General features: G+C 42.9%; 1 protein-coding gene across 6 annotated transcripts; it reads left to right on the top strand.

Annotated features, from left to right (window-relative positions):
• The first annotated feature begins 9,535 nt into the window (after positions 1 to 9,535).
• On the top strand, positions 9,536 to 83,033 carry emsy (EMSY transcriptional repressor, BRCA2 interacting). Of its 6 annotated transcripts, XM_080197687.1 has the most exons (22): positions 9,536 to 9,916; positions 17,540 to 17,650; positions 17,966 to 18,065; positions 19,808 to 19,882; positions 22,657 to 22,832; positions 30,356 to 30,508; positions 33,356 to 33,615; positions 34,229 to 34,490; positions 35,460 to 35,669; positions 37,562 to 37,639; positions 40,549 to 40,692; positions 40,862 to 41,038; positions 42,499 to 42,644; positions 44,068 to 44,241; positions 50,468 to 50,681; positions 53,062 to 53,112; positions 58,637 to 58,798; positions 63,028 to 63,183; positions 70,240 to 70,406; positions 73,564 to 73,992; positions 77,367 to 77,840; positions 81,465 to 83,033. In XM_080197687.1, exons 2-22 carry the CDS (start codon positions 17,581 to 17,583, stop codon positions 81,672 to 81,674), a joined length of 3,888 nt encoding a protein of 1,295 aa, XP_080053813.1. In that variant the 5' UTR covers positions 9,536 to 9,916; positions 17,540 to 17,580; the 3' UTR covers positions 81,675 to 83,033. The 6 variants fall into 6 exon arrangements, with proteins under 6 accessions (XP_080053813.1, XP_080053818.1, XP_080053815.1 ...); XM_080197689.1 differs by lacking the exon at positions 37,562 to 37,639 and having other exon boundaries at positions 9,537 to 9,916; XM_080197688.1 differs by lacking the exon at positions 53,062 to 53,112 and having other exon boundaries at positions 9,537 to 9,916.
• The last annotated feature ends 23,956 nt before the right edge of the window (positions 83,034 to 106,989 follow it).

Below are 106,989 nucleotides of genomic sequence, written 5' to 3'. Positions count from 1 at the left end.
CACCAAGATTGGAGGAAAGGCAAATTGTGCGGAGGGTGTGGAGAGTCTACAGAAGGATCTAGATAGGCTGGGCGAATGGGCCAGGAACTGGCAAATGGAATTTAATGTTGGCAAGTGCGAGGTGGTCCACTTTGGTAGGAAGAATGGTAGGAAGGATTATCACTTATGTGGCGAAAAACTGCAGCAGGCGACGGTGCAGAGGGACCTTGGGGTCCTTGTGCATGAGTCGCAAAAACCCAGCTTGCAGGTGCAGCAGGTGATCAGGAAGGCGAATGGGATGCTGGCCTTCATAGCGAGGGGGATTGAATATAAAAGTAGGGAGGTCTTGCTGCGGCTGTATAGGGCATTGGTGAGGCCGCAGCTGGAGTACTGTGTGCAGTTTTGGGCGCCGTACTTACGCAAGGATATTTTGGCCTTGGAGGGAGTGCAGAGGAGGTTTACTAGGCTGATGCTGGAGTTGAGGGGGTTGAGCTATGAGGAGAGGCTGAATAAACTAGGCTTGTACTCGTTAGAGTTTAGAAGAATGAGGGGAGATCTCATTGAGACGTATAAGATGATGAATGGGATGGATAGGATAGAGGTGGAGAGACTCTTCCCGCTCAGAAAGGATAATAGGACTAGGGGGCACAGCCTCAAGATAAAGGGGGGGGGGCGGTTTAGAACGGAGTTGAGGAAGAACTTCTTCACTCAAAGGGTGGTGAATCTCTGGAATTCTCTGCCCGTTGAAGTGGTGGAGGCTACCTCGCTAAATATTTTTAAGACGTGGGTTGATGGGTTTTTGATAAGAGAGGGGATTAAGGGTTATGGGGAGAGGGCGGGAATGTGGAACTGAGCCACGACAGATCAGCCATGATCTTATTGAATGGCGGGGCAGGCTCGAAGGGCTAGATGGCCTACTCCTGCTCCTATTACTTATGTTCCTATGTAAGGAGAGAAAAAAGTTTGGAGTCCAGATGACCCGTTTGGACCTGGTGTCATGTGACTTCTCATCTTGTCTACTTTCTCAGGAAGCTAAGGAAATTCAGCATATCTACAACAGCTCTCACCCCCTTCCTTTTGGGAGCTGCCCCTTTTACTTTGTCCTAATTTAATTTGAATTTGTTTATTTGGTTTGACCTTAAAAGAGGACTACACCTCTCACCGATTTTTACAGGTGCACCAGTTCAGAAATGACAAACACGAGGGGGCAACGTTCAATACAGATATGCGGGGGACATATTTTACACAGAAGGTGATGGGGACCTGGAATGCACTACCAAGCAAGGTGGTTGAGGCAGATATGCTAGGATCATTTAAGACTTATCTAGATAGCCACATGAACAAACTGGGGATAGAGGGATACAAATAGATGGTCTAAATAGGAACACATGATAGGTTCAGGCTTGGAGGGCCGAAGGGCCTATTCCTATGCTGTATTGTTCTTTGTCTTTGTAGCAAGCATCCTTTCTGTTTGTATCATAGATGGACACTGCTCTGACCAAAACGATAATAAAACTACAAAGGGTCGTGATCGAAGCCCTGCCCATCATGCAAACCAGCCTGCCATCCATTGACTCCATCTGGACTTCCTGCTGCCTCAGAAAAGCAGCCAGCATAATCAAGGACTCCACGCACCCTGGTACTGGCATGGTAGCACAGTGGTTAGAACTGCTGCTTCACAGCATCAGGGTTCTGGGTTGGATTTCCAGCTTGGGTCACTGACTGTGGAATTTGCATGTTCTCCCTGAGTCTATGTGGGTTTCCTCCGGATGCTCCTGTTTCCTCCCACATTCTGAAAGACATGTTGGTTAGTTGTATTGACCCAAACATGTGCCAGAGCGTGGCGACTAAGGGAATTTCACAGTACTTTCATTGTAGTGAAAACGTAAGCTTTACTTGTGACTAATAAATAAATAAACTTTAAATTTTCCCTGTTGCCATCAGACTTTTGAATGGACCGACCTTACATTAAGTTGATCTTTCTCTATACCCTAGCTTTGACTGTAATACTACATTCTGCACCCTCTCCTTTATGTAATCTTGAATGGTATGTTTTGTCTGTATGACACCCAGGAAACAGTACTTTTCACTATATACCAATCCGTGTCATTAATCAATCAATTTCCTGCTGGCACATTGAGTTGTACTGTCAATTGAATATCAATCCCCAGGACACCACTGTGTGCAATCCTGGAGAAAAAAAATCATCAGAACATTAAAAAAAGTTTTAAAAACAACTTTCTTTAACAATTTCCTCTTAACAAATATGAGAATATTGAAAATAGGGGAGAAGAGGGAGGAATAAAAGTCTGTTTGGCTGACAATCGACCATCATCCCATTGAATAATGAATCTTGCTTTGCAGTTGGCGTGGGAAGGCAGACTAAAGGCTGGAGTGTCGGGGCAAGTCAAATGGTGAAACCTCCAGGAATGCACATAGCATGTTAGAACTACGATCTGGTGGCACTGCTGCTTCACAGCTCCAGGGACCTGGGTTCGATTCCTGGCTTGGGTCACTGCCTGTGTGGAGTTTGCACGTTCTCCTCGTGTCTGCATGTGTTTCCTCTGGGTGCTCCGGTTTCCTCCCACAGTCCAAAGATGTGCGGGTTAGAGTGATTGGCCGTGCTAAAATTGCCCCTTAAGTGCCCTGAGATGTGTAGGTTAGAGGGATTAGTGGGTGAGTATGGGGGTAGCGCCTGGGTGAGATTGTGGTTGGTACAGACTCAATGGGCCAAACAGCCTCTTTGGGCACTGTAGGATTTCTATGATTCTGGGCCAGCATTTATTGCCCATCCCTAATTGCCCTTGAATGGAGTTGACGTGTTCAGCCAAGAGAACAGTTGAGAGTCCATCACATTGATGTGCATCTGGAGTCACATATGGTCCAAACCAGGGAAAGATGTCAGATTTCCTCCACTAAAGGACATTAGTGAACCAGATGGGTTTTCACCACAATTGACAATGGTTTCATGATCATTAAACTTTTAATTCCAGATTTTTACTGAATTCAAATTTCTGCCATGGTGGGACTCAAAGGGGTCCCTTGAGTGTCACCGTGGGTCTCTGGATTACTCGACATTTGACAATACCACTAAGCCACCACCTCCCCACAAATTGATTTGGCAATCTAGCTGAGGGATGCACCAGAAAACAGACCTCAAGCTGAAGAACAGAAAAGCTAGCGAGACCAGGGAATGGGACAGAAAAAGGTTCTTGGAAAACTGTGAAGTCAAGGAACAAAGAACAGGAATGTAGAAAAACCTTCTGCCCATTAAAAAGAGGAACAGAGTGAAACTTCAAGTCAAAGACAGCGCTGCAAGGTGCTGACCATTGTCATTAAAAACCTATCTGGATCACTAATGTCCTTTAGGGAACGAAATCTGCCATCCTTACCCAGTCTGGCCTATATGTGACTCCAGAGCCACAGCAACGTAGTTGACTCTGAAATGGTGTGGTATGTCACTCAATTCTAAGGCAAATAGGAATGGGCAACAAATACTGCCCCTGCCAGTGACATCCCACATTCCATAAGGGAATTAAACAAAAGTAACTCAAAAAGAAAAAAAATGAAATCATTGTACGGTGGAGCAGAGGCATAGAACTAATTGGATAGGTCTTTCAGAGAGCCAGCAGAAGAGCAGTGGGCTGAACGGGCTTCTTCTAAGTTTCTATAGTTCCATTATCCTTCAATGTGTGCTATGTTCTATCTAAGACTCCATTATACCATGTTACCTCTACCACAGTAAACGACTGTACAGGAAGTTGTGGTGAATGTAAATGTGCTCATGTAGACTATATACTTGCATTTTTTTTTAACTTTGTGCATACCTCTGGAAACGCTGACAAACAACGGCCAGAACTCTACCACCTCGCCTGTCACAGAATTGGTGCGGGCAAGGGTCAGACAACAGGAATCTTCATTGACCTCCGTTGGGAATTTCCAGTCTCAGTTGGGTGAGGCCGTAAAATCCCACCCAATGAATTAACAATGAGCTGATTCTTACTCTCTGAATGGAAGACATCTTAAAGGAGACAAGTTTTTCAATCATTGACCTTTTGGAAAATAAACACTGGTTACAATAATCAAATTCAAAAATAGATAGAACCTTAAAGAAAGTAAAATCACACAGCATAGAGAGGCTATTCAGCCCATTGTACTGATGCTGGCTGTGAAATTTTCCCAATGTACCAGAAAGTAGGGGCCAGAAGCTGCTGCTAGTTTGTTCAAACGGCCACGCTTTGAATGGTAAATGTCTGTGTGCATTTCAACCACAAGACCAAGTTGATCCTTTGATCATCTGGCATCCACCCACACTGCCCTTTCTAGTCAGGTTCACCAGAAAGAAAAAGAAGGGGAGTCCCCACTGTGTTTTCTGCTGCAAAATTAGTCACTCTGCTGTGGAACGCTCCAAGTAGTAGTCAGATGGTGTTGTACCATCTATCCCTCATGGAAACATTTATGCAAATACCTTTGACCACAAGTCCGTCAGGCAGCGATCTGCACGTGAAGTCCTGGAGGCTCGGTCGAGAAAGGAGATTCTGGATCCTGCCAACGGTTCCTTGAGCGAACTGTCAAAACTATTTGATTTGATTTATTATTGTCACATGTATTAGCATACACTGAAAAATATTGTTTCTTGCGTGATATTACAGACAAAGCATACCATTCATAGAGAAGGAAAGGAGAGTGTGCAGAATGTAGTGTTACAGTCATAGCTGTTGTTCATCCATCATCATCAATGAGGACCTCGACACCATTAGTCATTTTGAGGCTGGTTGCAGTGTGTCCGAAGATGACTGATCAGGCCAATTCGGGCACGGAATGTCCTGGCACATATTGGACAGACTTGTCTAAACACTTCAGTTGTTGCTCTGGTGGCTCTGGACTTGCGCAGCTTGTGCTTAAGTTGTGTTTCAGCAATACACCTTGCTTTGTGAGCTTACAGCCTTTGTAGATGAGGCAGCGCCAGGTAGGGCGGTTTTGTGCCAGCGTTTCCCAGGTGGTCGTGTCAATGTCAAGCGACTTCAAGGAGGCCATAGCTAGGGTGTAGAGAAAGATCAACTTAATGCAATGTAGGTCCATTCAAAAGTCTGACGGCAGCAGGGGAGAAGCTGTTCTTCAGTCGGTTAGTATGTGATCTCAGACTTTTGTATCTTTTTCTTGGCGGAAGAAGGTGGAAGTGAGTATGTCCGGGGTGTGTGGGATCTTTAATTATGCTGGCTGCTTATTTGGTAGAATGTCTCATGAACAGAATTTTCAAACAAGCACTAAGATCTAGCTTGGCTGGTGATGAGAAAGACCCTCCCTGTCTTTAAGTTTTAAGTTTATTTAATTAGAGTCATAAGTCGGCTTGCATTAACACTGCAATGAAGTTACTGTGAAAATTCACTAGATCCTTCAGATCCTTCCTCGAGCTTATACTTAGAGTCTCACCCTGTCCGCGCATTGCCCTCGTGATGAAGAGACCGTTGTGAGCATAGATCATTTTTGTTTTGCCCAATAAATGTCTGGAGAGAGATGCAGCAGTCTTTGTTGAGGTTCATTCCAAGCAGTTCTATGACACAGGCCTCAGTGCTCTATGGGCTGTTTCCAGGGACACATGCTGAGATAACCTTCTGCCACCGCTGGAGGGTCATCAACTCAGTGAAACTCTTGTCTGCCCAAAACTTGTTGGTCTTCCAAGAACTGTCCTCAACCTTGTTGCAGACTAGCACATTACAAAGCCCAGGACTATGTGCTGAGGGATGCACTAAAGCTTTGGATAGCCACTGCAGAGGCGCAATGGGGAAAGGTTGCTATCTAGGATTATAGCACACCAAGGGGCTGGGAACTGTATAGACCCTCTTGGGCTTCATGAATCTATGCAATGAATATTACACGTAGCATAATTTTATGCTACATTAGTGTACCGTATGCTCTGTAGAGAACCTGATTATTGCACTTCCTGCAATGGTAATTTTGAGATGTTTTGTAACATAAAATTTAAAAGGTATATTACTTAACAGTTCACATTTGACAATACAAAAATCTCTCCAAGTATCTCTCCAAGAGAGTGCTGGAGCAAGGTGACTTCCTGCAAGCTGTATCCAGCATACCTTCTGTCTTTCACTCTCGTTCCTTCTCTCTGAGCGGTATGCTTTGTCTGTGTAGCGTGCAAGAAACAATACTTTTCATTGTATGCCAATACATGTGACAATGATAAATCAAATCAAAAAGTGCAAAACAGTTGAATTTCTTTCAGTACTCTATGTCGCAATCTCAGATGCAATTACAGGTTAGTTAAAATTATATGTTTCAAAAAGTAAGCTCACATGCACAATGGGGAAAGGCCACATTTCAGCCATAGCGCACAAAGGGGCTGGTAACTGCAGACCCCCTAAGTGCTGTATGCTGGACATAGAATGTACATAGTAAATATCACGTGTCGCAATTGTATTGAGTTACTTCAGAATGCAACATGCTGTATGGGGAAATGTTGAATATCATTGCACTCTCAGTAATGACCATTTTGAAATGCTTTGGTTGTTTTAGATGTTTTACGGATTAAGTATATTTTTGGAAACAATAATGAGTTTGTTCAAAGGACCATTAACTCGGTAAGACACTGTTTCGGCTGCCTGAAACTTGTTGGTCTTCATGTGCAGGACCAAGTACTACAGACTGGTATATTCCAAGGTCTAGGGTAACATCTTGCTGCACTAGTGAAAAGCTGCACTCTAGCGCTGTCCTGCTGTAATTTACCAAGGGGCTGGAACCCGTGTAAAACTCTTGAGTTTGTACGTACCAGAGAATACTTGACCTGAAATTAATCATATAATCACTACAATACAGAAAGAAGCCATTCAGTCTATCAAGTCTCCGATTGAGCATTTTACTCAGCCCCTGAACCCGTAACCCCACAGATTTATCCTCCAATCCCCATAATCTACCCATCTTGGTACACTAAGGGGCAATTTAGCATGGCCAATCCAGCTACTTTACATCTTTGGACTGTGGGAGGAAAGTCATGTGGACACGAGGAGAATGTGCAAACTCCGCAAAGACAGTCAGCCGAGACTGGAATTGAACCTGGGTTCCTGATGCTGTGAGGCAGCAGTGCTAACCACTGTGCCACTATGCCATATTGTAAATAGATCCTGCAATTGCATCTCACAGTACCACATCATTTCATGAAAGAAATTGAATTTTTTTGCACTTCTTGTACTGTCAACTGTAATTACCTTTTAAAATTGATGAATAAAATGATCTTTGGAAAAAGAAATCAGCTAGCACAGCATTTTCTTGGAATTATGCCCATCAGTAGCTCAATGAGAGAGCACTAGCCAATTGCACAAGATTTCTTATTTTAAAACTTTTATTGTAACAAAATGAAATCAATATTGATTAAGCAGTACTTCCAACTTACACTTGAAATTAACACAAAAATTGATAAAGTATAACTGCTTATAAAGTTAAGTTAAAGTTTATTTATTAGTCACAAGTAAGGCTTACATTAACACTGCAATGAAGTTACTGTGAAAATCCCCTAGTCGCCACAGTCCAGTACGTCTAGTTATAAAACCTATGAAACCTGACATTCCTAAGAAACATCCTGGGACTTTGGAGACTGTCAGATTGTCCACCATCTGCACAAATGTCTTGGTTGTTCTTTACAGATGTGAACACCTTGCACATTTTTCCCAGTAAAATAATAGTGTCCATCTTTAAGCTTTAATGCTGAAGTCCTCCAGTCTTGCTGTCAGCAGAATTCAGAATGGGTTACATGAAACCCCCCATCCTTCATTCTACCATTTTACTCTAAATCAAAGACACAGTCTGAAATCTGAAAATCTTCTAAGACCTCACATCTGTAACTGTTTTAATGTACAACAGGTTGGCTTCCCTCAGCCTGTAAATCCAGTAACTCTGGTTCTGATTCAGCTCCAATATTACATTTCAATTTGTGGGAAATTGAATGCTATGTGGGAGACAGAACACAGCAGAAACAATGTTTGAACCTCTGCAGCTGGTTTTCTGCTGTAGAACATTTTAGATTCTCAAGAGGCAACTACAGCAACCCTTTTGACTTTGGTTTCGATACGGACATTTGGCTTAAGTTCTAATATTACTTACTATGCTGTTCCACTTATTATCTTGAACTTGGTGAACTAGTGCGATGAGAATAATCCCTCCCTCAACGTCAACAAAATGAAGGAGATAGTCATCGACTTAGAAAGCATAATGCCCCTGTTTACATCAATGGGGATGAAGTGGAGATGGTCGAGAGCTTCAGGTTTCTGGGTGTCCAGATCACCTACAAACTATCCTGGTCCATCCACGGTAAAAAGTCTCACAACACCAGCTGGTCCATCCACGCCAATGCTATAGTTAAGAAAGCCCTCCAATGCCTCTACTTTCTCAGGAAGCTAAGGAAATTTGGTATGTCCACTACAACTCTCACCATAGAAAGCATTCTTTCTAGTTGTATCACAGCTTGGTATGGCTCCTGCTCTATCTAAGACCACAAGAAATTACAAAGGTTTGTGAAAGAAGCCTAGCCTCCCATCCGTTGACTCTGTCTACACTTGCCGCTGCCTCAGAAAAGCAGCCAGCAAAATTAAGAGCCTCACACACCTTCGACATATTCTCTTCCACCTTCTTCTGTCAGGAAGAAGATACAAAAATCTGAGGTCACGTACCAACCAATTCAAGAACAGCTTCTTTCCCTGCTGCTTTTAGACTTTTGAATGAACCTATCTTATATTAAGCTGATCTTTCTCTATACCCTAGCTATGATTGTAACACTACATCCTACATCCTCTCTTTTCCTTCTCTATGTACGCTATGCTCTTTCAGTATAGTGTGCAAAAAAAAACTTTTCACTGTCTACTAATACATGTTTAAAGTTTATTTATTAAGCACAAGTAGGCTTCCATTAACACTGAAATGAAGATTCTGTGAAAATCCCCTAGTTGCCACACTCCGGCGCCTGTCTGGGGACACCGAGGGAGAATTTAGCACGGCCAATGCACCTAAACAGCACACCTTTTGGAGGAAACCCATGCAGACTCGGGGGTGAATGCGCAAGCTCCACACAGTGAGCCATGTTGGGATTCGAATCCAGGTCCCTGGTGCTGTGAGGCAGTCGTGCTAAACACTGTGCCATCAAGTAACAGTAATAAATCAAATAAAAAAAACTTCCCTGCTGCCACCAGGCTTTTGAATGGACCTACCTTATATTGAGTTGATCTTTCTCTACACCCTAGCTATGCACTCTTCTTTCCTTCCCTGTGTACGGTATGCTTTGTCTGTATAGTACGTAAGAAATAATACTTTTCACTCTATATGAATACATGTAACAACAATAAATAAAATCAAAGACCCATTGCAATGTGGTTGACTCTTAACTGCCCTCTCTGAAATAGGTCAAGAAGTCCCACAACATCAGGTTAAAATCCAACAGGTTTATTTGTAGCAAACTCTCCACATCACTTTCTGAAATGGCCCAGCAAGCCACTCAGTTCATGGGCAATACATTCTCACCTTGCCCACATACCATGAAAGACTACAAGAAATGGAACCCTCCCTGCAAAGTGCTCTCCCCTTGTGCGCATGCGGGTTGGATGGGCAAGGGGCGGGGCCACCTGATTGTCCTCACAAACCCCGCCCCTCTGGGAGCTGGCGCGGTGCACGGTGGGATGCTGGAGGACCTGGCCGGATGTCGGCTGCTGGGAATGGCGGTCGTTGTTGGCAATGCCGGCATCAAGCTGTAGCGTCGAATCGGGGGGCGCGGGACGCTTGATGATTATTTTCTCATAAAATAGGATCTGCGTTCTTTCCCCTGGCGGGGGTGGGAGGAAATTAAAAGACAAACATAGTAAAGGATGCCGAGTCTTCACAGGAGCCCCGCACCTCAGCAGGATCAGCGCCGAGCTCCGTTGCCCAGAGACGCCGAGAGGTGAGGCGGCGCTTCTTGTGGTCTTTATTTTCTTCTTCTCACTCGAAGCCGGGGACTTCCAGAGAATGTTCTAGAAAGGGGGAATAGCATCGTTGTTAATCAGTGACTGATTGAAGCCGTTTTTTATGTTTAATCGTCTCTCGTGCACCGTCCCGCCACCCCCCTCCCCGTCATGGAGGGAGGTAAACAGTGGTCACGGCGCATGCGCGCACCCTGGCCCAGTCAACCCATTGAATGAAGAATTATTATATTGGACAGAGGAACATAGATGGTAGGAGCAAAAGTAGCAAATTCAGCCCTTTGAGCCTGTTCCACCATTCAGTCAGACCATGGTTGATATCTCCCTGGTCTAAAAACCCACCTCCTCACCTGTCCCCTTAGCCAGCTCCATTTTTTTTGATTAGAAATATATCTCTCTCAAAACCATTTTAATGGTTCAGATTCTGCTGTGGGGTAGTGAGTTCCACAAATTCACCACCCTCTGCGAGAAGTAGTTCCTCCTTATCTCAGTTTTAAATCTACCACCTCTCAATGTACACCTATGATTTCTTGTCCTAGATTGCCCCATAAGTGAGTACAAGTCCAAGCTGTTTCATCTCTCCTCATACGTTGGGGTGGCACAGTAGTTAGCACTATTGCCTCACTGCCAGGAAACTGGGTTTGATTTAAGAACATAAGAAACGGGAGCAGGAGTAGGCCATCTAGCCCTTCGAGCCTGCCCCGCCATTCAATGAGATCATGGCTGATCTGAAGTGGCTCAGTTCCACTTTCCCGCCTTCTCCCCATAACCCTTAATCCCCATAACCCTTAATCCCCTTGCCTATCAAAAACCTATCTACCCGCGTCTTAAATATATTTAGCGAGGCAGCCTCCACTACTTCAACAGGCAGAGAATTCCAGAGATTCACCACCCTTTGAGTGAAGAAGTTCCTCCTCAACTCCGTTCTAAACTGCCCCCCCTTTATCTTGAGGCTGTGCCCCCTAGTCCTACTGTCCTTTCTGAGCAGGAAGAGCCTCTCCACCTCTATCCTATCCATCCCATTCATCATCTTGTACGTCTCAATGAGATCTCCCCTCATCCTTCTAAACTCTAACGTGTACAAGCCTAGTTTATTCAGCCTCTCCTCATAGCTGAACCCCCTCAACTCCGGTATCAGCCTAGTGAACCTCCTCTGCACTCCCTCCAAGGCCAAAATATCCTTGCGTAAGTGCAGTGACCAAAACTGCACACAGTACTCCAGCTGCGGCCTCACCAGTGCCCTGTAAGGCACTGACCTCCCTACTTTTATATTCAATCCCCCTCGCTATGAAGGCCAGCATCCCATTAGCCTTCCTGACCACCTGCTGCACCTGCAGGCTGGGTTTTTGCGACTCATGCACAAGGACCCCGAGGTCCCTCTGCACCGTAGCATGCTGCATGTAAGTAGTAGTCCTTCCTACCATTATTCCTACCAAAGTGGACAACCTCACACTTGCCAACATTAAATTCCATTTGCCAGTTCCTCACCCATTCGCCCAGCCTATCTAGATCCCTCTGCAGACTTTCCACACCCTCCGCACAATTTGCCGTTCCACCAATCTTTGTGTCATCAGCAAATTTCGACGCCTTACACTCGGTTCCCTCCGCCAGATCATCTATATAAATGGTAAATAGCTGAGGCCCCCAGCACCGATCCCTGGGGCACTCCACTAGTCACCAACTGCCAATCCGAATAGCACCCATTGACACCCACTCTCTGCCTCCTATTTGACAGCCAATCCCCTATCCACGCTAACACCCTACCCGCAATTCCATGCCCCCTGACCTTCTGTAACAACCTCTTGTGCGGCACCTTATCAAACGCCTCCTGAAAATCAAGAAACACGACATCCATCGGTTCTCCTCTATCCACCGCACTAGACACATCCTCATAGAATTCCAATAAATTCGTCAGACATGACTTCCCCTTAAGGAAACAGTGCTGTGTCTGCTCTATCAAACAATTCTCCTCAAAATGCCTTGCTATTTTCTCCTTGATTACGGATTCAAGCATTTTACCTACAACAAACGTTAAACTAACCGGCCTATAATTCCCTGCCTTTTGCCTGCTACTCTTTTTAAACAACGGCGTAACATTAGCCGTTTTCCAATCTAATGTTACGCCGTTGTTTAAAAAGGGTAGCAGGCAAAAGGCAGGGAATTATAGCTATTTCGTGCTTGGGTCACTGTCTGTATGGAGTCTGCACGTTCTTCCTGTATTTGCATGTGTTTCCTCTGGTTTCCTCCCACAATCTGAAAGATGTGCTTATTGGCTGTGCTAAATTCTCCCTCTGTGTACCTGAACAGGCACTGGAGTATGATGACTAGGGGATTTTCACAGTAACTTCATTGCAGTGTTAATGTAAGCCTACTTGTGAAACTAATAAAGTTTAACTTAGAACGTAGTGTTACAGTCATAGCTAGATTGTAGAGAAAGATGAGCTTAATGTATGATGGGTGCATTCAAAAGCCTGATGGCGGTAGGGAAGATGTTCTTGAATCAGTTGGTACGTGATCTTAGACTTTTGTAACTTTTTCCTGATGGAAAAGTGTGGAAGAGAGAATGTCCGGGGTCCGTGGGGTCCTTGACTATGCTGACTGCTTTTCCAAGGCAGCAGGAAGTATAGATGAGTCAATGGATGGGAGGCTGGTTTGAGTGGTGGACTGGGTTATGTTCACAACCTTTTGTACTTTCTTGTTGTCTTGGTCAGAGCAGGAGCCATAGCAAGCTGTGATAGATCCGGAAAGAATGCTTTCTATGGTGCAACTGTCAAAGATTGTGAAAGTCGTAGCAGACCTTCAGCCACCTTCGAGATGGTGGTAATGAGCCTACTGCCTTGAATACAGCTGAGTGACTTGCTGGGCCATTTCAGAGGGCACTAAAGATTCAGACAGGTTGCTGTGGGTATGGAGCCACATGTCAGCCAGACTGGAATAAAAACAGTGTTGGTCAAAAAATCAGCAGGTCTGCCAGTCTCTGTGGAGAGAGAGAGAGAGAAACGGAGTTAATGTTTTGAGTCCAGTATGACTCCCTCAGAGCCAAAGGGAGATAAAAATGTAACGGGTTTCATGCTATTGAAAGGAGGAACGCATAACAAAAAAGAATGTCATGGAACAAAAGCAGCAAAAGTGCTAATGTTTGTAGTAAAGAAATAAAGCATTATCCAAGTATCCTGAATAAATTGTATTGGACTTAGAAGTTTCACTCTATTCTCTGTCGACAGATGCTGCCAGACCTGTTGACTTCTTCCAGCATTTTGGATGCTGGTAATCTGAGATAATAACACACAATGTTATTTATATATATAGACCAGACTCAGTGGGGTTGGCAGATTTCCTTCATTAGTGAACCATATGTATTTTTATGACAATTTGATAATTTCATGGTCACCATGACTGATAATAGCCCCATCTTTTTTATTTGTTCAATTAACAAAGTTTAAATTTCCTAACTGCTGTATTGGGATTTGAACTTGTGTCCCTGGATCATTTGTTCAAGCGTCTGGATTACTAGTCCTGTTAAATAATCCCTATGTTTCTGTGGCGTGTGTGCCATTTTCTGCTCAGATTCTGGCAACAGTGAAGTGAGCTGTCTCTGTGCCTTTCACAAACTCTAGCTACACAGCCTATACAAATTAAGAATGTTTAATCCAGAAATCGTCCCAGAGTTGACTGTAAAATTGTTACTTAAATGAATGGAATAGGATGATATGAATGGCTATCTTGTGATCTCAGCAAGGGCAGCAGTTTAAAGTTGGTCACTGTTAACTTAGCTAAGGAAGGGAGGAAAATCCTCCATGTCCCCACTAGAATATGTATGCACATTCGGTGAGGACAGCACCAGGTTTAAATTTGATTTCCATGGTTAATTGTTTTTATTTATTTGTTTTTGAGATATGTTAAGAAGGCGTACGGTGTCTTGGCGTTTATTGGTAGGGGGATTGAATTTAGGAGTCGCAGTGTAATGTTGCAACTGTACACTACTCTAGTGCGGCCGCACTTGGAGTACTGTGTGCAGTTCTGGTCCCCGCATTACAAGAAGGATGTGGAGGCGTTGGAGAGGGTGCAGAGGAGGTTTACTAGGATGTTGCCTGGTATGGTGGGGAGGTCCTATGAGGAGAGACTGAGGGATTTAGGGTTGTTTTCGTTGGAAAGAAGGCGGCTAAGAGGGGATCTTATTGAAACATATAAGATGATTAGAGGTTTAGATAGGGTGGATAGTGATAGCCTTTTTCCTCGGATGGAGAAAGCTAGCACGAGGGGGCATGGCTTTAAATTAAGGGGGGGTAGCTACAGGACGGATGTCAGGGGTAGGTTCTTTACCCAGCGGGTGGTGAGGGATTGGAATGCCCTGCCTGCTGCGGTTGTAAATGCGTCTAGTTTGGGGGCGTTTAAGAGATCTCTGGATAGGTTTATGGACGAAAAGGGATTGGTATAGGCTAGTGGGTCATTGTTTTTGTAACTGGTCGGCGCAACATCGTGGGCCGAAGGGCCTGTTCTGCGCTGTAATGTTCTATGTTCTATGTTCTATGTGTGTTATTTGCTTCCCATCCCTAATTGTCCCTGAGAAGGTGGTGGTGAATTGCTTTCTTGAACCACTGGAGTTCGTATTGTATATCCACAATGCTGTTAGGGAGGGAGTTCCAGCATTTGAGACTGAAAAGTAGTGTTTTCTTTCTCTCTCCCTTGTGTTTTGGGAAGGTGTTCTGACTTCAAGCTTGTCTGTGTGTGTGTCAAGAGAGCTGCAGCAGCCAACCAAAGGATATCGTGATCATCTGAATGCATTACATGAGCATTTGTATTTTCTATGGCAAGGGTATGTTTTAAGGAGGTTGTTTGGTTGGGACAATTCGTATATATTTCGTATATTGGTAAAAGCTATTGCTTCTTGAATAAACTTTATTTGATAAAAGCTCTCTGGTGGGTCATTTGAATCATGTCTGAAGTGAAACATCATGTTTACCCTCGCCAAATTCAAATTGCAAAACTTACAATCCAGGCGGTCTTCACAAAATACTTTGGAGTTTCTGACCTGAATTATAACATGTTGGAGAGACCTAGCTGCTGACTCCCATTAAAGTGTATATAGCAACTTGTAGTCCTAGCAAGTTGTTGGCATTAGGTACTGTGTTGAGCAGAGTCTAAACCTTCAGAAATGGAATGAACCTTACAGATTTTCTGCTATCAACTTTATGTTGGATTTAAATACATGAATTGTTTTCATTTTGGATTATTTGAAGGGTAGAAATATGTCATTGTTGGTAATAGTTTCCTCCCACTTATTTACACAAGCTTCTAAATAAAATTATATTTGTTCAGTATACTGAGAGGGAACAAAAGATCAAAATTAGAAACAACACATTTTATACTGTTTTTACCAAATGCAAATACTTCTGACAATATTGTATCTTTTTTGGGGGGGAAGCCATTTTTCCCTTAGTGTTTCTTCCCTGCTTTTAAGGAAAAGAAATCTTTTTGGAGTACTGTTCCACAGATTCTGGATGCCTTCTAACAATTTATGTTAATCTAAGAATCTTAATTGTGAGAACTGACATGGAGAGAATCACGGCTAAGGATGATTCTGACCATAATCTGATGGCTACTTCATGTATGCATTCAGTGGAAGTTGCTGAAGCAATTAGGAGTAGGAATCCAGGCTGTCCTGATGGAAATCCACTAACTGAAAACAGTATAGGTATCAAGAAATTCCTTATTAAGATATGTTTATTTTCTCCCCTTTCTGTGGTCACCATGTATTTGTGAGGCTTCTTGATCTTCCAGTGGTTTGTGCGTGCTCCAGGAAAATGGCTGCTGTTGATGTTTCATCCTTCTCCCTTATCCCTAACTCGAAGTGCCTTCCATCAATGCTGCCTTGAGATCAGCAGATGGTGAATTATTGGAATCCAGCTGTGATCCCACCACTGTGAGATCTGTTGCACAGTCTGTGGTAATAAGCTTATTTGAACTGCATTTGACATGAATTTTTGGTAATGATTACAGTGGACTGTTTTTAGATTCTAGCTTTTGGTTAGTAGTTAGACACACATGGTTGATTGACATTGGTGTAACGTTGGCTTGATATTTATATTCCTCACCATCCCTTGCCAAGTTGAATAAACAAAAAAAAAGTATTCTTAGAATGTGTATGATACTAGACAAGCTTTAATTATCCCCCTTCCTAGTTACTCTGAGAAAATAGTAGTAGGTCTTCTGGACCATGTACTGATAATGTTAGGTAGAAAGTTCCAGGATTATGACCTAGATGTGTTGAAGAGGTCAGAAAAAGGTTTGAAGCTGATTCCCTGCGATTTTGCTTTGGTTTTCATTGAATGACACTTGGACAGGTATGTTTTTTATAATGGAAAAACTGGGGTAAAATGCTAGGACCTGTGGTGCAAGATACAAACGGGCTTGAAAGAAGTAGGACTTACTTGATGAAGAGTTTGGATTTAAAAGCTTTCTTTTGCACAGTTCAGACATCATGGAAAGAGAAGTAAGACAATGTACGCTGAGCCTTAATTGCTGAGTGTGCCGATCCATGTGGAATTGTGTTTTTGAAGCATAGCAGGGACAAATGAAGACGTTTCGGAGCAGCAGTCGTTATAGTACGATAAAATGTAACTAAAGGTTGTAACAGAATGGAGGTTCAAGGCCAGAGATGTGCTTTTTTTTGGAGGGAGAAACAATTACATGGAAGTTAAGCTGAGAATGAAAGTAATGAGAGAAAATCTGAGGGTTAAAATGATGGAATGGAGAAAGACAAAGGTGAAAAGATAGCAATGTTACTTAAATGAGGAGAAAGTATGAAGGACAGACAAACCTGGCCATGACCATGTACCACCTTGCTGATTGCAATGAGCAGACGCTCACTATATGTTTGAAAGAACCTTCAGGAGTGGCACTACAATACAGAAATAAGACATTTGAATGAATCTTTAGTTTTGCAATTTTGCGCTATATTAGGAAAGCTGTAATTTTTTAAAGAGGATCTAAGATCTTTGGATCATCTTTGCCAATTTTGAATATTCCAAAAAATTCCAAGTTTTTTGAAAGCTAATATTTTGAGCAACTGTTGAGCAATAATATCAAAAATAAGATTGTGTTCTAGCATTGTAAATGTTACACTTTATGTTATGATCACACAGATTTTTGAGTGACAGTCTTTGCTTTTACCAATTGCAGCCCCATGACCATTAGCATTCACATCCTTCAAACTTTTCTATAGCTGCATATTATCCACATTGGGTAAGATAAAATCTGTAATTGTGCTGCTGGTTATCTTTTGTAGAGCCCACAGGACATGGTGTGGAAATTCTACATGTATACACCAACCAACACGCACCCTCTCCCGCCCCTCAACCATTAGTTTTTACTGAAATCCTAATGATGTAAAGAGGTAGATTTTTTTGTAATGTTGCTGTGTTTATACAATGAACTGCAGTTTCTGCTTTATTTGGAAAATGTTTCAAAATAAACATGACACCTTGTCGCTCCAGTGTCTCAGAATCACGTGGTTACAGATATTCCAAGTATTTGCATGCTTGAGTTTAATTTTTTAAACATTACTGTGTAGGCCAGAAATTAATTCTTTCTTTTCAATTCAGTTGCAGAGTTGCGTTGAGCCTGTAGGATACTGCTCACCACTATGCCTGCTGTTTGGCCAAGTCTTCTGGACCTCAGCAGGGATGAGTGCAAGAGAATACTTCGAAAACTTGGTAAAACATTGTGGATTATTTTCTTTTTCCCTGCTGCAATCAGATTCTGTTTGGTGAAGAACTGATTTTCCAGATCAATTCTGTTCTGAGTTGTCTGATTTTTACTGGTGCAGATGAATCAGAATGGTGGATCTGTAATTTACAGTAATATGTCCTAGAGATGTAAGTTAAGTGGAAAAAAAAACAAGAATCTTAAACAATTAGCAACTAAATTGATAAGCATAACTATGAAGGAAAATGTTAACCTTTTCCTGGAATAGATTGGAAGTACGAAGGTTAGAGATGTGTTTTGCTATTTGTTTTCTTGTGTTTTAGAACTTGAAGCTTATGCTGGTGCTATCAGTGCGCTTCGTGCACAAGGTGACCTTACGAAAGAAAAGAAGGACCTGCTTGGAGAGTTGGCCAAGGTTCTCAGGTAAATCTTGTAAGGAAGCTAAAATCTATTTTTGATTTGGTTTTGTATTTCTAATTATTTTCTAAATGAACTCGCCCGGCTCATCTCAGATATTGTGAAAATGTATTTCTTCTTTCCTGAGTTTCCAATAGCAGTTTTGCAATGATTGCAGTGAAGTTTACAGTGATCCTGCAATGGCTTTGCTTTTGTATTTTATTTGATTTTTGCTTGTTCCTTTTTTCCTGCATAAAATCCTTTGGATGTGACGCTATTTATGTGGCACCTGATCATAGTAAAATCTGTAGAACGGCTTCATATAGGTTACCAAACAAACAAACAAAAAAATGTAATTCATGTGTGGAAACCATTTCATATGTAAAATTCATCAAATACTAGTTTTATTTGTTCAATCAAAAGGAAGAATCTCAGTTGCACTTGAAAGGCTCCTCTTCATGCTTTTTGGTAAATTGAACATAAGAAATAGGAGCAGGAGTAGGCCACCTAGCCCCTCGAGCCTGTCCTGTCATTCAATAAGATCATGGCTGATCTGAAAGTGGTTCAGTTCCATTTACCTGCCTGCTCCCCATAACCCTTAATTCTGTTATTGATCAGAAACCTATCTACCTGTGACTTAAACACATTTAACGAGCAGCCTCCACTGCTTCAATGGGCAGAGAATTCCAAAGATTCACTACCCTTTGAGAGAAGAAATTCTTCCTCAACTCTGTTCTAAATTGATCTCCCCTTATTTTGAGGCTGTGCCCTCTAGTTCTTGAAGAAAGAGATATGCCATATTTCCTGTTCAGTTAGCAAGGCTGCTTAGGAGTAATTGGCAGCCTAAAAGACAAAATCAAAAGCAACACCTACCATTTATTTATACAGCCTTTACTATAGGGGAGGCAGTGTCACAGTGGAAATATCACTCGACTAGCAATCCAGAGACTTGGGGTGAAGCACTGGGGACCTGGGTTTGAATCCCACCACAGCGGATGGTGAAATTTGAATTCAATAACAATCTGGAATTAAAAGCCCAATGATGACCGTTAACCCATTGTTGTAAAAACCCATTTGCTTCACTAATGGCTTTTAGAGAAGGAAATCTGCTGTCCTTACCTGGTCTGGCCTACATGTGAGACGACCCACAACAATGTAGTTAACCCTCCTCTGAATAGGAGGGCAGTTAGGGATGGGCAATTAATGCTGGCCCAGCCAGCCATGTCCACAGCCTGTTAAAAGTGAATTTTAAAAAAATCCCAAGGTGCATCACAGATGTGTTATTATTCAAAATTTCACATTGAGGGACAAATGCAATTATCCGGGCAGATGATCAGAAAGGTTGATTTTAAGTCATGTCTTAAAGCATGAGAGAAATTTGGAAAGGTTTAGGATGGAAATTCCTGATGGTGCCAAGAGAGGAAAACTTAAAACTGAGGATGTGCAAAATGCCAGAGTTGAAGGAGTGCAGAAATTTCAAATGCTTGTAGGTCTAAAGGAGTTTCCATAGAAAGGGAAGGGCGAGGTCTTATAGGGATTTGAAAACAGGATGAGAATTTTAAAATCAATGCTTTGCTGCAGCGGGAAACAATGTAGGTCAGTAAGCATGGGTAATGGATCAAATGAATATGGGTTAAGATGTGGTGAATAGAGTTTTGGATGATGTAGAGTGGAATGTGGGAGGCCAGGCTGGAGAAGTGTTGGATAGGCAACGACTACATCTGCTGTAGATAGATACATTGAAGATTTTTCTTTTTTCTTTTTAATAGCATTTCAACAGAGCGTCATCGTGCAGAGGTTCGCAGAGCAGTTAATGATGAAAGACTGATGACCATTGCACATCAGTAAGTTTCCTTGCAAAAGTTCAATTCATTTTATCTGACGCATTTTCTATTACCATTTACCTGGATTTGAAAGTTAACATCCCTTCTATTGTTCAGCACAACATAATGGTTTCTCTGCACGGATCTTATACATCACGTCTCAACTAGGCATTGGTCCATGTGCAGTAGCATCATCTTGCTCCTTCTTCCAGTCTTCTTTGTATACGAGTCAACGTTTTATATCTTGAATCCCAAAGATACTAACTAATGTGGACTGTCTGTGTGGAGTTTGCACATGCTCCTCGTGTTTATGTGGGTATCCTCTGGGTGCTTCGGTATCCTCCCATAGTCCAAAGCTGAGTGGGTTAGGTGGATTGGCCATGCTAAATTGCCCCTTAGTGACAGGGGGACTAGCTGATGTAAATGCATGGGGTTATCAGGATAGGGCCTGGGTGGGTTTGTGGTCAATGCAGACTCGTCGGGCTGAATGGCCTCCTTTGGCACTGTAGGATTCTATGGCTCAGTAGCTGCCCAACTGAGCCAGATATTTTGCATGTATCTGTATTTTGAAGATTAGGCTTAACAAACAAAATCAATTCTGTCCACTTTTCTTCACTTGTTTGAGGAATCTGCTGATCAATGGTAGGGTGTTACAGAAACTGGCAACCCGCTGCACTTCATTCAAGTGCTGTAGAGCTTCACTATCTAGATGACTTTGGAAGATGTCGGCAGAATTGAAGAGGGGCAGGGGAGGTTGATATCACAGTTGAAATTAATCCTACTGTTCTGATTATTTACATGTTTTGTATTTTCTTGCAATGGTCAGTAAATATTCTGGGGTGCAGAGACATGTCCTCGGCTACCAACTGAGATTAAAAAAATGATTTGCATTTATATAGCATTTTTCATGACCACCTTTCAAAGTTCTTTATAGCTATGAGAGACTTTTAAAGTGTAGTCAATGTTGTAGGAAACATGCCAGTCAATGTGCATACAGCAACCTTCCAAATATAGCCATGTGTCATGGACCAGATATTGATCGAGGGGTAACTGTGGGCTAGCACACCAGGGAGAATACTCCAGATTTTCTTCAAAATAGTGTTGTGCGACCTTTTACGCCCACCTGAGAAGATAGATGGGGCTCTGTGGATGAACAGAGGGATCTAGGTGTATGTATACATAGATCCCTGAAAGTTGGGAATCAAGTAGATAAGGTTGTTAAGAAGGCATACGGTGTCTTGGCGTTTATTGGTAGGGGGATTGAATTTAGGAGTCGCAGCGTCATGTTGCAACTGTACACAACTCTGGTGCAGCCGCACTTGGAGTACTGTGTGCAGTTCTGGTCCCCACATTACAGGAAGGATGTGGAGGCTTTGGAGAGGGTGCAGAGGAGGTTTACCAGGATGTTGCCTGGTATGGAGGGGAAGTCCTATGAGGAGAGACTGAGGGATTTGGGGTTGTTTTCGCTAGAAAGAAGGCGGCTAAGAGGGGATCTTATTGAAACATATAAGATGATTAGAGGTTTAGATAGGGTGGATAGTGATAGCCTTTTTCCTCGGATGGAGAAAGCTAGCACGAGGGGGCATGGCTTTAAATTAAGGGGGGGTAGTTATAGGACAGATGTCAGGGGTAGGTTCTTTACCCAGAGGGTGGTGAGGGATTGGAATGCCCTGCCTGCTGCAGTTGTAAATGCGCCTAGTTTGGGGGCGTTTAAGAGATCTGTGGATAGGTTTATGGACGAAAAGGGATTGGTTTAGATTAGTGGGTCATTGTTTTTTAACTGGTCGGCGCAACATCGTGGGCCGAAGGGCCTGTTCTGCGCTGTAATGTTCTATGTTCTATGTTCAGTTTAACATAATGTCTGAAAGACAATGTCTCCAGCAGTGTAGCATTCCCTCAGTACTGCGTTGGAGTGCCAGTCTGAAATTTTTTGCTCAAGCTCAGGAGTGGGTCTTGAACCTGAAACCTTGTGAGTCAGGGGTGAGTGTGTGGCCAGATGAACCATGGCTGACACATTAGTTAACTTCATGAACTGGGAATCAGTTCTGAGATGAATATTGCTGAGTTACAGTTTCCATTTAGTTGAGTCTCGGGGAAGACTTCCTGTTACTAAAAATTAAAGCTAATTTATTAGTCACAAGTAAGCTTATATTAACACTGCAATGAAGTTACTGTGAAAATCCCCTAGTTCCGCACTCCGGCACCTCTTTGGGTACACTGAGGGAGAATTTAGCATGGCCAATGCACCTAACCAGCACATCTTTCGGATTGTGGGAGGAAACTGGAGCATCCAGAGGAAATCCACACAGACATGGGGAGAACTTGCAAACTTCGCACAGACAGCGACCCAAGGTGGGAATCAAACCCGGATTCCTGGTGCTGTGATGCAGCAGTGCTAATCACTGTGTCACCCATAACACATTGTTTCCCCACACATGTCCTACTTAATTAGAGGGGGAAGTTACTGGGACAACTTTTAGTATGTTGTATTTTGGAACAAGTAGGTGACTGAATTTTGGATAGTTGTTTCTTGCTGGAATTTTTCTTAATGGAATTGTTAGGAAGAAACATTTGACATTTTGTGATCAGGAAATTATAAAAGAGAAAATTATAAAAATCACTTAAATGTGGAAGAAAGAAATTCACCAGCTGCTGACAAACAAAATTCTTATGATAAAGATATATTTCATTTTATTAAAATTTTAATTACATTTGCCTCTTCTGATGAAAAGTATGGACAATTTAAAGCAATGTAATAACGTGTTGACAAATATATCCTCTTCTGTAACCCGCAGTATGTCTGGGCCTAACAGCTCAGCTGAATGGTCCATTGAAGGTCGCCGACTTGTTCCTCTCATGCCCAGGCTGGTTCCTCAGACAGCGTTCACAGTGACGGCGAATGCAGTAGCCAACGTGGCAGCTCTGCATAATGCCACTCTTCCTTCACCAGCTGAAACTGGTAACAAAGAAGGTGAGTTTTTTTTCTACTAACCTTGGATTAATTTTCTTTCCACAATTTCTTTTTAAAATTAGGGAACATATAGCTTGCCATTTAGAAAGGATGTTTATAAATGGTATACAGGATTGGCTTTGTTTTGATGTTGTAATTCAGCTCAGACTAATATTAATACTGATCTGCCTACGGTTTGGTCCTTTGCTTGTTTCTCCATGCTTCGGGGATCTTGCAGTTTCCTTTTTATGTAGTCATAGGCACCTCCCATTTTCAATCTCAAGTTTTCTAATATCATCATTCTCTTTCTCCCTCTTGGTCTATAGCATTCACATCTTCTGTCACTCATCGTCTACATCTTTTCCTAGAACCATGTTTCACAGCTTCTTAGTCTTTGGATATCCACTTCTCCCAAGGTCCACATTTCAGCCCTGTACAACAAGTCAATCCACATCACAGTGTTGACAGTTCTTAGAATTTCTACTCTGCTCTGGTCAGAATTACTGTTTAGAGGATGCATTCTTTGCTATTGGTATTCTAGCTCTGATTTCTCTTTAGTTGTAGCCATCTTCTGACAAAGATGCTTCACAGTTATGGACTGCTGAAGTTGCAGTATTATTTCTCGTCAGCTTTAAGAATTTATCCATAAAAGTTTTGTATCTGGTTAGTGTATGTCTGTCACAACTGAACGAATAGTGCTTCATGCAGCATACTTATCTCACAAAGTTTTCCACCCATTTTTGTACTTGCTTCCCTAATTTTCGTATGAAACAGTGACAAATGAATACATTCACTACCTATTCAGTCATCAGAAATTGTCAGTCAGCAAACTACCATGAGAAATGAAATCAAAGAAATTTCCGAATGATAGAATCCTTGCAGAACTGAAGGAGGCCATTTGGGCCATCAAGCACTGACAGCAATCCTACCCAGGTCCTATCCCTGCTCCCATATGTATTTATCCTGCTAACCCCCCTGAAACTAAGGGTCAATTTAGCGTAGCCAATCAACCTAACCCCCACATCTTTGGATTGTGGGAAGAACCTGGAGGAAACCCACGCAGACATGAGGAGAATGTGCAAATTCCATACAGTGACCTGAGGCCGGAATTGAACCTGGATCCCTGGCACTGTGAGGCCTCAGTGCCACTCAAATACTTGGGAAAAACATGGGCAAAAATCTTGTTTTCTCATTTGTAGCCTTGAAAGTAAGCTTCATTTAATTAATCAAAGCTATTAACACTGTGAAGCATTTTGATAATGCTTTGAAAATACTTTTCCTAGTTCAGTTCTCAAACTTTTCTGTTTGAAAAATCCCTTTTAAAATTGATTCATCCTTACCACCTTTCTCATCCATATAATTATAATGCTGGATAATATTCAGTATAAAACTGCTGCACGTGGGGAGCGTTTTTAAGAAAGCATGTGTTTTACTTATACCTGTGACGTAGGTCTGCCTGCTGCAGATTCTATCTATTCTTGCATGATCCCTAGTGTGCTGGCTGTCTCATCTCAATATGTGCAGCCATACTCTGTTCCTGCCTTTGAGTTCACATTTTATGGATTCCCAGAAAGTCCGTAGAGATCCTCATTTTGAAGAGCGATTGTCAGTTTAAAATCGCATCGAGCAAGGAAAGTAGTTAGGGAATAACTTCTTTATTCAGCATTGTTAGAGTTGCAGTGCTTTGACACAAATAGTATTTGTGAAAATGATTTCTGTTTTTAATCGGAAAGTAGGTACATATTTGAACTAGAGGCAGATACAGAGGTGTCGGGAAAGAGCAGGATAATGGGATTGCCTTCAGACAGCTGGTGCAGAAAAGTTGGATGAGTGGTTTTCTTCTACTGTAAAACATTTTTGATTCCAATCACAAGGGGAGGTGGTGGTTTAATGGCAACATAATCTGAGATCTGAACAAATACCCTGGGGATCATGGCAGCTGGGGGAATTTGAAATCAATTAATATATCTGGAATTAAAAGCTAGATCCAGTAATGACCGTGAAACCATTGTCAATTGTTGTAAAAACCCATCTGGTTCATTAATGTCAATCAGGGAAGGAAATCTGTCGTGCTTACCTGGTCTGGCCTACATGTGACTCCAGACCCACAGCAATGTGGCTGACGTCTGAATGCCCTCTGAAATGGCTGAGCGAGATACTTAGTTGTATCAAACTGCTACAAAATCCAAAAAATGGAATGAAGTAGACAGATCAACTGGAATCGACCGAGGCAACAGAAATAACAATGTCAAACCAGACTGTTAACCCTGAAAAGTCCTCCTTACTAATACTTGGGGGCTTGTGCCAAAATTGAGAGAGCTATCTCACCAACCAATTAAGCTACAGCCTGACATACTCGTCAAATCATACCTTGCATCCAATGTCCCAGCCAGCACCAGATTTGGCAGCAAAGGTACACTGTTGGAAAGAAGTTGCCTTGAAAGTCCTCAACGTTGATGCCAAACTAACAAGAGGGAAATAGCTCATCCTCACTAATTGATCTGTCACAGATGGACCTGTCCATGATGGTATTGGTAGCAGTACAATTGCACAGCCCTTATGGAAATAAAAGCCCCATTGAGGGAAATGAAAGTTCACATCAAGGAAACCCTATATCATGCTAAATGGGATAGATTTTAAGCAGATCTAGCAGCTCAAGACTGGGCATTCATGAAATGCAATGGACCATCAGGAGCAGCAGAATTATATTCAAACAATCTGTAATGTAATGGCCCGGCATATCCCCACTCAATCATTACCATCAATTGACCCTGATTCATTAAGGTGGGGCATGCCAGGAGCAGTATCAAGCATATCTAAAAATGATGCCAAAGAGCGGAAGCCACATGTGATGGAGAGAGCTAAGTGCTCCCACGAACAATATGATCAGATCTAAGCTCTGCAATCCTGCTGCATCCAGTTGTGATTAGTGTTTGACAATTAAAAGTCCTCATAAGAGGAGGAGACTCTACAAATATCTTAAATGATGGGGGTGCCCAGTACTTCAGAGCAAAAGCCAAGGCTGAAGCATCTGTAGCCATTTTCAGCTAAAGATGCTGGGTGAATGACCCATCTCAGCCTGTTCCTGAGGTCCCCAGCATCACAGATGGCAGTCTTCAACCAATTTGATTCATCCCATGTCATGTCAAAAAACAGCTAAAGGCACTGGGTACTGCAAAGTCTGTTGACTCTGGCAGCATTTTGACAGCAGCACTGAAGATTTATGCACCAGAACTCGCTGTACCTCTAGCCATATTGTTCCATTACAGCTATGACACTGACATCTATCCGATAATGGGGAAAACTGCCCAGGTGCACAAGAAGCAGGACAAATCTAACCCAACCAGTTGCTGCCCCTTCAGTCTACTTTTGATCATCAACAGAGTGAAGTCCTTTAAGAAAAGAAATCTGGCTCTTACCTGGTTTGGCCTATGTGTGACTCCATATCCACAGCAATATGGTTGATTCTTAAATACTGATGTGTATGTGGTCTTTCTAAGACAGTACTGCAGAAGTGAGTCACCTGACTTGAGGGACCAATGGGATCCAAGCTTGAGTGATCACACCAGAAAGAGGGACTCCTCTCAGGTATTTTGCTTCTGGAACCTTGTTGCATGTAGAACTGGGCTCTGCCCCATGGCAGCCTTCGTGATGCAGAAACCTCCTGTACCTATATTTTACTTATCAATAAATATCTTGACGATGCCACAACATAACAGATATCTTCTGAAATGGCCTAGCATGGCACTCGGTTCAAGGACGATTAAGGAAAGGCAATAAATGCTGGCTCAGACAGGAACTCCCACATCCCATGAAAGAATAAAAAAAAAGAAAGGTGTCATTGACAGTGTGATCAGGCTGCACTTGCACAGCAGAATCGGCCTACTGATGCTCGGTTTGGGTTCTGCCAGGACCACTCGACGAAAAAGTGGATAAAAGAGCTGAACTTAGAGGTGAGTGTGACTGCCCTTGATATCATGGCTGCATTTGACTGAGTGTGGCGACAAGGATCCCTAACAAAACTGGAGCAAATTGGGAAATACTGTCCACTTGTTTGGAGTCCTACTTAGCACAAAGGATAATGGTTCTGCTTCTTGGAGGTCAATCGTTGCTGTACTGGAATAGTGCTGCAGGAGTTTCTCAGGGTAGAGTTCTAGGCAGAATCTTTAGCTCCTCCGTCAATGAACTTCCCTCCATCATAAGCTCAGACGATTGGAGATTTTCTAATATTCGACACCATTTGTGACTTCAGGTACTGAAGTAGTCCGTGTTGATATGCAGCAAGATCAGGGCACAATTCGGGCTTGGATTGATAAGTGCAAGTAATATTCGTGCTACATAAGTGCCAGGCAATGACCGTCTCTGAAGAGAGTGAATCCACCCATTTCATAGCTGAATTCCCCCACTATCCTGGGCGTTACCATTGACCAGAAATGGAACTGGACCAGCCATATAAGTACCGTGACTACAAAAGTTGGTGAAAGGTTGGGATTCTGCAGTTAATAACTCACCTCCTGACTCCCAAAAGCCTGTCCACCAACAAGATACAAGTCAGGAATATGATGCAATACTCTCCACTTGCCTGGATGAGTGCTGTTCCAACACTCGAAGATCAACACCATCCAGGAAAAAAGACAGCCCTTTTGAATGGTATCCCATCCACCAACTTCACTCCCTCTACCACTGTTGCATCATGGCATCAGTGTGTATCATCTACATAGTATACTGCAGCAACTCACCAAGGCTGCTTTGATAGCATATTCTGAACCCACGACCTCTAGCACCTCGAAGGAGAAGGGCAGCAGATGCATGGGAACACCAACCCCTGCAAGTTGTCCTCCAATTCGCACACCATTTGGAATTATATCATTGTTCCTTCACTATCACTGGGCCAAAATCCTGGAACTCCCTGCAGAACAGCACTACACCACATGACTGTCGCAATTCAAGGAGACAGCTGGCCATCACATTCTCGAGGGCAAATAGTGATGGGGGAATAAATGCTGGTATAGTCAGTGATACCCACATCCCAGGAACGAATAAAGAAAAACAAATGAGGTAATTTACAATGAATTAATTAAAATCTACTTGTACAGTTTTTTAAATTAATCTTTGAAACTCTTCTATAATGGCTGCTCTGAAAAATTACTCTGACCGGTGCTTGGAACAAAGAACAAATACAGGTTAAGATCGTTGACATAATTTGGAATAAGAGCAGTCACAGAACACGTACCTAGATTTTATTTAAGACTGGCCACAGATCAATTCAAAGTTTCTGTTTGTAAGTACAGCATTCCCCCCGCCCCGCACCCCCCCTCAAGTGAAAATCGAGGGAAAGTTAATCTTAATGAGAAATGCAGCTACAACTTGTATTCATATAGTGGCTTTAGCAAGCACCCCAACATAGATCAACATTGGGAAGTTAAATTCATTTCATGCTGTTTGTGTAAAATATCAAAACATTGCGAAACATGAACTAATTCTTCTGATAATTTGAAAGGAAAACTCTCTACCCCAGAGAGTTGTGGATGCTCTTTTGCTTAACACATTTAAGATTGGATAGGCAAATTTTTTGGTATCTCAGGGAATCAAAGGCTATGGGGAGCAGGTGGGAAATTGAGCTGAAGCCCAAAATCAGCCATGACCATATTAAACGGAGAAGCAGGCTCAGTGGGACGTGCAGTCTACTCCTCCTATTTCTTGTTCATGCACCTTGCATTACCAGTGTCAATTACATCTTTTTTTTTGTCCTAACTCATGATGATAGAAATTAGCTGACTCAGGAACCTGTGCATGAATATTAATAAAATTGGCATTTGAGGGAAATGATGAACATTGAATCCTCTGTCTTTGCAGCACCTAGCAAACTTCTGATTGATTTATTATTGTCATATATATGTGTACAATGAAAAGTATTGTTTCTTGCGTGCTATATAGACAAAGCGTATTGTTCATAGGAAAGGAGAGGGTGCAGAATGTAGTATTACAGTCATAGTTAGGGTGTAGAGAAAGATCAACTTAATGTGAGGTAGGTCCATTCAAAAGTCTGATGGCAGCAGGGAAGAAGCAATTCTTGAGTTGAGTGTCAAGCTAATCAAGATTGCTGGAGGTATGGTTAACTGTTGTAGACAACCAGTGATGTATGCATGCCAGAGTCAATGTCGAATATGCTTCACAACATTTCAACTGTAACTGAAAAGACAGGGTGAAGATTCTTCAACTGTGTTTGATAATGGGCAGATACTAGGGTTAGTATTATGGCAGCATGGTGGCAGTGGTTAGCACTGCTGCCTCACAGCACCAGGAATCTGGGTTCAATTCCGGCCTCAGGTGGTGTGTGAAGTTTCCATATTCTCTCTGTGTCTGTGTGGGTTTCCTCCGGGTGCTTTGGTTTCCTCCCACAGTTCAAAGATGTGCAGGTTAGGTTGATTGGCCGTGCTCAATTGCCCCCTCCATATCAGTGAGAACAACGAAATAAGAAGCCTGACAACACCAGGTTTAAGTCCAACCGATTTATTTGATAGTAAACTTACAAGCTTTCGAGGTTTCCCTCTTTGTCAGGTGAATGGAGAGTTCTGGCCTGAGACAGAGCATATAATGACACAGACAGTTTACAGATTACTGATTAGAATGCGAATCTTTACAACTAACCTGCTATTCAAGTCTTAAAGTGGCTAACAGTGTGAGTGGAAGGAGCACTGAGCACAAGTTAAAGAGATGTGTATTGTCTCCAGACAGTACGGTAAGTGGGGTTTTGCAAACCCAGGAGAGTCATGAGGGCTACAGGTAGTGCAACATGAACCCAAGATCTCTGTTGAGACCGTCTTCATGTGTGCGGAACTTGGCTATCAGTCTCTGCTCAGTGACTGCGCTGTCGTGTGTCGTGAAGGCCGCCTTGGAGAATGCTTAGCCGAAGGTTAGAGGCCGAACGCACGCCCACATCAAGTCTCAATACCAGGTTAAAGTCCAGCAGGTTTATTTGGAATCACGAGCCTTCTGAGTGCTGCTCCTTCCTCGGATGAGCCCACCCCAATCCAACGCCAGCATCACCACATCATCCCTTAGTGTCGGAGAATTAGTAGGGTAAATACGTGGAGTTATGGGGGATAGGGCCTAGGTGGGATTGTTGGCAGTGCAGGTTTGATAGCAAATGGCCGCCTTCTGCACTTTAGGGATTCTATGGAACAAAGTGGCCAATTGACCAAAGGGCTGTCACTAAGATCAAACATATTTAAAATTTGAATTTACCTGCAGAGGACAATGTCTGTAGTGGGGGCTGTTATGTTTTCTCTCCTGATGGTGAATAACTTGCATTTTCAGTCAGTTTCAATAATTCTCTGACCTTCCACCTTGTTGAATTATACTATATGACGTGGGAATCATGTTGATTGCAGTATAAACTTTGACCACATGGTGGAACCAAATTAAAACTTTTACTCTTACAGACTTTGTTAAAGTTGACAAAATATAATTTAGCAATAATAGTGATTTCCAGCAAAGGTGTTATTTGAGTTTAAAAATAACCGCAATGTTTCTTCTTCCAGTGATTGTCTGTTACTCCTACACGAGTACCACTCCCACGCCAGCTTCAACTACAGTACCTGGCGGGAGTGTGGCAACGGTCAAATCTCCCAGACCTGCCAGTCCAGCTTCCAATGTCGTTGTACTGCCAAGCGGTAGCACGGTGTATGTCAAAAGTAAGTGCCATTTGTTCAGGCTAATATTAATATTTCAGGCCAGATCTGTGCCCAACTCTTAGCTACAGAGATCGTCTGTTTGAAAATACTGTGCTGCATGCTGGGTTTAAAATTGCATAACATCAAGACACTCTTCGTGCTCTGCTGCATATATCCCTTGTGGAGACTGTGAGCCAGTTGTCTGCTCTGTGGTATTCTGGGAATGTACCTTGGAATGCTGAAGTAAAACCAGTGCCAAAAATTCACTGCAGGCCCCCGAGTTAATGAAAGGAAAAAGGCCGGGTTATGCTTTAAGAACATTTAATTTATGGTTTTCCTACAGAGTTGCTTATAGTATGTTGACGTATGTAGTATTTTTAAATGACCGGAGTATATATGATGCTCCTGTATCCAGTGTCTTCAGCCATTTCTTGATATCACGAGCAGTGAATCGAGTTGGCTGAAGACAAATCTGTTATACTGGGGACCGAGATGGGTCATCCACTCTGCGCTTCTGGCACAAATTGTTGCGAATGCTTTAGCCTTTTGTACCGATGTGCTGAGCTCCTCCATCATTGAGAATAGAGATATTTGTGGACCCTCCAACTCCAGTAAGTTGTTTAATTGTCCACCATCATTCTCGACTGTCCAGAGATATGCGGGTTAAGTTGATTGGCCATGCTAAAACTGCCCCTTAGTGTTCTGAGATGCGCAGGTTAGAGGGATTAGCCAGTAAATATGTAGGGATAAGAGGTAGGGCCTGGGTGGGATTGTGGTTGGTGCAGACTTAATGGGCCAAATGGCCCCTTTCTGCACTGTCGGGTTTCTATAATTCTATGACTGGATGGGGCAGAACTTACAGAGCTTTGATCTGATCCGATGGCTGTGGGATTGCTTAGCTCTGTCTGTTACTTGCTGCTTATGCTGTTTGGCATGCAAGTAGTCCTGTGTTGTAGCTTCATTAGGTTGACACCTCATTTTTAAGTATGCATATGCTCTTAGCATGTCCAGTTGCACTCATAAGTTCATAAGATGTAAGAGCAGAATTAGGCCATTCAGCCCACTGAGTCCACTCCATCATTCGATCGTGGTTGATGTGCTCCTCATTCCCATTTTCTGGATTTCTCCCCATAACCCTTCAACCCGTTACCAATTAAAAATGTCTAACTCCTCCTTAAATTTACTCATGGTCCCAGCATCCATTGCACTTTGGGGTAGCGAATTCCACAGATTCACAACCCTTTGGGAGAAGTAGTTTCTCCTCAACTCTGTTTTAAATTTGCTAGCCCTTATCCGAAGACTTTTTACTGACAGGGTTGTTTTGCTGGCTTAATGGTAACAGTAAAATGGGGGATATGGGCTATGAGGTTAAAAATTGTGGCCGAGTACAATTATGCCACTGCTGATGATCCACAGTGTCGCACAGATGCCCAATCTTGAGCTGCTAGATCTATTTGAAGTCTATCCCATTTAGCATGGCGGTAGTGCCACACAACAAAAGGAGCGAATGTGAAGGCGGGACTTTGTTTCCACAAGCACTCTGTGCTGATCACTCCCACTGTTGCTGTCACGGACAGATGCATTTGCGCAGGCTGGTTGGTGAGGATGAGATCAAGTATGTTTTCCCTCTTGTTGGTTGCCTGACCACCTGCCGTGGACTTGGTTGAGCAGCTATGTCTGTAAGACCCAGCCAGCTCAATCTGTGGTGGTACTATGGAAATACTCTTAGTGATGGGCATTGAATTGCCCCCACCTGAAGCACATTCTGCTCCCTCCAAGTGGTGTTCAACATAGAGGAGCACTGATTCATCAGCTGAGGAGGGATGGTATGCGGTAAATCAGCAGAATGGTTCCTTGCATATTTTTGACCAGGTGCCATGTGACTTAATGAGGTCCAAAGTTGCTGTTGACCACTTGTAGGACAGCTCACTCCTGAGAGTATAACACTTCCACCACCTCTGCTCAGTCTGTCCTGCTGTTGGGACAGGACGTACCTAGGAATGGTGGTATCTGGGGCATTATCTATAAGTAATGATTCTGTGAGAATGACTAAGTCAGGCTGTTGCTTGACAGCTCTCCCAACTTTGGCACAAGCCTATCAGATGTTAGTAAGGAGGATTTTGCAGGATTGATAGGCCTGGGTTTGCTGTGTTGTTTCCGGTGCCTAGGCCGATACTGGGCAGTCTGTGTGGTGTTATTCCTTTTTGTTGCCTTTGTAGCAATTAGATACACTGTCACCAAGCTAGACTGTTTCAGAGGGCATTTATGAGGCAACCACATACGGTGGTCAGACCAGGTAAAGACAGCAGGTTTCCTTTCCAGAGGATACTACTGAACCAGATGAGCTTTTCCGACAATCGACAACGGTTTCATGGTCGTCGTTATATTTTTAATTCCGGATTTTTAGTGAATTAAAATTCCTCCATCTGCTGTGGTGGGATTTGAACCCAGGTCCCCAGAGCATTATCTTGGATCTCTGGATTACTGAATGTTGTGGCAGTGACAAAAGATTGTAGGTTTGAACCTTGGACTGAGCTGAGGTTAGTTGATTTCATCTGGGGCTTGGGGAGAGAGAGAGGATGGAGCAGTGAAAATAGTTTCCAAACCTGTTTGCTGTTTGTGGACCTCTGCTTTTGAGAAAGTGCTGTGTGCGAATGCTAGGTGATGGCAGGATCATGCTGGGATTTGATCATTATGATTGATAGATTTGTTGGCACACCCCTCCAGGCTCACAAATGAAAAATGGATATTCGGACCAAGAAGTAGTGGAACTGACGGATGTGGGTTGGAGGAATTACTAAGTATTTCATTGAAAATAACTTGCTTCTTCTGCACCTCATTCATGACGATGCTTCCTTTTAAACCAAGGCGTTAGCTGCGCTGATGAAGATGACAAACCTCGCAAGCGCAGGCGTACAAATTCATCAAGTTCTTCCCCAGTGGTGCTTAAAGAAGTTCCCAAGTCGATCACGCCAGTCGCCAAATCGATTGCAGTTCCCGTGGGAAGCAGCCCGAAAGTAAGCAACATTATGCAGAGCATCGCAAACTCCATTCCCTCGCACATGTCACCGGTGAAAATTACTTTTACCAAACCTACCACCCAAACAACAAACACAGCTACTCAGAAGGTGAGTCGGGACTCTGCGGTGGCCTTTGGTTAAACTGAAGTTTTTTTTTTAAATGTCACTTCTTCCTCAAAATCTGTTTAAAAATATCATCAGCAGGCCTGGGACTGAAATCTCCGGGCCTGTGAGCCTCCCCCCACCAGGAGTTTTTCACTCCAATGGGGTTGCCTGACCCTGCCCCCACCTCCATCCCAGAGGGCCAGGTGCTGGGGAGATGCCCCCTGGGCATTGCCATTGCCACCTTGGCAGTGTCAATATCAAGGCCCAAACTGCTGCAAAAGTCAATGTCTCTAGGAGGGGGTACTATTGGTAACAAAATTGCAAAGGTGTCCTGGAAAACAGGATTTTGGAAGCTTATGTACTGCATCCTGAAGGACACTAATGTTCTTTGTGGGAAACATGTTTCCTTTGAGTACATTTTGCTTTGGCCCTGTATTTCCCCAGTGTGTTTTTTTTAACTGATGGTCTTCAGTGTTTCATGGTATAACCTGTGGGTGAAAATAGTTTGTTTTTAACTATGTATTTCCATTAATTGAATAAATCATGAGCAATGATGAATTTTATTATTCCAGCAGTTGCCACAATTAATCATGTAAATCTGTTTGTTCAAAAATAGGTAATAATCGTAACTACATCGCCAAGTTCAACCTTTGTACCTAATATTTTGTCCAAGTCTCACAATTATGCAGCCGTCACCAAGCTTGTGCCAACGTCTGTTATCACCACTGCCACTCAAAGACAGCCAGTGGTCATTACTGCCACGCAGCCGCCTTTTACAGCTGGTAGTGCGCCCTCTCCTTCGTCCACGTCCATCACTGCTGCTGCCACATCTATGATTTCATCAACATCTTCTGTTGTGATGTCAACAATAGCCCAAGGTAATGGAAAGAAAGCGTAGGTTTGAGAAATCTGCCTTTGTGATTGTGCATCCTTTCAAGAAGTCCTCTTCACCTCAATGCAGAATATTATTAAATATGTGAAAATTACATTAATAAACTGGAATTATGAACTAAGATTAGTTTTGAGATTGAAGTAATGTCCTATACTACAAGAATGAAACTTGGGTTGTTTATTGAGATCCTGCAAGGTGTCAACTTTGCCCAAGTTATTCACTCTCGCATCTGACTTAGAAGATATTGAATTTATCCCCAAATCTGGAGGCTGTATCTCTTTCTCAACAAGCAAAACATGTTAAACACTGCAACCTCTTCTTTTCAGGATGATAATGCTGCTCGCTTTTTCACAGTAGGACTGCCCTGTTCATAGTGATTAAGATAGTTCCCACAGTCAAATCGATATGATGTGAACTGACAGCTCTTAATGATTTCGGTTACAGTCCATCAGATTTCTTCTTGCTCTGAATTACCGGGTAATATGTGGCAGGTCAGAAGAAAAAAAAACTTGAAATTTAGTGCTTTACAGTCAATGAAATATATTTGAAGGGTAGCCACTATTACACTGTAGACAAACTCAACAGGCAATTTGCACACAGCAAGATCCCACAAACAGTGATGAGATGATGGCCAGATAATCTGTTTAAGCCATGTTCTTTAAGGGATTATTGTTGGTCAGGACTCAGAAGCGATCTCCCATGTTCTCCTCAAAAAGTGACATTCGCACTCATCTGAGAGGGAAGTCTTGGTTTAACATCTCATCTGAAAGACTGACAGCTAGGACTTTCTCCGTACTGTACAACCTGGACTAATTGTTCAAGTCCTGGGAGTGAACTTGTATTGCAAATATTATATTGTTGGTAATTTTAAGGAATCCTAAGTCAAGATGCCGGACACAACTTTAGTTGGAGCGTTTTATATTAAAAAAAACTGATTGTTTTGTCTTTATGAAAGGTGCATCTGGTACTGCAGTTAAAGTTACCGCAGCCAGGCTTCAATCCCCCAAAGCACTTATGGGGTCCCCAACCCAGATTTTGACGCAGTTTCCCAAACAGCAACAGCAGCAACAGCAGCAGCAAATGTCACAATCTCCACAACAACAGTCCCAACAGTCTCAAACATCACCTGGTGTCAAACCCACCATTCAAATCAAACAGGAATCGGGTAAGTTGAAAATGCAGGAAAGATTTTGTATCCATTTTCTTTGTGAGGAGAACGCGAGCTACCCAATGGTGATGAAAATACCAATTTCAATGCATGATCTATTTTGTTGCATCATCTCAGCTGAAATGTGTTTATTTTTGCGTTATAAATGTCTGTAACCTGAGTGTTTACATCTATATCAGCTTGCAGCATGTTGTATCTTCTCTGATTCAGTGTCGACAAGCTTTAATTTTTTTGTTAATCACTTAATTTTCTTCTGGTTTGTGCTTTGTATTCGCAAGATTTTTTAACTTTTGTGGACAGGATGTGTGACATGCAGCTATTTGAGGATTGAGTTTAGCTTCTTTAATGAACTTATAATGCTGTCCCGTGTTTTGGAGTAAACATGATAATTCACTATGTTGTCTGTTATATACTCTTTATCAGTAGCATTCATTTGAATGTCTAACCTGGAGTGACCACTGTTGCAGACTTTATGGCTGAATTCTCCCATCCTGCTCGCCACTGGAATTGTTGCAGGTGGGCAGGGGGGAGACCATGCAAAGGTCCATTGACCTTGGGCGGTTTTGAGATGAGTACGGCTGGAGAATCCCACCCCATGTGTGCATCTTTGGTAAATAGAGTTTGTTGCAGGAAATACATTATAAGTCAGAGAATGTGACACCCTCTTGGAGACTTGAGTAATATTTTCCCGCTGTTTCAACGTAAAGTAATTGCAGATGCAAAGATGAAATAGGTTCAGTGGCAAAGTTATTGATCTTTTGGGCTTGTTTAGATGAGGATTATAGAGCCTGTTTGCCATAAATCTTAAATGCTTGATTCCATTAATGTGCAGCCATCTTAAGCTACTAGCACTAACATGTCCTAGTTTATTACTTAGGTTTATTTATAAATCAAGGGCATTACCAACAGTCCATCATAAGCTATCAGACCCAAGAAATTCAGTAGTAAAACTATGAATAAGCATAAAAGGGTCAAAGTGTTTTGAGATTAAGGTTGCCAAGGCTTGCATTGTGTGTGTGATCTAGGAGCTATAATTTGGGCACCCTGATCTTGGTAGTTAAAGGCGCTGCCCAGTATGGTAACAAATCATATAGACGAAAGCTCCTAGCCTTAGTCATGAGCCATTGTTAACTCATCTTAGACAGATTGGCATTAGTACTCTTCAATTAATGAGTGAGCTGAAACTATCACATTTTCTGATAGCTATCCAGTTATTTCTGTAGGAAAGTGCATGTGTGTAGTCACTGGGTGAAGAGAGGATAAGATTGACTGCGGTGCTATCCACAGACAATTACTCTGCCATATTCGTTTATGGGTGTTGCTAGCAAGGCCACACTGGGAAGATGGTGGTGCAGTATTATGTCCCTGAACTAATGCTCTGATGGCCCAGGATAATGCTCTGGGGAACTTCGGTTCAAATCCATGCCAGCTAATGGAATTTAAATTCAAATTAATAAATCGGGAATTGAGAGCTAATTTCAGTAATAGTGACCATGAAACTATCAAAAAAACCCATCTCTTTCATTAATGTCCTTCAGGGAGTGAAATCTGTCGTCCTTACCTGGCCTGGCCTACATGTAACTCCAGATCCACAGCACTATGGTTGACTCTTAACTACCCTCTGAAATGGCCGAGCACTTAAAGGTGGGATGCAAATGCTAGCATTGCCAGCGATACCCACATCACATGAAGAATAAAGAAAAATAAATTAATGCCCATTCCTAGCTGCCCTCAAGAAGGTGGTGGTGAGTCTATTTGATGTATAACGGGCTTTCAGCATTGGTGAAACTAATCCTGCACAAGCCCACCTTGGGAGCAGAATCGCTGAACCAAGTGAGGAGGAACAAAATTGCAAGTAAAGCAACTTCTTTCTTTCTTGATTTATCCAGTACTAAGGGCACCTTTTAGCGCTGTTCGTCCTGTGGCCCCTGGTCCCAAGATGATGCCAGAGGGCGTTGTTATTTCAGGTGTGCACAGCAAATGTAGATTGTATTAAATTAGACTTTAGTGTCACAGATCCTGACACTGATAAGCGACTAAAAAGCGAGGAATTAACCTTGAAATTTCAAACAGAATTACGTAATGATCCAATGTCAATGTATTCAATTCTTGACTCTGAATTTGTTAGTCATGGGGTCAAGCTTCAGACCAGATGTTTGAGCACGTAATCTAGGCTTGCATGCCAATGCCATACCAAGGCCGTGCTACATTGTTGGATGAGACATTGAACCAAGGTCTGGTCTACATTCTCAGATGAATATAAAAGATTTTGTGGCACCATTTCAAAGAAGAACAAAGTGTTGCCCCTGATATCTTGGTTAATATTTTTCCTTTAATCAACATTACTAAAGCAAATTATTTGCCATTCACCTCATTGTTTATATGTTCCTGCTGTGTGCAAATTGGCTGCTGACACTGACTACACTTCACGTTTGTTCTTTCAGGGTTTGGAGCATGGGGGAATCCAGATGTAGTTCACTCCCCATTTTAAAGTCTTTCATTACGTTTTAAAAAAATATTTCTATTAAAATTCCTGTGTGCCTTCTGCCAGTGATATTGATTGGTCTCTACTGTCCCCTGCCTGAAGGATGTTAATATGATTCTTGAGCGGGGAGCAAGTAGAGGTGTGTTATTTGTGGTGCGATACACACAATTGGAGGAAGTGGGAGACAAATGAAGCATGCATGCGGGCCATAAGTGGTGATGGGTTTGCACATGGTGAAAAATGATGATGGTGATTTACTCAGGCCCCCCACCCCATCAGTACCCTCTTGCGAAAGAGTTTTCCAACCCAGCGCTTTCAACTCTGCATTGTATCAAGGATCTTTTCCCTTCTACCTCTTAGAACCTTACTTTCAGTGCAGATTTTTGTTCCAATTGTGATGATTTGTTAATAACTATATGTTGTCATCAGAGGAAACCACAATTATGCATCTGTGCTACTTTATAGAAGAGTTTATCATCAATATATCAAATATCCCAAATGCATAACACTTTCTATATATTTTGCTGCTTGCATGAATTTTATTCAGGTATGCTTTCTGGCCTCCAAGTGAAGGATGTTTCTAGATCATTACTGTTAACAGCTTATATAGTTGTATGTGCTCCACATTCAAAATCTTAGTTTTAAGTGATGTCATCAACTGAGCCTTGGCATGTCTGTAGTCAGCTGGAAACAAAGAACAAAGAAAATTACAGCACAGGAACAGGCTGTTTGACCCTTCAAGCCTGCACTGACCATACTGCCTGCCTTAACTAAAACCCCCTACCCTTCCGGAGATCATATCCCCCTATTCCCATCCTAGTCATGTATTTGTCAAGACACCATCGCTACCGTATCTGCTTCCACTAGCTCCCCTGGCAACGAGTTCCAGGCACCCATTACCCTCTGTGTAAAAAATCTGCCTCCTACATCTTCTTTAAACCTTGCCCCTCGAACCTTAAACCTGTGCCCCCTAGTAATTGACTCTTCCAACTAGGGAAAAAGCTTCTGACTATCCACTCTGTCTATGCCTCTCATAATCTTGTTGACTTCTATCAGATCTCTCCTCAACCTCCATTGTTCCACCTCTCCAACCTCTCCTCATAGCTAATGCCCTCCATACCAGGCAACATCCTGGTAAATCTTTTCTGTACCCTCTCCAAAGCCGCCACATCTTCTGGTAATGTGGCAATCAGAATTGAACAGTATATTCCAAGTGTGGCCTAACTAAGGTTCTATAAAGCTGTAACATGACTTTCCAATTTTTAACTCGATCCCCTGGCCGATGAAGGCAAGCATGCCATATGCCTTCTTGACCACCTTCTCCACCTGCATTGCCACTTTCAGTGACCTGTGTACCTGTACACCCAGATCCCTTTGCCTATCAATATTCTTAAGGGTTTTGCCATTTACTTATATTATCTGTATTAGACCTTCCAAAATGCATTATGTCACATTTGTCTGGATTAAACTCCATCTTGTGGTATGCCGGGATTGGTCTGACGTAAACACAGTAAAAAGTCTGACAACACCAGGTTTTAGTCCAACCGATTTATTTGATAATAGACTCTCAAGCTTTCGGGACGAAGGGGCTAACCCCGAAAGCTTGTGAGTCTATTATCAAATAAATCGGTTGGACTAAAACCTGGTGTTGTCAGACTTTTTACTGTATTAAACTCCATCTGCCATCTCTCCACCCAAGTCTCCAACTGATCTATATCCTGCTGTATCCTCTGATGGTCCTCATTGCTGTCTGCAAATCCACCAACCTTTGTGTCATCTGCAACATGTGCTTCAATGTAAGCTGTCTAAGGGTGGCAGAACACTGGTATTTCAGGACAAAATGCTTCTTAAATTTAAAGCCCTGGTTAAAGTCCAACAGTTTTATTTGGTAGCACGATCTTTTGGAACATTGCCCTTTCATTAGGTGAATCAAAGAGCAACGCTCCGAAAGCTTATGCTACCAAATAAACCTGTTAGACTTTAGCCTGGTGTTGTGAAACTACTTGCTGTTTCCACCCCAGTCCAATGCTGGCATCTCCACATCACAAATTTAAAGCACCAGTGGATGGGGAGAAAACTGACTGCAACTGTAAGCAAATGCTTTGGCCATTTGTCCAGTGGCTTTTGCCATGTCCTATTCGCTTTCCTATTGTTTAACTGTCCAGATGCTATAGGTTGGGAATAGCAATCTCTTGTCTCCTTGCTATACTCAATTTGTCAGATTACCTTTTAAAATGTACTTTTGTTCTACATGGCACAACCCTTTTCAACAGATCAATACTTCATACTGCAATGCAGGTCGCTGTTAAAGCTGTATTTTCCTTAGAGATAGGAATGATATTATATTAAACCATCACTGATAACCTTAATTGTAGCTTACATTTTTGACAGGCGTCAAGATTATAACTCAGCAGATGCAGCCGAGTAAAATCTTGCCAAAACCAGTTACGATGCCCAGTACCAGCACTTCGCCCATCATGGTGGTTAGCAGCAATGGCGCCATCATGACAACCAAGTTGGTTACCACACCAACAGGTAAGCCTTGGCTTAGCAGAATATTAAAAAGCATGTAAAGATTATTTCATCAGTGATTCTGTTCTTGTATTTTGAGGGAATGGCATTTCCTGTTTTTATCAAAATTAGTTGCATGTTAAATTGTGGTGCAGCTCATTATTTAAAAGAAGTATCTCTTCGAATGTACCAGGTACCCAAACTACCTACACACGTCCTACATTGAATCCTACCATCAGTGCCCGTATGGCAGCGTCTACAGGATCCACTACCTACATGAAAACTACGAGTGGAAGCATCATCACTGTAGTACCAAAGTCACTAGCCACATCCCTCGGAGGAAAGATTATCAGCAGTAGTATCATGTCTGGTTAGTGTTCACTTGTAAATTGACTCTAACAACGAAAATTTCCTAAAGGATAGCAAAGTCACTTGGCTAGGATTTAGAATTCTGCTGCTTTGATATTTTTGGATACGCTTCATCCATCCTGCAGCTCTGCGATATTGGAATGTTTTGAGCCCAAATTTAAATCCTAAGGAATTGGTTTTTTTTCGGACCCCAAGTCTCCTGCCTCAGTAGATAAATTCTAAAATTAATTAAATCGATTCATGCAGGAAGTGTTGGTTCATTTGGTAAAACTATTGACTTTAAATGTGCAACTACAAATGTGTAGTCAACACTTCAGTACATCTTATCACCCTTGGCACAGTTTTCTGATGATCTTATTTTTAAAGTCCTTTCCACTACTGTCAATTTAAGATTAATGTCAGGCCCATGTCACATTTCTATACTTATGCCAGCCTTTGCCTTTGTGATCCGCAGGAACTTGAGGACAGGGAAGGAAGTGAAAATTAGTTGAGAAAAGGCTTGGGAACGCAATTTCTCTTGGGGGACTTTCTCATCCTAACAGATGACCCTTTTTGAACGAAAAGTGGGTCACCTTTGTGAGGGGACAGAGTTTATAGAGCAAGACATCACTGAACTTGTAAAAGGGAAGGAGGAAATATGGGATTAATAAGGAATTGTTTGCAATTAAATTAATTAGGGTGTGATATTGAATTTTTTCCTGTCAGTCTGCTTTGAGGAAATGAATAAGAAGTCTCATAACACCAGGTTAAAATCCAACAGGTTTATTTGGTAGCTAAAGCCACTAGATTTCAGAATGCTGCTCCTTCATCTTACTTGATGAAGGAGCAGTGCTCCAAAAGCTAGTGGCTTTAGCTACCAAATAAACCTGTTGGACTTTAACCTGGTGTTGTGAGACTTCTTATTGTGTTTACCCCAGTCCAATGCTAGCATCTCCTCTTGATGAAATGAAGCATGTGGTCCGTTGATTAGTGTTCAAATTATGGTCAGATCCTTAGAATTACAAAGTATTTACAGCACAGAAGCACACCATGTTTATATACATCACTCCCGTCGCCTTATTTATTATTTTTAATTACTTTTCTTCTTAGCCTTAAAGTGTGGGAACAATAACTATCAGGTGGTTTATTTGTCAGTGTACTTTGTTTTATAACTACTTTTATTTAAAATCTCTTACTTGCTCTGTTTGTCATTCCCAAGTTTAAAGTTTGTATATTTGTCTCACAAGTAGGCGTATGTTAACACTGCAATGAAGTTAGTGTGAAAATCCCCTAGTCACCACACTCCAGTGCCTGTTCAGGTACACTGAGGGCGAATTTAACATGGCCAAGGCACCTAGCCAGCATATCTTTCAGATTGTAACGAACCTTGGGCGTAAACGCATGCAGGTCATTGATATCGTGCTCATATTCCAGTTAGCCTAATCTCAATTATATTGATCCATTTTAATGCATTTCCTCTAGGAACAACAACAAAAATAACTACTATCCCAATGACGTCTATGACGTCAAAGCCAAATGTCATTGTTGTGCAGAAGACTGCAGGAAAGGGAACAACCATCCAGGGCATTCCGGGTAAAAACGTAGTCACAACATTGTTGAATGCTGGGGTAAGTTCACAGTTAATCTGCAGACATAAAATATCAAGCTTTCACCCTCCATTCAACTGCTGTTTGATCCCCAGGTGAAGGTCACTGAAAAATTTCAGATATCACAAAATTAGGAAACAGGCAAAATGATACACCAGCAAAAGTGTTCAGTTGCAGCAAAAGAGGGTTGAATATGGATGTGCACCGATGATTCCCCAGCATCACTGACTCCCTGTTTTAACCCTGAGCAAAAAAGGGGATGGGAAAAATAGATGAGGGGGTAATAAGTCATTCTAACCAGTGTTGTGTATCCTACAGTGACTGCTTTAAAAGATATGGGTTATGTTTATTTGTCTGGATAGTTTGGGGTGGACACTGATCCAATAAAGAGAGGAAAAGATAATTTGGAAGTTCATAATGAAAAATATATAAATTTGCTTGGAAACTGGATTTAATATATAGATGATGTCTCATTTCTAGAACAATTATATGGTCATCACCATCACCACCTTCTCAAGCTAGGGATGGGCAACAAATGCTCACCAGCCAGTGATGCCCATGTCCCATGAATGAATAAAAAAATCACAGTAACTTGTACTAATGTAGTGACTTAAATATAGTAAAACACTTCAAAGTGCTTCATAGGGATAATATAAAAAAAATCAAGCCAAATAAGTTGCTATTAAGACAGGTGACCAAAAGTTTGGTCAAAGAGAGAAGTTTTAAGGAGCTTCTTAAAAGAAGGAAGTGTGAAAGAGAGTTGGAGAGGTTTAGGCTTGGAATTCCAAAGTTTAGGGCCCAGGCAACTGAAGGCATAGTCCCAGAAATGGAGAAACGTAAAGTTTTGCAGGGTTATAGCAGATACAGAATTAGGGAGGGGGAAGCTGTGAAGAGATCTTAAAGCAAGCCTTTGTTTAACTGGGAGGCAATGTGGGTCAGCGCGCAACGGGGTGACAGGTGAATGGGACCCTGCACAAGTAAAGATCCAGGCTGTAGAGATTTGGATGATGTCTTGGTTACAAAGGAGGAACATAGGAGGACAGCCAGGAATGTGTTAATTAGTCAATATAGGTAACAAGCATAGATGAGTGTTTCAATAGCAGGTGAACTAAGACATGGTTGAAGATGTGATGCTACTGAGACCTTTGTAATCCAGGACCAAATATGAAACCATATCATAAAATTGTGTTGTGGCATTTGCCTAAGGCAGGGTTAAAATGTGTTTGAAGGAAGTATTACAGCACTGAGACACTTTTGCATGTTTCAAATATTGAGCTTCTTCCGTAACAAATATCAAAATAATTTTTAAAGACACGAAGTTTTAGCCGTTTTTGTGTCGATCTGTGTGTTGTGCTGAATTTGGGTTGAAAAATTGTACTTTAGCCCTCAAAACTTTTACTTGTCTATTTATCCCCCACTTCTCCTTTTTCAATCTGCCTGCCAGGGTGAAAAGACCATTCAGGCAGTACCTGCAGGGACAAAACCAGCAATTATCACTGCAACAAGGCCCATCACTAAAATGATTGTGGCTCAGCCAAAAGGGGTAGGTTCGTCAGTACAGCCCACCACAAAAATCATCCCCACCAAAATTCTCTACGGACAGCAAGGGAAAACGCAGGTGAGTGGGTTCTAAAGCTGCAGAAATAAAAAGTGGAAAAGGGTGACATCTGAAATTATTAACTCTCTCTCTGTCTCTCAACCTGGTCATTCTCAGATCCTTTCTGAGTTGCGCACTATCACCGATCCTTGCTCTCTGACATTCACACTTACTTTTCATCCCTAAGAGTATTGACATAAGTGTCCGTAAGCATGTTTTTTGTGAAACTGTGATATTTAACAACATCTGTTTCACACATGATCTCCATTTTGTTACTGTTCTTCACTGGGAAGCTTTGACTATATAAGTTGATTTTTACATCGCAGAAGGTGACCACGTTTTAGTGTGCAGGATGGATTTCCTTTATTGAGTTTATTTTTTAGCTTGTGTAATAATCACCAAGCCAGGCAACGATATCTGCAGTGGCTACATGGAGCTGTCCGAGCCCTCAACTGAGTTTTGTCAGGGGACAGTCTTCACTGATGTGTCATTTGACTGGGTTGCACCACATCCGCAGTCCAGGTTCTCTGCTTGGCCCACTTGCGCCCAGCTAAAAGTTTTGAGTTAAAACCTAAGGTTTTTTCTCTTCCTTACTCCCTGCTTCTTTCTCTTTCCCCTCCTCTGTACGTGCAAATGTTCCTGGTGAAAATAAGAAGCAGCCTTTATTTTTTCATGCAGCTGTCCCAAGCATCATCTATGTTGTCTACTTTGTTTTCCTTCACTGATTTTTATCAGCATTAGTGATGAGTTTTTTCATCAGCGAGTTACCAAACATAGTAAATAAGAGCAGGAGTATGCCCCTCAAGTTGCATCGGCATTCTGGATGATCTTAAGAACATAAGAAATAGGAGCAGGAGTAGGCCATCTAGCCCTTCGAGCCTGCCCCGCCACTCAATAAGATCATGGCTGATCTGTTGTGGCTCAGTTCCACTTTCCCGCCCTCTCCCCATAACCCTTAATCCCCTCTCTTATCAAGAACCCATCAACCCGCTTCTTAAAAATATTTAGCGAGGCAGCCTCCACCACTTCAACGGGCAGAGAATTCCAGAGATTCACCACCCTTTGAGTGAAGAAGTTCCTCCTCAACTCCGTTCTAAACCGCCTCCCCTTTATCTTGAGGCTGTGCCCCCTAGTCCTACCGTCTTTTTTGAGCGGGAAGAGTCTCTCCACCTCTATCCTATCCATCCCATTCATCATCTTATACGTCTCAATGAGATCTCCCCTCATTCTTCTAAACTCTAGCGAGTACAAGCCTAGTTTATTCAGCCTCTCCTCATAGCTCAACCCCCTCAACTCCGGTATCAGCCTAGTGAACCTCCTCTGCACTCCCTCCAGGGCCAAAATATCCTTGCACAGGTGCGGCGCCCAAAACTGCACACAGTACTCCAGCTGCGGCCTCACCAATGCCCTATACAGCTGCAGCAAGACCTCCCTACTTTTATATTCAATCCCCCTCGCTATGAAGGCCAGCATCCCATTCGCCTTCCTGACCACCTGCTGCACCTGCAAGCTGGGTTTTTGCGACTCATGCACAAGGACCCCGAGGTCCCTCTGCACCGTCGCCTGCTGCAGTTTTTCGCCCCGTAAGTAATAGTCCTTCCTACCATTCTTCCTACCAAAGTGGACCACCTCACACTTGCCAACATTAAATTCCATTTGCCATTTCCTGGCCCATTCGCCCAGCCTATCTAGATCCTTCTGCAGACTCTCCACACCCTCCGCACAATTTGCCTTTCCCCCAATCTTGGTGTCATCAGCAAATTTCGACACCCTGCACTCGGTTCCCTCCTCCAGATCATCTATATAAATGGTAAATAGCTGAGGCCCCAGCACCGACCCCTGGGGCACCCCACTAGTCACCAACCGCCAATCCGAATAGCACCCGTTGACCCCCACTCTCTGCCTCCTATTTGACAACCAATCCTCTATCCACGCTAACACCCTACCCCCAACTCCATGTCCCCTGACCTTCTGCAATAACCTCTTGTGAGGTACCTTGTCAAACGCCTTCTGAAAATCCAGAAAGACCACATCCACCGGCTCTCCTCTGTCCACTGCCCTAGACACATCCTCATAGAACTCCAGTAAATTTGTCAGACACGACTTCCCTTTAATGAAACCGTGTTGCGTCCGCCCTATCAAGCAATTCCCTTCAAGATGCCTCGCAATTTCCTCCTTAATGACGGATTCTAACATTTTACCTACCACAGACGTTAAACTAACCGGCCTATAATTCCCCGCCTTTTGCCTGGCACCCTTCTTAAACAACGGCGTAACATTAGCCGTTTTCCAATCTTCCGGCACTTCCCCGGAATCCAGCGACGTCTGGAAAATAACCACCAAGGCATCCACTATAACCTCCGCCATTTCTTTCAGAACCCTCGGATGCATTCCATCCGGTCCTGGTGACTTGTCCACAATCAGCCCCTCCAGTCTGTCGAGCACCACCTCTCTAGTAACAGTAATGTCATTAAGACCCTCCATTCCTACCACCTTTCCATCGCTAACACCCGGCAAATTATTCACGTCCTCCTCCGTGAAGACAGAAACAAAAAAGTTATTCAAGACCTTAGCCATATCCCCATCCCCTACCACTAGGTCCCCTTTCTCATCCTCTAAAGGACCAACATTCACCCTAGCCAGCCTCTTCCTTTTTATATATTTATAAAAACTCTTGCTATCCTTTTTTATATTAAGTGCTAGCCCAGCCTCATAGCTTCTCCTACCCTCCTTTATCAACTTCTTTGTCAATCTTTGTTGACATTTAAACCTTTCCCAATCCTCTTCTCGCCCACTGCTCTTAGCTACTCTAAATTCCTCCGCTTTTAATTTAACACTTTCCTTCACCTCCTTCGTTATCCACGGCTTATTACCTCTCTTCCTACTGTCCTTTTTAACCATCGGAATAAATTTCCGCTGAGCACCAAGAAAGATCTCCTTAAAGATCCTCCACTGCTCCTCAGCAGACCTACCTTCCAACGCACTCCCCCAGTCCACATTCGCCAATTCTTCTCTCATCCTACCATACTCCCCTCTATTCAAACAAAGGACGCGTGTCCGGGAACCCACTTTCTCCTCCTCCATCTGCACCAGAAACTCCACCATACAATGATCACTCTCTCCAAGAGGATCCTTCACCGCAAGGTCCCTAATTCTACCCGCCTCATTACATAGCACCAGATCCAAGATAGCTCGCTCCCTCGTCGGCTCCAACACACACTGTTCAAGGAAATTATCCCGGCAGCATTCCAAGAACTCCTCCTCGAGCCCACCTCGTCCAACATGGGTCGACCAATCAATATGCAGATTGAAATCTCCCATAACTACTGCCGTCCCATTCCTGCACGCCGCACTTATTTGCGTGTTAACAGCCCGCCCCATCTCCAGATCATTATTCGGGGGCCTATAGACGACACCTACCAGCGTCTTCCTCCCTTTGCTGTTCCTAATCTCCACCCACAACGATTCCACGTTCTGCTCTTTGGCTCCGATATCATCCCTTGCTACCACCTTGATACTATCCTTAATCAGCAGAGCTACGCCACCCCCTCTTTCCTCCTGCCTATCCTTCCTAAACACTTGATAGCCCTGTACATTCATCTCCCAGTCCCTGTCACCTTGCAGCCACGTCTCTGTAATGGCCACCAGATCGTATCCATTTGTGTCGATCTGCGCCACCAGCTCATCCACTTTATTCCGAATGCTTCGTGCATTCAGATAAAGCGCTTTCATCCCAGCCTTCACCTGGACCCTATTTGCCGTAACGCCACCAATTGGGACATCCTCGGCCTCTTCCCTTACCTGTACCCTATCCTTAACTTTAGACCTCGTAGCGTCACCTACCCTCACACCCTCCCCCCCCCCTAATTAGTTTAAAGCCCTGTCTACAGTGCTCTTTACTCGATTCGCCAACACTCTGGTCCCAGCACGATTCAGACCAACCCCATCCCGCCCGAACAAGTCCCACCTACCCCAATACTGGTGCGAATGCCCCATAAATTCGAACCCAACTCTTATCTCAATGCCATACATGGTGGCACAGTGGTTAACACTGCTGCCTCAGAGAGCCAGGGACCCAGTTTGACTACCAGCTTGGGTCACTGTCTGTGTGGAGTTTGCTCATTGTCTGTGTCTGCATGAGTTTCATCAGGTGCTCTGGTTTCCTCCCACAATCCAAAGATGTGCGAGTTAGGTGGATTGGTCATGATAAATTGCCCGGTAGTGTCAGGGGAATTAGCAGGGTAACTATATGGGGTTACAGGGATAGGACCTGGGTGGGATTGTTGTCAGTGCGGGCTCAGTGATCTGAATTGCCTTCCTCTACACTGAGGATTCTATGATACTCCAGCTCTCCCCTTGTACCTTTTGATGTCTTTAATGTCAAGAAATCTTATTTCCTTCTTAAATATATTCAGTGACTTGGTCTCCCTAGCCATCTGTGTTAGAGAATTCCACAAGTTTGCCACCCTCTGAGTGAAGAGGTTTCTCTTTATCTCAGTCCTAAATGGCCTTTCCTTATCCTGAGTCAGTGAATCCTTATTCCAGATTCTCAAGCAGGGGGAAACATCATCCTAGCATCTGACCTGTCCAGCCCTGTCAGAATTTTGTCTCGTTCAGAGATCCCCCCCCTTATTCTTCTAACTGCAGTGAATACAGCCCAGTTAACCTAATATGTCCAGACCTAGGCTTGCTGTTGGTAAAACAAGGAGAGGAAGTTGGATGTCCGTCAATATATGGGAAAATATGAGACTTGGATGTTGCTGAGCTACTCTCTTAAGTCAGTCATAGTGAGTGAGCTATTGAAATAGGTACTCAAATAGCAATGGGATGTTCATTCCTGAATTGCAGTTGTGCAGCTAGGTCAGTGTAACATTTGCTTGATGGCAGGCATCCATTCGATCAGTAGGGAGAAAGCTGCTGTCTTAACCATAACCAGTTGTGTTCCACTGGGACTGTTGCTGATTGCTGTATATATTAATGATTTAGACTATGATGTGGATGGCACGATTGGGAAATTTGTAGATGAAACAAAAATTGACTGTGTAGACGATAGTGGAGAGAATCGCTGTCGACTCCAGATTTATACCAATGGTTTGGTTGAATGGACAGAGATGTGGAAAATGGAATTCAATCCAGAGTTAAATGTGAGTTAATGCATCTGGGAAGGGAAAACAAAGCAAAACAGGAAGATATTGAAAGGGGTTGGGGAAGTGAGACCTTGGAATGCACGTCCATAGGTCATTGAAAGTGGCAAGACATGGTGATCAAGAAAGCATATAGAGTGCTTTCTGTTATTGGGCAAGGTATTGAATATAAAAGCTGGAGTTTTGTGTACAGTACTGGTCACATTACAGGAATGACCTGGAGAGAGTGCAGAGATTTACAGGGACGTTGCTATATTTGAAGATTACAGCTACGAGGGGAGATTGGATAGGCTAGGGTTCTTTTCCTTAGAACAAAGGAGGCTAAGGGGCGACCTAATTGAGGTGTATTAAAATTATGAGGGCCGAGACAGGGTAGAGAGGAAAGACTTGTTTCCCCTAACGGACAGGTCACTTGCCAGGGGGCACAGATTTAAGGTGATCGGTAGAAAGAGCGAGGAGACATAAGAAAAACGTTTTTCACCCAGAGGGTGGTGGGTGGTTGGAATTCACTGAATAATGCAGCACAGGAAACAGCCCTTTGGCCCTCAACTGCCTTAGTTGGTGGTTCTGGCAGAAACACTCAACTCATTTAAAAGGAACCTGGATCTGGATCTGAAGAGCTGGAACCTGCAAAGCTATAGACTAGATGAAATTAAAGTTTTTTTTTGTTTTTTTATTGGCTGACACAGACACAGTGGGCTGAATGGCCTCTTTCCACACTATAGTTTTTCTATGGTTTTATGTGTCAGAGGCTCGTAGAAAATGGAGAAGGGGAGTTTGCCCACGTTTTGGAATGTCAAACCATTTTAGAGATGGTTATGATCTTGGAGCACGTCTGGTATTGGTTGGGCAGTGTAAGAGGTACTTTTTGTTTTGTTGTTTCAATAAGTGGATAAAATTAAGTGCAGTGCACCCTGATGCATACTGAGTATAGAGATTGAAAATTGAAGTGAAATATTTTAAAGCGGGAAACTGAGATAAAGCTGTCAGGACTGGCTCAGCTTAAAATCCTCCTTCACCTCCCAGGGTCTTCCTGCTAATTACGAGGTTTTAACAGCCTGTGGCATTTATAGTAATAAAGGATACTTTTCATTACATTGCAGGTTCTAATTAAACCAAAGCCTGTAGCTTTCCAGGCCACGATGGTGAGTGAACAAACCCGCCAGCTGGTGAGTGAAACTCTTCAGCAGGTCTCGAGGGTCACAGAGGGAAGTAGCTTGTCTGGACAAGAAGGCAGCCTGAAGGAAGAGGCACAATCCTTTGCTGAGGGCAGCAGTGGGAGTGGTTCCTCTAGTGACACCGTACAGATCTCACATGGTACAAACTCTCAAAATGCTTTATCTTTTATGGTTTTTTTTTACTGGGGGAAGTGAGGGATTGGAATATATCTTCTGAGGCCTGGACATGCATGTGACAGGATATGTAAGGAAGGAAGGTCAGACTTCAGAAGATGTGGAGCTGAAGTGCGAACAGATTTAATAGCCAAATGGGATAATAAAGAAAAAAGGTTAGAGTTACAGTAATTATATCTGTGTGTCTCTATTTCACCATCCCTCTCCCCCACTGCCTTGTGTTTTACTTTGGTGGGTAGGAAATCCCAAAGCAGCAACATAGGCCATGCAAAAGCCTCAAGTTACTGGAAGGGAAAGCAAAGGGCAAGAAGCTTATTCCTACTGGTAATAGTTGTATTTTTATACCTTAAAATGCAATCTTGTTTAGTGTATACTTGAATTAAGTAATACATAAGCAATTTGCTGTTATGCTACCCTTTACCCTTTTGGTGGAATATGTTGTGCGGGAGAAGAGTACAATCACAAAATCACTGACAGTAATAATGGATTTGCGAAGATATTTTGACTACTCAGACACTATAAGCCACAGTTGGTCCTCATTATTAGGTGAACACGTAACTCGGTAACTTCAGCACACTTTCACACTTGGAATGGGCCATTTCATCCTCCCCTCCCTGCCAGCTCCCTAACCACAGCTTATTTTCTGATCACGAGATGTGTATGTACATTTCTTGATTCTATTATGTGCTCTTGCCTCATCTGTTAGACAGCTTTATTAAAATTATAGCCTAGCCACCAAGCTTTGCATGTAGGCCCCTAATTAAAGATACAGTCAACTGGAATTCCCATTGTCAGGCATAAAGCAAATACTGAGACAACTAGAAACCTGAAATAAAACAGAAAACGATGGAAATACGCAGCAGGTCTGGTGTACATATGCAGAGAGAAACAAACTTTTTGTTAGAATGCGTACTTAAAGTATTAACTCATTCTCTTTCCACAGATACTGCCTGACCTGCTGAGTATTTACAAAAATTATCCCATTCATCCTTGGGTCGTGGATTTTTAATTTTAGTTTTCATTTGTCTAGCTCGGTAATTTCATGTCTTGCTTTAAATGTGTGTTAATAGTAAACCTAACTCCATATAGGTAACACAGTGGTCAGCACTGCTGCATCACAGCGCCAGAGACCCGTGTTCAATTACCGGCTTGGGTCACAGTTTGTAGAGTTTGCATATTCTTCCATTCTCTACTTGGGCTTCCTCCGTGTGCTTCGGTTTCCTCCCACAGTCTGAAAGATGTACTGGTTAGGTGCATTGGCCATGGTAAATTCTCCCTCAGTGTACCCAAACAGGCACCAGAATGTGACAACTAGGGGATTTTCAGTGACTTCATTGAAGTGTTAATGTAAGCCAGCTTGTGACTAATGAATAAACTTTTTAAGCAATGTGCTAAATTTTCAGATTGCAAAAGTTTCAATAGGTAAAATGCATGCTTTTTAAATTTAAACTAACACACAGATTATTATTTTAACTTTGTGTTACACTCTGTTAGACGTTGGTTTAGAAACTAGCTATGTCCAATGTTGTAAATTCATGAATTTTGTCATTGTGTCCCACATTTTAAAAGCTGGCATCTACTTTTCCACTGACTTTTTTTATTGGTTTGCAAATATTGGCTACATATTTTATGTGCGTTCAGAAAAGGCTGATTTTTTTTCACATCTAGCTATAGTCAAATATTTCTCCCTTCGTATCTTATATGAATTCTATCATGACTTTAAATATATCGGTGCATTGGTGTTCCTACAAGATGTTTCAGAGTGGTTTTTGATGGGTCACCTATTTCCTCATCCCTGCCTGCCATTGTGAAAGATGCTGAGTGAAGCCAAAACATTTTGCTTGCCGCAAGCTGTGACCACCTCACCCCTGAAGTAATCGCACTGAATGGAGGCCTCTAGGGTGCTAAGTATATGCAAGTGCTTCTGTCTTTGCTCCTGCACATGTCCTTATGGTTGATGGCAAAGCAGGATCAATGAAGTTTGTCCCTCCCCTCATCTCGGAATGGTGCGAGGTACAGGATCTTGAGAAAGGAAAGCATCAGCTTAAAGTTTTAAGGGGTTGTTCTTGTGACTAAACGAGGGATTAGTATGGGACCAGGCTCAGCAATGCCCTGGTGGATCAGAGCACATTGCAGTCTGATATGTGAAGAGTTGTCTTTGTTAATGATGTAGAACAATTTTCAGTGTTGATCAATAGGGAATTTAGTCTTCTATTCACTAACTAAAATGGAGGACAGAGTGCTTTGTAGATTTGACATTTTTTTGTTGAGGTGGCATTTTAAGTACAAAGCTTTGTGCTCTTCCTTAACCCCTGCTTGTTGTTTTGTCTTAATTGTCACACTAGGCAAAAGCAGATCGTACATCGAGATACAGAAAACCCGAAATAATTATTTGAGTAAGTCCGGATATTGTGCCCTCCCTATTACTTTTTAAAAACTGCCCACCATTTGTGAGTCTACATGAGATGTGTTTCACAACATCTATTTTGTATCTGCTTCCTCTTTTCAGTTTTACCTTTTGATTACGAGGTGTTGTTGTCCATTTCAGCTCATGTGGAATCATTTTTTTTTAATCATAAGGCTGTCGTAATATTCCCATCCATTGCCTTGTTTTAATTCCTCACTCCCCTTTTTATTGACTTGTTCCGTTTAAACTGATGCAATTCAACATCTTGGCTACGCTGAAAACAACAAACTATGCACTTGTAGGTTGAGCTATTCTGGTTGGATGAGATGTCTTGGAGATATAAATTAGCATATCTTTCCAGAAAAAAAAATAGTTAAGTTAAAGTAATACACAGGAGCTTTATCCTTAATATTGCTTAATAGTGATTTCTACCAGATCATTCATAAGTGATATATGTGAGCTGTGAGGAACTTGTTGACATTTAGTTTAAATTAACATTGTACTAGATCCATATAATAATCTCTGTATATTAGTTTTAAAAAGAAGGATGTTTTTAATGAAAACAGACATGCTCTTTCCTGGCTCTTATCATTTGGAATCCAGAGGTCCCCCTTGGCTTTTCTCTGATTTAAAGATTTTTGTTTCTGTTTCAAGTACTTTTTCATTCGGATTTGATTTTCTTGAAAGTTTTGATCCTCAATGGCATGGCCTTTTGTTGAATAGTATATTCTGTTTAATAGTATATTCTCTTTAATTAAACAAAAAAAATCTGTCTTTGCTTGAATATCCCAATAGATAAATGTTAAATGGAAAAATGCAATATCTAACTTCTAATTAAATAGTATGTGGTGTTTGGGTGGCCCAGTGGTTAGCACTGCGGCCTTGCAGCTCCGGGGACTTAGGTTCAATTCCCAGCTTGGGTCACTGTCATATGAAGCTTGCACGTTCTCCCTGTATCTGTTTGGGTTTCCACCCACAGTCCAAAGGTGTGTGAGTTAGGTGCATTGGCCAGGCTAAATTGTCCTTTAGTATCTCAGAATGTGTAGGTTAGAGGGATTGCCAGGGTAAGTATGCAGGGTTACAGAGATTGTGGGATTGTTGTCATGCAGACTCGATGTGCCAAATGGCTTCTTTCTGTACTGTAGGGTTTCTATGATTTCTGTGCTGTAGTTGTAATGGAGTCAATTAGTGTACCACTTATTCATTCCTTCAAGGTGGATTCATTCTTTGAAACAACAGAGAAATAGCAGGATAAACTCCAGAGTTGGGTGTTGTTCTGGAACGCAGCAATGTGCGATCTCATAGAAACTTATTCATTTCTAGCAGGGTTAGACAGGGTAAATTCAGAAAGACTGTTTCCAATGGTGGGGGAACATCCAGAACAAAGGGTCATAGTTTGAGGATAAGGAGTAAACCTTTCACAACTGAGGTGAGGAGAAATTTCTTCACTCAGTGGTGAATGTGTGGTATTCACTACCACAGAAAGTAGTTGAGGCCAAAACATTGTCTGATTTCAAAAAGAAATTAGTTATAGCTCTTGGGGCTAAAGGGATCAAGAGATATGGGGGGGAAGGGTGGGATCAGGATGATCAAAATGAATGGTGGAGCAGGCTGAAAGGGCTGAATGGCCTATGCCTGCTTCTAGTTTCTATGTTGCTATCTATGAGATCCTTGAGGCAGGCTGTCTATAACAGCGCTTGCAGTGTAGTATCCTCATGTGGCTGTTCAGCTGAGTTTTATCAAGTTCTCAAAGTCCATTGGATACTACGTCAGTTTAAATTGCTAGCTCTTTTATGTCAGTAATTCCAATAGTTGAAATAGATGATCCGAGGTGCTGAGTAATAGCAGTTTTTATTCAACGCTGAAGCATTGTTACCATCCTAATTTATATCTTACTCAGGTGTGTAAGCATGCAGATTTAATTGCCACATTTCAAAGTACTAATACCGTTTTTTCCACTGAAATTGGCACAAGTTTCTGTTCCCCAAAAAATATTATTTGACGTTGACAACAGATCAGTGTTCAATGGGACATCAAAGTTTTTTTTTTAAACCTTGTAAAGGAAAAAGTGTATCACCAGGATTGGAACATTTTCTGCTCTATCCTACCACTATTTTGAACACCCCAGCCTCCCAGTTATCTTTACTACACTCTGCAAGATACTGACACACTTTCATTGTAACAGAAGCCCTCCATTAGTTGTTTCCCCCACACCGACTGTGAGGGGAAAGTCGTAGTCAAGCTGACCCACGCATTACTTCCATGCGGTCCTGGATGTTGTTCGCAGCTGTGATGTGTTGTTGCTTGAATGTTCCAGAAGTTTAAATTCAGTCCAAGAAGAAGAATGTTGTAACTTATTCTGGAGGTCACAGACTGCTGTGGAAGGCAAGGCAGGAAATTGCAGGGGCTCTGATGCAAATATCTAATTCTTCTCTGGCTAAGGGTAGTAGAGATGAACCAGGGAATTACAGACTGGTGAGTCTCAAGTCAGAGGTAGGGAAACTGTTGGAGAAAGTTCTGATGGAGAGAATTAATCTTCACTTGGAACATTATGGGTTAATTAGAGATAGTCAGCACGGCTTTGTCAGAGGGAAGTCACGCCTAACAAATTTGATGGAATTTTTCGAAAAAGTGTTTGTGTGTGTGTGTGGATGAGGGAAGTGCCATTGGTGTAGTTTACGTTGATCTTAGCAAAGCCTTTGACAAATACCCACATGGCAAACTGATTGGGAAGGTTGGAGTACGTGGAATTCAGGGACACCTAGTGAAATGAATCCAAAACTGGCTTAGCAATAGGGCAGTGGTCAAAGGCTGTTTGAATGTCTGGAGGCCGATATCCAGTGGAAGCTTGGAGAAACAGATGGGGTACTTATGCACAGATTCCTGAAAGTGGCAAAGCAGCCGAGTAAGGTAGATAAGAAAGCATATAGGGCACTTCTTTTTATCAGTTGTGACATGCATATAATAGCAAGTAGGTAATATTGGAGTTGTGCAGAATGTTGGTTAGACCATAGTTGAAGTATTATGTGCAGTCCTGGTTACCTCACTATAGGAAGGATGTGATTGCACTAGAGGAGGTACAGAGGAGATTCAGCAGGATGTTGCCTGGGATGGAGCATTTGAGCTATAATGAGAGACTGGATAGGCCTAGATTGCTTTCTTTACAGCAGAGAAGACTGAGAAGGGACATGATTGAGGTGTATAAGATTACGAGGGGTTTGAGTGAAGTGAATAGGACCCGGCTGTTCCCCTTGGCTGAAAATTTAATCATGAGAGGACAGTTTTAGGGTAAGGAGCAGGAGATTCAGATGGTATTTTGAGAAACAAATTTAACTCCAAGGGTCGTGGGAATCTGGAATGCACTGCCTCAGAATGTAGTGGAGGCTGGAATCCTTGCAACCATTAAACATTATTTGGACGAGTAATTGAAATATTATAGCTTTCAAGGATATGACTATGACAGGGAGTGAAGGAAAGCAATTTAATTATTTCATTCTTTCTCTCTGGAAATGCTTCTCAGGTCTTACCCTGTGAGTCAGGGTTTGTGCGCTCTGGCTCTTTTTGCGAGACTTGTAATCTGTGCTGCTGAGGAAGTGCTGCAGTGCTGGACGTGTCGTCTTTCATGTGAGATGTTAAGCCAAGGCACCATCTGCCTTTTCTAGTAGATGTAAAAGATCCCATGACACTATTCAAATAAATGCAGGAGTGTTCTTTCCAATGTGCTAATAAACATTTATCCCTCAAACCCAATGTCACTGAAGCAGATTATCTGGTTACTTACCTCACTGATGTTGGTGAGCATGTGTGCATGTCTGCTGCTGTATTTCCTTACATTATGACACTGACTAATTTAATAATTGTTGAGGTTTTAGGCTGTTCTAAAGAGTGAACAAAGCTATGTTAATGCTTTGGCGGGAGGCAAAATTTGATTACTTGGCCCTAGCCGAGCTATCTTGTATTAGAAGTTTTAATTTTTGTCAGGCAGTTCAGTTAAGAGAATATTGATAACTGTTGCATTGTGTCCCTCCAGTCATCATTGCCTTCAAAAGTGCCTACACATTTCCCAGAATTGCTGCTTTTTTTTTGGGGGGGGAATGTCCTCAAAATAGGGTGGGGGGGGGTGGCAGTTTAGATCGGAGTTGAGGAGGAACTTCTTCACTGGATTCGAGGGTGGTGAATCTCTGGAATTCTCTGCCCGTTGAAGCGGTGGAGGCTACCTCGCTGAATATATTTAAGTCACGGGTAGATAGGTTTCTGATAGACAAGGGAATTAAGGGTTATGGGGAGAAAGCGGGAAAGTGGAACTGATCCACTTCAGATCAGCCATGATCTTATTGAATGGCGGGGCAGGCTCGAAGGGCTAGATGGCCTACTCCTGCTCCTATTTCTTATGTTCTTATGAGTATTGCAATAAGAGGAGCACTGACAGTGCAAACTACTTTTGGTTAGTGTGCATTAAGTAATCTAAAATGCTAATAGACTGTTTGACTTACCTCAATGGTACTAGAATGTGAAGGGAAGGCAATAATACTTAGTTGTACGAACCTTTGTTTTGACCCCATTTGGAGCGCTGCGTTCTTTTTTGGGTGATTATGGATAGGCCTTGGAATGAATGCAACATAGATTTACCAGAATTATAGAATGATTTAACAGATTAAATAACACAGATTGCATAAAATTGCCTTCTTTTCCTTTCAGTTTAGATGGCTAAGAGGTAAAGATTAGCTACTCGCCATCAATTTCTCAAGGGGAATTAGAAAGGACAATAAATGGCTGATCTTACCAGCAACATCAGATCCAATGAAAGAATTCAAAAAAATCAAATAGAGGTATTGAAAGTGATAGGATTTGAGAAGATTAGACATTGAAAACTACTTGTTCTGCTGGCAAATCCAGGATAAGGGGGCTTAATCTTAAAGTTGAAGCTAAGCCATTCAGAGTGAAGTTAGGAGGCAGTTCAAGATGAATAAATGGAGAGGGAGAGTCGAGGTACACACCAGCCATGAATTGATTTGAATTGTGGGACAAGTTGAAGGAACTGAATAGCTTGTTCCTGTGCCTATGCATCAGCTCACTATTTTCAGTAAATATATTCTCACCATTTCACTTTGAAGATGTCAAAAGGGAATTGGTTTCCAACAACCATTTACTAAGCATTTCTTCTCAGAGCCAAAATGATGTGTTAGTGGGATATTTGGTCATTAAAACTGGTATCCCTGAATGAAGGTGACAGATAGGAACACGCTTGCTTACTTCAGCTGCAGAGTGCTGAGGTAAATTGTTGTCTCCTCAAAGTTAACCCAGCTGAGGTCAATGAACTCAGCACAAGCTGGGAACTGCACATTACCATAATCAACTGAGCCATCAGGTGAACTTACCATACACGTATAATATGAGAGAGTGTTCGACTTTCAGCCTGCCAGCTGCCACATAATTCCCTAACCGTGTTGATGGTTTAGCAAGGTGCAAGTTAAAATTCTGCAGTTTTAATAAAATTGTGCTTTTAATTGTAGATTCTCAGCAAGTGGTTCACGTCATTTCATCAAGGAGCCAGGATTGGACAGAACATGAAGTTGCCATGGACACCAGCTCCACAATTATCTATCAAGATGTTTCTGGGGAACCCCAGTCAGCAACCTCCACCATTAAAGCATTGTTGGAACTCCAGCAAACAGGTGTGCATTTTTTGAACTGCTAGTTTAATCTTGCTATAAAGTGGGGAGAAGTATTATGAGGATGGAAGAGTGGGCAAATGTTTATGCTTTAAGAAATTACAGATTTAGGGAAACTCTTGTTTTCCTCAACCAGCAAAGCTTTTAGCTTATACACAGAGAGATTGAAATAAACAGCATTGCAATAATAAACACATTATATAACATAACTGACATATAAAATGTTGCAAGGCATTTCACAGGAGCATTATAAAGTATCAGACCGAGCCACGTAGGGAATATTAGGTTAGATGATCAAAAGCTTGGTCAAAGATTGTAGCCTTAAAGGAGTATCTGAAAGAAGGAAAGCGAGGTCGAGAAGAGGAGGAAGGGACTTCTAGAGTTGGGGCCTAGGCAACTGAAGGTGCAGCCAGCAATGATGTGACAATTAAAATCATGAATGTGCAAAAGGATACAATTAGAGGAGCACAGACATTCCCAGTTTACAGAGGTAGAAAGGAGTGCGGCCATGGGGCTACTTGACAACAAGAGAGGATTAAAAATCAATACTTTGCTTGACTGAGAGCTAATGTAAGTTAGCAGGCACAGGGATGATAATGAAAGGGACTTGCTGTGAGTTAAAACAAGGATGCAGAGTTTTGGATGACCTTAAGATTACAAAAGGGTAGAATGTGGGAGCCTAGCCAAGAGTCTTTTAACGTGGTCCAACTAGACGTAACAAAGGCATGACTAAGGGTTCCTGCAGCAATTGAGCTGAGACAGGGTGAAGTCGAGTGATGTTATGGAGTTGGAAATAGGGGCTCTTAGTGATGACAGGAATATGACATCAGAAGCTCATCTTGGAGTCCAATGTGACAGTATGGGTATGAACACACTGGTTTAATCTCTCTGTTGCCAATGAGAGAGATCCATTCGTTAGCTAGGAAATGGAGCTGGGTCTGAAAACAATGACTAAATTGACTGGGTTCAATTCCCGGCTCGGGTCACTCTCTGTGTGGAGTTAGCACGTTCTCCTCATGTTTGCGTGGGTTTCCTCCGGGTGCTCTGGTTCCCTCCCACAGTCCAAAGATGTGCGGGTTAGGTTGATTGGCCATGCTAAAATTTCCCCTTAGTATCCTGAGGTGCATAGGTTAGAGGGATTAGCAAGTAAAATATGTTGGGATATGGGGATAGGGCCTGGGTGGGATTGTGGTGGTGCAGACTCGATGGGCCAGACGGCCTCTTTCTGCACTGTAGGGTTTCTATGATCCTGTGATTCTAATGCATCTCAGTATTTAATTGGAGGAGATTTCTACTCATCCATTACTGGATGTCAGATAAGCTGCCTGATAATTTAGCAAGTGGAGATGGTGGTGGTCAGGTAGAGCTGGGTGTTGTCATTGTATGTGCAAAAACTAATGCTGTGACTTCAGATGATGTTGCCAAGGGGAATAATATGGATGAGAAATAGATGGCCAAGGATAGATTCTTCAGGAACACCAGAGGTAACAGTGCAGGAGCAGGTAGAGAAACCATTGCAAGTGATTCTCTGAATGGGTGAGATAAGAATGGAACCACATGAGAGCAGTCCCAGACAGTTGGACAACAGTGGAGAGGTGTTGGAGAAAGATGGTGTGGTCACCATGTCAAAAGTGCAGAGGGGTCAAGAAGGACAAAGGAGAAAGTCCACTGAAGTCATAGTCACAGGATCGCATTTGTGAGTTTGGTAAGAACAACTGTGGTATTGTAGCAGCGGAGAAAACCTGATTGAAGGGATTCAAACATCAAAATTGTTCATAGATTTGGTAGGAAATAACATGTTCAAGGACTTTGATGGAGAAAAGGAGCTTAAAGGTGAAATGGTGGTGTCAGAGGTTGCACTTTTGAGGAGAAGGGTGATGACAAAAGATTTAAAGGAGAATGTGACACCACTTGGAGGGATATCTATTTATATTGGAGAAATTTGGTGAGGATAAGAGGATCTTGAAGTCATTCAGTGTAGAATCAGACAGGAAAGATAAAATCTTTATTGTACTTGGGAGGGCAGGAGAAAATTATAATTTTGAAAGTGAGGTGTAGAACAAGGTGAAATGCTCAAAGGAGGGGGAAGTGACAGGAGTAGAGCAGTCAGGTCAAGTTATGATCTAGATTGCTGAGACTACTTGCATCATAAAAAGCTCCTTTATCTTATTGCTAATATTGGACAGTTACAGTCAAAAGCTAGATTACTGGAACTCCAGAGATCTCAAGTCCCCAATAATTACTCCTCCGTTTTCATCCATTTCAGCGTGCTCCCAAAAAGCCTTTCTCCCAACAGTTTCTGCATTTATCAAACATTCTTTTTAATCATGATGGGTGCATTAACGTGCTGGCAGTGTGCCGCTCTCTGCTTCTCTAACCATGATGACACCTTCAGATGGGCTTGCATTCAATTCTTGTTCTTATTTTCCCCATGCTCAGGCGCTGAAATTAAGTCTAATTTGAATTTTCAGTGGCTGATGTCTGCATCTTTCCTTCCTTCCTAATCCTTTACCTCCATCAGATTGCCAGGCACGTTTTCCAAGGAAAATAATAGGTTGCAATATGTTCCCAGGCTCCTTCCTGTTGCACTCTTACAGTGATGTGCAATAGCTCTGGATTGCTTAATTACTATTTTATGCTGTGGCTCCCCTGGCATAGATACTAAAGTTTATGTGGCAAGGACATGGATAAAGGATGAGTTAGTAACTTCTACCATGCCTAAAAAGAGTTACCTAAAATGTCACTTCACTGCTCGTTTAGCTAGCTAGAACTTAGTGCTGCTTGCCAGTAAAAGCACTTGCAGCTATTTCTAATCCTTTACCCAATGAAGGAATTGTTTGTACTTTGGCAAAAAACAACACTGAGTTTTGGAAATATGTAATAGTTTCTGTTCTGTTACGAGTAAGTAGCCTGACATCCATTGCCAGTGATTGCAAGGATAGCTGATGAGTAATTTGTTGGAAAATCTCAATTTTCTTTTAGCACTGGAGGTCATTTGTCAATTGTGTATGTGCCAGTTCTTGCTCCAGCAATCCAAAACTAATCCTGCTACCCTTCTTGCTCGCTCTCTCCATATCCTTGGACCTGTCTTATTTAAATATTTATTCCACTCTTAAAAGATGCTGTGGTTTCTGCCTGACACGTGTCCTGTAACAAAGCAGTCCGTTCTCTGGCAGACCTCTGTATAAAGAAACTTTTCCTAATGTCTCTCCTCTTGGTGATGCTTTTAAATTGATGATCCCTTGACACTCAATTTATTGAACAGAGGAAAGATTCCTGGTTCAGCTTTCCAAAAACCTAGCTAATTTGAAAATCTTGACAAATCTTCTCTGCTCCAGTGAACATTGTCCCAGTATCTTGCACCTAACCTTTATGAATATCATTTGCCACCCCTAGTGCTGTCATGGGCATTTTCTACTTTGCAATCTGTTTTAAATGTTCTTACCATGATAAGGTAGCTTTAAGGTAGCACAGTACCAGCTGTCACCTACCCATTGCTTTATACAGACTTACTTAGCATAAAATCATAGAATCGCTACAGTACAAAAGGAGGTCATTCAGCCCATCGAGCCTGCACCAACAAAAATTCCACCCTGTCCTTGTAACCCCATATTTATCCTCTAATTCCCCCGAAAGTAGGCTCAATTTCGCACGGCTAATCAACCTAACCCGCACATCTTTGGACTGTGGGAGGAAACCGGAGCACCCAGAGGAAACCCACGCAGACAGATAGAGAATGTGAAACCCCACACAGATAGTGAGCCAAGCTGAGAATTGAACCCAGGTCCTTGTGAGGCAGCAACGCTAACCACTTATTTACTTATTTTTACTCCAATTCTGTGATTTTATTTACTTGTATTTTCATTGAAGTGTTTGTAGACACGCGTGTGCTCATTTGCACACTGCAGTAAGAGTGAGTGGGTAGCCACCTGTAGTGGTTTCTAGTCTGCATTAACTCAACTCGCCTCTGGTGTGAAAGAATTGGCCAGCATTCCTGCTAGAGAGATTGTAATCCAGTAACTCCTGAAACTGAGAACTTCTTAAAACAAAAGGAATCGCCATGCACCAACAAGAAAAAAAACCACTGAGCGAGTTTTAAAAGAAATATTTCTGCGTGCAGGCTTTAATTACATTTGGGTGATTCCTGAGCAGTTTGTTTGAATTGATCTTCATGAGGAGTCGAGTGGACTGATGGAAATGATGTTGAACGCTCTTGTTTGTACTCTCTATAGGTAAAGAAAAGCTGGAATCTAAATCTCGGCAGCCTACCATCGACCTCAGTCAGATGGCAGTCCCAATCCAAATGACGCAGGAAAAGAGACTGTCGCCAGAAAGCCCAGCCATCACTGCACTCGACTCGGAGCTGGCTTCAGAGTACTTCAGCTCTGGTAAGTGTCCGTCACGGTGGCTTGAATTTAAAATAAAACAAGGCTATTAGATTTTAAATGTACGCTAAAGAAATATTTGTTATTTTTCTGACTTTTATAAAGAAAGCAGTGTAAATATCGTTCCCTTTCAATCACCTTCAGTAGCTTCATTTCAGAAGGTCACAAAACTGAAAGACTTAGAAACTTTGTAAGCTGCTCTGGTGCTGAGCTGGTGACATGGACACTTCATATCTGTTCTGTTACTAATCCAGTTTTAGTCTGTTTCTGCTAATCTTTAGGTTCATTTGAGGCAGTGTTCTCCAATTAGTTACTCCGGCTGCTGAGCATGGAACAAGAGACAAGAACAGGAGTTTCATCCACTGACTAGTTTCTATTAATACTTTCTTAAAAAGGTTTGGGTATACAGGTTATTAAATTTGGGTTCAGCTGTGATGGCTTCCATAGTTAAAGATCCTACAAACACTTGCAGTCTTAAAAATCACCATAAATGCTGAACCGTGTCCTTGTCACAATACACCTCAAATGCCATTATCTTCAGGAGAGACTGTTTCAAACTCAGCTTTTTATTTATTGAAAGATCCAGTTTCATTGTGGCACTGTGATCATGTTGCTGTCAAACTCACCTCCTTGTGTTCTGAAGCATTGCTGTACTGAATTCTCACAGACTTGGATTCCTTTTGTCAAATGAGCATTCCTTCTGAGCAGCAAGCTGATTGAATCTTTAAAGTTTCAGGGTTTGTTGTACCCATTGCTATCTAAGGTGTCACTTAAGTAAAATGTGAAAAGGCCACTGAATTATTTGTCAAACTCTCTTGCTCACTCTCTCTGCAATAGTTATTTTCCACAATGCTAATGTGTAAGCAAGATTCTCCAACTTGTTAGGGTTAGAAAGTATGTTCACCAGCTGGCTTGACACGAGTTATTTTCCAATTTCCAATAAAGCTAAAAGAAATTCAATCGCCTGCAACTAATCTTAGTGTCTTTATCCTTCCACTTCCAAACTTTCTTTATTTTTCCTTTATTTCTTGCTGCATTTGACCATTTCCTCTCGGGGAATCAGTCTTTGGTGAGTGAAATCAGACAAATTCCGAAGTGGAATATATTATATATAGTGGGTAATGAAGTGAATGGGGCATTATTTTTAAAAAAGATTGAGTACATCAGTAAAGAAACATCTATGCATGCCAAACAAGATTACTGGGAAAAGATGGAAAAGACAATTGGGAGACTCATTCTGAACCGGAGATGCAGACGCTGCAATACGGGTAGTATGTGAGTCACAAGCGGGCAGTGAAAGATAGACAACTGTACACTTAACATGAACAAAAGTGGGAAAGGGACAATTGCATGAAGGTATCTTTATTGCTGTGGAAGTTATTTTTTAAGATAATCGAAGTTTAAGTTGGTGCATCTCAGTAATTCATCTAATAATTCGGAGTATGGTAGCACAGTGCTGTCTCACAGTCCAGGGACCCAGGTTCAATTCTGGCTTGGGGTGACTGTGGAGTTTGCACATTCTTCCTGTGTGTGCCTGTGTTTCCTCCGGGTGCTCCAATTTCTTTCAGCGCTCCGAAGATGTGTGGGTTAGGTTGATTGGCCATGCTAAATTGCCCCATAGTGTCAGGGAGATAAGTATGGTAAATATGTGAGGTTATGGAGATAGGGCCTGGGTGAGATTATCATCAGTGCAGGCTCAATGGCCCGAATGGCCTCCTCTGTACTGCAGGGATTTTATGATTCTATAATTTTCCCAGTTTGTCAAAGCCTCCAGGTGGCAGCATTCCAGTAGCTTTAGACACAGTTCTGTGTTCATGTGTATGGTGTGTGTGCGTTAGGATTGGGGCTCCTGCAGCAAGTGTAGAAAACTTAATGCAACTGGGTCATTATGAATTGCTTTGCAATTGGGTCTTGACTGGAATTTTTCTTATGAAAAGGAAAATTGACAGTATGCAGTAATCTGTACTTGCAGGTCTTAAATTCTCAGTTGCCATCATCAGATGTTTGTAATTTTTGTTGAATGTTTCCTCTGTGGCATTGTCTGTCATCTTTACCCAAACAAACTGACAAACTATAGATGTGTTTATGCTTGAACAGAGTTTAAATCCTCTAAGGTTTTGTTTCCATTATTTGAATAATTGGCCAGCATGTTTTTCTAGCTGACATATTTTGGAAATCTGCTTTTTGTCTACCCCCATAGAAACTGATAACTTTTTAAGAAGGAAGGAATCTCCCATACACTAGTGAAAAGAAAACCAGGTTACGGGAAGGGCAGGACTGGCAGCTGAATGTTCCTGGGTACAGGTGTTTTAGGTGTGACAGAGGAGGGTTGAAGAGAGGTGGAGGGGTGGCACTGTTAGTCAAGGAAAACATCACAGTAGTGCAGAGGGAGGGCGATATGGAAGAGATAGGGATTGAGTCGCTGTGGGTGGAGTTGAGGAATAAAAAGGGAGAGATCACACTGCTAGGGGTGTACTATAGGCCACCCAACAGCCCAAAGTCAGTGGAGGAGGGAATTTGCAGGGGCATTTTGGACAGGTGCAGAAAGAATAGAGTGGTTGTAGTGGGTGATTTTAATTTTCCCGGAGTGAATTGGAGGGGGCCTAGAGCTGGGGGTACGGAGGGAGAGGAGTTTGTGAAATGTGTTATGGAAGGGTCGCTAGAACAGTATGTAACTTGCCCGACTAGGGGAGGGGCTATACTGGATTTAGTGTTGGGAAACGAGCCAGGGCAGGTGGGTGAGGTAGAGGTAGGCGAACATGTGGCGAACAGTGACCACAAGTCCGTCTACTTTAGGATAAAAATGGAAAGGGACGAGTGTCGTCCAAGCGGGAGTGTGCTGAACTGGGGAAAGGCGAGCTATGGCAGGATTAGGAGGGAGCTGCAGCAAACTGACTGGGAGGGACTGTTAGCTGGCAAGTCCACGGTTGGCAAGTGGGAGGCTTTTAGGGACAAAATGAAATGGTTGCAGGGGAGGTTTGTTCCGGTTAAGCGAAAGGATGGGAAAGGTAGGATTAGAGAGCCGTGGATTACGGGGGATATTGAAGACTTGGTCAGGAAGAAGAGGGAGGCGTATGATAGGTCCAAACAAATGGGTACGGAGTGTGCGCTGGAGGAATATAGAGAGAGTAGGAGGGAGCTAAAAAGGGGAATTAGAAGGGCGAAGAGAGGGCATGAGATGGCTTTGGCCGGTAGGATTAAGGATAATCCTAAGGCATTTTATTCCTATATTAGAGGCAAGAGAGTAGTTAGAGGAAAAATTGGTCCTCTTAGGGACAAGAGTGGAGAGTTGTGTATTGAGTCGGAGGGAATGGGGGAGCTCCTGAATGAATACTTTGCGTCGGTATTCACGAAGGAGAGGGGTTCGGAATCGTGCGGTCTCTTGGAGGGAGCGGAGGTTCAGTTGCAGGATATAGTTATTACGAGAGAGGAAGTGCTAGGGCTTTTAGGTAGCGTAAGGACGGATAAAGCTCCGGGGCCTGATGGTATTTATCCCAGGCTGCTTAGGGAGGCGAAAGATGAAATTGCTGGGCCTCTGGCGCACATCTTTGTCTCTTCTTTGGACACAGGTGAGGTCCCAGAAGACTGGAGGGTAGCAAATGTGGTCCCGTTGTTCAAAAAAGGTAGTAGGGATAACCCTGGGAATTATAGGCCGGTGAGTTTGACGTTGGTGGTAGGGAAGTTAATGGAAAAAATACTTAGGGGTAGGATGTATGAGCATTTGGAGCGTTGCGATCTGATTAGGGATACGCAACATGGCTTTGTTAGAGGGAGGTCTTGCCTTACGAATCTGGTGGAATTCTTTGAGGAGGTGACAAAAACGGTTGACGATGGGAGAGCCATTGATGTCATCTATATGGATTTCAGTAAGGCGTTTGACAAAGTCCCTCACGGTAGGCTGGTAGAAAAGGTTAAGGCGCATGGGATACGAGGCCAGGTAGTTAGGTGGATTGAGAACTGGTTGGGAAATAGGAGACAGAGGGTAGTTGTGGAGGGTACCTTGTCGGGCTGGAGGCCAGTGACCAGTGGTGTGCCGCAGGGCTCGGTACTGGGACCTCTCCTCTTTGTAGTCTACATAAATGACTTAGAAGAGGGAGTAGGTGGTGTGATCAGCAAGTTTGCTGATGACACCAAGATGGCAGGGTTGGCGGGTACAGAACTGGATTGTCAGGTGATACAACAGGATATAGATAGGTTGGTGCAGTGGGCAGATAGGTGGCAGATGGCATTTAATCCTGACAAATGCGAGGTGATGCATTTTGGAAGGAATAATGCAGAGAGGAGCTATGTGATAAAAGGTAGGCCGATTAGGAGTATAGACGTACAGAGAGACCTGGGAGTGCAGGTCCACAAATCCATGAAGGTTGTGTCACAAGTGGAGAACGTTGTTAGGAAGGCTTATGGGATGTTAGCCTTTATAGGAAGGGGCTTAGAGTATAAAAGCTGCCGTCTAATGCTTCAGTTATACAGAACGTTGGTTAGACCGCATTTGGAGTACTGCGTCCAGTTCTGGTCACCTTATTACCGGAAGGACGTGGAGTCTCTGGAAAGGGTGCAGAGGAGGTTTACCAGGATGTTGCCTGGCATGGGGGGACTGGGTTACGAGGAGAGACTGAGGAGACTGGGGCTATTCTCCTTGGAAAGAAGGAGATTGAGAGGGGACATGATAGAGGTATATAAGATACTGAAGGGAATAGATAGAGTTAATAGTGAGAGACTGCTCCCTAGACTGGGTACGAACACAAGAGGTCATCACTTAAGGGTGAGGGGGGGGAGGTATAATTTGGAGGTAAGAGGAAGGTTCTTTACACAGAGAGTTGTGGGGGTCTGGAATGCGCTACCGAGTAGGGTGGTGGAGGCAGGCACGTTGGACTCGTTTAAGATGCAGTTAGATAGGCATATGAGTGAAACGGGAATGGAGGGATATGGTAGGGGCTATTAAATAGGGTTAAACCTCGGGAGACACCGGAAGGGCAGGCTGTATAACTAATATGTTTTGTCTTTATTCCACAGGTGGAGGTCCACCTCGTGTCAAGCGAGGGGCATGCACACGGTGGGTTGTGCGTGGGCTGCTCTTGGAAGTCCAGGAGTGGCCTAGTACTTCATGTCGGTGTGTGTGCTTGATCCTGGACCGATAGACGGGCTCCACAACAGCTCAGTGACTAGCACTGCTAGCTGTGCAGATACATGGATTTGGGCCTGTGTCTGTGGGAGTTTGCGCATTCTCCCTGTGGTTGCGTGGGTTTCCTCCGGGCGCTCCGGTTTCCTCCCACACCCCAAAGATGTGCTCTTAGGCTAATTGGTTTCCACCAAATTGACACTATTTCTTCCCTGAATCTGACTGAGTAGGGTCCCATTCGTAGACATGCAGGGTAGAATAGGTGTAGGGCGATGTGGCGGCACGGGCTCGTTGGGCCGAAGGGCCTGTTTCCCGTGCTGGGTTGTTCTTTGTTCTTAAGACTACAGTAATTAATAGGTTAATCAAAAACACAGGTTAATTTCCCTTTAAATATCTGATACAACAAAAATATGCTGCAAATTCCACACCAATAGTGCACCCTGTGCAGTCTCATAATGGAGGTCCAATTGGAAAAGCCATGTAGGATATTTCACTTTGCACTCAGTCATTTTGCCATTAAGTCTCATTCACCAGCAACTGTATTCCATCTGAAGCACCGGCCAGGGTACCACTGAGAAGGTGCATATCTACAATCCTGTCTCGCTTGGCCATGATGGCCCTATTAGTGCAGAATTCCCAAAGAGTTTATTTTCCAATCTTTAAACAGTCTGGTGGGCTCTGGCCACACTGTATCAGCATCAGTGGGTATTGTCCAATCCTCAATTCCTTGCCCTTCAGCACCCTGCTCTTTCTGATTGAATAACATGCCCAGTAATGCAGTCTCTGCTCCAGACCTGCTTTGCCACAAGGACCTGTTTGAAAACTGCTTTTAAAAAAGAACACTCTTCCATTTGGAAAGAACCTTGCTTGTTTCCCCTTTCTCAAATTCTGCGTTCAGAACTGCAGAAAATAAACACTGGCTGAAGCTGTATACCAGTGCAATTAGTTACCTAATTACCCTTTGCTTCTTAGCTGCTCATTCCCATGGCAATCTCGGGTCACATAGACATTTCTTGGAACCCAGGATGTCATAATCAGGAAACCAATTAACACTCTTCCAGAAATTCCCCAGCCCATCCTTGGTCTTAAAAGGGGCATTGCGCAAAAGGAAATCGCAGGCTATTCACACGGCACATGGACTATCTCGCTGACAAGTGTGCAAAGCAGTTTGGGGGAACTATTTTTATTTAGTTACAGGGCAGATTTAGGTTATTTTTCAAGTGTACATTGCACGTGTATTGTTATGAAGGTGGTAATGGCATAGTTCCAGTTCATTTATCCTTCTCTCTTCTCCTTTAATCCATCTGGTAGTAAGCACCAGAACTTGGCTGGATCACAGAGAGCCTGGTGCAGCTGACCCCATGGTTTACCCTTTGTAGCCTGACCAGCTTTTGTTTAATTCAAAACCAGATAGCGATTTTAAATGCCTGCAGTGACACTGTATTGTAATACTGATTACAATTTCAGCACTAAATTCCTGCAGCCAACTGCATGAAAAATTATTTGCAAAGCTGGATGCAGAGATATAGAATTTGAGTCAGGCTGCAAAAACAACCAATAAAGTGAAGAAATCAAATAATTCTGAAGCCTGTTTTGAAACACTGCATTGGTGCTGATGTTGCGAATTGTGCCAGGAAGCACATTGGTCCGTTAGCTTCTGTTTAAAAATCCATGGAATCCATGGAAATATTTAATGAAATATTAAAGTAGAAACAAGCTAGCCCCTGCCCTCTTTGTAAATTAGGTCTATCTTTAATGTCATGTTGCTAAGGGTCAGGTGGGGGAGCCAGGGGAGGGTGGCAGGAAGGGGTTGTACTTTGCACTTTGTTTCCATATTTTCTTCCGGCTCCATTTGCAACTGGCGAAAGTTTGTCTTGCGATTTTATTGTTTCCCTTTTGCACGTATTTTCTTTCATGACTGAGCATCCTTTTTAATGTAGGGAAAAATATCAAACCAGCAGTATCTGGTTCAAGTGTTGGTTCTGGTGAAGTAGCACTGACATCGCTTTTACCAAGTGGCCAACAGCAGCAAACGGCGCAGTCTCCTGCAGTGATGAAATCTGTTCCAGTATCCTCAGCGATTGCAGTCACTCACATTCTACAGCAGGTAATTACTTGACAATGCACAAATGTTTTACAAATAGGGCTGCCAGCTGGATGAGTTAGAGAAAAATATATAGAGGGTTTTTTTTAGTTGCAATATAGAGCTCCCTTTGCTTCTTAAGACGGGAGCTGGTAAATAATAAGAGTACTACAGTTGCACCAGGCCTAGCTGTTTTGAATCTTGGAAGTATTGTCCCTCACTGACCCTGCTTCTGCCATCTCCATCAGCACTCCTGGCCGTTCCTGTTGCTGCAGGAGTAGAGCCAGTCAACTGGTGCCAGAACTGCTGTTCGGTGCACTGTTGGCTCAAAGCTCTCCCAATCCCAGCTGCAGCCATTGGACCTGCCGTGGGTTCAAAGTAATTTACCAAAAGTGTTTCCCAGATCCAAGCAACGGCACTTTTTGGAGAGGTTAGAGTTCAGGACAATGTGCGCTCTGCTCCAAAGATCTCTTAGTAACTTCTCTTGAAATCGGCACTTGTTGGCATTAAAATCATAAGGCAGTAGATTGCTCCAATTACTTCCCTTGGAGAGAAGAAAATCAACTAGACTTTCCACTCCTGACTGCTAGTCAGCAATCCTTTTGGCCTCCCATGTAGATGGATGTGAGGTGAGAGTATGATTGGGTGGGGCGGCATAGTGGTTAGCACTGCTGCCTACAGTGCCAGGGACCTGGGTTCGATTCCCGGTTTGGGTCACTGTCTGTGTGGAGTTTGCACATTCTCCCCGTGTCTGCGTGGGTTTTCTCCAGGTGCTCCAGCTTCCTTCCACAGCCCAAAGATGCGCAGCTTAGGTGAATTGACCATGCTAAAAATTCTGTGTACCCAAACATGTGCTAGAATATGGCAACTAGGGGATTTTCACAGTAACTTCATTGCAGTGTGAATGTAAGCCTACTTGTGACTAATAAATAAACTTACTTACTTATTTATAATTAAAAAGCTGTCTAAACCGTTGAGTGTCAGGTGAGGTATTAAAGGACAATTGGTGCAGTACTACTGGTGTTTCAGCTTAGCAAGAAGGGGATTAAATGTAATATTGTGGCTACTGCTATGATGAGAAGTGGTTTTGGTTTGCTAGGCTGTTTCTGTGTATTAGTATATTCTTCAGAACTCCTTTCACACAGCCAAATGAGAGAGTATGCTGACCAAGGGCAGGTTAAGCTAATAGATTCAAGGCACCTGCCCAGATTTGCTGTACCAGTATAAGTTATTCAGAAAAACCTAACCCTCTACAAGAAAACGGAGTCATGTGCTTCGTCAGCCAATTGACTTGCTTAATCACAGCTTTCAGGAGCGAGGAAGAATTTCCCAGGGTTTTTCCAAAAATTGGTCACAGGTTTTTCCCCTCCCCTGAGTAGTTGGGGAGGGTTGTGCAGGAGAGTGCATTATAGCAGATTGATGGGCAGGTTTTCCTGCCCTGTTTTATGCTTGTTATATAAGTTTGGATGTAGGGAGTACAATTGTTTTACATGGTGTGTAATGTTTGCTTACAATACGCATGACTGGAATAAAGAGCTGGTTAAATTGTATAGTGTCAATTGTGTCTCAAACATAAGTAAACTTGATGAGGCAATCATTTTACACACTGCAAAATTCTACAAACAGCAATTAAATAATAACCACTTAACCTGTTTTTAATAGCTCTGCTGTTTTGAAATTATTAATCGTTACAATTAAAATCCAAGCATTCAACTTTGTGGAAAGTCCACACAAACACACACACACACACCGCTTCTCTTTATATAGTTGTTCTGCATATGTACCTTCTCAGGCATCTGGTAATGTTGCAGGGTAACATTAGCTAGCCAAAATCATGCAGCTTTGTGTCCCCCTTATGGAGAAAAGCCTGGTCTGAGCCCAATGAAGGCAAAGTCTAGAATTTTCTGGGGAAAAATTACAGGCATGGACCTCCAACCCCACCCCCTCATGTGCTCTGCTCATTCTGACTGGGTTTAAATTCTACCACAGTAAGTTGTGAAATTTATGGATTTGAGGCAGGGAAAAGAACAATGAAAATTGCTGGATCCCAGTGGATTCACTTGGTGTCATTCAGTGAAGGGAATCCGTCATACTTACTGATCCTATCTGGCCTACAGGTGATTCCAGATTTGTGGCATTTGATTGCACCTTGGTGTCCTTTGTTGAGACTAGTAAAAACCATGCAGTAAAAATCAGGAAGCAAGCTCACAATGGAGCAAATAGAGATGGGCAGTAAGTGCTGCTTTGTCAAAAGAGCAAGTGGAATAGTGTTTTTCTAATCTGTACAGCCCCTGGTAATTTAGTTTACTTTCAAAACATTGTTCCTAGTTCAGGATTTTGTACCTGTAGCGGGGTGTGATGGGGATTAGGCCATCGAGTTGGTTGATCAGACATGATCATAATGAATGGCGCAGCAGGCTTGAAGGACCAGATGGCCTCCTGCTGCTCTTACTTTCCATGTAACACCCTATGAACAAACATATGGGAGCTTAAAATCATCAATTTCAATCATGCTTATTTGCTTTGTACTTGACAGTAATGTAAAGGTGAAATTAAAATATTTTGAACGTGACTGATTTGAGTAATTCGAAGTCCAGAAGGATTAAAATAAGTTTTTCATTTAAAAATATGTAAACCAACTGTAACTTTATTTTTACAAGATGATTCGGTGCTTTATCATACCCAGAAATTTCAGTGCTTCACTTGCAAAGAATTTCTTTGAAGTTTAGTAACTTGTCATGGCAAATGACTACATATTTTTGGTGGTTGTGTTGACTGAGGAGTACATATTTGCAAAAGCTAGCCAAACTTGGCTATTCGTATAATGCTGTGAGAGTTAAGGTCAACTCTACCTTTTGGAATAGGTAGACGTAGCCTTGTTTTAATGTGTCATTTGAAAAATGGTGCACCTTCAATCGTGCAGCATTCCCCAGTACTGCACTGGTATGGGCTAGTCCAGGTTAGGTGCTTAAACCTGGAGTAGGACTTGAGCCTACTATTGTGGCACAAGGATTTTAATGCAGTTGATCATTTTTACTATTGCACTGAAGATTTTGAGCAACATAATGTGGTTTGTGTTTCTCTTTGCCCGATCTCAAAAAAATGAAAACTTTTAAACTGAGGAGTTCTGTTGTGTCTTGCATTAATCTTCTGTTATTTTATTCCTGAAATCTGCATCCAGATCCCAATAAAATTACAAGCTGTTTCTGGTCAGGGTGCTGTAGCCAAGCAAGATGACTCTGAGGCTGAAGAAAGTGAAGTAGAGGAAGGGGATACATTGGACCCGCAGACAGGCCTCTTCTACAGATCCAACACCTCAGTGCCACCATCCCACCAGCAACATAAGCAATTGCAGCAACCTCAGGAGGTGGCGCCGAGCAAATCCCCAGCACTGCAGCAAGTGTCCACAGCAACAGCTCAGACACAGCAAACCATGCTGCAGGTGATCGCAGTGAAAGCACAACAGCCACAGCAACTGCCTAAACTGCTGCAGCAAGCACAACCGAAGCCCCAGTTACAGCCCCCTACTCATCTCCAGCATCAGCCGGATAAGACCCAGCTAACCGTAAAACAACAGTCTGTCTCATCCGAACAACCGCTTCCTGGCCAGGTAACACCATTGCATAATAGTTGGGAGGGTATAATACCTTTCAGCAGCTTCTGCTCGTTACCATAATGTAAAGATAGCAGGTATCAGAGTGAGCAGTAGTTTGTATGCTGCAAAGCAATGGTCGTTGACATTCATTCTGAAGGTTTGCGATGTACTCACTGGAATCTTTTGGAAATGATCTGAACTTGATTTACTATAAGCGCTCTTGGTGTGTTTGTGTGCGTGTTTTAACTTAACTATTTATGCTTCCCCCCCCCTTCTCTTGGATAATGACCAGTAGCTGGAAACTTTGCTAATCTCCCCATTCCCACTCCAAACCAGGAGTGTGTGGCCAAAGGTAGCAAACCTGCTACCATTCCATTGAAAGCTGTTGATTTGCTTTGATGCAAGAATTGGACTTTTATAAGTTTAATTACTAATTATAACTATTCTTGGTTATAAATCAAACATGCCTCATTATTTCCGTTTGCCAGTACCTTGATCACTGCATGTTCTTAAATACAGATCTTTCTGGTAAAAGTGGTTTGGCAGATGAAATCAATAGAGATGCACTGTAAAAATTGGAATAGCCTCAGGAGATTAGGTTAGAGATTGCTAGAGGTTGCCACGATTAATTTGCTCTCAGTACTTTCAACTAAACATGTATTATGAATATTTTGGTCTCTTAGAACAATTTGTTTCATAATTAGTCTGCCATTTTGCTGGCTGTAAGCTAAGTCATACTTTTAATTCCAGATTCCTTGACTTTTCTCCATATTCCTTAATGCCTTTACTTTCTTGTGACTATCCTCTGTGACATTGTATTTTGCAGTCCCTCGTTTTTAAGATGATTTTCCTGGATCTGCTGTTTGCCAACATTGTTCTAATTCTAAAATTTTGTCACCCTGTTCTTGCACAGAAAGCCTGCAGCTGATAAATGCTCTTGGACTTTGCATCTTGCATTAATTAGCTTGGTATTTCTTCCCTCTATTCAATATAAAACACACTGGAATGTCTATTGATTTCAGTTGCAGCATGAGAATTGCAGGACCTGCTTTGCTAAGACTGTGGTGTCAACAGTAGATGAAGTGAGCCTGCTCACTTGGTATAGTATTACTTTCCCAGGTGGATAATTTGCAGTCAAAGCTAAAAGTGCCATCTTTCAATAAAGAAGCTTAGTGCTTTTGAGCTCCAGCATGATGTATAGAATGTTGCATTTCTGCACATGGAGTTCCTCTCATTTTAATTGAGGTGAATAACATTGTTGTATTTAAGGGAAAGCTGGAGAGAGAAAGGAATGGAAGGGATTGCCAATCAAATTAGCTGAAATATGGTGTGAGGAGGGTTGTTTAGAGTATAAAAGAACTGGAATAGACCTGTTTGAATGGCCTGTTTCTGTACTCTAACTACAGTGCAATGCCTGCTTTGTTTTTCTTTACCCCTTCATGGACATCGCTGGCAAGCCAGCATTTGTTGCCCGTTGAACTGCGTGGCTTGCTTGGCTATTTCAAAGAACAGTTAAGAATCAACCATATTGCTGTGGAAAGATGGCAGATTAAAATCTTCTTTAATAGTCCTAATTGATTTTAAACTCCACCAGCTGCAGTGGGATTTGAACCCATGCCTCCAGAACATTAGAACTAAGGACAGTACAGCACAGGAGCAGACCCTTCAGCCCTCAAAGCTTGTGCGATCACATTGTCCTATCCAGACCAACTGCCTGTATTCCTCTATTTCCTGTCTGTTCATGTGTCTGTCCAGTTAAGTCTTAAATGTCACTAACACGTCTGCCTCAACAACTTCACTTGGCAGTGCATTCCAGGCCCCCACCACTCTGTGTAAAAATAAAAACTCCCCCAGCTCATCTCCACTGAACCTTTCCCCCCTTACCTTGAACTTGTGCCCCCTTGTAATTGTCCTTTCTGCCCTGGGAAAAAGCTTCCAACTGTTCACCTTATCAATGCCCCTCATAATTTTATAAACTTCGTATCAGGTCGCCCCTCAGTCTCTGTCTTTCCAGGGAGAACAATCCCAGTTTATTCAATCTCTCCTCATAGCTAATGCCCTTCATACCAGGTGACATCCTTCTGGTAATGTTAGCTTAAGCCTCTGGATTATTTGTCCAGTGACATTACCACCAGATCGCCATCTCCCTCAAATTGCCCCATATCTAGCGAGTTGTTGTGGGTCTTTAGGTAGAAAACTGGTCTTTTACTTCTGGATTCTAGTGTGCCTTGACATTCTACCTCAACCAAAAGCTTGGAAAGGTGTCCCATGTTATAGAAAGAGAGTTTCACATTTCCTGGGTGTTGCCTCAGCTACTGGGATTGCCAATGAAGTGTCAAATAGCAATGGTTTGGTGCATTGGGTGGTACCAATGAATTGAGAATGAACTCATTTTGCAGTTAACTGGCAGGCAAGATTTGCATCATGTTCATTTGTAGCCTCTTTGCACTTTCCTTGTAATGTACAGGAATGGACTTGCCTTACCTCAGCTAACAAGGCTGATGAGCAGATTAAATTTAAATTTATCTTAAAATAACTGTTGGAAGATTAAGCATAAGGTAATGTTTCCTTTTTAGCCAGTCTAAGTTTTAAGTATTACAAATTTAACTTTATTTTATAAGTACTATGAATATTCTCATTTCCTTGCGTAGCTAGTTTGCATTTCCCTCCCTCCGTGTTGAACTACAGTTTCGTGAATTTTGAATGCCCTCCCAGAGCACACAATTGGCCAGTTTTTATGTGTGAGCTTAGGTGGAGTGTTGGGAGGCTTTGACTTGTGGGCAGCATTGCAGCCAAGTCTAGTCCTGTGTTTACTGACAATCTGCACACAAGCAATTTTCAGGAATGGTCACTCAATAGCAATCAGGAATGGATAGCATTTATTAGTCACCTCTGTCACTTTCCCAGGACACCATGGCCAATTTTACAATCCCTACCCCTGCCCTGTCCAAAGACCCAGACGCTCGGTACAGGCCGGCATCAAACCTGGAAATTTCCTGGCCTACATGACTCAGTTTGACACTGGGGCGTTTACTTAGAATTGATACCAGGGCAAAAGACTGAGTTTGATGGGCTTGCGGGAAGGGAGAGCTATAATTGGAGAGGAGGCTCAGTCCCTAGATCAGCCTACTGTGACATTCCAGATCTTCACTGATTCAGAGAGACAGAGCAAAAAAAAACTTCAAATGCTGGAAACTGAAATAAGAACAGAACATTCTGGAAATATGCAGCAACTCAACCGGAGGAAAGCTGGAAAAATGTTCTAGTTGTAGACCCTTCATCAGAACTGCTCTGATTCGGAGTAACTTTTAAAACCACCCCAGACTGTTCTGCTCTGTTCTCCCATTGTCATTTAATGGTTACTGTAGGGCTTCTGTTGACGTTTGCAGGCACAGCCAGCCATCATAACGCAAGGAGCAGCGGTCACCAAAATAACCTTTGGAAATTACCAGGCCACTACCATCACGAAAACGGCCAGTGGCAGCTCAGAGAGTTCAGTAATGGCGACAAACTATTACACGGTGCAATCTTCCAAAAAGTCAATGGAAACAGACATTTTAAAGATTTCCATGATGGAGGCCCAGATCGAAATGAATGCGGAAGCCTCCTTAGTAGACACTAGCAGAGAGAGGAAGCCCACTGCACAGAAAGTAAGCTCATTGCAGTCAGGCCCTTCAAATCAGTTCCAGAAACCATCTGTGACCCCTGTGCTAAAAGAGCAGCAAAACAAACAGCCCCCAGCGAAGACCCTTCCACCTAGGGAGGCTGAGGGATCTGGAAAGGCTGTTCAAAGCCAATATCTTCAAATTCAGAATGTAACACAGGAGAAGTCCGATGAAATATCCGCAGATATTCTTATTCAGGTAAGCATGCGTATCTGTTTAAAATCTTGACGCAGCCTGGAAGAATGTGCACCACAGAGGCATTCTGTCCTCAGCTCCAAAAGCAAAATGATCCCAAGACAGTTTAAACCACATTTTTACTAAAACAGTATTAGGGGGAAATTTCATTCCAGATGCAGTTGTAAATGGCTCACACCTTTTTTTGAACACTGAGCTTGGGTTACAGACATGCACAGTTATGTTTTGTCATCTGCATCTGGCAGAATCCTCTTGTAAATTTTTTTTAAAAACTCCAAATCATTTTAATGTCTAGATTCACTGAAAATATGTCACCACACAAATAAAGAGCAATTAAAAAAAATTCCTGGTATTTGATGAGTAAATGAGTTTACTCTTCTGATTGTTGCCAAACTCTGGGGGCTACTGATGGGTTAGTGAGTCATCAGTGCCACTTCCAAATCTGCACTAAAAAGTGTCAACGTTTGATATTGCCCCACTTAATGTATCTACATCTGTTTTCCAAAGTCCGGCTGAGAAGATGAGCCAATGTGGCAAGTGCCACTCCCAAAATGGATGATAAATAACCAGGATAAAAGTGGGTTAGCTAAAAGCCAAAAATGTATTTATTTATTGAATAGAAGCAGACTTACAACGGTCCTTGCCTTCCAACAGATTAATAAACCCACTTGAGTCAGTGAGCAGTTGAGCTATGCAGCACAAATAGGTCCCCGGTACAATGCTCTGTCTGTCTGAACTTAGCTGATCCTACCTGAGATGGTCACGGAGCTGATACAATTAGTCTTGGTGGACTGGTGTTTTGGAGGGGAAATCTGCCACCTTCTGCTCCTGATTGCTATCCAGCAACTCCCACTGGAAATGTGTGTGTAAGAATGCCAGTTGAGGGCAGGATTAAGCTTGATTGTGATGCACCTATTAATTGAAAGGATTCTTGGTGCTCACCTTTTAAGGTTGATTTATAATTTAAGTAAAGCCTAAATTGACTATCAAATGATAACTAGCATTATGTGGGACTGCATTTAGCTATACTTACTGACTTCTGGAGCAAGAAGGAATGGGGAAAATCAGGAAAAGTTTGGTTAATGGTAACTTTCTAAACTCATATTTGTGTAAAAATTAAGTAAAGGATATTTGGCATAAGCAGGAACAATTAACTAAAGATAAAAGTAGGTCATGATAAAATGAGAATGAAATTTACTAATATGAGATTAATAATAATGAAGTATTTACACTAGAGGGGATTTTTAAACAAATATTTGTGCTTGTTTTAGCATCTTTGTGAGTTGATAACTTAGAAACTAAAGTTGTAAATTGCCTTGTATTGTTGGAGGTTAGAGGGTTACCATTTTGTTTATTATTAATTCTCAGTTCTCCATAGCACAAGTCTTGCAAAAGTTAATTAACTTTGTTAGGGAATTGGCCGTAATACATTTTTGGAGAAAAGTTTATTTTTCCAACAACCTTAAATAAATAAATTGTCAGGTATTACTTTTACTTAGAGTTGGAAAAATGTATGTCAGTATAGAAAACTACTAGAACAGGTATATAAGTTTGATGTACATTCTATCACGGACTGTAGTTATATGACTAATTTAGAAACCAAATAATCTGTGCAATCAAATTAATTAGTGAAAGAAGACAGACCCAGTTCTAAGATGTTCGTAAAGCTAATGAGGAAAGGGAATTGGCAATATAGAAAAGAATTGAATTAAAGGCCAAATCAGACTGGATTAAAAACATAAAATAATGGGAATACACATCAAGTCAGGCAGCATCTGAAGTGAGAGTAACAGACTATCATTTCTGGCTAATGATCTTTCAACAGTAACTGACTTACCTGGTCACTTTGTGAAAATTGCCTTTCCTTCCCTCGCCTTTTTCATTCAATTTGAAACCCGAGTTTGGACTCGTGTTACCTTCTTTTCTGTTATTTTCTTTCTAAACTTTGATTTCTAACACTGAACTTTGTCCTTCATTGGGTGGTTTCATTTTAAATACTGCAATACACTTGGACTTTCTTAGGTTCTTGTAGCTTTCCTGAGTTCAGACGAGATGGTGTATTGGGGAATAATTATTATTCTATACATAACATCAATTATTTACAACTGCGTTTCATGTACATGATTTAATTTGTGCTTTGTTGTTGTGTGTGCAGTCTTGACTTTACAAATTTAGCAGAATTACGCCAGAAATGAGAGGTTATAGCTATGGGGAGCCATTGAGCAATTGGAACCTTTTTGGAATGAAGAAGGTTAAGGGGAGAGAGAAGTCTAAAGAGGCTCTCAAAGTCACAAAATTTGGAAGAGTAGGTAATGGAAAGTTGTTTTCACTGGTTTACAAATCAGTAACTCTGACTCGGTGTTGGAAGATCATGGGTTTAAACCCCACTCCAGAAACTATGGCATGTAATCCAGACTGAAACCTCAATGCAGTATTGAGGGAATATTCATTGTCTGAGATTGTTGACTTTCAAATAAGACATTAAACAGAAGTTTTATTTGTCCCCTCTGCTGGATAGAAGAAGTCCTGTAGCCACTATCTGAAGTTCATAGTATCCCTACAGTGCAGGAAGAGGCTGTTCAGTCCATCAGGTCTGCACCGACTCTCTGAAAGAGCATCTTACCCAGGTCCAGGTCCAGGTCCAGTCCCTGCCCTATCACTATAACGCCATGCATTTACCCCGTGAGCCCACCTGACCTACACATCTTTGGACTCTGGGAGGAAACGGTAGCACAGTGGTTACCACTGTTGCTTCACAGCTCCAGGGTCCTGGGTTCGATTCCCGGTCAGGTCACTGTCTGTGTGGAGTTTGCACATTCTCCTCATGTCTGCATGGGTTTCCTCTGGGTACTCCAGTTTCCTTCCACAGTCCAAAAGATGTGCGGGTTAGGTTGATTGGTCATGCTAAGAAATTGGCCCTTAGTGTCCAGGGATGCGTAGGTTAGAGGTATAAGTGGGTAAAATATGTAGGGATATCGGGGTAGGGCTGAGTGGGATTGTGTTCAGTGCAGACTCGATGGGCCGAAGGGCCTCTTTCTGCACTGTAAGATTCTATGATTCTGTGAAACCGGGCACACGGAGGAAACCCAGGCAGACACTGGGAGAATGTGCATATCCCACACAGACAGTCACCCAAGGCCAGAATCAAATCCAGATTCCTGGTGCTGTGATGCAGCAGTGCTAACCCTAACCCCGTTTCCTGACTAATAGTTACTCCTTAAGCAGCATCACCAAACAGGCAGATTGTCTGGTTGTGCATTCAATACTGTTTGTGGGACCTAGCTGTGCCCATGGTTGGCTGGTCCATTTCCCCACATTCCAGCAGCGACTAATTTCAAAATTATTATAAAATTGGCTGTAAGATGCTTTAGTATGTCTCGAGGCCATGAAAAATGTTTTGTTAAAGCAAATTTTCTCCTTTATAAATTTAGTTTTAACTTTAGAATATTGAAGAGAGATATTAGAATATTTTTCTGTACGGGGTTGTTAGAGCATGTGACTATTTTCTGTAATGTTATTTTCAAGAAAATTCAATAATTTAAAAAATACAAGGAAATGGGATTAATGAGCTAACATCTGCACAGTTAGATTGGGTCAAATTCTGTGATTATTTTCTTTCTTTCCTAGTCTATACCTCAGTATTCCATACCCAGTCAATCCAGTTCAAATGTAGTGGTCGAACCCAGTGGTCTCTTGGACATCACAAACTTTACCAGCCAGCGAATCGCAGATGAAGAATCTGTACAGTATTCAGCCATGGAACAGGACGTGGACAGTAGTAATGAAGAGGGTATGGAATCTGGTTCAACAGAAAGCACCACTGGGCAGCCACATTGAAAGGATAAGGGGCAAAACAAAAACTTGTACCAAGGCACTCGTCAAAGTCTGGAGAAACCTGCCCACAAGGAGACAAACATTTGTGTTTTTTTTAGAGAAAATGTACATAGCAACATTTTTTAAAAAGAAGAAATCTGTAAAGAAGGTTCTGCATACATTGAGACTTTTAAAAGTGAATCTTGTGTAGGAAGTCCTTTTTGTAAAAAAAAACTTTTCTGTACAATTTGGAGACAATCCCAACATTTCCACCTTCCTGAAAATTGGCCGTATCTGTAAGAGTTCTTCTGCTCAGTATTCCCAATAGGAATGTTAAGATTTCTGGGCACATTATTCTGATCCTTCCAGCTGCTTTCAGAGATCATACACTTGAGATTAAATTTTCTCGGGAGGGGATGGTGGGGAGGGACATGTTTGACATGTGTACCATTAATAATAAAGAAAAGATATCTCTAACTCAGCTCACTGAAGTAAGTTTCCACCTTGATAATCGGAGACACCCAGAAGATCTACTTATTGACCTAGATCTACATGGCCAACTTTCACCTGGAGAATGTTACGTTACTATTATTTGGCCATTTCTTTAAGCTATTAGTATTAATTATATCGTTTGTTGTGCAAATTGTGTGATGGTATTGGTTACCCAGAAGATGGGGGCAATCTATGGGTAAGTACTATGTACGGTAAGTAGATTCTTATCCCTACTTACTTCAATAAGAACTATTCGTAGAATCATAAAAACTCTACAGTACAGACAAGAGGCCATTCGGCCCATCAAGTCTGCACCAACCACAATCTCACCCAGGCCCTACCCCCATATCCCTACATATTTACCCACTAATCCCTCTAATCTATGCATCTCAGGACCACTAAGGGCAATTTTTGGCATGGCCAATCAACTTAATCCGCACATCTTTGGACTGTGGGAGGAAACTGGAGCACCCTGAGGAAACCCACGCAGGCACGAGGAGAATGTGCAAACTCCACACTGACAGTGACCTAAGCCAGGAATTGAACCCGGGTCCCTGGAGCTGTGAAGCAGCAGTGGTAACCACTGTGCTACCGTATTTTAGAGACACGGCACGTGTAAACTGATTTTTTTTTAAGATCTCATCCTGAACTTGCTAGATTGTTGGGCAAGAAATTATGGTAAAACTTAATAAAAAAAAGCAAGTTTCCCAATTGCTATAAATGACAGTAATATGGAGATGCTAGACACAAAATCTGTGCTTCCTGACAGAAGACTAACTCAAAAGAATTGATCTAGTGACCGATTTCTATTCTGGGTGCCTTCTCTTATGATATTTACTCAGATGCAGCTGAAGTGAAGCTAGTACACAATAAATAACAGTTTTATTTCAAGTGATTTGCTGTATTCTTAGCACTTCAGCAGTTTGCATGAATTGGATATGATTGCATTGTTAGGACATCACATAGAAACAGTTTGAGAGTTTAAAAAATGAAGCCTGAAATGTGGGAGAATTGTGTCTTTCGTCAGCTAAACAAATTAGCATGTGTGTGTTTGTGCATGTGTGCATCACGTCAGTCTTCCCTGTACTATTCCTTTAGATTTAAAACATATAAGCACACAAATGTCTGTTTTCAGGCAAACTGCTATACAGAAAAGTGGCTTGTGACATCAGGGAGATTCCCCAGGATTACATCATTCATCTTCTTAAAACCATCAAAATAATATGTGGGTGATTACTTGCCATACCTTGCAGAGCTAACAATTGAAAGAGTTAAAATTATTTATTTTGTAATTATTGAAGGGAGGGGAAATTCCAGTCTCCAGATGCTGAGCAGAACATTTGAAAGGGTTAGGGAAATAGCCAGAGAAAGATCTTTTGATAAGGGCAGTGGTCTGTGGTTTCCACCAAGAGACAAATATGGAATGTCGTGTTCCTCTTACAAATACCATGCAATAGATACCAAATTGAACTTTCAGTGTTAACAAGTGGCTCTGCCTTATTCTGTACAGAATTGACTGCAATCATTCGTTTTGGGTTTATTGACCAGTTTCTGACAAACTTAGGGCCTGGAGTAGGCCATTTAGCTCCTCTGCCCTGTTGCAATATTCAGCGAGATGATAGCTAATCTGCGTTTTCGCTAATATCCTTTAATATCTGTGGATAACACAAAAATCTATCATTGCCCTTTGTGTAGAAGCGTTTACTAATCTCAATTCCAAAAGACCTTAAAGTAGTTTTTACGTTTACTGTGCTCTGAGTCCTGGATTACCCAACTTGTGAAAATAGTTTCTAACAACCTACCCTATTTGCCCCCCCCTTCATATCTTGAAAATGTGAATTAATCACCTTCTAAATTCTAGGAACGGACCCCTAATTTACTGTCTAAATCATCCAATGTGTCTCTTTCTGCTATTTCATGGTGAGTTGTTAGACACGCACATTCCTATTTTTAACCAGCGTTGAAACCCTTTTGTGCTGGTTTGGTCTTTTACTTCTGTGAAATTTTAACTCAGAAATGGTGTTCAGCTCAAATACCAGATGTTAGCATTTTTCCACATTCCAGTGGTGCACTTTCTTCTCAGACTTTTGGGTGTTTGCTACGATTTTTATTTAAAACTAAAGATTAGATTTGTGGGTGGCACGGTGCTTAGCACTACAGCCTCACAGTGCCAGGGACCTGGGTTCCATTCTGGCCTCAGGTGACTGTCTGTGTGGAGTTTGTACGTTCTTCCCTTGCCTGTGTGGGTTTCCTCCCACACTCAAAAGATATGTGGGCTAGGTTGATTGGCCATGCTAAATTGCCCCATGGCAGAGGGACTAACAAGGTAAATACATGAGGTTATGGGGATAGGGCCTGGGTGGAACTGTGGTCGGTGCTGACTCAGTGGGCCGAATGGCCTCCATCTGCACTGTAGGATTCTATGAATTTTATGAATATTATTTTAGGATTGCTTCACAGAGGGGTTGGATAAGCAATAAAGTTTGCTTGCGCGTTTTTTAAGTACCACTATGAGCCTGGCATTGCTGATATGCATTTCATGTAAAAATGGGGCAGTGGTGCAAAAGAGACCCCATTCTGATGTAGGTTATCACTGTCCAGCCCCTTCCACGCCTTATCTAATTTTCACTTCCCTCTCCCTGGTTCAGGAGATCTGAACCCACTTAGCAGTGTCCTGATTGCCTACCAGACTGGGATTAAAATTGAGACTATCTTGGGCAAATTTTGATTTTGAAAAGAATATCAAACTGTCACTGTTCCAAAAATTTCTGGAGCGTGTTATACTCTGGGGGACAGGGCTTTCTTTTTAAAAAAAGAAGTTGTGCTTTTGCAGCTCGGGGATGTTGGTGGTGTGAATGCCCTGTGCTTCTGACATTGTGCTGCCCGTGTCAGGTACAGTGTGGTTAGAGGCAGAGATGGTGAAATTTGTGCCATGGATTATCCTGACTAAAAAGAGCTGGAATGAGACTGCTTGAACTGAGGTATCCTCCATTGACCCAAACGCACAATTCCCTTAGCTGGATTTGAACACAGATCTCAGTCAGCCTTTTACTCCCCTTTTTTCCCCCAAAAGAATTTTTGGATAAGCATTCCTAACCAAGCAGACGTTGTCTCTCTTTCAAAGTAGCTACATTGACCAGTGCAGTAGTAACTTGGTAACTACCATGTATACTCCCGAGAAAATGGAAATCTTTTGAACATGACTCTATAGTTGTGTTCCGAGACCAGCCCGTGTTGAATCGTAATGGCCCTGGCCTTATAGCTGATGCTGTTGAAATTTGATGGTTAAATCATTTTTGAAACGTTGATTGGCTCATTAGCAGTAAGATTCTAATAGCTGCCAGTTTAGACTACAGTATCCCTCATCTGTATGTCTGTGATTGGTACAGCTGTTGGGTTAAATGTAATTGGTCAGGGCAGCTGTGACAACTGTTTACAGTAAGAGCACTCGTGTTCTTCATGTGTTTATTATGAAATAAATTAAAGCTGATGAGTATTTTATAAATGCTTCATAAACATTCTTTATTATCTCCAACCCTCTGGCTCCTACTAGGGGAAGATCACATCGGCAGACATCAGTAAGTTTGAGTTTCTAGGATATCAACATACGTTGTTTCTTTCTGCATTTGTATTACTGATTTACCAAATTGATCTCTCATCCATTGAGTTGCATGGCAGGATGCATTTGAGGAAACTGGTTGTCTAACGTACTCGATTTTTGTTGCTTCATTAGTTTGGTAAGAGTGATCTCCTTCCAAAACTATCTTTCCATTGCAGCATCTAACCTGGTCCAGTCGCATAGTCTCAACCGTCTTGCCTCATGGTGCATTCCCATTTGGATTGGGGAGGTAGGAACCTCTATTAAGGGCCCCCTTCCATCCCATCTCTCTGTCAAGAACAACACCTTGCTCTGCTCTGTCCCTCAGAGACCCACCTCCCTCTTTCTGTCTGTTCTTTACCTGGCCCTGGACTCCGGGACATAAAATCTGGGAACTGCTTGCATCGTAGAATCCCAACAGTGCAGAAGGAGGCCATTCGGCCCATCAAGCCTGCACCGACAACAATCCCACCCAGGCCTTATCCCCATGACCCCGTATATTAATCCTGCTAATCCCCTTGATACTAAAGGGCAATTTACCACGGCCAATCAACCTGCACATCTTTGGACTGTGGGAGGAAACTGAGCACCCGGAGGAAACCCATGCAGACGTGGGTAGAACGTGCAAATTCTACACAGACAGTGACTCGAAGCTGGAATTGTCTCGAAGCTGCGTCCCTGGCACTGAGGGGCAGCAGTGCTAACCATCGTGTTGCCCCAAGTCTCAACAACACCAACTGCATTGAGACCAGAGAGCTGCTGGTCAATCAGATTGGCAAATTTCTTTCTAAGGAAGATTAGTGAACCAAATAGGTTTTCTGCAACAACTAATAATAGTTTCACAGCCACTAATACTACCAGCTTTTAATTCCAGATTTATTATAAGTAAACCCCACCTGCTGCCATGGTGAGATTTAAATCTCAGAGCCTTTGGCTTACTCGTCCAGTGACTATGCCAACATTTCCCCTCGTAACTGCACATATAATTTGAGTAATAAGGGATAGCATTAATTATCATACTTTGGGACGAATAATTGGCAGCCTAATTCAGGAATAAAACTGACATTGTTTGCATATTGTCCTTTTGTAATTAACTGCAAGATACTGTACAGTATTAATAAAGTTAGCCTAGGCCTTTATAGTAACAGCATACCAATTAAAGATTGACATCAAACGGTTAAGCTCATGAACTCCCAATTAATGCCATAGTTATAGCATAACTGTAAAGCAAAGGTTTTATACCTTAGTACACCTGAAAACAGTACACGTATGGCATTTATTTGTGAAAATATTCAGCAATGAATTAGAACTTTTAATTTCCCCAAGCTTTGATTTTGCCCAGAGACCTTTTTGAGCTCCTCAGTTTAAGCGGTTGCATATTTAAAATCTCACTCCATCACCCAACCATAAACAAATGCAAAATTTGATTCAATTTATTATTGTCACATGTATTGCGATACAGTGAAAAGTATTATTCTTGTGTGCTGTACAGACAAAGCATACAGTTCACAGAGTACGTCAGGGAGAAGGAAAGGAAAGGGTGCAGAATACAGTGTTGCGGTTACAGATAGGGTGAAGAGAAAGATCAACTTAATATATAATAGGACTATTAGAAACTCTGTTGGCAGCAGGGAAGAAGCTGTCCTTCAGTTAGTTGGTAGGTGTTTTCAGACTTTGGTTTTTTTGTTGTGGGTGCAGCAATCTGAAATCGGAACAGGGTGGCACAGTGGTTAGCACTACTGTCTCACAGCACCAGGCATGCACATCCAATTTCAACCTCAGGTGATTATGTGGAGTTTCAAGTTCTCCCCAAGTCTGCATGAGTTTCCTCCGGATGCTCTGGTGTCCTCCCACGGTCACAAGGATATGCAGGTTAAGAGAATTAGCCCACCAAATTGCCCTTTTAGTGTCCAAAGATTTGTCAGTTGGGTGGATTGGCCATGGTAAATGTGTGGGGTTATGAGATTGTGTGTTGGGGGCAGAGAGGGGGGGTGTTAAGCCTGGATAAGGTACTCTTTCAGAGAGTTGGTGTAGACTTGATGGGCTGAATGGCCTCTTTCTGCTCCACGGGGATTCTATGAAGTATTCAACATATTGAGTTGCATCTACAGAGAGAGAGAAATAGAAAGTTTAACAAGCGTTTCTCTTTCTGCAGATGTTGCTTGAGCTCATGTTCTTTTTCCATGTTCTAGGCTGATGCTTCAGTGCAGTGGTTTTGTGACGGGGAGGTCGTGTCTCACTAACTTGATCTAGTTTTTCGAGGAAGTGACAAAAATGATTGATGAGGGTAGAGCCGTGGATGTTGTCTACATGGATTTCAGTAAGGCCTTTGACAAGGACCCTCGTGGTAGACTAGTACGGAAGTTGAAGTCGCATGGGATCAAAGGTGGGCTGGCAAGATGGATACAGAACTGGCTTGGTCAAAGAAGACAGAGGGTAGCAGTGGAAGGGTGCATTTCTAAATGGAGGGCTGTGACAAATGGCGTTTATCAGGATCAGTGCTGGGACCTTTGCTGTTTGTAATATATATAAATGATTTGGAGGAAAAGTTGCAGACAACACAAAGGTTTGTGGAATTGTGGATAACGATGAGGAACCTCCAGAGGATATAGGTCAATTGGAGACTTGGGCAGAGAGATGGCAATGGAGTTTAATCAAGACAAATGTGAGGTAATGCATTTTAGAAGATCTAATGGGAAATATATAGTAAATGGCAGAACCCTTAAGAGTATTGACAGGCAGAGGGATCTGAGTATTAATTGGTAAGTCATGTTGCGGCTTTATAGAACCTTAGGCTGCACTTGGAATATAGTGTTCAATTTTGGTCACCACACTACCAGAAGGACGTGGAGGCTTTGGAGAGGGTACAGAAAAGATTTACCAGGTTGTTGCCTGGTATGGAGGACATTAGCTATGAGGAGAGGTTGGAGAAACTTGGTTTGTTCTCACTGGAACGATCGAGATTCAAGGGCAGTCTGATAGAAATGTGCAAGATTACGAGGGATACAGAGTGGATAGAAGCTTTTTCCCAGGGTGGAAGAGTCAATTATTAGGGAGCATAGATTTAAGATGTGATGGGCAAGGTTTAGAGGAAATGGACGTGGCAAGCTTTTTATACAGAGGGTGGTGGTGCCTAGAATTCTCTGCTGGTCTAGGTATTGGAAGCAGATATGATAGTGACTTTTAAGGGATGTGTTGATAAATACACAAATTGGATGGAAATAGAGGGATATGGTCCCCGGAAGGGTAGAGGATTTTACTTCAGTTGGGCAGCAGGGTCGGTGCAGGCTCGGAGGGCCAAAAGCCCTGTTCCTGTGCTGTAATTTTCTTTATTCTTTGTTCCTGCCATTACCAGTAGTGAGCAATTGTTTGACTGTTTCTTTCCATTGAAGTGTTAAACTGAAACCTCTGCCTGTCCTGGTAGAAATTAACTCCACTATTTAAAGAGGTGAATTGACCCAGTTTCCAACAAATACTTATTTTTGTGACTGTTTCATTGCCTGTCTGCCGTGTGGCTGCTTATCTAATAGCAGATTCTTGGAAGAGTTGCATCCTCGCGATAAGCCTTGGAAAGGTGGAATGCATCACCTTTTTAGTTGACTTTAATAACACCCTCCTTGTTGACAGTGCTTTTGGACTCTTCGCCACTTTGACGCTTTGTTTATCACCATCCTGAGTTTTTGACTCCATACCAAAATCTAGCAAATGTAGGCCAGACAACATCTGTGGAGACAAGTTAAGTTTCAGTATTTTGTGAAGTGACGATAAATAATCCTTTCATATCACAAAGACTGCCTGTTGGCACCTTAGAAATATTGCTCGATCCTATCTCTTTGCCAGTGAAACTCTCATATAAGCTGTTTTGACTCAGAACTTGAGTAGGCTTTTGGCTGGCCTTGCATCCTCCAGCTTTTATTGATTTCATATCCAAAACACTGCTGCTTGTATCCTATATCTTAGCACATTCTACTCAGCGATCAGCCCTGTTTTTACTGTTCCACCTTAACTCAGAACTCCAAGGTTCAAGTCTAATTCTTGTCCTAATAACTCCTGGTCTTATTAAGACCTACACTCTCCTAACCTCTGGTCCCCTAGCATCCTATTCCCCTCATCTATTGTCTGGCCATTTTCAGCCATGCTTTCCAATGTTGGTGGTCCATTCCTCAGCCCCTCTACCCCCCATCCCCTTAAAACTATTTCTAATCTCTATACCTTAGTTTAAACCTTTCAGTCCTCACTTCTCACCTCTGGCACATCATCTTTTTCTGTAAGTTTTTGAGAAGTGCCTTTTTTTTAGGATGGAAAGCACTATATAAATACAACCTCACTTCAAGCTGGCTGTGACGTAATGTGAGGTGACATGATGATGTGAAAGGCACTGAATAAAAGCAATCTTGTTATTTCAAAGTTGTTGCACTCTGATGTTACAACCTCGATTGTTTTCTTCTAAATTAACTTTTTATTAGTGTCACAAGTAGGCTTACATTAACACTGCAACAAAGTTGCTGTGAAAAATCCCCAGTTGCCACACTCCGGCGCTGTTTGGGTACACTGAGGCAGAATTTAGCCTGGCCAATGCACATAACCAGCGTGTCTTTCAGACTGTGGGAGGAAACTGGAGCAGCCAGAGGAAACCCATGCAGACACGAGGAGAATGTGCAGACTCTGCAAAATAGTGGCCCAAGCCGGGAATCAAACCCAGGACTCTGGCACAGTGAGGCAGCAGTGCTAACCACTCTGCCATTGTGCTGCCCTATTTGGCCCTATTTTTGCTTCAACTGCAGTATTGTATCCAATCTGAGCACCACCATTTAGGAAGAATGTGTGAAGGCATTAGAGAGGGCACAAAAAAAGTATTTCTGAAAAAGGTTCCAGGCTGAGTGATGCCAGGTATGTGGATAGATTAAATGAAGATAGAGCTGTTTTCTTTGGAGAAGATTGAAAGGGGATTCGATCAAGGGGCTCATAACCCTGAGGAGGCAGGCTAGGGAGAAACTTCCCATTGGCAAAAGGGGTGAGACTCAGATTGAAAGTGACGGGCAAAAGAAGTAATAGTGTCAGGAAAAATCAGTAATGCAGCAGGTGGTCAGGAGCTGGGGCGCACTCACTACCTGAGAGTTTGGTGGAGGTAGGATGATTATCTGAAGAGAAAATCTTCGCAGGACTGCAAGGAAAAGGCAGGGGAAGTGGGATCAGTGAGTTCGAGAAGAAATGAGATATCGCTCTTGGGGCCAGAGGGATCAAGGGTTAGGGTGGGGGAGAAAGCTGGATCAGGATATTGAATTTGATGATCAGTCGTGATCAAAATGAATGATGGAGCAAGCTTGAAGGACCCAATGGCCTACATCTATTTTCTCTCTATGAATGAGTTTCATACAGCGAGCCAGCATTGGCATGACGGGCTGAAAGGCCTCCTATGTCGGAACCATTTTATTATTCTACTGGGTATCTAGTTCATTTGCTGTCTTAGTCAGCCAGGGAGCGCACGCAAACAATGTTAATTGTGCTGGTACTATCACCTATGATAGCCTCAGGATGATGATGTTCCTCTCAATGTATCATTCCATTGACTAATTCCAAAGAAATGTGTGTTAGGTTGACTGGCCACGCTAAATTGACTCTATAATGTTAGGGGGATGAGTAGGATAAATAAGTGGAGTTAGGGAATAGGGCCTGGGTGGGATTGTGGTCGGTGCAGACTCAATGGGCTGAATGGCTGCCTTCTGCACTGTAAGCATTCTATGATTCTTTGTGACTATTTGGCCTTCAGCCACCACCAACTAAGCAAAGCCGCAGATACCTCTGTTATGGTTAACTAACACAAAACATATTATTTCTTTGAGCCTTGTTATGATGAACTGATGGAGCTGGAGCAGAAGCTTTGCTTTTACTACTTTTGTCACGGACTGATGGGGAGGAAAGAATTTTTTTTTCTAACAAATCATCTGACTGCTGCCAAAACAATTACAGCCGATTAGGTTTGTCATGGAATGACTCAGCCCAGTTAAACAGAGTAATCTGTGACAAGACAGGTGTTTGTTATTATGAACGATCTCTCATCAGGGTTTATTAAATTCCCTCTATTTTGACAGTGCTTCAATCAGGAGAAAAATAATGTCTAGAAAGTATTTCTCTGCTTCCCATTCTCTCCCTGTAGATAGAATCATAGAATCCCCACAGTCGTGTACCAAGAACAGCTTCTTCCTTGCTGCTGTCAGACTTTTGAATGGACCTACCTTGCATTAAGTTGATCTTTCTCTACACCCTAGCTATGACTGTAACACTACATTCTGCACTCTTCCCCCTTCTCCATGAATGGTACGCTTTGTCTGTACTGCGCGCAAGACACGATACTTTTCACTATGTTAGAGCACGTGACAGTAATAAATTAAATCAAATCAAATACATGCAGCCCATTTGTCTGGAGGGAATGTAGCAGATGCTGACAAAGCAGGATAATTCATTTTAGCTAGGAATGTGTTACTTTGTAGAGTTACTTTTTTTATATTCATTTGTAGGATATGGATATCACTGGCTGGGCAGCATTTATTGCCCATCCTTAGTTTTATCATCTAAATTCCTATCTTAATCCAATCATTATTTATTCAAAATTGAGGTTAAAAGGGAAGTGAGGGAGTTTAATTTCCTGCTTTGGCTGTGTAAGAGTATTTCAGTTTTGTTTGGTGACTATACTGACTGACGCCACAGCCGCAGGATGTCAATATGTCATCTTAACTTGGCACCCGATTTAAACTGATGTCAGGAAGTGGAACAACTACGCCACCACGAGCGCAAGATCTTCCTGAGTAGCCGTCCTCGGAGACAAGCGAAGAAGACCCAAATTTTTGTCCTAAATGGTCTACCTTGTATTCTTAGACTGTGACCCCTGGTTCTGGACTCCCCCACCATTGGGAACATCCTCCCTGCATCTACCCTGTCTAGTCCTCTCAGAACTTTATAAATCTCTGTGATCTCCCCTCCGGTTCATCTGAGCTCCAGCAAAAACAATCTTAACCTACTCAATCTCTCGTCATACAGACGCAAGGAGAACGTACAGACTCCGCACAGTGACCCAAGTTCGGGAATCGAACCGGAGCCTCTGGCGCTGTGAGGCAGCCGTGCTAACCACTGTGCCACCGTCCGCCCACATAGATATCAATGATGTGAGCTCTTTTCAGAACTCCTACATTGTTCTCTTTTTACGGAGGGGCAGAAAATGTCACCTATAAAAATCAGCCAGCCAGCATGCAACAATTGCCCACTGAGTGCTGGAACTGGGAGTTAATGCAGAAAGTCTGTAATTGAACCAATTCTCGGCAAGACACCAACATTATTCCAGCTCCAATCCTTGACTCAGTGCACTGTTCCTCTCTAACAGATTCCAGACGCATTCCTACTCTTTTTTTTTGAATGGAAAACGATAAACTATCAACCGAAGAAAGAGTTGCGTTTATATGCATTGAGGTACCTCGGGGCATTTCTCTTGCTGCGATGGTGTAGGGCCTTCGTTAGGCTCTGCTCAAAGTATTGTGTGCAGTTTTGATCTCCTTACCTAAGGAAGGATATACTGGCCGTAGACAGAGAGCAACAAAGGTTCACCAGACTAATCTCTGCAATGGCGAGATTGTCCTCTGTCCTCTGAGGAGAGATTGAGAAAACTGGGCCTGTATTCTCTGGAGTTTAGGAGAACGAGAGGTGATCTTGTAGAAGTGAACAAAATTCTCACAGGGGGATGAGAGGGTAGGTGCAGGGAGGATGTTTACCGGGGTTGGGTGGGTGGAGTGGGGGAGTGGTCACAACAATGGGACATTGTCTCGAAGTAAATGGTAAACTACTTAGGACCGAGATGAGGAGAAATTTATTTTTGATTTTGATTTGATTTATTATTGTCACATGTATTAACATACGGTGAAAAGTATTGTTTCGTGTGTGCTATACAGACAAAGCATACCGTTCATAGAGAAGCAAAGGAGAGAGTGCAGAATGTAGTGTTACAGTCATCGCTAGAGTGTAGAGAGCATTGTTAGAGATTTTAAGAGTTAGAATGGAGTTTTAGAAGCATAGAACAAGAGTAAAAGACAGAATTGGAAGGTATGCTGGGCACCGCTCGCATGAAGTCGCCTCACCCCACTGCCATCTTGAGGATGGTGGAACTTTGAAATTCTCCACCCCAGCGAGCTGTGGAGGATCAGCCTTTGAGTATGCTCAAAGTAAAGCTCAATAATTTCTGGGTATCAATGATTTAGGGATAGAATGGGAAGATGGTGTTGAAGTAGAAAATCAACCATGGTCAAATAGAATGGCAGAATGCACTTGAAGGCCCAAATGGCCTACTCCTGCTTGAATGCTTTATTTATCAAAACACTTCCTAGCCAATGAAGTAGTTTTGAAGTTAATTCATTGTTGTAATGTAGCAAATGTAGCAGCCAAGTTGTGCAAAGCAAGAGCCCAATACCAGCGCTACAATCATGACTAAATAATCTGCTTAGTGATCGTGGTCAAGGGCTAAATATTGGTGTGGACACCAGGATAACTCGCTCTGTTTCAAAATAGTGCCAAGGGATATTTTATGTCCATCTATGGAGGCAGTCATTGAATCAGAGAATAGAATCATAGAATCCCTTCAGTGCAGAAGGAAGCCATTCAGCTCATCAAGTCTGCACCAACCACAATCCCACCCAGATCATATTCCCCTGCAACCCCACATATTTAGCCTATTAATTCCCCTGACACTAGCATCAATTTAGCATAGCCAATCAACCTAACCCATGCAAATTAGGAGTGTGGGAGGAAGCTGGAGCACCCGGAGGAAACCCACACAGACACGGGGAGAACATGCAGACTCACACAGACAGTGATCCAAGTGGGGAATCAAGCCCAGGTCCCCAGAATTCTGAGGCAGTAGTGCTAACCACTATTCTACTGTGCTGCCCATGGCATAGATGGGCTGTGTGCAGTGAAAGAGACTACTCCAATCTTGGTCTTGGATAGAAGAAATGTCCCTTCTTATTATTTGGTAGAGATGATAGATTTGATTTCCAATATTTGATAGGGTTGAGAAAAAAGGCTCATTTCCCCCTAGTAGAGGGGTCAACTACCGGGGGGGCATGGATCGGAGGTGATTAGTAAAACGATTAGAGGGGACTTGAGGAAAAATGTTTTTCACCCCGAGGATTGTGGGGTCTGGAATTCACTAAAGTTGGTGGGTGAGACTGAAATGCTCAAATCGTTTAAAAGGAACCTGGATCTGTCTCCGAAAAGTTGAAATCTATGAGGCTATGGACCAGGAAAGTGGGATTAAAATGAACAATAAGTTTCTATTTGTTTTTGGCACAGACATGATGGGCAGAATGGCCTCTTTCTGTGTAGTATGCTTCTATAGTGCTTGTAGTTTAGACATTATTGTGTTCTATATTAAAGATGCCGTGTGAATGAAAGTAATTATTACTAACAGTGCAGAGGCTCTTATGTCTTGCTTGTAGTCTTTCTGAACCTTGGTGTCTTTATTCTTAAAATAAAAGTTGTTGATTCTTTGAATAAAAGCCTGCAAGGACTTCAGGATTAAGAGTTTGGCAACTGCAAAGTGTTAGATGTCCACACATTGCTAGTAAAATAGGCCATTGTTTGGTATCTACACACAACACTTTCTCATCCCTGGGGTGGCATGTTGGCACAGTGGTTAACACTGCTGCCTCACAATGCCAGGGAGTCGGGTTCGATTCCCAGCTTGGTTCACTGTCTGTGTGGAGTTTGCACGTTCTCCCCATGTCTGTGTGGGTTTCCTTCGTGTGCTCCAGTTTTCTCCCACAGTTCGAAAGACGTGCTGGTTAGGTGCATTGGCCACGCTAAATTCTCCCTCAGTGAACCCAAACAGGCGCCGGAGTGTGGCGACTGAGGGATTTTCACAGTAACTTCATTACAATGTTAATGTAAGCCTACTTGTGACTCTAATAAATAAATTTTAAACATATAACCAGCTCACATTGCATTTGCGGTTTGCAAATTGGCTGTTTCATTTCCTACATATCAACAGTGATGGCATGTTAGATTGGAACCTGATTCGACCACACTTGGAGTATATGTACACAGATTGCTTCTCAATGAAATGAAACAGATAACGAAGCAATGGGAAAAGTGCAAAAATATTTATATGAATAATGCCAGAGCTGAGAGATTGTAACCATCACTGAAGATTGAATAGTCTGGGTTGCTTTTCTCTGAAAAAAAGGTGAAAGGCTAACCTGATGAAGCCTAAGTTTTGATAGGGTGGACCTGGTGAAAATGTGTCCACAGGTGGAGGAAGCTAAAACTACTGACCATAAATATAAGGTAGTTACTTATTCAAAAGGCAACTGAAGGGTGGTTGTGGTAAGAATAGGGAAGTCACTACCATGAGAAATAGTTGAGGTAAAACAGGGTGGCACGGTGGTTGCACCAGGACCAGGGACCCGGGTTTGATTCCTGGCTTGTATCACCGCGCAAAGTCTGCATGTTCTCCCCGTGTCTGCGTGGGTTTCCTCCGGGTGCTCCGGTTTCCTCCCACGCTCCGAAAGACGTGCTGGTTAGGGTACATTGGCCGTGCTAAATTCTCCCTCAGTGTACCCAAACAGGTGCCGGAGTGTGGCGACTCGGGGATTTTCATAGTAACTTCATAGCAGTGTTAATGTAAGTCTACTTGTAACGTGAATAAAACAATAAATGAGTAAAAGCAATGGTGCAAATCAGACATGACTCTTAAAATATAACCCTGAACATCCTGAACTGGGTGGATGGAAGCTGTGACTGTGGAAGGAAGAAATAAAAATGGTGAAAAGTCACACATATGCTAACACACAGCCAAAGTAAGAAGTAGGAGTGAGAGGAGGCCATTCGGCCCCTCGGCGTGGCTCCACCATTCAGTAAACTGCTCCATTTGTTTTTCAAATTCCACAATTCCATTGATTCCCTTCCTTAACAAGAGCTTGAAAGATATTCAATGAATCCTGCCTCCACCTCCCTCTGAGGCAGAAAGCCCCAGTGTCGCAGAAATCCTCTGGGAGAAAAGATTCTCCTCAGCTCCATCCCAAAAGACAACCCGCAATATTAAAATAGGGGCCCTTGTGTTCTGGACTCACCCATAAGGGAAACTTCTTTTCCACATCCATTACATGTCCAGACTGTTCAAGATCAAGTTAAAGTTTATTTATTAGTTACAAATAAGGCTTACATTAACACTGTAATGAAGTCACCAGGAAATTCCCATAGTTGCCAAACTTGCCACCATAGAAAGCATTCTTTCTCATTGTATCACAGCTTGGTATGGGCTCCTGCTCTGACCAAGACTGCAAGGAACTACAAAAGGTTGTGAATGTAGCCCAATCCATCATGCAAACCAGCCTCCCATCCATCGGCTCTGTCTACACTTCCCGCCACCTCAGAAAAGCAGCCAGTATAATTAAGGACCCCTTGCATCCTAGACATTCTCTCTTCCACCTTCTTCTGTCGGGAAAAAGATACAAAAGCCTGAAGTCACGTACCAACCGACTTAAAAACGGCTTCTTCCCTGCTGCTGCCAGACTTTTGAATGGACTTACCTCGCATTAAGTTGATCTTTCTCTACACCCTAGCTATGACTGTAATACTATATTCTGCACACTCTCATTTCCTTCTCTATTAACGTTATGCTTTGTCTGTATAGCGTGCAAGAAATAATACTTTCCATCGTGTACCAATACATGTGACAATAATAAATCAAATCAAATCACTCTGGCACCTGTTCGGGTTAATGCACCTAACTAGCTCAACTTCAGAATTGTGGGAGGAAACCGGAGCATCCGGAGGAAACACACACTGTCATGGGGGGACGTGCAGACTCCACACTGACAGTGACCCAAGCTGGGAGTCAAACCCGGGTCCCTGGTTGTTGTGAGGCAACAGTGCTAACCACTGTGCCACCGTGCCACCCTTCTTTAGTAAGACCTATTATTTATGTATTTATCTATTTTGTTATATATCTAAGACCTGAAACGAAACCTCTGTTTCTCTCTCCACAGATTATACCAGAGTGTTTCCAACCCTTTACATTTCACTTTCAGAAACAAACGGTCATCAAGACTCGAAACATTGGCTCTATTCTCTCTCCACAGATACTGTCAGACCAGCTGAGATTTTCCAGCATTTTCTGTTTTTGATCCATTGGCTCCGTAGTTTGTACTCTTGTCTCAGTGAGAGAAGTGGAAACAATGGCCGAGTGGTATTATCGGTCAACTATTAATTCAGGAACTCAGCTAATGTTCGGGGGACCCGGGTTCGAATCCCGTCAGGGCAGATGGTGGAATTTGAATTCAATTAAAAAAAACCTGGAATGAAGAATCTACTGATGACCATGAAACCATTGTCAATTGTTGGAAAAACCCATGTGAACCACTAATGTCCTTTAGGGAAGGAAATCTGCCACTCTTACCCTGATCTACCCTATGTGTAACACCAGAGCCACAGCAATGTGGTTGACTGTCAGCTCGGGATGGACAATAAATACTGGCCAGTCAGTGATGCCCATGTCCCAAGAGTGAGCCAAGACTTGAGCTTATAATCTACACTGACTGGTAAGTGTTACATAGGGAGTGCTGCATTGTTGGAGGTGCCCTCCTTTATGTGAGATATGAAATCAAAGGTCCTCTACAGATTGCGATGGGCATTAAAAGATGTGATAGCACTATTTGATGAAAGGCCATTTTCATATAATGTATAAAATGAAGCAAGAGGAATGTTACTTATTGTCATAACTTATTATAGAACCCTACAGTGCAGAAAGAGGCCCTTCGGCCCATTGAGTCTGCACCGAACACAATCCATCCAGACCCTACCCCCATATATTTACCCACTAACCTACACATCCCCCGACACTAAGGGGCAATTTCTTAGCATAGCCAATCAACCCAACCCGCACATCTCTGGACTGTGGGAGGAAACTGGAGTACCCGGAGGAAACCCATGCAGACACGAGGAGAATGTGCAAACTCCAGACAGACAGTGACCTGAGCTGGGAATCGAACGCAGGACCCTGGAGCTATGAAGCAGCAGTGCTAACCACTGTGCTACCGTGCCGCCCATATTGTCTGCAATCTGGAAAAAGGGTTTAAATTTGAAGTATTTCCAACTGGTGGCATATTCCAGCTTGAGATGGGAAATAATACAAGAAGAAAATGGATGCTGCAAAAGAATGAATGTCCTTTTTGATATGTTAAGTTCCCTCTTTCGAAGTTAAACACATGCCTGGTGAGCTCGCATGTGGTACTAATGTTTGAGAAGGGAGATCTGAGAGAATGTTTAGTCTAATGAGAACATTGCTACAGTGAGATTTGATTTATGCTTTAAATAGTTCAGCACAAATGTTAAACTATGTGTTTCTGCTTTCAAAAAATATGTATTGTCAGGCAAGCCAATAAAGGGAATCGCTGCCGTTATGACTTGGTTTAATTTAGTGGCAAAAAAAAAATCCAAGGAAAGTTTTGCAAATTTGTAGCTCAAGGGAGTTGCATGATGGATTTTTATAGGGAAAACCTTGCTTAATATTCCACAAACTTTTCTTTAAAAATAGAAATGTTCTTCTTCAAAACGTGTTAGTGCAAAAAAAACTTTAATTTGAAGAGATATTTTGCCAGTGGTCTTTGGCGCATTGGCCATTAATGAGCTAATAGTGTCACTGTCACCCTGCCAGCTTGGAAATTAAGCTGGCCTAGCGATTGTCACACTCATTAAGGTTTCCACATGGATATCCCCGTGGTCTCTGCTGTTTAGTTATTATACCTTGATCCCCTGTGATGTTCCACACGTGGAAGAACATTTTCCCATAATTTGTCAGAGTGTCAGGCTCTGACAGAAAACTGGCAGGTTGCTCTCCAGATTCACAGCCCAGTTTTCAGATCGGCCTTCAGATCTGAGGAGGTCCTTGTGCATGAGTCGCAAAAACCCAGCCTGCAGGTGCAGCAGGTGGTCAGGAAGGCGAATGGGATGCTGGCCTTCATAGCGAGGGGGCTTGAATATAAAAGTAGGGAGGTCTTGCTGCAGCTGTATAGGGCATTGGTGAGGCCGCAGCTGGAGTACTGTGTGCAGTTTTGGGCGCCGCACCTGCGCAAGGGTATTTTGGCCTTGGAGGGGGTGCGGAGGAGGTTTACTAGGCTGATACCGGAGTTGAGGGGGTTGAGCTATGAGGAGAGGCTGAATAAACTAGGCTTGTACTTGTTAGAGTTTAGAAGAATGAGGGGAGATCTCATTGAGACGTATAAGATGATGAATGGGATGGATAGGATAGAGGTGGAGAGACTCTTCCCGCTCAGAAAGGACAGTAGGACTAGAGGGCACAGCCTCAAGATAAAGGGGGGGCGGTTTAGAACGGAGTTGAGGAGGAACTTCTTCACTCAAAGGGTGGTGAATCTCTGGAATTCTCTGCCCGTTGAAGTGGTGGAGGCTGCCTCGCTAAATATTTTTAAGACGCGGGTTGATAGGTTTTTGATAGGCGAGGGGATTAAGGGTTATGGGGAGAGGGCGGGAATGTGGAACTGAGCCACGACAGATCAGCCATGATCTTATTGAATGGCGGGGCAGGCTCGAGGGGCTAGATGGCCTACTCCTGCTCCTATTTCTTATGTTCTTATGTTCTTATGGGATGTCCTTGCTATAGAGGGAGCACAGCAGAGGTTTACCAGGCTGATGCCTGGGATGGCAGTTCTGCCGAATGAGGAGAAACTGAGTCGGTTAGGATTATATTCACTGGAGTTTAGAAGTACGGGAAGAGATCTCATAGAAATTTATAAAATTCTAATAAGGTTATTCAGGGTAGGTTCTCAAGAAACCGAAGAAAGCATTCTTTCTGGGTCACAGCTTGGTATGGGCTCCTGCTCTGCCCAAGACCGCAAGAAATTACAAAGAGTCATGAATGAAGCCCAATCCATCACGCAAACCAGCCTTCCCCATCCATTGACTCTGTCTACAGTTCCCGCAGCCTTGGAAAAGCAACCAGCATAATTAAGGACCCCACACACCCCGGACATTCTCTCTTCCACCTTCTTCTGTCAGGAAAAAGATCCAAAAGTCTGAGGATATGTACCAACCGACTCAAGAACAGCTTCTTCCCTGCTGCCATCAGACTTTTGAGTGGACCTACCTTGCACTAAGTTGCTCTTTCTCTACACCCAAGCTATGACTGTAACACTACATTCTGCACTCTCTCCTTTCCTTCTCTATGAATGGTATGCTTTGTCTGCATAGTGCGCAAGAAATAATACTTTTCACTGTATACTAATACATGTGACAATCATATATCAAATCAAATCAAACCAGAAAGAATGTTCCCAATAGTGGGAGAGTCCAGAATTAGGGGTCATAGTTTGAGGATAAGGGGTAAATCTTTTAGGATTGAGGTGAGGGGAAATTTCTTCACCCAGAGGGTGGTGAATGTGTGGAATTCACTCCCACAGAATGTGGCTGAGGCCAAAACATTGTCAAAACATTTAAGAAAAAATTAGATATACCTCATGGGGCTGAAGGGATCGAGGGGTGTGGGGGGAAGGAGGGGATCAGGATATTGAATTCAATGATTAGCCATGATTAAAATGAATGGCGGAGCAGACTCGAAGGGCCGAATGGCCTACTTCTGCTTCTAGTTTCTATATTTCTATGTTTCTAAATCTGTGCGTGGAAGCTCAGAGACCCGTTAGTGTAATCAAGGTTGATGCCCCAGTGTGGTACTGAGGAAGTGCTGCAGCACTGGAGGTGCCCTCTTACAGGTAACATGTTAAGATATGGAAGATCCTTCGGGCAGGAGACTCAGAAGGGATTTGAGAGAACGTGTTCTCGCTCAGAGGGTGGTGGGGATCTGGAATGCGCTGCCTGGGAAGGTAGTGGAGGCTGGAAAGCTGACAACTTTGAACATGCATTTGGATCAGCACTTGAAATATCGTAATGTTCAAGGATGTGGGACAAATGCAGGAAAATGGGATTAGTGCGCCTTTAGTGATAGTTATTGTTGGTCCAGATTCGATGGGCCGAATGGCCTTTTCTACTCTATACGTCTCTCTGACTCTATGGCTATTTTAATGAAGATTTCCCCAGTGTCGTGGCCGATGTTTATTCCCCAACTAACGTCACTGGTATGGATTACCAGGTCACTTGTTCCTTCTGGGAAGTTGTTGTGGACAAAGATTCCGCCACGTGTAGCCGCACTATAAAAGCGATAATGTTTCCGGGACAGTATTCTCCGAACTTGCCCATCCCCGTGCTGCTGTGAGCGACAACGGGGAATTTGGCGTTCCAGCGGCACCGGGGCGTCCCAGCCACAGCTGAGCTCGGGCGTTTTCCATGCAGAATTCCGTCGCTGGCTGAAAAGCGCTCTGGGACGTTATTGGGATGTGATGGGCGCTACGCAAATGCAGGCTGATTCTTGGACTGGGTGCTCGAGGATAAGGAACGAGGGGGCTCAGATCGAATTCATACCCATTCTGAAGTCATTCCCGACCCGCCAAAGGTGACTCTTCCCCGGGCAGTGTGACGGGTGAGCCACACAAAGTGCCAAAGGTATCAGTGGTATCAAATATTCCCAACGGTGGCTAATGGGGCCCCACCTTTGCCACCAGCAGGGTGGGGGCAGGGGTGGTGTTGTTTGAGGGTGTGTGTGTGTGTGTGTGGATAATAGGGAAACATAACTACACACATTTTGTTAATCTTTTGGGTATTTTGTCAGGGTCATGGAACCAAAATGGCTAAATAAAGTCAAACTACACATCAACGATTACCAAATTGAATGATGGAACAGGCTTGAGGGACAGAATGGCCTCTGGTTTCAAAAACCTCCTTGTGCACTGCTGAAAGAAAAGAGACATCCAGTTGAAGTTTTACATCGTGCACTCATCAGGACAGGTACAGGAGTGCCAAATTTCAAAGGGAACAACAATTAGCACTTCGTGAGAAAAGGATGTGATTGGTTGACAAATCAAATCTGATTGGTCAAGGCCATGCCGTGCGGATGCAACAGGGAGCTAGCCACTTTTGAATATGTTACCTTCTCCCCTCCCCACTCCCATGGCAGGAAAGGTGCAGGAAAACCCTCCCCCCTCACAGGCTAATTGAGCCACTTGAGTGAGCAATGAGGGACCCCTTTCCACTGCAGCTGGCATTTTACCAACACTCTGTCATGTAGGGGAGGCTGCCCGGCGGACTCAGGGTGGGACAGGTGGGGGAAAACTTCCTCCTAATCAGGCACCCTGTGGTCCACAGCGGGACGGCCTCGCAGGTACGGCTGCAACCCCTAGCAACTCCCCTGCCTGCTGCTAGAGCCAACTACGCCCATCTACCTCCCCCAACCCCCCTTGGGAAAGGCTATGGGCTGAGTGCAGGAAGGTGGGGTTAGGGTGGATGGCTCTACATCAACGACCGGGGAGGGGGCAGGGTAGACCGAATGACGTCCCCCTGTCTCTCAGGTATTTGCCATTCCCTGTAACACCCAATGAGAAGCTGGTAACGCAGTGAAGGCCGCGACACACTTTTTCGCTCTCTCATTACCAGGAAAGAGATTAATTCCCCCCACTCCCTGCGCTGAATACACAGATCAGAAAAGAAACATTGCAGCGAAATGAGGAAGATTAAACAGTAATTTTTGAACATCCCTTCAAGTTTTCAGACTCTGCATGTTTTGCTTAAACGACTAATAAATCAGTCTGAGCGAGGAATATAACTCTGCTGCATTAAAACTGTCTCGTCCACTGGCTGGAAACATTTATTTTCACTCTTTCCAAGTCCTTGACATGGAACAGATTTGGCTCCTTATTCACCTCAAGAGGGTGGAAGGAAATTCATTGAAGAAATTAATTTTGATGTGTTTTTATAAAAGGGAGTGGCACGGTGGTTAGCATTGCTGTCTCACAGTGCCAGGGACCCGGGTTCAATTCCGGTCACTGTCTGTGTGGAGTTTACACCTTCTCCCCGTGTCATAACATATAAGAACATAACATAAGAAATAGGAGCAGGAGTAGGCCAGCTAGCCCCTCGAGCCTGCCCCGCCATTCAATAAGATCATGGCTGATCTGTTGTGTCTCAGTTCCACTTTCCCGCTTTCTCCCCATAACCCTTAATTCCCCTGTCTATCAGAAACCCATCAACCCGCGTCTTAAAAATATTTGGTGAGGTAGCCTCCACCACTTCAACGGGCAGAGAATTCCAGAGATTCACCACCCTTTGAGTGAAGAAGTTCCTCCTCAACTCCGTTCTAAACCGCCCCCCCCTTTATCTTGAGGCTGTGCCCTCTAGTGTCTGCGTGGGTTTCCTCCGGATGCTCCGGCTTCCTCCCAGAGTCCAAAGATGTGTGGGTTAGGTTGATTGGCCATGCTAAATTGACCCTAGTGCCAGTGGGATTTGCAGGGTAAATGTATGGGGTATGGGAATAGGGCCTGGTTGGGTCATAGAGGCTTACAACATGGAAACAGGCCATTCGGCCCAACTTGTCCATGCCGCCCTTTTTTTATCCCAATTGCCCACATTTGGCCCATATCGCTCTATACCCCTCACACCCATGTAACTATCTAAATGCTTTTCAAAAGACAAAATTGCACCTGCCTCTACTACTACCTCTGGCAGCTTGTTCCAGGCATCACTCCCCTCTGTGTGAAAAAATTATCCCTGTGGACACTTTTGTATATCTCCCCTCTCACCTTAAACCTATGCCCTCTGGTTTTAGACTCCCCTACCTTTTGGGAAAAGATATTGACTATCTAGCTGATCTGTGACCCTCATTATTTTATAGACCTCTATAAGGTCACCCCTCAGCCTCCTACGCTCCAGAGAAAAAAATCCCAGTCTATCCAGCCTCTCCTTATAATTCAATCCATCAAGTTCCAGTAATATCCTAGTAAATATTTTCTGCACTCTTTCTAGTTTAACAATATCCTTTCTATAATAGGGTGACCAGAATTGCACACAGTATTCCAAATGTGGCCTTACCAATGTCTTGTACAACTTCAACAAGACGTCCCAACTCCTGTATTCAATGTTCTGACCGATGAAACCAAGTACGCAGAATGGCTTCTTCACCACCCTGTCCACCTGTGACTCCACTTTCCAGGAGCTATGAACCTGTGCCCCTAGACCTCTTTATTCTCTAACTCTCTCCAATGCCCTACCATTAACTGAGTAAGTCCTGCCCTCTTTCAATCTACCAAAATGCATCACCTCGCATTTGCCTAAATTATATTGTGGTCTAACAGACTCGATGGGCTGAATGGCCTCCTTCTGCACTGTAGGGATTCTGTGATTCTATGATTTTGCTAAATAATAGAACTACTGCTCGTGCTAAAAGGTGGAATTAACCACTCAAGTCCCCCCATCCCTGCCCCCTGCCCCAGATTGAGCCTATTGCTAATAGAGGCTATTTGAGATGGAATCTGAGTTCCATTGAGTTAGTTTCAATGGCGTTAGGGGAATGCAGCTGAGGTAGTTTGCAGGCCTGGCTGGAACTGATCCCCCATTGACTGATGAACATGAACTACTTTTCCTCATATCTGTTTAAAATAAGCAACACATTACATAATGAGATCTCTTTACAATTTATTGATGGGCGTCACTGGGTAGGCCAGCATTTATTGCCCCTTCTTGAGCCGCTGCAGTCCATGTGGTGTAGGTACACCCACAGTGCTGTTAGGGAGGGAGATCCTGGATTTTGATCCATCAACAGTGAAGGAATGGTGATGTATTTCCAAGTCAGGACAGTGAGTGACTTCATAGAATCTCTACAAACAGAAAGAGGCCATTCCGCCCATCTAGCCTGCACCGACAGCAATCCCACCCAAGCCCAATCCTCATAACCCCACATATATACCCTCCTAATCCCCTGATCCTAAGGGGCAACTTAGCATGGCCGATCAACATAACCTGCACATCTTTGGACACTAAGGGGCAATCCACTTAACCTCCACATCTTTGGAGTGTGGGAGGAAACCAGAACAGCCAGAGGAAACCCACGCAGACACGGGCACTCTTCACATAGACAGTCAGCTGGAGCTGGAATTGAACCTGGGTCCCTGGAACCGCGAGGCAGCTGTGCTAACCACTGCACCACCGTGCTGTCTTGGAGGGAAACATCCAGTTAGTGGTTTCCCCATGTAGCCGCTGCCCTTGTCCTCCTGGATGGTAGAGGTCGTGGGTTTGGAAGGAGCCTTGGTGAGTTGCTGCAGTGCATTGTGTAGACGGTGCACATATAAAACTGAATGACTTGAGTTTCAACTCTGACCTCTTGCTTGAAGGACAGAGTTGATAAAGGTCTGGGACATTTTGTTTGTCTATTGCAAGTTTTACTCAATATTCCATTGGGGATTTCGACATTGCTGCTGTAGTCATCCACCCCAATACCACAATCCTGCCTCTCCCCTTCAGCCTTCCACACTGTCACCCTCGCTTTGATTCCCCTGCTGTTTGCCAGCGCCACATTCCTGTTTGAATTCCTCTCGGCCACAGATGCTACAACCCAAAGATGTTGCTGAAGAAATGTTTCCACGGTAACAAAATCCCCCGAGTCTTGGGATTTTGTCTGTTCATCTTTGCACACCAGTTAGAATCGTGGAATCCTTACAGAGCAGAAGGAGGCCACTCAGCCCATCGAGTCTGCACCAACAACAATCCCTCCCAGGCCCTATCCCTGTAATCCTGCATATTTACCCTGCTAATTTCCCCTAACACTAAGGAGCAATTTTTAGCATGGCCAATCCACTTAACCTGCGCATCTTTGGACTGTGGGAGGAAACTGGAGCACCCGGAGGAAACCCACGCAGACACGGGGAGAATGTGCAAACTCCGCAGAGACGGTAACCAAGCCGGGAATCGAATCCGGGTCCCTGGCGCTGTGAGGCAGCAGTGCTAACCACTGTGCCACCGTGCCAAACTAAGGACATGAGTGAACCAACTGGCAATCAGCAATGGTTTCATGGTCATCATGAGGCTTTTAGTTCCAGATGTTTATGGAATTCAAATTTCACCATCTGCCACGGTGGGATTCCTCATGAATTACTCATCCAGCGAGACTACCGCGACACCACACTATCCCGTAATACAACATCCTATACTACACCACCCTGTACTACACCACACCATCCCGTAATACAACATCCTATACTGCACCACCCTGTACTACACCACACCATCCCGTAATACAACATCCTATACTACACCACCCTGTACTACACCACACCATCCCGTAATACAACATCCTATACTGCACCACCCTGT

This window comes from Carcharhinus amblyrhynchos, chromosome 10, assembly GCF_965287045.1.
Source record: "Carcharhinus amblyrhynchos chromosome 10, sCarAmb.v2.hapA, whole genome shotgun sequence".
NCBI lineage: Eukaryota > Metazoa > Chordata > Chondrichthyes > Carcharhiniformes > Carcharhinidae > Carcharhinus > Carcharhinus amblyrhynchos.
This window is presented reverse-complemented; position numbering and strand designations above follow the sequence as displayed.

Coding starts and splice junctions, on each gene's coding strand:
- emsy (XM_080197687.1), top strand. CDS start 17,581: ATGCCTGCTGTTTGGCCAAGTCTTCTGGACCTCAGCAGGGATGAGTGC. Junction 22,833..30,355: donor TGAAACTGGTAACAAAGAAG/GTGAGTTTTTTT, acceptor TTCTTCTTCCAG/TGATTGTCTGTTACTCCTAC. Junction 35,670..37,561: donor TCAAATCAAACAGGAATCGG/GTAAGTTGAAAA, acceptor TGATTTATCCAG/TACTAAGGGCACCTTTTAGC.